At 40.0% G+C, this 144,179-nt stretch overlaps 4 protein-coding genes across 7 annotated transcripts; 2 read left to right on the forward strand and 2 right to left on the reverse strand.

Moving 5' to 3' along the window:
* Positions 1–8,298: 8,298 nt before the first annotated feature.
* Positions 8,299–10,240, reverse strand: foxd1 (forkhead box D1). The gene has a single exon (XM_026176901.1). It carries the CDS (start codon positions 9,898–9,900, stop codon positions 8,854–8,856), a length of 1,047 nt encoding a protein of 348 aa, XP_026032686.1. The 5' UTR covers positions 9,901–10,240; the 3' UTR covers positions 8,299–8,853.
* Positions 10,241–18,168: 7,928 nt separating this feature from the next.
* On the forward strand, positions 18,169–23,767 carry btf3 (basic transcription factor 3). 2 transcript variants are annotated; one of them, XM_026173287.1, is made up of 6 exons: positions 18,169–18,251; positions 19,903–19,971; positions 20,306–20,419; positions 20,535–20,736; positions 22,257–22,310; positions 23,233–23,767. In XM_026173287.1, exons 2-6 carry the CDS (start codon positions 19,903–19,905, stop codon positions 23,277–23,279), a joined length of 486 nt encoding a protein of 161 aa, XP_026029072.1. In that variant the 5' UTR covers positions 18,169–18,251; the 3' UTR covers positions 23,280–23,767. The 2 variants fall into 2 exon arrangements, with proteins under 2 accessions (XP_026029072.1, XP_026029073.1); XM_026173288.1 differs by having other exon boundaries at positions 18,251–18,314.
* Positions 23,768–25,326: 1,559 nt separating this feature from the next.
* On the reverse strand, positions 25,327–30,866 carry ankra2 (ankyrin repeat, family A (RFXANK-like), 2). Its single transcript, XM_026173289.1, has 8 exons — positions 30,097–30,866; positions 29,844–30,002; positions 29,682–29,747; positions 28,502–28,599; positions 28,266–28,391; positions 28,108–28,174; positions 27,894–27,974; positions 25,327–26,956 (listed from the first exon to the last, which is right to left on the reverse strand). The coding sequence occupies exons 1-8, from the start codon at positions 30,395–30,397 to the stop codon at positions 26,901–26,903; spliced, it is 954 nt and encodes a 317-aa protein (XP_026029074.1). The 5' UTR covers positions 30,398–30,866; the 3' UTR covers positions 25,327–26,900.
* Positions 30,867–36,681: 5,815 nt separating this feature from the next.
* On the forward strand, positions 36,682–91,496 carry arhgef28a (Rho guanine nucleotide exchange factor (GEF) 28a). Of its 3 annotated transcripts, XM_026173290.1 has the most exons (36): positions 36,682–36,919; positions 39,310–39,364; positions 47,951–48,095; positions 48,184–48,549; positions 53,799–53,988; positions 54,288–54,477; positions 56,353–56,422; positions 58,757–58,803; positions 58,935–59,007; positions 64,474–64,580; positions 64,693–64,964; positions 65,040–65,223; positions 65,326–65,434; positions 66,389–66,475; positions 68,573–68,615; positions 69,542–69,643; positions 71,053–71,176; positions 71,878–72,013; positions 72,101–72,156; positions 72,238–72,298; positions 72,425–72,554; positions 72,648–72,763; positions 75,448–75,588; positions 75,775–76,025; positions 76,110–76,235; positions 76,341–76,458; positions 76,610–76,864; positions 76,951–77,027; positions 77,130–77,308; positions 77,619–77,710; positions 78,390–78,575; positions 80,701–80,936; positions 81,569–81,616; positions 82,191–82,709; positions 84,467–84,731; positions 90,234–91,496. In XM_026173290.1, the coding sequence occupies exons 2-36, from the start codon at positions 39,332–39,334 to the stop codon at positions 90,383–90,385; spliced, it is 5,286 nt and encodes a 1,761-aa protein (XP_026029075.1). In that variant the 5' UTR covers positions 36,682–36,919; positions 39,310–39,331; the 3' UTR covers positions 90,386–91,496. The 3 variants fall into 3 exon arrangements, with proteins under 3 accessions (XP_026029075.1, XP_026029077.1, XP_026029076.1); XM_026173292.1 differs by lacking the exon at positions 69,542–69,643; XM_026173291.1 differs by lacking the exon at positions 66,389–66,475.
* Positions 91,497–144,179: the final 52,683 nt, after the last annotated feature.

Raw genomic sequence — 144,179 nt, forward strand, 5'->3', positions numbered from 1 at the left:
TAGATATAGATCATAAGTGTCAAACTCTGGCCCGCGGGCCAAATTTGGCCCGCAGCCTACTTAGATTTGGCCCGCGAAGCCATACCAAATTACTATCAGAGCTGGCCTACTGGTATTATACAGCTAATATATATATTGTTTAGTATTAAGCTTTGCTTGTTCCATATTCAGTTTTTCAGCAAAACGTGTTTGAGTCCATAAGAAAAGATTCATTCTTATATCTGGAGGAATAAATATATTTCAATAAATATTAACGTTAGCCCGCGACTTTGTTCCAGTTTTGAATTTTGGCCCACTGTGTATTTGAGTTTGACACCCCTGATATAGATTGTAGTAATTCTTTTTTTTAATAGAAAAGAAATGAGGCATATGCAGAGAGCTGCATATAATACGAGTATGTAAGAATACCTGACCAAATACACAAAAATCTTTCACTGAACTTATACATTCCATGTGTTAATTAAAAGTGTATTTTTTCATATGTAGTTTTCATATATTTGACAAGCAATAATATCACAAGTGAAGTCCACAGTTCAGATGAGAAATATTCTAGAAATATTCATATATGCACCTGCATGTGTCTCTTTGTGAGACAGATGGCTTGTCCGGTGTTCACCCCGCCTCCTACTCCATAATATCAGCGTCGGGCTCCGAGTGTATGTGGTCCAGGTTGGACAAGCTGTTAAAACAATGCATGGATGGATATCCATTCTTCCATTTCCCTCAAAATACATTTTGAGTTCAAATATTAATTTGTAAACTCTTTCAGGGTGTTAAATCAACCAAATTCCAAAACACGATAAGAGCATGACCTCTGTGTCTTCAGTGCTCTGAATGCCACTAGAATACACTACTCAGCCACATTTAAAACACTGACACCTTCTTGAAGTGCTTATGATTAATTCTAATGGAAGGTCTTTTGATAATACTGTGCACATGGATGTTACTATATAACAAACTGAATGTTGTTGGAAATCACCACATAACTCCCAGACCAGGCAAAATGTTAGCAATGATTTCTCCAGCAGGACAATGTGTCCAACTACACTCACAAACAGTTCAAGGAGCACAAGGACGCACACACGCCCTTTAAAAGCCCTCCAAACTCCTTGGATTCAAATCCAATTATCTATCCATGGGATGTACCCGAACAAGCTAGTTACAGGGAGGGACCTACAGAACCCAGAGGATCGGCTCCAAACATCACGATGCCAAACAATACCTCAGTGACCCAATTTCCATGTCCCAAAAGGTCAGAACCGGTGACCAACACAACATGAGGTGGTTTTAATATTGTGTATGATTACTGTATATCCTCTGTGTCATTGTTTATAACCTGTTGTGTGTACAGCTTAGAAATACAAATTCATACAAATGAAAGTAATTAGTAGCTGGTAATTAGTGCCTTTGACCAGTGGCCATGCCATCAGCATGTTACTGACAGAGTAACTTAAGTGATTCCTGGTAAAAGAGATATTTTGCTGTTTGGAGAAGACCGCTTGTATAATGATCGCACTGAATTACCATTATTTGATGGTGGTAATTAGTCTTGGTTTTCGCATTTAGGAGTGCGTGTGCACAGAGGGTATGTGGGAGTGTAAAAGCCACTTTTCCAGCTTAGCCATGTACGAGAGGGCAAAATGGAATCATAAGTGAGGCACTCTAAGCATTGGAGATAAAACATGTGGACCCCTCCCTCCCCCAGAGTAACTGTAGATTCAAATGGGATACAGAAAGCAAGTTGAGATTATGATAATTCAGTAAACACACAAGATGGACCTCTCTCACTGCTTTGTGAACTGTTGCACTTTGTGTGAATTGAGTAGCAGTGCAGATTTTTTATTTAATTTTTTTGCCCTGATCGAGTGTATTTAGCTTACATTAGCGGCAAAACTACATTAGGATTCAGATGGTAAATTTAGTCTGCACTAACACAAGAAGTAGATGTCGGTAGTCTAGATGTCAGTAAGTCTGCTGAGCTCTGAATATGTATTCAGTTACCAGCCAGTGGAGCCACCAGAAATGGTTGAATTGACCACCCTGAAGCACAGGGGTTGCTGGACACCCCCGACGGTGAAGCTATACTTTGATAGAGGCTCCTGAAAATGTTGTGACGGAGCACAGGAAGTTCCTGCTGCCTTGGGAGGAAATATCAAATAAAACAGAAATTTTTTTTCTACTTTGGTGTGATCTTGCCGTTCAAAAAAATTCATGGGAGTTTTAACACTGGCGCAAAGATCAGAACCGAATACGGCATTTATGCACTTTCATTCCCCTGTTTTAGAGAATCAAACCTGTGGAAGAAAAAGAAGGCAAAGGAAAAAGATTTGGTTAAAACTTTTCTTGAATTTCATAAAGATTTCGGAAAAGTTCTCTAAGATGATTATATTTCATTGATAGGAGACACCTGAAAGCTGTTTGCGCACCCATGCATAAGCTGTGTTGATGCTCAATCTTTTGCTCTTACCGAGTTGTGATTTTGAAGACCTTTAACAAATAAAGAATATGCCTTTTTTAAGGGAACTTCCGACCATAAAACCATGAAGTGTGTGATCGGGGAATCAGAGCTCAGACTCTTAATATGTTGCAGGGAATGATAGTTTAATGTGGCATACATTTCAGCAAGGACCGTATCCATGAGTTGCAGGGCTTGTGTGTTTGTACCCTAACATCTCTGGATCTAATTGTGGGGTTGATCCATTGCTGTGTGAGAATAGCACGTCTGTCAAATGCTTAGGCAGATTTGGGCAGACCTCCAAAAGCTTGAGAAGATACGGCGACACAGAGAGGGGTGCGGTGACTTGAATCAACCACTTAAATATTCAGCTCCAGCGTCTCCCTGTTCCTCTTAGAGATCTAAGGCATCTGCCTTATAGACACTTTGTGGTTGAGTCAATGAAGCTAGAGCTAGAAAGGAGGATGGAAGGAAAAGATATGTAGAAACTGAGGAAAATGATCTGGGGAGGAGATTTAGACAAGAAGCTAAGGAGCAAATGGTCCTACATGTGTGGCTTCCAGTTTTAATGTGTCTTTTCTTTTCTTTCTTTCTTTTGAGTGACAAGGCCATCATAGCTGCAAAATCAATGACATGATGCAGAAAACGAGGACTGAAAGTTCAAACTCAAAGTTTGAATTACACCCCACCTGCTAAATTTACCCCTTCCACCAATTTACACACATGCATATACAAAAGTGCAGGATGTACATGAACAAAAAATGTTGGGATATTTTGCTGTGTGCAGCGGCAGACTGTGTTTAGAGGCAGGTTCTGCTCAGAGGAAATGTTTGGGGTCTGTCTTGTGTCAGCTGCAGCCATTGGTGTGGATTACCTGTGGGTGTCATGATGATGAACGGGCTTCTGGAGCTCGGTGAAGTGTTTATGACCAAAAGGCGTTGTTGCATGTAACTAATCAGGCCTGACGCTGGTAGGCGAGCAATGCTTCTTTGGAAGTACCCTTTGAAAGGCAATGCAACGATGCTTAATGATGTGTAGGATGCAAACCGTCAGCGGATGTTGCAGTGACATCACACAGCTGCTGGACTCAGAGGTATTTGGAATGACCAAGATTGGAGACTTGGCGGAGATGCTGGGGGTAGCCAATTTTTGTTCTATTTATTGTTGTAACCTAAGTAGGAGAAGTCTAGGTAACCTCTGTACTTTATTTCAAGTGGACAGAATAATAAATCCTGCTGCAACAAATGGTTTGTTTCAAGCCGCCTGTTGTTTTATCATCACATTCTGCACAAGCGTGATGGATAAGCTACGGATCCTAGTTGTTTGCACGAGTGGATAACATGCCAAAGCAAACACGTGCAGTACTTAAAAAAGAAAAAAGAAAAGAAAGTGAAAAATGCGGTGAGAGGCAGGCAACATAATTCTGCAGCAGATCCCGGATCGGTGGGTTCACACTGAGGTGAGACAGGCAAGATGTAGAACAAATAAAAACACCCCTGAAAAGTCTTCAGCTAAATAAATTATGTGCAAGGACTTGTAAGCTTGCACTTCATGAAGTGGTGAAAGCTCAGAGTTCCTCCCTGGCCTGTCTGGAGCGACGTGGCCTGGAGCCAGAGTCTTTAATTCCTCTGTCAAACAGCACCTCATGCATCTCTATAGCTGTTACTGTAACTGAAAGTCTCATCGTGTGTGCTCATCACTGGATTTTCACCACCAATTTGGATCTGTAGGATGGCATCAAAAGAGCTTAAAAAATTATAAAAAGCTTTGTTCTGCTGAAAGAAAGAAAGAAAGAAAGAAAGAAAGAAAGAAAGAAAGAAAGAAAGAAAGAAAGAAAGAAAGAAAGAAAGAAAGAAAGAAAGAAAGAAAGAAAGAAAGAAAGAAAGAAAGAAAGAAAGAAAGAAAGAAAGAAAGAAAGAAACGATGTCATTACAAAAGGGGAAAAGCAGAATTTCTCCCAAAGCCACTCTTGTGTAGCAGGTCCTTGCAATTCTGAGCAGCCTCTAATTAGGGTAGTATTCAGGGGTGGCATTAGTTCCCAAACTTTTTAATGGGGTGGAAAGCGGAGCTCCTTTTAGAGAGAGTGGATAAGTGTAGCCACTGTGCCATACACTGAATAGCAGATGGAGAGATTCTGCACCTCCTGGGAGGTATTCACTTTTTTTTACATTGCTCCTTAAACTCCCCACTTTTCCAAGCAATCTTATTTTTAATTTTTTTTTTTGTATTTTACTTAGTTTTTTTTTTATACACATCTGTCTTCACATCTGCAGATACCACAAGCTTCAGGCAAGTTGTTCTTAGAATTTCGAAAACATAATTTAACGATCAAGAGTCGAAATTGAGTTTCACACTTTCACATTTACTGTGATTTTGATCACAAAGTGTGTCCTTTTTCCACATTTTCTAATAAATGGTTTGTTCATTTTCCTTCATTTATATCAGATGCTAAATAAAAATCTAATGAAATCTTGTAAATACTTAATTTAATATCTGAAAAACTTAAAAAAAATGTTTTATGTGCTTTTAATTCAGAATCTTTAATGATTCTTTTAATCAGCATATTTTCCTTATTTCTTTCTTTATTTTTTTGGCATTTAACATAAATAGAAACTGGTAGAAGACAGTCTTTCTAATATATTGTCTTATAGAGGTTAACAACGTCTTTTTTAAACTTTTTTTTTTAAAAACATAATTACAAAATAGTGATAGAGGTGATTTTTACTATATGGAAACACACACATACACGCGTTAACAACGTTCTTTCCCTCATTGACAACAAAAGACTTCTGGCAAGGCTTCACGCAGATGGGATATAAATAATTTCACATTTTACAAATTAAAACATGAAAAACATGACTCATATATATATATATATATATATATATATATATATATATATATATATATATATATATATATATATATATATATATATATGTATGTATGTATGTATGTATACAGTTTGAACTTATTTTTTTATTTTTTGATATAAACTTTGTTATTATTTTTAATCAAAGGACAAAATGCTTCTTACATTCCGTTTAGATAATCAATAATAATTAATAAAAGCCTCTTGAATATTATCAAACGCTTATATTTTTCTCTTTCCAACTGTTCTGTCGTGTCTGTTTTATTTTGTACGGTTGCAAAACAGATTTTATCCCAATACAACTGACTATGAATCCTATTTTACATCAGGTTTTCACCTCAAATCCGATATGACCTTTCAGAGTAGCTGTGCTGCACTCTCTTGTGTGTGTGTGTGTGTGTGTGTGTGTGTGTGTGTGTGTGTGTGTGTGTGTGTGTGTGTGTGTGTGTGTGTGTGTGTGTGTGTGTGTGTGCTTAGTCTGCTGTCTGAAATGTCGAGGTTGAGAGTGAGCGAAACAACTTATTGGTCATCTTAAACAGAAGTCGTTAAGTGTCCTTACTTCCTTTGAATTATAGATTATTATCACTGCGCTGAATGGCTTTTACGCATGTTCCCAAAGTTTTAGTGTCTTTTATGGGCTGAGTGTTTTTGCTTTATCCCCTCTCCTCATGACCTGTGACCCCCAAGTATCGGCTGCTAAACTGAGCTTCAGTCATGCTCACGGAGGCTGATGACCACATGATCCGTGACATTTCGTGAAAAGACCCTTCTTTAACACAACTGCAGGACTGTGTGCTGCTGTTGCAGATCATCGCAAAACATTCATTGAGATCATTTCTGAGTTCGGCTACTTGATCCACAAAATAAGCTTTAGAAAACGTTTCTCTCTCTCTCTCTCTTAAGCGATTCAACTATTCTTTTTCTCCCGAAGAGTATCACTGTCAGTTACTTTTCTTTTTTCTTTTTATTTTATTTTACATAGACAGCAAACTTTCTGATCAGTCTCTTACGCTTTCTTTTATATATTATTTGGCATTTTTATTATTATGGCGGCACTGGAGCCAAAGTAGTGAGTTAGCAACAGAAGTTTCTAGTGTTTTAAAAAAAATAATCATTATTCTGCTTAACATCGTAAAATTTAATTTTCAATTTAACGCGTAGATATTAATTTTTCATGAACTACCTTAACCAGGAAAATCAGTGCACACTTTACTATTAGATAAATAGATAAATTACCATCTGGCGTCTTTATGTAGCAGCTTCTCTTGAGAATCACTGTATTTTTGACATAACTGGCAAAATTATACTCATGTATATATTACCATATATATGTGTGTATATCTGTAATATTATCGTAATTAAAACAGTGTCATTTTTCAAGTATAGTGCCCTGAATACAAGGATAAATTCTTCCTATGAATGCAATTTCTAAATTATAACGGAGCCCTGTTGCATAGTTTGGATTCACTCTTAGTCTCTAAATGAAGAACTCTTAACGTTAATCGGCAGAGCAAATGTGCAGAGAAACTATGTTAAAAAAGAACAGCAGCTTAACTGTAGTGAGTTTAGTATTATTCAAATAAAATCCTGTAGAATAGAGATGTCTAATGTCAAACACGGCGTGCAGACCCATGAGAAGGAAACTCAAACACACATTTGGTGTAAAAATCTGCTTTGAATACCCGGATATTATATATATATTACAGGCCGTATAGACAGATGCTATTTAAACCCTGTAGGCCTTAATTACAAGCCACTGCTCAGCAGACACAATCTCGAGTACATGCGTTATTATAATGTTTTACATCATGCTCATCTCTTCATTTTCGCTGTTTAACCTCCTGTATTTGTAAACAAGCCCACACAGTACAATTGACCTCCTTCCCTGCTATAGTCACTCTCACTCTCCAGAGTGTAAGCGCGTGCGTGTACCTTTTTCTCTCATTGCGTGTTACATCATCACGCAATAGCTGTTCTCTCGTGGCCTAGTGAACTGGCTCTAAGCGCTGCACCAATTTAGCCATTCTACTACACACACGCACACACACGTTGCTTTGAATAAAGGGAGGCAAACGCACTTACAGTCACGGAAGCAGCAGGGCTGTACAGTACAGGCAACATTATGAAAGCTTATAAAAATTTTAAAAAGCACAGCTCCGACAGACACAGCATCACGACAGCGCAGGTGCTTGGGAAGGCTTTTTCTTCTTTTCTTTCAAGTGTCAAATTAAATTACCTGTGTATTTAAAAACAACACAGTCTGCTTGGATCCATGTGTTAGTGGGTTCTTGCGTGTGGGGCAAATAAAGTTGCATTAAGACTGTCAAACACTGAAAACGGTGAGTGGATTAAAGGTGATTCTAACCTCCGAAACATCGTGAGCGCTGTTGACTTCAGGAGCAACATTTCATTTTTCTCTCGGGTCTAATACGAGCAGATAATGAAATTCTGGATGAGTAGTGTTTGCTCAAGAGCCCAGGCCGCCTGTCGACACCAGCACCGGGATAATCGCTGAGCTGAAGCAGGCAGAAATACAGCCCCTGTCTCACCCCTACGACACACTCCTGTCCGCTCACTGTAATTACGAGGATGAGTGTGAAAGAGGTCAGATGGACACGCAGGCCCTGTGTGCGCATGTTCCAAAGGGCACAGCAATGACTTTAGAGTGCAGTCAGATTTAATGCATTTGTAAATATTATCTGACTGGCACGCAAATGTGTGTGTGTGTGTTATAAAGAGTTGTGTGTGTTTCTTAAAGCCATTCAGTGGTTACTATATTTGGATCATACAGTTATAGTTAACACATCCGCAGTGTAAAGACACAACATCAGCAACACGTCTGTTTCAACAGTAACCGCCAAGAAAGCTCAACATCAATTCATAAATTTATTTCCAAACAAATTGCTTTTTTTCTTCTTTTTTTGCAAAACGAAATTTATTCTTGTTGGAAAAAAACAAAACAATAAACTGTGTAAAAATATCACACTTGAATTACACAATACTTGCCAAAAATGTACAAGGTTTAATTACTGAAATAAACACTGCATATTATTATAAATGTATGACTTTGCTCTGCGTTTCTCTTTAATACAAACATCAAATCAAAACCTTCAAAAAAGGTCGCTTTGATTGGCTGATAGAAAACATTGATGTGTTTGACACAAATACATTATAAGCCTGTTTCAGACACGTGATCGTTTGTAACCTGTCCGTTATCCTGAGACGCCTTTATACGGTGACTGAAAACGAATCACTTCATGGTAGGGAAAAAAAAAAGGCTGGAAAGTTAAATTCGTGGTCGAAAGTCTGATTCACACCGAAATAAACAAACAAAAATAATGAACATAAATATATCTTCATGAACAGCATGAATATATAGGCACAAATAGTGTTCTGCATGTCCATCATTCAGCTGCGTGCTAGCAAAACAAACATACAAAAATAATCCTACCTTCAAAGAGGGGCGTTTTTGTTTAGGTTGCTGTCTCTTTTTTTAAGTGTCTTGAAAAGTTTGGAGTTAAGACATTTAACAGGCGCTAGTGCCGCTGACAACTCTGCTCGGAAAGTTTTCAACCGGATGTAAAACAGCTCCAGGATGTATGGTCTGCGACTGGCTGGTCACTGCAGGCCCCAGAGAGGACGGTAAGACTGGGACAACGACAGGAGAAGTCCTGGAGGGGCTAAGAGACCCTCCGATGATGCTCTCTATGGAGAAGGGGGACCGCTGCACCGGGGAGCTCGATTTCTGGACCGGTGATGTTGCCTGCACGCCGGCTGAGCCCAGACTGGAGCTGAGCTGGGGATAAAATCTACTTCTGGTTAAGTCCGTGGTAGTGCTGGTGGGCATCAGGGACGGTGCAGGGATAATGGTCCCCGAGTGTGAGTGTGAATGCCTCGGGTGCTGCTGCTGCTGGAAAGCAAAAAGCGCAGAGTGTGCGTGGTAGGACTGGAGCTGGATGCCGTATCCCCCGCAGCCGTACGGTCCGTAGCCATAGGCAGCGGCCGCGGGCAGAAAAGTGTTGTGCTCGCGCAGCAGGTCTTGAGTCTGCTGCCGCTTGAAGCGTTTCCTCCGCCTCAGAAAGCTTCCGTTGTCAAACATATCAGCCGACTCCGGGTCCAAAGTCCAGTAGTTGCCTTTCCCTGGGTTCCCGGGCTCCCTCGGTATCTTAACGAAGCAGTCATTGAGGGATAGGTTGTGCCTGATGGAGTTCTGCCAGGCCGGGAACTTCTCCCTGTAGTACGGGAAGCGGTTGCTGATGAAGTCGCAGATCTCGCTGAGAGTGAGCCTCTTTTTGGGACTCTGAAGAATGGCCATGGTGATTAAGGCGATGTAGGAGTAAGGTGGCTTCACCAGGGTGTTCTTGCCCGCCGGCTTGTAGGTATCCCTTGAAGAGGTGGAGCTGTCCAGGCACGGAGGTGGAGAGCCGGCCAGGAGGATACCGTCGTGCATCTGCGCTACTTCATCCACGTAGGAGCGCGTCTGGCTGTCTCCATCCTCGCCTTCTCCGACCACGTCTATGTCGGTCTCTTCCGAAAGGATGGAGGCATCCGACATCTCTGAGCTCAGAGTCATGGCTCACGCACGGCCGTGCCCCTCCGACGCCAGATGAGGAAGACCGTGAGATGCACAAGCTGTCCCTTTCCTCCCTCTTCAGCAACTCGTATGAGGAGGGGGAGATGAGAGGAGCACGCTTCGCCACCGGTGAGAATTGTCCCTCCGTTTTGTCGCTATTTCCATATGTTTACAGGCTGTTTCCTTTTTCCAAAAAAAAAAATCAACAACTATGAGGAGCGACCCCCGTCGATGGCAGGCTGAGAAACTGCTGTGAAACCTGCAAAAGGGCCAAACCTGAATCAAACAAGGGGCGGACCTTCTCGCGGTATTTATACTACTGCTCTGATCACATGGCGAGGAAACGTCAGCACGGCGAATGAAAAGAGAGGAACAAATTCAATCACAAAAAAGGGACTGAAAATGAGCTATGAGTGTTTTTATGGAAAAAAAAAAGTTTGGTGTGGCCTGCATCCTTTTTAGTGGCCATTCACGGTGGCCTACACTCCACACATAACTAATCTAAAGCTTTTATTCCACGCAATGTTTTCAACATTTTTTTAAAAAATCTTTAGAAAAGTCTAATCGGTGGTGTGGTCGTTGAAGGATCCGAGAGGATATTTTGACAAGCATTTTTTTTTTCTTTGTTGAACTTTGTTAAGTTACCGAATGACATAAATTATTGGAGGCAACATCTGGATTTTTAATTTCCAAACAAACTACGCAGCGATGTATATATAAAATCATAAAGGCGTGAAATACACGCCCCCCACCCACGATATTTACATTTCTTATCAGACAGCCTTTGTCAGAGTCTGCTGCACCATACTCAGGCAGCTCGGTTTGCGTGATCCGGTAGTTATCTAGATTATCCGCGAGCCATTTGCAATGGAAAAGAGTCAGCTGTTAACTCGAATCAGTCACGGGTCACGCATGCAAGGCACAGAAAGAAGGCCGTGCCGTGCGTCTGGAGCACGTTGCACTGTGTGTGTACGTGTATCTGTGCCTGTGTTTGGACATTATTTGGAATTTTCAACATTTTCACTGAATTGCGGCAATTAGGTGTTTTTTTTTATCAAAATTTATTTTAATGTATTTATTTTTTATACTCTTTATTAGATCAAAATTATCAATCGGCCTGCGTTTTAGGAAGCAGTATAAACACGTGATAAAAATGGTGTCAATAAAGTTAAAATTTTCAGAAGCTGCAGAATTTGTGTAAGCCAATTAAAACCCACAGTAATATATATTATACTTCCAACCTAATTGTTCTCCTTGCAGATACAGTTTGACTCTACCAGCATATAGTTTAGTTTATATTATTTGTTTCTTACTTCGGGGGAGCTGCAGTAAACCAAGTCAAGATGAATATGTCTGGCTTATTAAAATATGAATATCGAAGGACTGTGTTTTACCCGACTTTACCGCCATATGTGACAGTTTACAAGTTGTCACCCTGCCACACTTACCCATTTTTATAGGAAACAACAGCAGACGTGACAAATAACTAAAAACAAAGCGCGCACATTTAACAAAACAGCCTTTTAAATTATTTAGTTAATTTAATTTGATTTTTAAATATTTTTCTAAATTAAAAAAAGGAAGTCATCACTCAGGTTTTAATAAAGGCAGCTGACTTTTAAATGCAATTTCCACTTGGGGTATAAACGTGTGCTTCATTAAGTCTGACAGATGCTTAGGTCCTGTGTAGGACCTCTCGAACCTTTTAGACGTTCCCATTTGTCTATCGCCATCTAGTGGTGAACTTGTTTCACAATTAACAAAACACTACCCGTCTACCTCCTCCAAGGATTCAAGCTCCTTTAACTGTGCAGACAGACAGAAATATGGCGTGTGGCATTTTTTAAATATGGGAAACAACATTTTTGAACAGTTTAGCATCCTCGCATAAAGCTTTAGGTTCCAACCAGCCCGTTTAGATTATTCATTATTTATAATGATTTACTGTCATGGATGGATCAAACTGTATTTCTGATATCTCTGCTTACGCCAATGATCGTGGTCCTGCTTACCACTTTTGCCACTTTCCTCTTTGAAATGATGTGTACTGTTATTGTACCAACAGATAAAGTTCGCTATGATTAAATGAACTTTTTAAAATTAGAGATTTCAAATAAATTCATCTGTGCTATTTATCGGTGCAAAATAGGCCTATGAGAGGAATTACTGCAACAGCTAAGACTGATGCTTCTAAAACGATTATAGGTTTTAAATGTATGCCCAGTTTACCTACATTAATAACCAATTATCGGTCTGTAACGATCATATTTCTGTTCTCATCAAGAATGATAAGGTAACACTCGAAACATCCAATCTTTCGTATAAGAGAATTCAAAACAAACAAGCAAACACAATCAGTTTCAATGAACTGAAGAGGAATTTGTGTTCATTAAATAATTACATTTTACTCTTTGCATTTTAGTCTTTCATAGCTTATCCCCCAGTTTTGAAACCATATGCGCAGAAGATGATGACTCACGAGTCACCGACATTTGGAAATCCTGAAACTTGACATCAGATGTGACGTTTTATTAGCAAAGTTCCTGGACTCCTTTGACGCTACGAGTTGTTAATTTGTGTGATGAGTTTATGAGTCCTCTTTTTTCTGTAATGTACTCGGAATGTAAGTGACCCAACAGAGTCAAGACGGAAGAGTGGATTCATTAATGGTCGTATCCAACCATCCACTATCATTAAAAAAATAATAATAATAAATAATAATAATAATAATAATAATAATAATAATAATAATAATAAATAAATAAATAAATAAATAAATAATTTATTATTATTATTATTATTATTATTATTATTATTATTATTATTATTATTATTATTATTATTATTATAATAATAATAAAATGCATGGGTGGTAAAGCACCTCTAAAGTGTCTTTAAGTTCAACCAAGAAAGCACTTTCAGTAGCTGTTTCAAGGCAACCCTGCCTGCCTCGATCTTGCTCTGATTAAAACTCCTAATGTCACCAAAACGCTCCGTCTGAGTGGAGCATGTGATTAATGTGTATCACATGCAGAAAAGGGCAATGATGTGTTGCCCGGAATGTATGTCTAAGAGCCGTCATAGACAAATAATTAATAAGCTAAAAAAATAAAAATAAAAACACTCAATAAATTGAATTCAAGAGAGAGTTTTTGCCCTGAGAGGACACCTGATAGAATACTTAGTCGAGTCCATTTGCCATATTTTAAGATTAACTGCGGACATTTTATGCTGATGTTTTTGGTTTTGCGCACACTTTCCGTGCAGTCCTGACACAAAATCGTTCGACTTTCCCTCCTGATCAGTCATCAAACCAAATGTGTCGACTTAGTGAAAATTAGTCGACTAAGTGCCTTCATTTGTAAGACTTAGTGGGAAAATATCGATCTCAACGTCTGAGGCTTTGGAAGCGTTACAGTGCGTATGTCTTGATGCATGCCCAATCATCCGGGTAAGGAAATCTCAAAAAGTTGATTCTGTTCATCTGGACGTAGTTCTCAGTGGGAGAAACCTTCAATCACTCATCCAAGTGATTTCTTCAGTCTCGGGAAGTTCGCATAATTTCCCAAGTTTGTGGGGTTTTTCTCTCGCTCTTTCTGTCCCTCTCGGGTCCTGGGACCACTTCAGCGCGACTCTTGTTACAAAATCACGCTTTTTACTTTATATGGTTACACGAGGACAAATGACCAGATGTAGACTCATCTGAAGAATACATGATAAACGTCAGTGGTATATGATCACTACACAGTGATCGGTGTAGTAGATATACAAATATACAAAACAAAACAAGGTGCGAAGTATTATAATAATAATAACAACGATAATTGGCTTAAAACAGGTGTATAATGTAATTTGTTCATTCTTTGTTTTCGCAGAATATGTTTAGATGAATATGGACACATTCCCCAGTGGCACACTATATGTAACTTTAACTGATTGGTTTGAGTGTTTGCTATTTGTAATAACAGAAAGCATAAATATATTCAAAGAGAAACCCCCAAATTAAGACCAAACAAAAAAGACATAAAACTGAGCTGAAACTAGAACAAAATACAAAGAACAATAACAAATATTAATGAATACCATAAGCATGAAACAATAACAGAAACAAATAAATATTTCCTTGCAATTGACTTGACTTGCTTTGACTTACTGTTCTCTTTTGAAAGCAAGAGTAACTAGCTTTGGCACACAATCTAAGCACCATTAATAGAATGCGATGCAGACATTTGTGAATATGAATGAATACCATGCATATGAAGCAATAACAGAAATGACAAGCAAGACAAGTAAAGGATGACAGACATCGAGAAGACTGAAAGAGACAACATCACATGAAAAACATATAAGAAAGTCGTTAGGAATGTGTTTTTGGAAGGGATTTTAATAAAGTCACCGATTCTGTGAGCCTTGTCTTATTGGGCAGAGCTAAGGCTTCATGTTGGCAAAAACAGGACTTAGATTTACGCTTCACAGTTGGACTGTGAAAGGGTTCATATGGGGGGTCAACATTTTGGCTATGAAGCTTGGAGACTCATTCAAATGTGCTTTAAGTGTTTTTGTTAAAATAAATTGAGTTAAGAAACATTTGTGCCATCCAACAGCTTACATCAGCGAGCCCTTTTCACTCACCTGCTGTCATCTGTACAGCAATGAAAAGAGATGTTGTGACTTTGTCTAATTTGCCCAGTGGAAACATATACATACAGTGGGGCAAAAAAGTATTTAGTCAGCCACCGATTGTGCAAGTTCCCCCACTTAAAATGATGACAGAGGTCAGTAATTTGCACCAGAGGTACACTTCAACTGTGAGAGACAGAATGTGAAAAAAAAAATCCATGAATCCACATGGTAGGATTTGTAAAGAATTTATTCGTAAATCAGGGTGGAAAATAAGTATTTGGTCAATAACAAAAATACAACTCAATACTTTGTAACATAACCTTTGTTGGCAATAACAGAGGTCAAACGTTTACTATAGGTCTTTACCAGGTCTGGAGACTGGCTAGGCCACTCCAGGACTTTCAAATGCTTCTTACGGAGCCACTCCTTTGTTGCCCGGGCGGTGTGTTTTGGATCATTGTCATGTTGGAAGACCCAGCCTCGTTTCATCTTCAAAGTTCTCACTGATGGAAGGAGGTTTTGGCTCAAATCTCACGATACATGGCCCCATTCATTCTGTCCTTAACACGGATCAGTCGTCCTGTCCCCTTGGCAGAAAAACAGCCCCATAGCATGATGTTTCCACCCCCATGCTTCACAGTAGGTATGGTGTTCTTGGGATGCAACTCAGTATTCTTCGTCCTCCAAACACGACGAGTTGAGTTTATACCAAAAAGTTCTACTTTGGTTTCATCTGACCACATGACATTCTCCCAATCCTCTGCTGTATCATCCATGTGCTCTCTGGCAAACTTCAGACGGGCCTGGACATGCACTGGCTTCAGCAGCGGAACACGTCTGGCACTGCGGGATTTGATTCCCTGCCGTTGTAGTGTGTTACTGATGGTGACCTTTGTTACTTTGGTCCCAGCTCTCTGCAGGTCATTCACCAGGTCCCCCCGTGTGGTTCTGGGATCTTTGCTCACCGTTCTCATGATCATTTTGACCCCACGGGATGAGATCTTGCGTGGAGCCCCAGATCGAGGGAGATTATCAGTGGTCTTGTATGTCTTCCATTTTCTGATGATTGCTCCCACAGTTGATTTTTTCACACCAAGCTGCTTGCCTCTTGTAGATTCACTCTTCCCAGTCTGGTGCAGGTCTACAATACTTTTCCTGGTGTCCTTCGAAAGCTCTTTGGTCTTGGCCATGGCGGCGTTTGGCGTCTGACTGTTTGAGGCTGTGGACAGGTGTCTTTTATACAGATGATGAGTTCAAACAGGTGCCATTCATACAGGTAACGAGTGGGGGACAGAAAAGCTTCTTACAGAAGACGTTACAGGTCTGTGAGAGCCAGAGATTTTCCTTGTTTGAGGTGACCAAATACTTATTTTCCACCCTGATTTACGAATAAATTCTTTACAAATCCTACCATGTGAATTCATGGATTTTTTTTTCACATTCTGTCTCTCACAGTTGAAGTGTACCTCTGGTGCAAATTACTGACGTCTGTCATCATTTTAAGTGGGGGAACTTGCACAATCGGTGGCTGACTAAATACTTTTTTGCCCCACTGTAGAGGGGGACCTAGAAATTAACTTTGTGGGACACCACAGGTAAGCTGCTGCTGGTGAATAGTTGTCCTAAGGTGAGCCAGCAGTTTGTTTCTATAAACCAACTAACTCCAGTATCCTCAATGCCAACCTGGTATTCAGAATGACTTATCTACCATGTCAAAGGCTGCATTTATGCCTTAAAGAATCAAAATTACACCCTTTTCCCTATCATCTGCTAAAAGGACATCAGTGGTTAACCTGAGGACTAAATAGTTTGAATAGTTTCTGTGTTCTAAAGCCTGACTGATATATCACATATTCTATTATAATACATTAAAGTGAATATGAGCTGGATAGGATACGCCACTTTTCCAAAATTTTTGCAACATTAAAAAACTAAACTTAAATAATTAAGAATAGATCTATTGAGGCTTGGTTACTTTTATAAACATCAGCCACTTTGAGGAATTTCACCTTCGAGGTTGTAGCTAATCCCAAACCAATTATAATCTTGTGGCTCTAAGTAGGATTTGGATATAATCCCTCATCTTTTTCGGTTCATTACAAAGACCTGAAAACAGAAAATAACCTAATTATAAGACATACTTCAGCAAGCAATCAGCTCACTTTACAGGCTATCCCATTTCACATTGTTCAGGGTTGGGGTGCAGTGGTTAGCACTGTCACCTCAAAGCAAGAAGGTGCTGGGTTTGAACTGCCTGGTTAGCTGGGGACTTTCCTTGTGCTGTTTGCATATTCTGCTTCTGCCTTTGTGTATCATCGCACAATTAAAAGACATCCTTGGAGTGCTTGGTAAATAAATTGGTGATTTAAGCTGACTGTCGGTTTAGATTTAAGAGTGTAATAATCTGTCTATCTCTATAAATCAGCAATCAGTCCCGATTACTTTCACACAGTTAGCTGAGTTGGGATGGCATGCTTGTTACCTGATAGTGTTAGTCTAATCGGACTATTCATTTGTTTTAAGCATGGCCACATTGTGGTCATGTTTAAAAATGTATCTATTAGTACAAACCCCTTTGAGATATCTCATTTTCATTGCAATCCAAGTGCATACAGTTGTTCAACTACCATAGCAACTACTTAAGAGATGACAGAATAAATAATAAACTTTCATTCATTAGTAATCTAGCATAGAGACAGACATCAGGAAATCCATAACAAAAGCTAGCCAAAGTTTCCAACAATAAATAAACAGTATGGTGTGATGATCACCAAATATAATTGCATATAATCCGCAGGTATAAAAATAAGATATAAGCAGAAAGAGCAAGCAAAACTGACATGTGTGTTGATAGAAGGAGCTCTCAATCTTTCTCAAATTAGAGTCATTCTTAAACATGCAGATAATGAAACAAAGTTTTCATGGGACTCTGTGAAAAAGAGTCCCATAAAAGCACACCCTATTATTCAGTAGCTTGTAGAACCACCTTTAGCAGCAATAACGTGAAGTAATTGCTTTCTGAATGACTCTCAGTCTTTCAAATCATTGTGAAGGAATTTTGCCCCCCTCTCCATTACAGCGTTGCTTCAGTTCATTGAAGTTTGCAGGCATTCATTTATGCACAGCTCTCTTAAGGTTCCTCCTACAAGCATTTCAATTGGGTTAGGGTTTGGACTTCGGCTCAAGCATAGCAACACCTTAATTCTTTTCTTTCTCAGCCATTCTGCTGTAGATTTGCTGGTGTGCTTTGCTGCAAGGTGCCCAAGCCCTGTAGTTGGAAAAAACCCCAAAAACAAATAGTCACCCCTCCACCATCATGCTCGACAGTTTGTATAATGTGTTTGTGCTGATATGTTGTGTTGTGTGGCTGCATCTCTTTAAAGGACCTTATTCCAGAAGACTTGTTTGTTGCAAACCTGGAATTATATCAAAATTATCCCACTTTTCTATGGCATAAAATAGCCTGTGTAGTTACAAAATGATTCTGTATTGTCTAAGAGGCTTTAGGCCTTAAACTCTCATAAATAACAAATCCCTAAATTTACCCTAATAAAGAACTTTCAGGCATGGTTGGCAATCTGCAAGAATCTCGAAAGTGTTGCCTGGAAAGCAAACCTCAGGGCAGGAAACCCAACTCGCGCTAGTTCGCTCTTCTTCTACTACGTCACTTCCTCCCTCCTCTCTCGCTTCCATCTTGCTCCCCGCATGTGTTTGCTGTTAGTTTACAGGTCAGTCAGGAGCTTTAAATACCTTCTTCTCTCCTCTTTTTTCCACTGATCTGACGGCAAGAGGTAAACGAAAGCCTTTTCTGACTAGATGGCTGAAATCTGCCGCGGTGTGAAGCTAACCGTACTGAGGGGGTTGTGAGAGGCTGTGACTGACAGGCCGATAATTTCCCCAGTTAGCTTAGAAGCTAGCAGAAGTTAGCCTGCAAGTTCTGGCACAAAAGCTAAACCACACCTCATTTCGGTTCAGTGTTCATCAGCTAAACCAGACCTGCTGTTAGCGGTGGTGCTTTCGCCTCAATTTATTTGAGCAACAATAACTTAATATTGGTCTACCTTCGGTAGTTCACACTACAGGGAAAAGGCGTTTGCTAATTAACCTGTGAAGCGAGCAGCGCTTGCTGTGACGCTCACGGCTCCTTTCTGGCTTTTTAAAATGTCTGCTTGCTGTTTTTAATATCTTATTTTACCGCCCATTACCACAGCCACACCCGCCTTACTTTTGTTTGTTTGTTTTCATCTAATTTCCTCACAGGGATATCTTGCCCAGCATTGTTGTTGTGAATTTTCGCGGCACAGTATGTTTTTTTTTTTTTTTTTTTGTGAGTCATTAGCCAAATTGTATAGTGGGGGGGGGGGGGACGAAGTTATGGTCACGTGGTTAATTAGAGGCCATCAGCAGGTGTGAACGTAATCAACAGAACCCGTATTTAATATGACAGTTTCTTAATACGCAAATTTGTGCTTTTTAAACACAAATGGATGCGTGTACGCAGCTCGGTTTATTAAACATTTAAGTTTACAAAGGCATACAAAAAACAAACAAAACAGAGAAAATAGCTGGAAATGCCAGAGTGGCCTTATTAAATGAAAAATAAGAACAAATACAAACCAAATATTTTGTTTTGTAGATTATTTAGAATAACACCACTGTGTGTGTGTTTGACCTCCTGTAATTCACGTGGTCACATACACAGGAGTTTGTAAGTCAGGGTTGTCAAACTCCAGGCCTCGCTGTCCTGGAGGTTTTATATATCACTCTGGGTCAACACACCTGAATTAGTTCATTACCAGGCCTGTGTAGAACCTTAAGACATGTTGAGGAGGTAATTTGGCCGTTTAGATCAGCTGTTTTGGATCATGGACGCATCTAAAACCTCCAGGACACCGGCCCTCAAGGCCTGGAGTTCCACACCCCTGTTGTAAGTGCTTGGCTAGCTTTTGTCATGTAGGTAAGACGGCCTCTGATCAACACATGGAAGGACCAAAAATACAGTCTGTGTGAGCCAGTCAGTGACTGCACTAGCTAGAGTTAATTTCTAAACAGCAGACTGGGAAGTGACTGTATTTTGCCTGCTGGCTTTTATTAAATCTGGTCAAATGTTAAGACAAAAATGTTTCAAGTCGGTGTCCAGCCAGATAACGCTCTGCCTTAATAATGGGGCAAACCATTATTAATCTTTTTACTGGTGTAGATGAGTATAAAGGTGTCATTTTAACTGCACTGCTGACTCAGGGTGCTGCTTTCTTATCTGCATGTTGCACTTTATTTTGGTGCCTCCTTTGGGGTGGATTAACTTGTTTTGCTTACTTAGTTTTCAGATAATTACATTTACATACTGACATAATAATATGCAACTTTCCTGCCTTTCAGATGAAAGAAGCAATAATGAATCAAGAAAAACTTGCAAAGTTACAAGCACAAGTCCGCATCGGTGGAAAGGTAATGCACGCAAAGTGAATCTGGCATTACATGAAAATGGGTAGATTTTTTATTGCAAAGCATTTTCTGAGTGTAAATCTGCTGCTGTCTTTTTTTCCCTTTAAATGTGAATCTAGGGACATGAAACCTGAGCTCAAGCAGCTGAATTTTCTATAGTTAGTTTCTATGACAACCAACAGTTTGATCTATAGTTTTGTTGCATGGCAGCAGTAATTTTAGGCAGCGTTGCGTACAGTATATAAATAGAATAAAAACATCCTCCCTCATTTGAGCATAAAACATCACTCAGGTTATGTTGACTAAGAAACATGTTTGTGCGAATGCCCACATTCAGGGAACAGCTCGCAGAAAGAAGAAGGTGGTCCACAGAACAGCAACCGCAGATGACAAGAAGCTACAGTTCTCCTTAAAGAAACTCGGTGTGAACAACATCTCCGGCATTGAGGAGGTGGGGCATAAATCACTCTTGAGTTATTCCTTTGCTTGTGATTTTTCTTACATGCACCAGTACAGATTGTCATTTTTATCACTAAGAATGGGAAATCTGTTTTGATCGGTTCCAGGTCAACATGTTTACAAATCAAGGAACAGTCATCCATTTCAACAATCCCAAAGTGCAGGCCTCCCTCGCAGCCAACACCTTCACCATCACCGGCCACGCTGAGACCAAACAGCTGACTGAGATGCTGCCAGGCATCTTGAACCAGCTGGGAGCAGACAGCTTGACGAGCCTCAGGAGACTCGCCGAGGCTCTGCCCAAGCAAGGTCGGTAGCCTCAAGTTATAATGTAGCGTGTGGTTGACCACACTTTATACTCTGAGCATGTTTAGTCAGACTTTTAGCGGTTTTCAGATATCCACTTGTTTCTGTTAATCTGACACATTTTATGGTATCAGCTTCATGTCTGCTTGCACAGCTATTTTTTTGTAAGAGTCAACGTTTCTAATGCATAGAAACTGTCAGCCAACCTACAGTAAATCAAAGAAATAGAGGAAGAATCCTTACTAGCAGTCAGACGCTGAGTCAGTCGTCAACGTCTGACTGCTTGTAAGCTGTCAATCATACAGTGTGGTTAGATCTGATGGTACTGTACTTTAACCCCAGAACAATAATTTACAGTTTTTAACACCACCACTTACATCTGGTGACACCAGTATACCAAATAAACATACCTCCCATCAAATTAAATACAACAATACTTAGCAAACTAAAGTCTGAATGCATATCTGAGATTACAGGTTCACGTCTCTCCTGCAGCTTGTACTGCAGTTTCAGGTCTGTTGCAGAGTGAAAATGCAATAGTTCTAAAATCTGACTGCAGTGAAGACCACATCAGTGACAACAGAATAAGAAGACTAGCTGTGAATGTTTTTAATCTGTGTTTTGACAGAGTTTCCACAGCAGGCGAAGCTTTTTTTGTTGCTGCTAGCTGCTCCTAGAAGTCCTGTATGATTTTTTTTTTTTTTTTTTTTTTTTTTTTTTTTTTAACCTGCTGCAGCAGACGGCAACACAATCCATCCATTAGTCAATTGAGATTTCCTTATATTTACATATTGCACAACAACAGTAATTTAATTTATTTGTAATATCATAGAACATGAAGACAGGATAGATCAGGGTAACTACATGCAACATTGTGTACTTCAGACTGATGAGCTGTTACAGCTGTGGGATTGATTCACTGCATCTAATTAAATTCATCCATCCATTCTCTTCGGCTTATCCTTATCAGGGTTACGCGGGCGGGGGGGGCTGGAGGCCATCCCAGCTGTTATAGGGCGAGAGGCAGGGAAGACCCTAGGCGGGTTGATACTCTTATCACAGGGCTAACGGAGAGACAGACAACTGTTCTCACTCAAATTCACACCTATGGGCAAATTAAACTCATCCAATAATCTAACCCAAATAATTTCATGTCTTTGGACTGTGGGAGGAAGCCGGAGTACCTGGAGAGAACACACAGAGCTCCACATAGAACAACCCCGGCCAGATGGTGGATTCAAATTTAGAACCTTCTTGCTGTGAAGCAGCAGTGCTCTGTTTAAGTAACTTTTAAAATGTAATCTGCAAGAGAGAAAACCCACGGCCTCATGCGTTATATTTTTCTTGTACCATATTGAACTAGCACGGTGGATAGTTTGGTCCGTGTCCTGGTAAAGTCTCAGTGAAGCCATGAAGAATGCCATCAGTGTGATGGAGTGATGAAGCCAGCTGTGTCTGAAAAAGGCTTTGGTTTAGTTTGTGGCTACTCTAAGGCTTCTCACAGATCTGTTCTCTTCTTACAGCTGCAGATGGAAAAGCGCCAATTGCTGCAGTAGAAGAAGAAGATGATGTTCCAGGTGAGCAATTTTCATATGTTGAATCAAAGTGTCTGAGCAGTTTGCTCCACCACTCAGAATCAAAGACCATCCCGACATTTCTCGAGAAAAATCTGTTTGCCTCACATTACAGATTTTTTTGCGGTTCTGTTTGGAAATCCTGCTTTACACTTGTCATTTATTGCTGCGGGATTTTTCTTCTTTTTTCTGTTAGCTAAAAAAAGAAAAAAATCATGGTGGGTTTGCTTTTCTTTCTGGCTCATAAAAAGGGGTCATGTGAAGGGGACTCATCAGTTACTTTTGACAATGGTGCAGTGCTGGGTTTTGTTTGAATCTCATGTTCTTTGTTTATAGGATTGTAAGATTCAGTTTGCTTTTCTTTGTGAAGAAAATGGACCGAGCACATGAGGTTGCCATTACAATAATCTCAGCTCTTTTTTTTTTTTTTTTTCCTCTCACTAACGTAACAAACGATTACATATGTACTCAGCAGTTGAAGCCCGATGGCTCAGGGGTTAACATCCATTGCCATCACATTGTTTTTGGAGTTAAGGGTTTCTTTTTGTTCTCTCACTGAAGGAACATGTTTGCTCAGACCTTTTGAATTGTTTCCATTTGAACCCCCGACCCTCTGAGCTTTGAGTTGGATAGGTGGGTTTCTCACATTTCACGGGGTAATTGGAGCCAACTTTTTGATGCCCTTTGCTGTCATTTTTACAGCTGCTTTCAGTAGTTATAAGGGCCTCATATGTCGAGCACATTGCCGTCTGTGTGTAGGAGTGGGAGAGATGAGCAAAGAATTGCATTACACCAAGTATCCTGTTTCACATAAACACACACTTCCTGAATTGTTCTCCAGCACCTTTGAGTCACTTGTGCAGATGGGATACGCATTTACTTTCTTCCCCAATCAATCAATTTAATGTCTAATCTTTTGTTTCAGATCTGGTGGAGAATTTCGATGAAGCATCCAAAGATGAGGCCAACTAGAGGGGCTGGGACTCCAGAGTGTTGAAACTTGACAGGACCATGTGGGGCACAAGATGTTGTAATGTCCTTTTTCAAGGGGTGGAAAATGTAACAGTTAAAGTACCTGACAAGATGGAAAAACACGTCAAATTCTTTTTGGCTTGTGAGCATTCTGTAACATGTGCAACACCTGAAAGTACTTGCATACTCTTAAGTGAATTATTTTTGAGTAACTTTTTTTTAGAATAGTACTCTGTATTAAATCTCGAGTAGCAGTATTCCCGTGAAAGGTATTTTAGTACTCATTCCACCTCCTCTTTGCCACCAGACTTCCTTAATGCTTGTGCTGTGTGGTCAGAGTGAGAGAGTGTTTGTAAAAATGTGGTGTTAAAGGCTCACGTTGTCCTTCTGTTTCCTCCATGTTACTGACCCCCTGAATCTGTGGCCTCCCTAAAAACACCATATCTGGAATAAACCTTTGCTACTGTCAATAAATAGCTAAAAATTCAGTTTTTGTTTTTTGTGTTCTTGGTCAAGTACAGTTCTACAATTGAAACACTGCAACTGCTCTTCTGTAGCCATTCCCAAACTCTCTGTGAATGGTACTCGTGGTCTTTGATCAGTGGTTGTTGATCAGTGGTCATGAGAATTTGCATAATTATGATTAAGGAACTGACCTCCCAGCCCATTGTTCCTTCACTGGGCTGGTTTCAGTCATTATGCAAATGTACTGTTTATAAGATTGGGGAAACCTGCAGTCAGCTGAGACTGAAGAAGTCACTTGGATGAGTGACGAAACATTTCTCCCACAAAACGCTACGTCCAGATGAACAGATTCAACTTTTGGAGATTTACTTACCTGGATGATTGAGAATGCATCAAGAAGATGCTCTTCTGTAGATTTGGTGAGGAAACCATGAACTGCAGGTTGAACTTGTAACATCGTTTAGTTCCTGTAAGGTCAGGGCAGTTGCAGACATTCTTTGTCTGCAGATAGTAACAGGGAGGTAAAGTATTCAGTAAACTTTAGTATATTCCACAATTTACACTTATGAAAATGAGGGTAAGAGGCGTGTTTTTGCTGGGCGAGTAACCATGGCTGTCAATCCCTCAGTTTTACTTTATGGTCAAGAAAATGGAGAGGGTGAGTGTGACCGTAAGTGTATATTAGAATACAGTTATAACAACTACAGAATTATCTATGATGACAAAAATATGAAAAAGTCTTGAATCATATTTTGCTTCTAAGGAACCATACTTTAATTTTGGTTGAGTGACAAAACAGTGTAGCGCACTGTTTTTAAGTACTTTACTAGCAGCCTGTTGCAAACACTTTTCCCCCTCCATTTGTTTAGTTGTCTCTATGGAAAATGCCAAAAATAACAATTTAACAGACAGAAAATTGTATTTTTCCAGCATCACTATGATTCCCAGAGACCTTGGATGAAGTGTAGTGTGCCCCTAAAGGAATCAGGGAATCTGGACAAGTAGAGGACAAAAGAAATGGCATGCTTAACACATGAGCAGTATCCAGTCCCAATACAAGATCAAAGATATGCATCTGGTCCTTTGTGTCATCCATCTACTTTTCACTGTTGCCTCATCAGACATGGTCAGTATGGAAGGTTGACTTGACAAGCCATACTTAAACATGATCACTATATACGGAGGAGATCGGGATTTTGATTTCACCATAAAGAACACATCTGGAAACACGGTCACAATCATGGATAGGCCTCCCCAAAGTCCAGACCGCAACAGGGGTCAGCAGTCTGGGATCATCAGCAAAACATCCAAAGAGCTTTGGGTGTCTTTCAAGAAGCTGGAGAACTATTTCTGAAGATTACCGGTACTTAAAAAAACAGAAGCTCCCCTAAGAGAGTTCAGGCTAAGCACAAAGCATGTTGAATAGAAAACTGTTTTGAAATGCCACAACAACAAAGATGGTTAAAGATAATTTAGACAATGCTTTAAATAAAAGACCGACGGCCTTTGAAGATGGCTGCTGAAGAGTCAAGATTTGCTTCAAGGACTCTTTTAGCTAAAACTTAGGTCAGAGAGGCAATGCTGATTTCACAATTTTATTTTTAAAAAGCCATTTTCCAGTTTTGTGAGTAGCTGATGCTGCAATCTGCATGAGCAATTTTGGAAATACAGCATTTTGGATACAAAGAAACAGCAGCTAAATGAAACAATGTGTCAAATTAATTAAACTTGGCAAAATAACAATTTTACCAGCCATTAAGGTGTGTGTTAAAATGATCCAGGGAGGGGGCATCCCAGCAAATCCCCCCCCTCCGGTTACAATGGCTCAGTCACATCCAGACCTCAATCTGACTGAAACGCTGTGGCAGGAGCTTAAAAGAACCATTCATAAACGAATGCCTGCAAATCCCAATAACTGAAGTAAAAGAGAACTACTAAAAGAAGAGTGGGCCAAAATTCCTCCACAGTGATGTAAGAATACAGTGATACAGAAAACAAGCACCTCACGTTATTGTTGCAAACAGTGGATCTACAAGCTTCTGAACATGGGGTGTTCTGTTTTTCACAAGACTCCACAAAGTCCTGTTAAAACCTATTTTCACGACTGTACCTTTCATTTGTAATGAGTATGTTTTTATTTTTCCCCCATTACATTTTATTTGCTTGTTTTTTTTCAGAGCATTATGGCCACTGAAGCATGAAACTCAAATTTTCTAGTGCTTTTCAGGGTAAAATTGTTCAACACAGGCTTTTCTTCCCATCTTATGAACAATATAAAAAGAAAAGCTTCACAGAATCACAGAATGTGATGCTGTTGGTTGTACTTTCAAAAGTTTGACATTTAAGTTAAACTGCTTAACTTCATTGACTCTTGCACATCAGATAAATATCTATAATAAACAGTATTACTATTTTCATACAAACAGCACCACAGCATTTTTGTGTGTCATTTAATTTTTGTGTGAGGTCTTTTAAAATTCACAACACATCTGAACATTTCGTATCACTACACAAAGAAACAAACTGACATCATAACAGTTTAAATTATTAAAATAAATAAATTCAATACATGAAACACAAAGATCTTCAGTAAACGGACCACAAACAGCTTGACAGAGTCATAAAATCTCGTGCCTCAGAAATATCCCGAGTTCAGAGAGTGCGAACGTGAAAATATTACAATAAAATAATGTAATAGAAGATAATAGGTTAGTCTTAGAACACAAAGATGGGCAAAAGGTATTAAATTACAACAACGTAAAAAGTAAGCTCTTTGCAACTTTAGAGCAAAGTCAATTCCAGTCTGCACTGCTCATTTGGCAACATACTACAGGTGGAGGGGAGTGCGTGGTGGGCTGTACTGAAGAACTCAGCATGCTCTTTGACAACCAGTCAGTGTATAGTGATTGGATATGTAACTCCACAGTCAATGTTGAAAAAAGGAAAAAAGTGCAGAGCTTAACAGCTTTTAAGAGGGTTAAAACTGATGTTTCACACACCACAAACCTTCACTTGCATCATGAATAATATGAAGCTTATGAAATATCTCTTAAGGGAACAAAATACTCCTGCAGGCTGACAGACTGGCCATGCTACATGATTATCCAGTGCACAGCAGCATCTCTTCAGTATTTGTTCTCCCTCAAGTGCAGCAGTTCACTCTCTGATCCCCATCAATAACTTTAGCAAGTGTGCCTCCATCACCTGTTGAACTAAACAGAGAAACATACACTGAGGTCATTTAACTGAACTGTGGGCTTTGTGGAAACAAATCCTGATTACTGCGATAGTTTATAAGCATTAAAAGTGAAAATTAAGAACAATATTCACATTTCCATGTGACCATTCTTCACTCTGAGAAAGGAGAAAGTGTGGATCTGGCAGGAAAAGGCGACTTTGTGTTTATCTTAGCAGACTTTTACTTTTTTGGAAACAGCAGCACTGTCAACAAATTCTTATCGACTCAAATCAAGTTTTACAGGACAAACGCCAGGACAATTACTAATTTTAGGCTTTGGCAGCAGGACAAAATCTAATTTTTTTTTTGGTAAGTTCATGCCATGACCGAATGATTCATTATAGGAAAAAAAAGAAATCTCAAATCTAATTTCGCTGTCCTCAACCCATAAGGTGTCAGATTTTTACAGAGGGAATATGCCTGTATATATTTCAAGCATCCCCCTCAGAAAAAATCCACCACAAACTATGTGGCAGATATGGAACAACAGCGCTGTGCTGACCAGTTCCAGCACATGCGGTGAATGGAAGATGGCCTCCTCCACTACATCCATGAATCTTCTCTGTGGTCTTCCTCTTTTCCTCCTGCCTGGCTGCTCTATATTAAACATCCTTTGTTCAATTGATCCACTACCTCCCCTCTGCATGTCCAAACCCTACTCTCTCTAAAGATATTAGCTGAACAGGTAAAATGAAATGAAGTCATAACAGTGCCTGGTTGTTTATTCCTTTAAAGAAACACACACTCTCTCTCTCATTTTTTATAAATAAAAGTATAGTTCTGGGGTTTGTGCAGCAAACTCTAAAGTTAATACATATTAGAATACAGTCAGGGTTACTCCAGAGACAACTTGATTACTGAGACTGTTCCAGCATGTTTCTCAGCTGTGTTTTGCTCTTTTTCTCACATACCATTTCGGTGGCCCATGGCTACAGCCATGTCCATTGCATTGAAACCCGAATCTGACTCTATGGTAGGATCAGCACCGCTCTCTGAAAGACATGCAAACATACAAAATTTCAATCACTGTACATCATTTTCTGTTAGAACTCAACACAACTGCTTTGCTTACCCTTTAACAAATATGAACACAGATGTTCCTGCAAGTCAAAGATTTCTGCTCACCTAACAAGATTTCAACACAGCGCACATGGTTGCCATGGACAGCGTACAGCAGAGGGGCTCCTCCATTCTAAAAACCCACAGAGATAATAACATTTAATACCAAGATCACAAACTGAGCGGAGGCGCTACTTTAAACTAACTTTTTTATAATAACATACCCAGTCATATTCATTGACATCGACTCCACAGTCAATGAGCATCTTCACAATATCTGTGTATCCCTTACTGCAAGCCAAGGACAATGCACTCTCTCTCCCTTTGGCTAGGAGGTTAGGGTCAGCACCCTACAGCGAAAAGTGTCACAGGATGACAAACAGACAGTAAGTGAAGAAGTCTTGCTCAGATATAATAAACATATAAACAGAATAAAAAGTTTTCAATGAATATTCCGTACATTTTGGAGCAGAAACTCCACCACAGCGATTTGTCCGTGTGCAGCTGCCCACATCAGCGGGGTGAAGCCCTCCTCATCTTGGAGATTGATTACAGTCTCTGTTAAAATAAATATGGAAAATAAAACATAACACTGTATTTAATCTCCATCTACTGGTCTAATTACATTTTTAAACTTTATATTTTGCATACACAAGTAATTATTAAGATTCAATATCTGCTGGTAAACTGATGAAGAACTGTTGTTTTTCTCTTTTATGTGAAGGTGAATTCAATGTCTGAGAAAGAAGGATTTAAAAATTCTAAAAAAGCAGAATCTTTAAACATTTACAGTTAAAAAAAAAAAAAATACACGCTTATCCAACAGCAATGAAAAATAGAATTAGTCTCTTTTGGAGATTTGGAAGAAAAAGGTCGAGTTTCTATTTGCTATAACCTACTAATATCTACTTTTAAAGTCTCAGCAGCGAACAAGTTAAATGCCCCGAGAAGCAGCAGATAACAGGACATATATGAAACAAACTGGAATGAGGCTTGTCTAAAGGCATAAATATAAATAAAGCATCTTCAATACAAGTAGCTGATGTGGACTTATAACTTCTGTTAAACCTAAACATGTTTAAATGAAAAAGGAATCATTCTTCACTTTTCATGGGAATACCCAAACATTCATAAAATCTGGAAAGATGTCATCAACTGTCTGTCAGAGGTGTTCAACTTCTACATCCCTCTAAATGTTAAACTGTGCCTGCTGGGAATTTACCCAGTGGGCTTCTGACAAACACAAAAGCACTATGCTGGAAGAGTATGGATGCTCCTTCTATGAAACATGGGATAAAGGAACTTTCAGAATGTATCAGTCTGGAAAGAATAACATTGTTAAAGGAAAATGGAAGAAGTTTGTTCATATGGTTGGTTCATATACAGTTCACACCTCTGCGAACTAAACATTATAGAAGATTGAAAGTAGACCTAGTCTGTAAAAAAGTGGAATCATTTATATTAATTTATGTTTCTATTTTAAAGTGTTGAACTTCATTGGTATATAATTTATGCATGCTTAACGGTGCATGTATGACAGTGATGTTTTTGGTTGTTACCGTGGTGCAATTTTTCATTTAACTAATTTTGGATGGCTTGCACTCCATGACAACAAAAACTGTAATCCTTTGACAGCCTACCTTGTTCAATCCTGCTGGCCAAAAACACCATCTCCCCTTGGGCTGCCAGCTGATGAATAGATAAAGCTGAAAGGAAACAAATGCATGTGTAACAATTACATTTTAACAATTCCGCTAACATAAAAACAACGAAAGAAACTGAAGTTGAAAGATGGTACTTACAGTGCACCAAAAGAGGTGTGGAAGACACCTCATTGCCTCGATGTTTATTGGTGAGAGTGGTGGACTGTTTGATCGGAGAGAAATGTTTGGTGGTGGATGGTGTGTAAACATGACGCACTTGTATACCCGGGGAAGGTGAGGTTTGGATGTTGCACTCGGCTGACAGAAGTAAAACACGTTTATTAGTATCGTGTATTCGACACAATCACAAGTTAATCTAAGACGAAGAAACAGGGTTTTGCTTTTTTCTTACCTTTAAACAAAACGGAAGCCACCTCCAGATCAGAGTTCACCTGATCCTGGATGTTCTTACTGTCCTCCTCATTGAGCGACTTTACAAATCTTGAGCAAACATTCATGTCGAAGCGGTTGGGTAAGATGAATTTGATGCCCATAGCGACATTTTGGGTGTTTGTGTCGTCTGGGCTTGCACCCACCGACTGCTCAGTCTTTATGGCACTCAAGTCAGGCATTACACAGATCCCCTCCATGTCCTCGGAGACCAGAGGGCACTCTGCGGTCCCATCTGACGCTGACACCGTAACGTTGTCCATCCCCGGATCACTCACTGAGCTTTCACACTGAGGTTAAACGGTGTACTATGCACGCTTGAAACACGGAGGAAATTTATGCTAAAAATCGATGGAAATCAGCACTCTGCGTCAGAGTCATTTTCATTTATCCTCGCCTGCGTACTAAAGGGACACAGAAAAGCCTTGCAAACAACAGCGTGTGAAACATATTAACTAGCAAACAACAGATGGTGGTTAACCAGTACTTAGCATGCTAGCTACTGTTAATGTAACCTTCGGCCCGGTACGCTGTGTATGGAGAACGGATTGCTAACCTTCATACAAATTAACCGTAACTATCAAGAAAGAAATATTTATTTTATAAAATCAATTAATCTAAGTCCATAAGCATTTTTAGACATTTTTTTCTAGATAAATTCCATGCAAGCGTCGCTCTTTTGTCGGTGTTTTGATAGATTTGCACATGCGCAATTGGACGTCTTTTAAACGTCGGTGCATCATCTTTTAAACTCCCCCTAGTAAGTTCCGACCGGAAACTACATCACACAAACAAAATACCAAAGCTGTTATTTAATGGTAGGCCATTTAATCGACGGTCTGTTACAGTTTGAAGCAAAGTTACCATAGTTTTGTATCTTCTATTTATTTTTTCTTTTTATTTCATTTAAAAAATTTTTTTTTAACTCAGTTTAGTTTTAGTTAGTTTACAGAGTGAATTTTCTTATTTTCCTTTTTAATGTTTGAATTTATGTTGAATGTTTGAGTTTATTTAACAAACTATCATATATTAAAAGTGAGGATATTTCCTCTATATTTTTGTTTTATTTGGTTTTATTTGGTTTTACAAGTTCACAAAATCATTTAGTGAAGTCTGAAAAAAAAAAAGGTTATTTATCTAATGCTTCAAATATATTCACCGTCTATCCTGTTCACTCAAACAAAATATCCAGTGTACAGCAGGTTTCTGGGCAGAAATGCCATCTTGATCCTAGAGGTCAGAGGAGAATGGCCAGATTGCTTTGAGCTGTAGACAACAGCCACTCAAACAACCACTTGTTAGAACAAATGTATGCAGAAAAACATACATTGAACACAAACACTGAAGCAGATGGTCACAAGACCACAATTGGCACTGCTCCTATCAGCTAAGACCAGGAATCAAAGGCTGCAGTTGTCACAGCCTGTGGATTATAGAGACTGGACGTAGAGAAAAGGACCCACATGCACTCGTGTGGAGGTAGCCAGAATAAAACAAAAAAGTGAGCCCCTTTTCTGTTCACAAAAGAGCAAAGTGGCCATAATCCAAAAAGTGAAACATAAATCCAAAAAGGGGAAACTGAAAACTACAGTATAACCACTAGGAAACACACTCATGCTGAAAACCACTAGGGGCAAGAGAGACAGGAACAGAAACACATGGTCTGACACAGGACAATGGGGGGCACTCACTGTATATGTGCAGAAGGGCAGTTAAGGGAAGCGGAGACAGCTACTTTACACTTTAAAGTCACTAGGAGGTGCAAGCTAGAGCAAGTACACCAAGAATACATGAAACATACATGAATACCTGAAATATAAACATTAAACAAACCAGGAATCAGAACAGAATATTCAAATAAACACTAGAAAGTCCAAAAACTCTGAACCACTGGGTCAAATCCCCCAATACCATGACAACAATTTGCACAGGCTCATCAAAATTGAACAACAGAAAATTGAAAAAGTGCTGCCTCATCTGATGAGTCTCGATGTCATTCTGTGAATTTTGGAGGGTAGGGTCAGAATTTGGCATAAAAGAGTATGGATCGCATTCATCCTGCCTTGGAGCAACGGTTCAGGCTGCTGATGGTGATGGAGTAATGGTGTCGGGGGATATTTTCTTGGCACACTTGAGCATCATTTAAACACCACAGCCTACCTGAGTATTGTTGCTGAACATCTCAGCCCATTTATAAAGACAGTGTAACCCATCTGCTGATGCCTGCTGCCATCAGAATAACACGCAAAATCCCAAAACTCAGATCATCTCAAATTTGGTCTTTAAATACACCACTGAGTTCACTGTACTCAGACAGCTTCCACAGTCAGCACCTCTTAGCACACAGTACAGTACCTTTGGGATGTGTTGAAATGGAAGATTGGTGTCGTGGATGTGCAGCCCACAAATCTGCAGCAACATGTGTGCTGATGTCATGTTAATATGGACCAAATTCTCTGAGGAATGGTTCCAGCACTTTTTTGACTCTATGCCATGAAAATTAAATCAGTTCTAAAGGCAGAAGGGGATCCAACCCAGTACTAGCAAGGTGCACCTAATAAAATGCTTAGTTTGCATATGTCTTTGGTTCAAGCTAAAGTCTGAGAGAAATGAATCCCACCTTGTGTGGACGCGTGTTCTAAATAATATTCAAATTATATAATTAAGTAGGGGCTTATGTGAGAAAAGCTACAAAAGCTGAAGAATTTGAGCTTGTTTACTTATTCCTTTTAAACAGTTTGCCACACTAATGACAGGGAATTCAAACGTCCTGCCAATCGTGGTTATTTTCATGGCAAGGTCAACCTTACAACACAATAATCAGATTTAAAGGCCGTGACAACTATTTCCTCAGTGAAATCCTTTTATTCAGAAATAAATGTGGAATGATCCTTCCCCCCCCGTCCCCCCTTTCTCGTGTTATGTTGTTTGTTTCACAATCTGTGTATTTCCATATCTCGCTTCCCTGCTTGCTGTCGATGTTCTGAAAGCGTTTGTGTTCTTTGACTTTCTCTGTTTGTTTTGCAAAGTAGAGATTTCTTAATGGTGTGATTAGGCTTTGGAGGATAAACAGTATTTAAGTCCCTGCAGTATTTATCCCTGCAGTCCTAAATAGAAGGTTTAATAGTGTTTTTACTGTATAATTTCTTTAAAAAAAATCAGACTAACTGCCTGGTATCCATGCCAGCAGCCTTCCTCTAATGCTTCTGTGAGCAATGTTTACTGCTGGTTGATGGCTAATTCCTCACTCATGATTATGCAGTGTTTGAGTTAAACTTGGTAATCTATCACCGTGTTAAACTGCAAAGACACAGACGTTACAAATTCTGTGAGAGAAAACAAATACAGTTATTTGAATTATTGCCTTTGAAACCCCCGGATGATTTTTTGAAATGCTTTACATATTTAAGAAATCAGAGGAGGATTTGGAGATTGAAGTTATGATTCAAAATCTGTTTTTATTGGACTGTAACTGAAATGTCTTTTCAGCTGGGGAAAAAAAGGCTTCATTGAAACAGTGCGATGGCAGCTGCGCTGGGACAGAAACTCTTCTTGTTTTGTTGTTTTAATTGTTTTAGGAAAGTGCTTTTGTATCTCAAATATTAGCGCCTTTGTTTCCTGTTGTTTTGAAGTAAAAAAGTGATGGCGATGCTTCTCCCGAGGCCTTTTTGTTCTGTTGTTTTTGTTTTTTCAAGCTTCTAATGAGGAGGTCAAGGGTCCTGGGATGTCCATGAAGCTGCTCCAACAACACCAGGGGGTCTTGATGGAAAAAAAACCCCCTTCCAGGTCAGTTGCACTGAGGAAGCTGTGCCTTGTTAAATGTGACTCAGTGAACCTCAGTGTGTCTTTTTGTGTACCGCTCTCGCCATCTACAGGAAACAGGAATTGCATGCAGAAAATACAGCAGATTACTGCACCTTAACTACTTTGGAATTTAGTGTATGACATTACCGAGGATGCAAGTGGAATGTGGTATGGAAAAGCCTCCTGCACAAGTGTTGTTTATTTTAGTCACTTCTTGGTTACACCAGCAGATGGCACCATAGTCTTATGAATTCTGAAATCGGAGCTTGAACTTGAGGGAGGCTTTGTTCTTCTTTCAAGCTTTCTATAATCCTTTGATCACCCAATTAAGCAAGACAGCACTTTTTGGTGGACAGGGTGAAATTAACTGATATTGCCAACTGTGTGAAAGCTGGACCATCGTTTTAGTTCATCTGCTGCTCATTATTAGTTAGTGGGGGAACAGGGTTTATGAGTGACCAGGGAGCAGGAATTGTGGGAAAGTTGTCTTCTTTTTGTGTTTCTTATTAATGTAAAATGTCAGGATAAATTGCCCTCCTCTGTGTGCAACTAAGATGAGAATCCAGCTGAAAATGAAAGAGGTCTTTTTTTCCCCCGAGCCAGTTAAAAAGTAAGTATAGAGTCCCACACAAATTAAGCACTATTTTGAGACAGCTCTGTCCTTCTGCTATCAGTGTGCAATTAACTCCACTTGAGTTCATTTTCATAAAAAAGAAAAAATAACTCCTAAAGTAGATTGTGCAAAAATCACCAATCAGCTTACATATTAAATGTGAGTTATGCTTGATACACCTGATGTCACTACATAAAACAGCTGTACAGCCACGTTTATTGAGTCAATAGTTCATGCTAAAATACTAAAAAGAAGAAGAATCATCTCAAAGTCCAGAAAGGCCCTTTCATTTGTACTTTTCCCTCATGCACCTGCCGATGTAAAAAGGATTGAATAATCAGGCCTCATGTTATCGTAAAGACCTCAAAATAGCACATCACCTCTGTAGAGCACTCAGCCTGTGAGCTTACTTGTGGTTTTAGAGTATTTAAAAGAAGAATGGGAGGCAGAGCCTTCAGCTTTCAGGCCCCTCTTCTGTGGAACCAGCTCCCAGTTTGGATTTGGGAGACAGGCACATCTCTACTTTTAAGATTTGGCATAAAACTTTCCTTTTTGATAAAGCATATAGTTAGGGCCGGATCAGGTGACCCTAAACCCTCCCTTAGTAATGCTGCAATAGATCTAGCTTACTTGGGTTTCCCACAGTGCACTGAGTATTTCTTCTTTATTCACCTTTTTTCACTGTCAGTATGTTTATACATCACTTTGCATTGAGCCTAGTTTTGCTCGAGTTTTCTTCCTGGTTTCTTCCTTGGCAACAGTGAAAAGGAGGTTTTCCTTCCCATTGTTGCCAAGTGCTTACTTATAGGAGGTCATCTGATTGCTGAAGTTTCCTCTCTATTATTGTAGGATCTTTACCTTACAATATAAATGGGGTTTGTGGTTGTGATTTGGCACTACATAAATGAAATTAAACTGAACTGAACTGAAAGCTAGCCTTGATTGATGAGGATACATCAGTATATAAGATTTGTTTCAGCTGATATTGGCCATGTTGTCTGAAGTTGGCTATTGGCAACAACATGGAATTTATCAGTGTAAGGTCATGACCATTCATACATGCAGTCTAGCTTATAATATTAATAATACATTAGAATTCTGTGAAACACACTTATCGTGTGTGTATTTATACTATATTTATTACCATGTTAGCTAATGCCAAAAGTAGCCACACACCAAAGTGCTAAAATACTCAGTGAGAGACTGTATTACAAATACAAAGTAAAAGTACAACAAAAAAATGTAGTTAATGTATCCAAAACAGTTGTCAGTAAATTTCTGGACTTTACTGTAACAGCCTGCCTGGTATTTAAAAGATCCATTATCCCTACCAAGGACGTACACTCTACAACTATCCAACTCAAGAAGAAGTTCAAAGAATAGTGATGTGGCATGTTGATGTTGTATTAATGTGTAAGGTGCATTTTAACATTGGGGCTGATAAAGTGGAGCAATTTTTTTCTAAGGTTAATAATAATTAAAGTGTGGAAGAAGTGTAGTAGAATAAAAATGTGCTTTAATCACTTTGCATTCTTTCCAGTTATTATTAATCTCTAGCTCTCTTCCATCTGTCTCCCTCCCCTTACCCCCAGCAGGTAGCAGCAGATGGCTGTCCTTCCCTGAGCCTAATTCTGGATGAGGTTTCTTCCAATTAAAAGGGAGTTTTTCCTTCTCACTGTTGCCAAGTGCTTGCTTGAACAAGGTCATCTGATGGTTGGGGCTTTGTATTACTGTAGGGTCTTTACCTTACAATATAAAGTCCCTTGAGGCGACTATTGTGTGAGAAAATGTAACTGAACTGAAGTGAATTGAACTGACTTTGTACTTATAGTCTTTTCACCGCTGCTGCTGTGGTTTCTTTGTACTCGATCACAGTGACATCACTCAGGCTGATCTCTGATTGGAGAAAATTAAAATGATGAACACTAAACACAGGAGCTCAGTTAAAGGAAATGTCAAATGAAGCATTAAATGTCATTATGAGTTCCCTATGCTGGGGACGTTACATTTATAGAGACGGAATTAAGCACATGTCGCCACGTTTGGCCCTGCCTCCCGGAGAGGTTTCACTCATGCTGCCCGGTCCTTGAAGGGGTGGACCAAAAAAAAAAAAAAAAAAAAGGACAGGCAGCAAAGGAAAAGGAAAAACATTGGCGACACCTGCAGACTCCTAACCTGCTCTCTCTCGGAGCAAAAACATGGAAACCTGAAAGAAGCGGAAAGAAACAACTCATTCGGAATAAAAGGTGCATTAATAAAGTATGTTTATTCGTCACAACTACTACGCGGAGCAGAAGCGAGCGGCTCAAACACTTTCCAAATAGACTCCCGGAGCGAGAAAGCGGAGGGAGGGAGGAAAGCGCAGCAGGTAATGGGAAGCTGATTCATCCTCACTCGGAAAAGTTCCGTTTCACGCAGATTTTCATTAAAACTTAAAGGAAGGAGCAGTGTGCAGACAGCGAAACTGTTTTCATGTACTTTTTAATTTTTGTATATATATTTTTTTTACTTGTTAATTGTTCACGTGAGGCGTGGATGGAGTGAAATGCTGGTGCGTTCACAGGTAAAAGGCAAAACGCGCGTTTTCCCCTGTCTATGTCGTCTATTCAAACCCGCTGTTGTGATCCCGGAGAGAGATAAATGATTCGTTTACTGACTGTATTTGACTGTTAAGTGCAGGGGTTTCGCTTCCTACTGACAGTAGCAGTGGAGATCATTTATTGTTCATAGGAGTGCTCACAATGTGTGCGGTCCCCCGTTTTCACTTCTTTGTGTGGCTGCTCCATGCATTAGTGTGAAAGCGAGGTGGTTTTCCTCTAAGTAATACCTTACATTCTGAGTCCGATAACTCTAATTTACGGAGACGCTCATAAGTCGCCATACATCATTCATGAATTTGTGAGCTCTTTTATTAAGTTTAAATACGTCATGTTGAAAATTGTGGAGTTATGCAGTTGTCATTCACTGTGTGCATAAAAATGCTTTCGACAGCCTGTTTTTGCAGCTTGCCATGTGAACGGAAATTAAATAGTTTAACCGTGCGTCATCTGAAAAAGGGCTGATGAAGACAGGGTTTACATACTCCCATCTATGTATGTCAAAATGCTTTCCAAATGCTTTTTGACAGCGTGCGGTTATGTGTAATCTTTTTTCTGTTTTCTCACGCTCTGTTCTGGCGTGCCTGGCCACGACTCATATCAGGTTTCTCCTTCATACTGAATAGTCAGACTGAGGACAATGAATGACACTAATGCTTTGCATAGTATTAGAAAAAAATAGACAATAAACGTTGGGTTTAAAGTTAATCCGTAGATGGTGGTGTGCCTTACTTTGGTTTCCTGGTCATCCAATCTTTGTTTTCACCTGCAGTCTATTCAAAAGTTGTTTTTGAGCTCGTGAAGCTCAGGTGAGGTCTTCCTTCTGTGTTTGGACGTGAATCTTGTTTTGAACTTTCTATAAAGGGAAGATGAGCAGAACAATCGCATTTGTGGGCATTTTAAAAAAAATCTGTAATAGGATAGATTAACCATCATTAGTTGTACATCACAGTAGTGTAATCCTATAGATATAAGTAAAAAAACTTATTTCACCCATTGATGTGCAAATCGATTTATAATTTCTATGTAGTCTTTTTTTCTTTTTGATATCCTGTCTTTCTCCATTAAATTTAAACTACCATCAGAATTAGATCCTGCTCTATTCTTAAAAATTTAGCTAGAAATTAAAATAATCATTTCCACCACTGTAAATGAATTGACCTGCCCACCTTTCCTTTACGTACTTTTATATGGAAGAAGTGGCATAATCAAAAAATATTCAACAATCATTAAAATATGTGTATTGAAATCAAAGCCGAGAAGAGTATTCAGTTAATAAATTAATAAACATGAAAGCATGATTCCTGATTTTGGTTGGTTAAAAAAAACCAACAACACAATTTTAACCATAATTTCTTCAAAAGTGTGAAAACTTGCATACTGGTAGATTTTTTTTTAAAGGTTCATCTTTTAAAAGCAGGAAGTACTTAATCTACCCAAAACTATAGCTGTTTTTTCATTATGGTTACCATAAAAAAAAATCCTCGATATTTTAGCCAGGACATTCACGTGGCTTACTTTCTACAATTAAATGAAAATTTTCCTAAAATAAAATCATGGCTACAGTTTATTCATGCAAGGGAGCCATTTATGGGTTAGGATTACATTAACATTCGGCTCATTTAATGGAACTTTTGCCTGTTTGGGACATGCAAAAAGTCTGCAGAGCCACAAGGCCTGCTGGATGTGCCCCAGCTGATGCAGATGAGTGTCTAGACAAAGAGCAGCCTGCAGACCTGCTGTGCAGCTTTGAAGTCATGCACTATTCACAGCTGAGACTGAAGTCACAGTGGATCAGGTGTGTGCTGATGATACAGTTACCCTTTCTACCACTGCTGTATCCTGTCTGAAGGCTATTGTTTTTCCATTCATGCAGGCAGCGAACTAAGCCCTATAAGAGTCTTCATCTTACTCACCTCAGGAAATGTTTTGAAATGTGGCACACAAAAATAGCAAGCGATCTCTTGGTCCTGACTTTGGGAGACAGTGGGGCTAAGAGGAGGGTCAGATCTTGGAGGTTAAAGTTTCACGCCAAACAATAACATAAGTGCAATAAATTTGGTGCAACATTCAATGCTTCAGTTGTAGCATGGCTATAGGTTACATTAGGCGGTGCTGTTATTAACCCGATGTCATAGTAACACCTCTGTTTTGTCTCCAGGTCTTTGGTGGATGGAGAGAAAATGGACGTGAACCAGAGGGAGCTGCCTTTATTTGTAAGTGACTACCTCCTTAGCTTGTGTGTGTCTGAGGTGTTTGCATAATGCAGGGTTGTCAAACTTATTCTGCATGATGGTCCACAGTTTCCATTACTGTCAAAGACACATTTAATTCCAATTCATAGAAGAAGAACAAGAAGTGCAATTTGAACAGCAGGTGTTTATTTTTTACATGCTTATTCTGAATTCTATTCTATATGGAAAAGTTGCTGTAGAAACTCTGGCTGATTGGGACCCACACCCAGTTTCACACCTTGGCTCAGGCGATTAGAGGATCATCAGGGGGTCCTTTTGTCTCTCTGTGGGGGGATACTCCCACTAGGTTTATATCTGGGACTCTCCACCATTTGACCTTAGAACTGAAGAAGCTTCTCGGATGAGAGGTGAAACGTCTTCAAGTAACTTAAAGAAGTCCAGATGCTTTTCTTTGCAAGCTCCTTTGACTACGATGACCTGGATGACTGAGAACCTTCACAGACATGCTGTAGTAAATCAAAGAAATTGTCATTGGTCATTGCCCAGACTCTCTTGCAACTGCAAAACTGAAAGTCTTCATTAATATACAGAAAAGGTTTTATTTATTTTTCTGTGGACCCATTGTAAAAACAGAAATTTCTACAGGCGATAGTAAAAATTAAAAACAGAAGATTTTCTGTTCAAGTTTATCTATTAATTACTCTGGTGTAATATGAACAACAATGGCAATGTGGGGTGGGGTGTGTGTGGGTGGGGGGGGGGTATCTTTATCAGTAAGAAAAGCTGTGAACCTTAAGAAAACACAGTTGAAAGTGCAAAATCTATGCCCTCTTTCATATACTCCAAAGCCATCAAGTGGCCCAGATTGAGGTCTTTGCCAGGCTGATACTGACCCCAAAGCCTTATGTTTCAGGCATGATTTTTTTTTTACCTCAGCAGAAGTGTTTCCCTCCAGCTATCCTCCTCCTCTCTCAGTCCTGACTCTCTCTGTGTGCACTGGTTGACTAGTGAGCCTTGTGTCGCAGGTGAAACCCAACCCAGCAGGGTTTCAGTCCCTGGGGAAGCCAGGCTCTATGCCGCCCACCACATGACAAGGGCTTCTGAAAGCATGGCTCCCATAGTGAACATGGGACTAAGAATAATAGAGTATTCTTGGCTCTTTAAAAACTACTGGTTACACAAGTTTAAAAAAAAAAGAAAAGTGGATTTTCTTTTCTAAAATTGTCAAATTGTTGTCTTTTCAACTTTTTTTGTTTTAACTTTTGGACGTTTTAGTTTTGTTTCGCCATCTCTTTCTCTCTTTTCCTCTTTCACTCTCTCTCTGCCTATTCTCCTGTAAATGTGGAAGCCTGGGTGGGCCAGTCACTGAAGCGTTGCCAGATTTCTGGTAAGCGGAGTGTCTGCTTGTTTTGCTGTGTCACCAGTTTGAGAGAGGGATGGTGATGGGGGTGGGGGTCGCTTCGAAATCGTTGCCTCCATTCGCTCACAGAATCTGATGGAGGGCCGGTCTCGAGGCCCAGACATGTGAATCATTATGGGCGCTAGAACTTACACATACTAAGAGGAAGTGGTGTCTCCACCCTCAGAGGACACAGCTGAACAGGAGCAACTCTCAGGACTGAATGAGATCCAGATTTCAATGCTGGGCTTTGTGTAGACAAGCTGTGGCACACTGCTGTGATATAAAGACTACTATTGTAGCATGCCTAGTAAAGTTTTATGGCGCACCTCCACGCACGCAACACAGTGTCATGCCCATAGCAAATACTGATGGACGAGATCAATGGAGAAGTGGCTGCCATGAGTTGGATGGAAAAAGCGTTGGGAGTTCCTGTGTGGAAGGAGATTTTATTGAGCTGTAGTTTAGCTTCAGGTTCATGCAAAAGTCATTTTGTTTGTCCAGGTGCATGATTGAATCAAACTTATGCCCCTGAAAGAAGAATGTGTGGCCATGTTGGTGAAATGGAAAGTGCAATTTTACCACAACAGAGGCTGAACTAACTGCATTTCCAGTTGTAGCAACACCAGCAGCTTGCTTCTTTCTTGGTTTGCCACCACATTCGTTCATGCTTAAGGATCTGAAACTATTAATGAGGCTTAAATGTGATAAACTAGACAGCAGATTAAAAAAAAACCCCAAAATTCTGCTGTTACTGCTATTATATAGAAATCTGCCTGACATATTTGTGTTCTGGAGGGGTAAATAGTAATTTTAACATTTTTTGTACATTATTTTATATTTTTCAGGTCATTTTAGTTGATCTAAATCTGTGGATTGCCAAATAAGGTGGTAAATAGGGTAACCATAACAACTGCTTAACATCAGGATGTTAGCAGTGCTGTTGTGAGCAAGTCAGCATAAATATTCAATATTCCGGCCAATTCAATATGCCGGCCAATAGTTTTTGGCTTTCAGAAATGAAACATAAATAAATTTCCCTAACATTTATTATGTGAAGTTATTTATTTACACATTTATGCTGTGTCTGACTCTGCTTGGATCACGTGGTTGTTATGTTTGTGGTCTTCCAAACATATGTGGTTCCAACAAGGAAGTTGCAAAGTGCCTCTGCTGGACAAACTATGCAATGTTAACATTCATAACATAGCTGAAGGGTGTTTTCACCTGGTTCCCTTTGTATTTTAAACTTGAATTTACTGGCTATTATAAATGCAGATACCAATTGATTGGCAAATAGCTAATATTGACAGATGATAATAAGAATAACCCAGGTTGATCCTGATACAATTATGGTACATTTTGTTGAAAAACAATTCTTTAAAATTGGCTCCATTTTTGTAATCTGGATTATTTTCTGTGAAAACGCTTTTGTATTGGCACATGTCAACATACCTGGCAGGACAATACATCTGTTATAGGCCAGTATCAGTTGTTAATATCAGCATATGCTCGCACATACACTTTATTAGAATAGAATAGCCTTTTGTCATTGTACAACAAAATTGTGGTTAAATATTTTTCGAGCAGAGGATGGTTTTGAGCCATCGACCTTTGGGTTATGGGCCCAGAACACTTCTACTGAGCCACTCTGCTTGGGACTCACAATCCCTAATTTAGGGATTAGGTCACTGGGGCTACAGTACGCTAGGTACACTTGGTCAACTGCTCATTAATCCAAAAAGCAACTCAGGACATGTAAACATGGTTAAGATGACCTGCTCGGTTTGAGCATCAGAACTGGGGAGGCAGGTGATCAGACTGGTTGTTTGGTTGTAACCCAGCGGCCCCCAACCCCCGGGCCACGAGAGTTAAGGCTCGGTTGTTAAACTTATGGTTTTCAGGGTTTTTTTCAGTTTTTATCGTTATTTTTTTTAATCGTTTTTATCGTTCCCTGGGTCTTTCCCCGTGTGTTATGAATACATCCTCCTTTTTTGGTACGGGTACTGATTTTATTTTGTTGTTTTTATTCGCGACACCTTAAAGGGCGGTCTGTGAAAATATTGTCGGACAAAAAAACGGTCCGTGGCCCAAAAAAGGTTGGGGACCGCTAGTTTAACCTACAACGTGAAGAATTAAAGCTTTTCTGAAGGCAAAAGGGGTCCAACTTAATAGGAAGGTGTACTAAGTAAAGTGGCTGGTGAATGCATTGTTGGGCTCCACTTAAACCAGTACACATCTGCTTGCAAGGCTCTTTTTTTCCCCTTAACAGCAGCTTTTATCTCAGCGCAGTACTGCCACATTTTGACAAATGAAGATAGATTGGGTGTCCCCTTATTACAATGTTTGTTAGATTGCGAGTGTGGTTTGTGTAGTGTAATGGTGGTTTCCTTTAAACTATAGCAGGTATGTGTGTGTGTAATGGTTTATGGGGTTTTTTCCCCTTTAAGTGCTGTGATGATTGTGTTTGCTTTTCACATGTCAAACCAACAGAAAGACTCACGTTTCCAAATATTTATTGATGCGGAACAAGAAAGTTGTCCATAAAGGATAAAACAACATTACTTCACCAAATAGACACGCTCTCCTATTACAGCTGCTTTCTCAGATGTCGTAATTATTCATTTCAGTACTTCTTGAGAATATTATGTAACAGCTAGTCTACCGACAGGACTTTTCTTTGAGATGAATGGTTGTGGCACTGCACCAGCCCCTTTTGACATGTAGACTAGTTATTAGTATCCCATTTGCACAGCAGATTAAATCAGAGGTATGTGTCTCAGCTGAGCATGAGAAAAGGCCTTCAGCACTAGCTGGTTGTCACTCTCAAGACTCTGGAGTTTATGTTAGTTCAGATGTGAACAGCCCATAGTGTCGCTATGGTAGTGTGTGACGTACTGTCACATACTTGTGGTTGGACAATTGTTTTGCTTAATGTAATGCCTTTGTGTGTGAACGTTCATGAGCATATCATCTTAGAGCATGTGGAAGTAAGTGGAACGGTGGCCTCTGTTGTTCTTTGATCAAATTAAATAGGCTATGAGGGTTTATAGTGACTCTATGATTATAGCAGACTCCATTGCACAGTGCAGTTTTTCTTAATGATACCAAATGTTATTTGTATTGGTTATTAAACTGAAATAACTATGCTTGAGAGCTGACATCAGTAGGTCTTTGCACTGAGGGGAGCTAACTGTTATTGGAGCTGTTTTTGTTTTTGCGGTGGCACTGATCTTACTCCCCTGACGTCACCCGTGTGATACACTCAGGAGATCATGGCAAAGAGCTGTAGAGCTGACAACTACAGGTTTCCTGGAGACCGGGCAGCAGATTTGATGTTGTTTTTCCTCCCACCCCCCACACTGAATGGACAATAACATGCGGAGGTTAGAAGACCATCTCTCTGGTGTATCATTTAGTGTTTTAATTTGTGTTTAGTGTTAGTGTTTTAATAAAAATAAACATTAAAAGCAAAGCAGCCCAGTTGTTATGTCACACAACAGCAAAAGCACCTTGTGGATTCATAGCAGGCATATATGAAAAACCTTGTATTCATAACTAAATATACTCCCCGACCTTCAACCTTGCCACGTGGAAGGCATGAAGTAAAAAACCACAAGGTGTTGAATATTTCATTGTTACTGGATCAGGTTGTGTCATGACGGTGCCCTGGAAAAAAGGCCATAGATCACATCGGTGTGTTGTCATATCGCAACCCCAGCCAACCTCTGTTCTAATCTCCAAGACTCAGGAGGTACAGATTTGTCTGATCAAATTTTGCCCCTCTTAAAGTAATATTGTCTGAGGCTATGGGACAATGTTGAGACAATTGAGTGGAAACTATATCCTCTGTGCAGGATTCAAAATGCAATCAAACAATATTGTGTGATGTGTCTTTTATAGACATTTACAAAGGAATACAGTATAAAAAATACAGAAAACTGCACATAGCATTAATATCTAAATAAATTCTATTACTTTTTTTTGTAAATGTACTTTTATGAATGACTCTTCATGTGGAGTTAGACTTACAGGAAATAACGAAGGCTACACAAGCAGCAGGATGAAATCTTATCTTCTGTTATGCGGAAAAACAATCAGAGATAAGTGTGCACTAAGTGGTACTGCAGCTAACCGCTGAAAACGGAGAAACTGCAGCTTGAGTCAGACCTGTTTATCACTTTCAAATAGCAGCCTCGCAAACAACAGGAAGATAGCAACTCTTGAAACCCCCAAGGGTTTCCAAAGAACAGGGGTAAAGGTTAGAAATTTGACTGGAACCAGATTTTAAGTGCAGTTGAAATGATTACAGACTTTTTGTTTTGTTTTGTTTTTGTTTCCATGGGAAAGATTGACCTATACTCGCATGTATAATATAGGTCAAAACATGTTTGAAGACATAAGTTGTCCTGAGAAAAAAATTCCTTGAAAGTGAAATCACTGCAGGCACTTCCAATCCATTAGAAAGTGACATGTTTTAGATAAGAGTATTGCACACAATGTATCTGGAACGTCAGAGTCCGGACAAACTGTTTGCCGACTCTCTTATGGATGAACATAATACCAAGTAGATGAATTCCAGTGTTGAGCTATCTATACTGGCACGAGGACAGTGTTTACAGAGGACAGTTGTCCTTCCAGCATATTCCTGATTCGATGTCATTGTGTTTTCTTTGCAATGTATGAGCTGGAATGCAAGAAAACCTTGGTGGTTTTTGCTGGTGTTTGTGTACAAACAGAATAAGTCAGTGCCGTCATGTTTCCTGCTGATATCCATAAAAGATGGTAAAGTTATGACAGTCGTATAGTCGGATAATGCAGGAAAAAAGGCTAGAGTGGGTTAAAAAGTAGAATCTCTTCATAGGATAGATTGTGAGAACATAAGAGCCCCTGTTTTCTTCCTGGGAAAACACAACAGGAGGGTTAAGTACAAGGAGTGCAGTAAAAGTTGTGAAACTAAATCGCCCATTTTTTGCCTTTTTAAGTTCGGGTTTCTTACAGTATAGGTCACACTTAGTGGCTCGGTCACACTAGATTTAAAATAGGATGGCCTGTTTTTACATTTTGCATCCTAGGAACAACTGGTGGTTTCCCAGTAATTGCATAAACTTTTTTTATGTTTGGTGGTATTATTGTAGGGTCTGCCTTACAATATGAAGCGGCTTGAGGCGACTGTTGTTGTGATTTGGCGCTATATAAATAAAATTGAATTGAATTGACAGATTGTAAGTAGTTGCAGTGATCATTTGGTCACCAAGAAGTTGAATGATAAGCCACAGGTTGCCTGGTGGGAGGCAACTTGTCTCCAAACAGTCACAGTCTGACTTGGACTGACTACAACCACACTGTGACAGATTGGTAAAGATTTGCAGATAATTGCTGTCTGACTTAAAAACGCAGATGGATTGTCAAGATGAGCACAAGTCACCTGGGACAAGTTTCTTTGCATATGTGGGCTTGATTCTTTTTTTTTTTTCTTTTTTTTTTTCTAAATGACATCAGAAACAGCAGTATGCGACATTACGTGATGGCAGAGCTTCAGTTCATCCTTTGTCATTTTTTTTCTTTTTTTTTTTTTTTTTTTTTAATAAATAGGACAGGGGGAATGAATGAGAGAGAGAGGGGGAGAGAAAGAAAGAAAACCAAAGGGGAGAAGAGACGGTGAGAAGGGGGGGGAAGAGAGACAAAAAAAAACAAAAAAAAAACTCCTGGGTCACCTGTATGGAGAAAACAAACAAACAAACAAACAAACAAAAACAAACAGAGGAGACAGCAAACAATAAAGAGCAACATAATAATAGAGAAAACAAAGCACCATACCATCACAATAAACTAGCTAGTCATAGATATCAGTATTTACTAAGTAATAAACGATATTGTGCAGCACGAAAGATAGACAGCGCACAGTGTGCTTTGAGGCAGCAGCCAAGAAAGCTTTAGTCCGCGTCTGTGAATACCCATGTGTGCATACCTGTGTGGATCAGCATGCTTGCATTCCAAAGGTTTCTCCATGTAATGATCTGCTAGGGAGTGTGGGGGGGCCACAGCCCCGTCCTCCAGGGTGTGAAGCGGGTATGGAGGAGATCAAAACTCCAGACATCCAGAGGCCCCCAGAACACAAGAGACCAAGGAAGACCAACAGAGGGGCAGCCGCGCCACTGTCCCAGTAAGAGCTGAGGAGAGTCCCAGATGAGGGCTCGCCCAGCAGCCGCGGAGCAGAAGTCAGGGGGAGTTGCAGTGACGCGCCCGTGAGCTCCGCCGGCCCCCAGCTGCGCCTGAGTGACCGAGCCCTAGGCCGAGAGGCCGGGGGCACCCCACCTCCAAAGGGGCCCGAGCGAGCCCCAGGCCCCAGGCCCCGACAAGCGGCCGCCAAGGAGTGAGCCGGTGTGTACCCGGACGCCCACCCCCAGACACAAAGAACCACCAACACACCGACACCTGAGGGAGTCCGCCACCGGCAGGGGAAGTGGTGGTGGGTGGAGATAGGCCTCCAAACCTTGGAGGGCCTGAGGTGTCCCCAGAGAGGTGGCGTCTGATACCCAACCTGACATATAGACACAGACATACAGGCACACACAGACACAAACATCCATTCCCACCCTCATGCTCTCATATGCACTCACTCCACACTCAACCAACGTGGAGACAGACATAAAGAGACGCTGTACACACAATCACACTCCCCAAGCGTACTCTACAAAGTGGGCTTGATTCAACCGGTTGCCAACTGACTATACAATCAAGGTTGCTGAGCATCTGTGCCATTTTGTCTCTAATTTTGTGAAGGAATTTCTGAATATATATTTCAAATACATGAGGTTCTGGCTGGACTCTGAATGTAAGTAGTTAATGCAAATTAATGTTTAGTGAGAAATTCTGTGCATGTTGATGGCAATAGATTCGCAATAAGTTCATGATTATCATCGATGTATCAGAGTTAATTGCTTTGTTATCACATTCTCTTGCACACTGACAGCAGAGTGCCTCTGTCTTATTACTGTTTTATCACAAAAGTTGCACAAAAGTTGCTCTGAATTGCAACTGATTGCAAGTTCTTGCAAACTTGGTACACATCTTTGAAACATCATCATTGGACTCAATCGCATAAGTTGGTGATTTCTAGCCAAAGTGATAGAATATTCTTCAGTTCTACTAGAAATCATGCTCAAGGGTGATAATATTGCCTGACTTTCTGTTTCTCAAACCAGGGACAAGTGGAGGCTCATGTAAGGCTGCAAACCAGAGTTTCTGAACATGCAGATTTCTACATTGTTGTACAAGGCTCTAGACTTGCACACGTGATTAGAGCAAAAAGAGCCAATGATGGCTTGAGTCTCTGCTTCACAGTTCCAGGTATGTCCTTTAGTCAACCACTTTGGCTCTCACGTTGTCATCACTTCCTGCTTTGATTTTTTAAAATGATTTTCTCTATATTCCACAGGCCACAACCTTGAGGAAGTTGTTTTTGTCACATCCTACTTTCACATTGAGAACAAAGTCAAACCTTGTGAGGGGGAAGCGTCCTTTAAGTACGTCAGGGATGATGCCCAGGAAGTAGCAGAATACCTAAGTGAAAACAGAGACCAGCTTGACCCCCAGAGCTTCTTAGAGATCCTGAAGAAGTTTCCTTGTTGCGCACAGGGAGAGGATGATGAGCTCTTTGTTGAACAGTTAGCTCACCTTGAGCAGGAGGTGGAGATCAATAAAAGTTCAGCTGATCTTCGGCTGCTGGATGAGAAGATCACACATGCTTTGGCTAACATGGATTACCCTCAGCAGTGGAAAACAGATGGCCAACCTAAAGAAGGTAATGAAATGAAACGTCCAACTTTAAGTCGGAGGTTAGTTTCTGGAGACTTCAGTAACCACTTGCATCTCAGGTTTCTATCTCTAAAGCCCAAATGTGTTTTCGTATTATTTTTGCTTCATGTTCTTTTTCCATGGTAGAATAATTGTACACCACACATCTTTAATGACTTTAAAAAGTACAATTGTGGGTACACAACTTTGAATTTATTTTGAAGCTTTCATCCACACAGGCTCAAATATATACATGCTTTGACTTTAAACTTTTACGTGGTGCTGAAGATTCTTTTATGTCTTTTAATGTGACAAGGTGAAGGCCTATTAACATCTCGTTAATAATCATGATTCAATCATGATTCAATCATGATTAACTGTTTTTTTTGCCAGCAATAAAACAAATTTTTTGACAGCACTCATTAGATTGACCAGTACTCTGAAAAATGGGAATGTCCAAGTAATAACGGTAGATTTACACAAGTTGAGGTCTCTTGAAGCCATTTCTAAATAATCAGAGATTGCAAGATCATTAGATCAAACAACTGTAAGCAATCACAAGTTTTTTGGATATGTTGGCACTTGCCAAGGTCTGGAAGAAAACCCAACCTGCCAGCCTCAGATGAGAGGAACTTGGTTAGAATGTTCAAGAACAACCCAGGAACCACCAACTCAAGCCTGACATGACCTGTAAACTGCAGGAATACCAGTCGCTGTTCTCAGTGGAACGTGTTTTGCGTCATCAACAAATGAGAGGCTTCCTCCCACCGTCCAAAGACATGCAGCTTGTGGGGATAGGTTAATTGGTTAATCCAAATTGCCACTAGGTGTGAATGTGCGAATGAATGTGAGTGTGAATGGTTGTCTGTCCCTATGTGTTAGCCCTGCGACAGACTGGCGACCTGTCCAGGGTGTACCCCGCCTTTCGCCCTATGACAGCTGGGATAGGCTCCAGCGCCCCCCGCGACCCTGAAAAGGATAAGCGGAAGCGAATGGATGGATGGATGAACAAATGAGAGGGCGCTGATAAAGGAAATCAACTAAAATTTGCAGCTGCCCACATGGACAAGTCAAATCGCTTCTGGAGAAAAGTTTTATGGGCATAAGACAGAAAGATTGAGCTCTTTTGTCACATTGACAAGAGTTTGTTTGGAGGCAGGTAAGGTAAAGGTAAGGTTTTTAAACCCAAGAAGACTGCACTAACTGTTAAGCACAGTGGTGGCAGCATCATGCTTTGGGGCTGTTTTGCTGCTGTGGTACTGATACCAACTGAGTGTTACAACAGGAGAGTGATACACAATCCCAAATACACATCAGAAAGGCTTTTACCAATACTGCTAAGAAGAGTGGTCAAATATCCATCCAAAATTATGCTACAAGCTAGTTAAAGTGTCTGGTCAATGTGCAATTGTTATCGGGAAATTTAACCAAATACTGTTGTGCCTTTGTGCTTTAGAGAAAATCCAAAATAAATGTAAACTTGTGCATAGATTTTTTTTAAAAAAAAAGTAAGATATATGCTGTAAAAATATTCCACCCTGGAAAAAGAAATTTTCAAAAAAATTATTAAAAGCTGCAAATTAGCATGATGAGTGTATGGAAACTTGGTCAAGTTGAATATAATAAGGACAGTCTCTTGGCTGTCTAACGATGCCACTGAGAGTGGATATGCCTAATATCATGACTTCAGCCACACAGCTCTGGCTGTGAGTAGAGAAACCCCACCTACTTGCCAGTCAACACCAGAGGTGTGGACTCGAGTCACATGACTTGGACTCGAGTCAGACTCGAGTCATTAATTTTATGACTTTAGACTTGACTTGAAAAAATGTTCTAAGACTTGTGACTTGACTTGGACTTTTACACCAATGACCTGGGACTTGAATTGGACTTGAACCGGTTTACTTGAAAAGACTTGATATTTTACCCCAAATATAAAATTTAACATGCATATTATATAGAGATTGAAAATGTGACGTCATTCACGGGTAGAACCGCAAAGGATTCTGGGAACTTGTGGCAAGCGGTACTAGCGCACGCAGGCTTTCAATTGAAATCAGTCACACAGCGATAAAAAGAAACACAAAAATGGCAAGAAGCTGTTGTATTATTAACTGCAATAGCCGGTCGCATGACAGCCACGGGAAGCCGACGGGTAAAGAGATCGGTTGTTATCGGATTACGTTGTTGAAGAGAAATTGTTCGAGCCATGTTTCCGAAGTAACAAAGACGCGATGGATGGCCTGGATTGCAGCCATTCAAAGACCAATTATAACGTCCCAGAACCCTCCAGCTCACAGGTTAGTCTGCTCCAAGCATTTACACGAAGGTCAGTCTGCTGTTGTAGTTAATGCGTCATTTTTCTTAACATAATTGGTGATATAGGTTACAAGCAAGTCTGGCGCTGAACAGAAATTGTCGCGCTATGCTCCTTTGTTTATTGTGCATAAATAGTGAATTGTCCTGACACAATATTGCGTTTCGCTTCTGTTATTATGGTACATTGACAAAAACATATACTTTTATTCACAGGATAAAACAGGTTTTTTGTATCACTAATTGTCCAGTACGATTACAGCATACAGTATTGTTGTCACTGCTACATTTCTGTGATGCTACCAGAAATTATTTCCACTACTAATTAATTACCGTTGAGCTCAAAGGTCCTATTAATAAACGGTTAAGGAATGTGTATTTATGAAGACGATTTGTGAGACTGGTAAACTTATGATACGTACGATGGTCTTTCGTTCTACACGGTGCATTTCAAGGTCCTGCACCCATCCGTCGGTAAACTGTACCTGGGCTTGTTGCAGTGACCTGAAGTTACTAAACTTCACGAGTGTGTGCACTCACTCCAAGAACCGTATGATTATAAATATGCATATAAATATGCTACAATGAGATAGCTGACTTCATCTAACTAGCAAATGTTTTCCAGGCTACGTTGGTGATGCAGTTTTTTTTAATGTGTATGATATTTTTGTCATGCGATTTTAAAGCCGGTCCTACAACCGCATCCAAGAATAACATGCAGCTTATCTCAGAACTGTCGGTGAAAATTATTCTTGGAGCTAGGTTTAATTGAGCTGCATTTTAAAGAGGTGCAATTTCACAATTTGTGTATATTTTCTAAGTTCACTATTTTGTCATGTGTTGAGAAAAACACAGATTTAAAAATTACATGGTCTAATATTTACATTTAGCATAACTGCAACATTATTTTTTCGTTTTTTTTTTTAAAGACTCGAAAGGACTTGAAATTCAAAGTTTCAGACTTGTGACTTGACTCGGACTTTTACACCAGTGACTTGAGACTCGACTCTGACTTGCCTGACATTACTTGAGACTTGACTTGAGACTTGAGGATAAAGACTTGAGACTTACTTGAGACTTGCAAAACAATGACTTGGTCCCACCTCTGGTCAACACTGTTAAAAAGGGGCAGCCAATCAGAAATGTTGACCTTAAAGGGAAATATGGGGAAACTGTTGGTTTCAGACAGAGATGAAACTGAGTGGTTGCAGCAAGGTCTGGTATTAGATAATATAAAACAATAAATAAAACATTGTGCTAGAAAGGAGCACACAAGGTGCCTACTATCTTCACACGTTGATATCACAAAAGTAAAGTAATTGAATCATTTGGAAAACATTTTTTTTGTAGTTTTGAGGAAAGGAACGTATTAATCCTTCAGGTCATTATTGCTCCGGTGCTCTGGTGTTCAGTGGTTTCAAACCCAATGAGATCTGACTGTGCGGCTCACCTCAGTCATCACATGATTCAGAGGACCAGGCAGCCAGTCGGGCAGAGGCTGGTTTGCTCCAAAGACAAAGTAATTATTGCCATTATTCTTTCTTGGTCAGATTAGAGTTGTCCTGCAGACCTCCGTGGCTGCTAAATCAACTTCCACAACCCTTTGCACTACACTCCCATTGCTAGAGTTTCTGGCATCTAGCCTTAGATTGAGTTATTTATTATGTTTTGTGCTATCCTTTGTAATGAAAAGGATTAAAATGCTCAACAGTATAACAAAATTTTAATGAAAATAAGAAATTAGGAATTACATATACTGGTCCAGCTGTTTCATTATGCCTTTACAATTCCAGACTGTTTGTATTCATCATAAGAAGAAAAAGCAAATGAGACTATAGGCAGCCTAAAGCAGCATATTCACATGTAGTGCTAAAGGCTGCATTCAGACTGTGTGTGTGTGTGTGTGTCCTTGTATTTGACAATGCATGTATGGTCATGGTTTGCTTAAAAAAAAAAAAAGCAAATGCTGATGCAAAGCTTGGGTGTGGTGCAAATTCAAAGTAGCTCTTGGCCCCCATAGCCATGCGGTGCACTATTTGCAATGGCAACAATTTGACAATGACGTGCTTGTTTGTTGAACTTTGCATAAAGAGCATGTGCAGCATTCGCAGCCCTCTCCAAACTGGGTCACAATTTAATGGCACCATTGTTGAGGCGGCAGGACATTTCAGTTCATTTTGGGGTTTCAACAAGAATTGGAAAGGAGAAGAGAAATAGTTGAATTGTTCTGCACATTGTTTCTGCACTGGAAAGATGGTACCATGGTAACTCTCACCCACAGACGGGGGGAAGACCCAGAAGATAAAGTCTTTTTTAAAGTTTCTTCCTGAGCTTACAAGACGACAACGATGTAGAGAGAAGGATTTTACTGGTGGTTTTTCGCTTGCTCTTTCCTGCTGCCCTACATTAGACTACAGACTGTTAAAAGATCAGTCAGTCATAGGGAATAACGACTGCTGACATGTCCTCATACTCATTGTTTATGTTCCCTTATACTCCAGTGAGCAGGAGGCTAGATCTAGCAACTGTGTCACAGCAGGTGTTTGCTTAGGAAAGCATTTGGTTTTAGTTGGCAATGATAATATTCATATAGTGCATACAGGCAGAACGCAGAGTCACTCATTCCTTATATGCACAGTGCCCTGCTGCTGTGTTGATGCACTGGAAGTCTATTTGAAATAGCAGGAAAAGTTCTGGATTCTTGAAGCTAATACCGCTTTTGATATTTGGGATTTCCAAATACATTCATATTGACTAAAAGTCATTTTTGTTTACATGAACAAATCACACAAACAATTCTGACATTGATTACTCAGAAGACACATGCTAAGAAGGCTGTTTTACATGTGTCAGCGCTTTTTAAACATCTCCTCGATTGAAAGATTATTCAGCATCTTTCTCCCTCCAGATAATTCTTTCTTTTCTTTTCTTTTTCTCCAGCTGTCAAACATCATCCCAGAGAAACCCTTCTCCACGTTGCGGTGCGTTTGGGTTTGGTTCACCTTGCCCGATTCTTAATTCACCAACCAAGAGGTCAAAGGGCATTGACCTTACCCAATCAGGATGGAGACACACCCCTCCAATTAGCTCAAAAGTCTGGACAGCATGCCATGTTCATGCTGCTAGCAGCGTAAGACTCTTATTATTTTACTGTTGTCTCTTTTCGACTATTGAAAGGTAGTAGTATTTTCCTTTTGAAGGTATTACTGTAATATCGTAAATAATTGCTTTATGAAGTAAATGATGAGTAATGATGAAAGAAATTAAGATGGAAATATACACAAAATGCACATGCATAAAATTTATTTTAAATATGATAAACCTCTAACATTTCCACATGCAGTAATAACATTGTAAAGACTGAGCTTGAGAAGTATGTACAATAGCTGATATATTGGGGATTATTGTAGTAAATCTTTTCCTCATCAGCTCTCCAGGTCCTGCAGTCAGCCCTCTTCCTGGTGTGTGGTGCTTGTGGTCCAACAGTTCTTACATGCTGAGGTTCTGTCCTGGGACCGACTCTCTAGCCCTCTCTGTGAGGCATACCCCGGGAAGCTCCCCTCAGGATAGCATCATGGTCCTGCGAGAAAGACTAGAAGACTTCAGTGTTTCTAAAATGGTGAGAATAAACCACAGGGGATGTCTGTTAAAAAATTTAGGGAAGAAAATGCAAAAGACTGTTCCAATGCCTGTCTGTGCTTGATGTAAAGTTATGTTGTTAAGTTAAGGCCATATCATAAGTTTAGTAAACCCTTGTGTAAACACTCATGCTCTTTAACAATCATAGGTTTTGATAAGAGTGAAGCAGTAAATACATTACCTCTGCAGTACAGTAAAACGAAGGGCACGAGGGAAGAAAATGGATGACGTTAGCTGATGATAACAGGCTTAAGGGGATTACCTTAAAGAGCGAGAAGCCAAAGCAAATTGTTTCAGGCAGAGGATAAGCTGAGGGGTCGCATCAAGTAAGGATTATTTTGAACTGTGGATCATGTGAAACTACAATAGCAGTGTCCACGAGTTTAAATATGGAGTTAAAAATCAATATAATGAGTCCACCTTTAATGTTTGGACACGCTTGAAAATCCTTTTGTGAGCTAATAAAGCAAACAATGGTTCGACCTCTCCAATAACTCTGTGACCTGCTTCCTGTTGATAACCCAATCAGACCACTCAGGTCATCAGGTGCAGCTCTTAACTATTCCCAGAATTAGATCTAAGTGAGCTGAGGGAGCTTTCAGTCAATGTGGTCCTGTTCTTTGGAACATAATGCCTGCTGACCTGAGGTCAGTTACAAATGGGTCTACACTCAGAAAAACCAATAGAAAGATTTTGAGTTTCTGTTCTCACAGGCTTATAATTAATATCTATGTGTGGACGTGTGTGTCTGTGTGTTAAGTAGGACTGGGTGTCGTCACTGATTTCTAGAATCGTTTCGATTCTGATTCACAAGGTCCCGAATCGATTCGATTCGATTTGATTTGAATCTGGGAAATTTTGACTCAGTCAGAAATATTATAATTCTCATCACGTATCAGTACATTTCCATATTTTTATAGCTATAAAAACAAAGCCGACACTTGAGACTTTATCAAAAGTGTGAGCATCACAGCAGATGCCTTTGTGTCAAAGTAGCTGAGGATAAAACACAGAAAAACATGAAGGCGACTTTCCTTGCCTGGGATTTTATAGCAGATAACCTTAAAAATATTCTGCAGTAGATCAAAAACGAAAGAAAGTCATCAAACAACATATGAACATTACCTGATGCTGCTGAAGTGAAGCAGAGCAAAGTTACAGAGGTTTGTTTAGAGTCCGTGCCGTCGGGTGAGAAAGCCACATCTCACTGATTCTGATCCGTCGGCAGGTCCGCGCGTTGTGTTTACGTCTTTGTGCAGAATCCGTGTTCCTGCTCTCTTTTACTGTTTTAGCTGTTTGGTGGTTGTTGAAATTTTGTGAGGTTTCACCAGAGATTCTGGCGTTTCGGGCAAAATAAATTTATGTTAAAAAATCAATTCAGGATCGATAACACGTTATCTAAGCTAGAATCGATTTTAATTGATAAATCGATAATCAAAACCCACCCATAGTGTTAAGCACATTGAGTTTAAATGCAATGAAATGCGCTCTATAAACAAAATTGACATTGATATTGATATACTAGCAAAAACAAAGCAAAGGCCGACCTACACTGAACTTCACATCTGAAGCAAACGCAAACAGAGACATTTGACATTCCTGGATGATGAATACGCAAATAAAAAACATAGTGATGTTAATAATGGATGTGTGATGTTGTTCATGCAAAGTTTGGTTCAGATTGGCCCATCTGTATGTGAGTACATATGGACATACATCCATACATAGTTTGTATATACACATATTATAGTAAGACTGCAGTAGTGACTAAATAATATTACTTTATCATAATGTCATGTTTCTTTGTACAGTTCATGGCAGTTTTAATTTACTCAAACATCTGTTTCTGTCCAAGATCAATGTGCTCAGAGCTGATACTGTGGTGGGCAAGAGGGATACAGATGAAGGTGTTCAGACTAACAAAGGTAAGTTCTGAATTAAACTAATGTGTAGCATTGTGGTCAATTTGTGTTCATAATATCAGAGAAATTGATTACTTTCAGGCTTTTATCTGAAAAATATTAGGCCAATGTTTATCCAGCCTTTCGTGTACTTTGTATGGGGCCGGTCTCTAACCACATGTCCAATTTATCACTGTATCCAAGATGGTGGGATAACATGGCAGCATCCACAAACCGGTGTCTGTTCCTGTGTATTTTTATGGATTAATTCCAAATTTGTACGTTAGAAGATGTAATTACACACTAATCAGTCTATATTTATGAGCACAGCAGTATTTCTTCTATTAAATAACCTCAAAATGCAGCTGATTGTACCTTTAATGGAAGTCTTCACCAACAATGTTGGATTAGAATCATGGATTTTAGAATAAAGAATGGTCTTCGACCGTACTAATTGACAGTAAATATAAGAAATAGCTTTAATCAAGTTTGTCCTTACCCATGTTATTACTACAGAAGCAGTGGTTGAGCTCAGTCCACACCAAAGCAGTGTCTTGTCCCATATTACATGGACTTTCCAGCTGTATAACCCCCCCCCCCCCCCCCCCCCCCCCACACACACACACACACACACACACAAAGGTTCATAAACACACATGTCAGTACTGTTTCTTCCATGAACTTAGTCATGATCCAAATTCTTGATTGACAGATAATAAACTGATCATTGCATTTTTCAATATTTCAGATCACTTACTCTCATATTTGGACTTTGGACTGTTTAGTCAGACAAAATCAGAATCAGAATCAGAATCAGAATCAGAATACTTTATTGATCCCTGGGGGAAATTATTTTTTGTTACAGTGCTCCATTTTAAACCAACATTAAGACAAGACAGACAATACACTAACTAAGAATAGTACAATATATACATATATATACATACATACATACATAAGTCACTTATAAATAAATAGTTGGAAAAGAAACATGTGTAGCTGTAGCAGCAAACAGTGTGTTAAGTGGATGCGTTGTACAGGGAGATGGCCACAGGCAGGAATGATTTCCTGTGTCGTTCAGTGGTGCTTTTCGGTAATCTCAGTCTCTCACTGAACGAGCTCCTGTGACTGACCAACATGTCATGGAGTGGGTGGGAGGTGTTATCCAACATTATCTTTATCTTGGACAGCATCCGCCTCTCCGACACCACCTTGAGGGAGTCCAGCTCCATCCCCACAACATTGCTGGCCTTACGGATCAGTTTATTAAGTCTGTTGGCATCTGCGACCCTCAGCCTGCTCCCCCAGCATGCAACAGCATAGAGGATCGCACTGGCCACAACAGACTCATAGAAAATCCTCAGCATTTTCTGGCAGATGTTGAAGGACCTCAGTCTAGCAGTATAAAGACTTCATCCCAGGCTCTGAGAACCTGTAGCGGTCATTTCTAAACTGCTTTCTGATGCTTTGTAGCCGAAACAAAGTGTTTGATTTGTCAAAAATAACAATCAAAGGATTTTGCAATAATGAAAATAATAATTACTTACAACCCTGCTATTGTCATCACACTGATCTGCGCGTGCGCAAACAGCTCATGCGTGTTGTCTGCCTGCGGTGGCATGCAAGTTTGGAGACTTTACTCTGGAGCAGTGGAAAAATGAACAGCCACAGATTCACTTGAGCAAACAGTGGTATGATCAGACATCCATCACTTAGGACCTAAAGAGACTAGAAAAACACTTTCAACAGACACCATAAAAGGCACAGCCACAGCACATCTGAGCCTTCAGAGAAAACCGAAGAAGCACATTGTTTCTCTTTCCCTGCGGTGACATGTTCAGGCTGGCATGCAGACATGCAGAGAGTAATCTTTGCTAATCTTCGATGCCAGCCGCGAATTATTTTCTATCATTCTATATCTGTGTCTCACACACACACACACACATTTTGTGTTTCTTCAACCTGTGGCTACTCTTTTTGGTAACCATAGAGATGGCAGGTGGCAGCATCGACTCATAAAGGGAAGCAGGAAGTGTACCACGGTATTGACCTTAACCCCGTCGCGACTCTAGCAGCCGTCCATTAATCCTCTTGAAATAACAGCTCCACAGTAGGGAGCTTGTGCTCTTTCTCTGGACCTGCTGGTTTGGACGAGCGCAAAGTCTGATTGGTTAGTTTTCCATTCCTGGATAGCAGAGTCACATCCAGAGAACCTGATGTTGTGCCTTCCACATAACTCTCTTTTTTAGAGTAGCAGCAGCAGCAGCAGCAGCAGCAAGAGGAGGAGGAGGAGGAGGAAGATGAGGGTGTTTGTGTGTCAGGCTTCAGCTTTTGGTTAAGTGTTTTTCTTTTGCACAGGCATCAACAAGGAACAACATGTGAAAGAGCATGTGCTCGTGGACAGTGTGAGTATACATACATACGTTGTAGATGTTTGCAGATTTTTGAATGCAGCCATATGCATTTATGACTTTTTCAAGTAAACTATATGTAAATTTAGTGAAATGGTGTGCATGCTTTTTGTGTTTGCTTAAAGGTTTTTGAAGAGCAGCTCGTCCTGTCTTTAGATGACGATGATGATGAAGAAGAGTACTCATCCTCATTATCTGGTAACTCTCTTCTCTTCTCTTCTCTTCTCTTCTCTTCTCTTCGACCTCTGCTTCAAGTATTTTCAGATGATTTATTCACTGGTCCAACGTTTTGGCCCAGCAATCACAACTTTTTATTTTCCGTTTTAATATTACGGCAGTAACTCTTCAGCATCTGGATTAAATGATGAATGGGTAATCCATAAAAAATACAACAACATATTTGTGGCTGCACTGAACAGCGGGGTGTGGGAACAGAACATATTAAGCTAGTACAGAAGCCTGGGGAGGAACTGTTTCTCTCGTGGTCTTAGCACAATATGCGAAGCTCTGTTTTGAATCACATCATTGGAAATCGATGCGGTTGCTGCTTCACAGGCACAGACAGGGATGGGCTTCTGTATTAGGCACAGAGGTGGTATTCGTTTATTAAATGGACATATTGTCCTCCGGGAGTCTTTGGATGATGCTGGTTGTGTCTTTACCCGCACTGGCTCCATAATGACTCAATCCAGGGGTCCAGGAATCTGCCCTGTCAGTGGGACAAAGACAGGAATGGGGTCAGGCTTGTCCCACTCAGACTTTGTCTGAGCTATGAGATGCCCCCCCCCCTCTGGTTTGTCGCCCTGCCATCCCCTCCCCCGATTCTCTCCTGGATCAAACAGTAGAGCTGTGTACTCGAAGCAAGAGGTGGAATGTTAACAAGCTAAAGTGTCCTCGGCTTACAAAAGCTGACATTTCAGATAAGACACATGCATTTACACTGATTCCCTTTTAAATCCAACATCTACTCAAGACTATATAAGCTGAAGCTCATTGGCTAGTAAAAAAAAGTTGAAAAGGATGCTAAAGTGTTTCGGGTGTCACCACGGTTACTGCGAATGCTAATTTTCCTGTGTGATGCTGTGGAAGAATGAAGAGTTTGTTGTAAACTTTGGAGAGGCTCTGGTGCTACTCAATGGCGCTTGTAAATGCTGTATAAATGAAATTATGTGTGTGCGTTTACGATAAAGTGTCAGCGTCAAGTAGTGTCGCGTGAAAAACACGAGGCATCGATCCCATTGTTTTCCACAGATTGCAGATTTCTCCTTATATTCCTCAAGTTCTTAAACTCTCTTTTGGCCTGAGTGCTTTAGATGGGATGACAGTGTCTTGGGGCTACTGTGGTGAAAAAGTGTCATTTGGAGTTATTGTTTTTTCCAGATCTGTTGAAATGATCATAACAGTTTCTCATGTTTCACTGACATAACTCAGCGGTGGCAGTTATTGTTGGAGCTAGCTTGTGTTACGATTAGTCTACCAGCCGAGACTTGTGCTGCTTGTGTCTGTCACCATTAGATCCAGTACTGGAATCGTGGTTCTTTGTTTTTGCCTGTGTGAAAGGTTCTACTTAAAGGTCACAGCAGATACATAAAAACAAGATAAAAGTCATGGAACTATATGAGAAGTCTGCCTTGTATATTTGAGCTCCATGTGCGCTACTTGTATGTCTTCACTGTGTGAGAGCAGCAAAGAGGAAATGCCTCTGTGATGCCCAGGATTTCCTTTACATTAGTGCAGCCATGGCAGGTCCAGACATCAAAGTCTGGGTGGAAAGTGCACTCATCAAGGAAAGCAATTTTCCACGTGTTTAAAATAAAAATGCCAACCACCACTCCCTCACAGTTGCCCAAGTAATTATGTACACTGTACACGTTCAACAGGACTTTACTTTGAGACATTGTTCAGGCTACTTTAAATTACTACATTTCATAGTCAACGGTCACATTACTGTTGTGTTTTTTTTGTTCTGCACAATATACAGATCATGTGGCAGGCATTATAGTGTGTATTTTTGTATAAATACATGCAGAGTTATACAAAGAAGCTTAATCTGCCTTACCTTTAATCTAAACCAAACGCTCACATTTTCTAATAGGCACTAAAGACAAGATTCATCTGAAGTTAACTGGAAACCACTAATGCAGATTAGAAAAGAAGAAAAAATAAGATTCAGAAAAAAGCAAGAGGAAAAAAAATATCTGAACACCAATAAAATATAGATTAAAATATCTGACAGTGTCATAGACAGGGGTGTCAAAAGTAAAAGCATTTTTTACTAGTACACATACTTGTGTTGAAATTACTTTGGTAAAAGTCAAAGCACTGATTCAAATTCTTTACCCAAGTAAAAGTGAAAAATTACAAGCTCTGGATGTGCTCAGATTAAAAAAGTTAAAAGTAGCTTTTTGGAGGGCAGCTATTTTTGTAAAAAAGTAAACTGAACCTTGTGCTATATTAATAAAGTAATTAAATAATTAAATGATATTAACACATGAGAATACAAACTTTTTTTGAACAGGGAAATGAGTACAGTCCAACATTAAAGTGGGATTTCACTGGAGGGAACTCAGTCATTTCTATTCTGAGCTCTACTCCTGTTTATTATTGTGAGCTGTGTTCTTTGTGTACATGCTGTGATCAGCTGACCTATTGACCTATGTTGCTGCTGGTCTTTGTGGATTTACACAACTGAACTGAACAAGCTGTAAGCAAATTTTTCATGAGCTAGCTTCTCTGATTTCCGTTCCCTACACTGGCAGTGTACTGTTTATACTATCATTATACTAGACAGTATTATAAAAGTTGAATGAACCAAAGCATCATCATCTTAAATTCAATTTAATCTCTGTTACCCTTTATGTAAACCAACTCTGACCAGGAACACGTCACCGGCTGTGCACCAGCCCAGTACAGTGCTTTACTGTATTCACATCATATACGGATCCAGTGTCATATTTTTAAAAATGAGGACATTACATCCTTTGTCCGGCCCGTCTTTCTACATCTTTTTCTTTCTTACATCTTTCTCCATGTCTGAGTGAAGTTATCTTTTCTTCCTGTGAAATGCAACAGCTGCACCTTTAGCTAGCAACACACTGTGTGACAAACTGCACACAAACAGTTTGTGTGTTTGCTGATGTGTGTTGAACTGTTAGTGACACTGCATTTTAAATTACTTAAAATGCTTAAAATGCTTGCTCCTCCTATTGTAGTGCTAGCTAGACGCTGAAGTACAGTGACCGCAACTTATGTACATCTGGACTAAAAACGCCATTCCAGATCATTCCGACCCATTTTAACTCGAGCATAGTGATATAAACGATGCATAAATTTTTTATATATTTGCCTTTTTCATCTCTGTGTAGGCAGAAAGCCCTTGTAATGGATACACCAATGAGACAGTTTTTCATGAGCTATTGTTACCTCCATCTAGACTCATATTGGTTTAATGTTTTGAAGTGTGGAGTAATGGTGAATTGTGCTGTTCTGCTTAAGTACAGTAACCAAGTATTTGTACTTCATTACCTCAGACCTCTGGTCAGTATAATAGCTTGTTATCACCCACAAACTCTTCAGGGAGTCACTGAATGTATCTAAGGCGACCCCTTGCAAAATAAGGGAGCTGCTGGGACCATAGACACTATAAAAAAGTACCTAATGGTATGTTACCCACTGGTTCATCTTGTTATGAAGACTTAAACTGAGCTTTTTTTGTGATTTTAGTGTTTTGAAACCCAAGCTGATGAATATGGTATGATTCTGACTGTGAAAGAGCACCGCATGCTTATCGGTTAATGACTGATTCACATTATAAAATTCATGTTTTAGTCACTATAGTCTGAAACTAGTGATTGTCCTCTGGGAGTCATCACAAAAATGTCGATTGAGGTCACGTAGTGAGGGAGCACAGGACCGTAGACCAGTGTTTCCCAACCTTTTGGAGCCACTGCACATATTTCACATTAGAAAAATCACACGGCACACCACCAAACAAAAATGTCACAAAAAGCATATTGATCATTTCCCCCTGCGCACCAGGTAAAGCAGAATTGGCTCCGTTTGTCCCCATTATACCGTTTTTGCTTTCTTCTGGCCACTACTCATGCTAGGGACTTCATCTGGGTTGGAATTTTTCCCAGGACCCAGGTCAGATTGACTACTTTTTCTTTTCAAATATTTATCTATTGCTATTACGCGCTGTGTTTTCTCACTCACAGCATGACTATTATATAATTTCTTCTTTGTCTTCTTCTGTTTTATTGGCAGTTATCAACCCATTTAATTAGAGCAGTTGTAGTTGTAGTACTGGTTGTACTGCCCTCTAGTGGAAGAGAATGTAATTGTTCTGCCTGTTACACCGATCGCTTAGAGTACAAATCAGGTGGAACCAGATAATCTTCCATGACACACCTAACCATTTCTCATGGCACACCTATGTGCCGCGGCACTGTAGTTGGGAAACACTGCCGTAGACTTCTATACAAGCAAAAGTCTGTATGCAGGAAAAGGTGTCGTCCCCTGCTGGTCATTAACTCCAAGATCGGAACCTTGATGTAACTGCCAGTTCCCTGCGTCAGCCTCCTGGAACTAACTGTTCCTTTCTACACAAACTCTGACCAGTCCTAAAACCTCACTTCTGTCTAAATACCAAAGTATGTAGTGTTTAGAAACTTTAAGACAAAGTAGATATTGATGTTATGTCGCCCTAAAAAGAGATTATTAATTGGCAAAATAACTCCCGAATGCCAGAGGCAGCAGACGCAAACAGATCCTAACCATGTATAATAGGCTCAGTGACCAGAAAATGTCACAAAAAATTAATATGGCGACAAAAGGAAAACAGATCAGATTTGAAAGGTGAGATTAAGACAGAGATGCGTGCCTCTCTTCAGTGCCAAGCAAGTCTAACAACTTCAACTCTGATTTCAAGTATTTATGACCTCTTCAATTTTGGGGAAAAAACCCCCATGCACATGGATATAAAACTTTGGCAACATTGTTTCTTTTATTTTTCATCATTGGATTTTTATGAGCTCAAATCTAAAATCTAACCAAGGTCACTGCCTGTATTTCTGAATATTGCTAAGAATGAGTGTTCGTAAACACTGTGTTGACCTAGCACTTGAAGGAAAGAGAGAGAGAGTGATAGTGAGCATGACTCAGTGCAAATCAGTAATCTGCTTTTTTTCCCCCCTCAGAAAACAAACAGGCTGCCTGAAAGGATCATATGTGGAAGTTTCTATAAAAACAACCCCTTAAAGGTCATCACGTTTTTGCTTTATGCGTGTTAAGCCATGACATTTAAGCAATAGGATGACTGAATTATGGTTAAAAAAAAAGACTTCAAATAACAGAAAAAAGCAGGAGAGAGAAGCAAAAATGATTCAAAGGTCTATTTTGATGACATGCTTTTTTGACCACGTCATGGTGAAGTTTCCTTGATTTGTTTGTGTGGATAAGTCGCCTGATTATTTTATCCTGCCCTTGAGAGCCGTCTCTCTCTAGTTTCTGGCTGATGGGGCTGATGCTGGGAGGAATTATTGTAATCAAGAGTGTGCAGTAGTTGATCTTTACTAAGAAAGTGGTGTGTGTGTGTGTGTGACAAGAAGAAGTAGTCTGTTTGAATTATTCTAAACCAAAGTGAATCTCTTATGCTTGTCATAGTAAATGGAGATCGCATGCCGTCCAGTGAAGTACAGAGCCAGTTCACTCAGGAAGCTGCCCACCCTCTGCTCTCTGCGATCCACAGCAGCAGCCACACCATCGCACAGGTCATACGTCATTCTCTTTCTTTTTAGTTATAAAATTTCAGTTTTTGCTTTGCTGCTTAATAAATTTCTTTCTTTTTGCTCTTTCCTGTCCCGCCTTATGTTTTCACCTCAGGCGAATGATGTTGACATTAAATACAATGTCAGCGGAGTGACGAGGTACAGTACAGGGACAGATGGCAGTTTATGGGATACCATCAACTCGGAGGAAATTCTTTTAGCCACCGATACCCCTCCGCCCTTTTCAGAAGACTTCTACCCAACCTCTGCATCCGGCTCTCCCCTGCTTTCACCTGTCGATCTGGCCCTCACAAGGCTGATCCGTCCCGCCTCCTCCGAGCAGGCCGATCAGAGAGGCAGTCCACCAATGGAGACCTGTGACCTCAGGTATTAATCAGATGTCTTCTCCGGTGCGTTGTGTGTACCGATAGTGTCTAACTAATTTGTCATTTATAACTCCAGTCCCAGTCTGGTGGCTCTGGAAGTGGACAGTGAAGAAGAAAGCGTCGGGCCAAAGTCTCCACTTTCCCCACTCTCATCCGATGTGGAGAGAAGTGAAGACAAAGAGGAAACTTTCCCTCTTCCCTCTCCTGATCTCACTTGCACCCGCAGCCAGTCTGCATCAGCATATGAACCCACTTCACAAGTAATATACCATCCTCTCATTAAGTACTTCGGCTTATCCGTACATGAAGTGCTCTACAAGTTTTATACTCATGCTTTCAAACATTACTTGTTTCTCATGTAGGAACTGGTTGACGAGGGCCTTCGATTGCGATCATATTCCTACTCCTCCAAAATCAGCTTACGTCCGGCTCGTTTTACTCGAGATAACCAAGCCTCAGATATCAGCCCCGGTTAGTAACGCTCAGATCGTTGAGCATGATAAAAGTTTAACACATGACTAATAACATTTCCAATTAACCTTTTTATTTTGCTTTTTTTGTCTGTCACTGATGGGGTAGTCTCACATCGTTGGTTGGTGAGAATTCTATTTAGCTAATTTTAAATTAGCTTTCAAGTGACAGATCAGCTGAACTAGATAGCCTTACAACTAATATAATGTACAGTCAACTCTAAGTAAATTAGTGGTTTGAATGGGAAATATGCTTGTTCACGTTCCTGCATTTGAGAACATTCAGCCTCTTGTCTGTATAGTAAATAAATGTACAGAGAAAAAATATCTATCTTTATCTAAAGGTGGAAACAGCGGGTGTAAGCTAATCTACCTGCAACAGTTATAGTTCACAAATTAGTACGTTATGCATTTAATAAAAGGGGTGCTTATATGTGACAGACAAATTCTTGGCTGGAGTCAGTTATTTCTGGAGTCCTGACATCACAATGAGTGTACCAGACCTAGACAAGAAATAGTCTGGCAGAAAACTTCTCCTGGAAAAACACAATTTATCATTTTTAAACAGTGTTCTTTGTGCGGACTAAACAAATTAGATGGATTTTGCTAGCTTCCAGCAGAGCCAGGCTAGCTGTTTCCTGTTAAAATGGTGAGCCAGCTGGTAACTGGCTGCTGCCTCCAGCTTCATATGAAATGCGTAGACATAACAGTGGCAACCATTTAAAAAACAAAAACAAGCAAACACTTTTTTCCCCAAATGTCAATCAAAGTTTAAGGTTTTTCTTTACATAGTTGTTATTAGTAGTTTTTAGTCAAAACAAGTTTACGAAACTGAATGAAATTAAAGTTTAAGTACTGTTTAACAGCTTTTAGCTTAGAGTTGACTGTACATGCTGATAGTCTCAAGTGTCTTTAGTTGATCTATGAGCACTCCTCTATCCACTGTGCCCTGTAGATGCCGTGCACCACAGTGTCAGCCACAGCCGATCTCTTCTTCAGGCCCTCTCTCTGTCTAAATCTCTGTCTTTGCTCCACCCTGGTAGTAAGTACTGGACACCTGCAGCCGTCACATTGTGCTAAGGCCCAGCAAAGCCTGCATGCCACTGTCACTGTTAATGCTTGCATATGTGTGGGAGGGGCGAGTCAAGGTTATTATTGTAAACTGATTCAACTCTTAAAAAAAAAGAAAAATGGCTTGAGTCATAATTTGATAGAATTTTATATTGAAACTTGGTGACAACATGGTAATAGTTTGGTAATAATGTGGAGAAAAAGCAGTAATAGTCATATAATTCAATTTAATTTTAAATTCAATTTTATTTATATAGAGCCAAATCACAACAATAGTTGCTTCAAGTCACTTTATATTGTAAGGTAAAGACCCTACAATAATACAGAGACAACCCCAACAATCGGTTGACCCACTATCCGTAAGCACTTTGCGACAGTGGGAAGGGAAATAGTCCCATTTGCATGGAAGAAACTTCCTGTGGAACCAGATGGCAGCAGACGGCTGCCCCTCTCTGAGCCTGTGAGTGGAGGGAGACAGCACAAAAGACACACTGTGAAAGAGGTCCATAATAATTAATGATTAAATTCAGATTGGTGTATAAAAACAAGTGTGAAGGAAAAACACTCAATACATCACTGGAAGCCCCCAGCAGCCTGGCCTATTGCAGCGTAACTAAGCAAGGATTCAGGGACACCTGACCCAGCTCTTAACTTTTAATCCTAATCTTGAAGTAAAGCGGGTGTCTGTCTCTTAAATTCAACTGGGAGCTCAGAAGAGGGGCCTGAAAGCTGAAGGCTCTGCCTCCCATTCTACCACAAGTACACTAGAAGTCTGGGAGCAAAGTGCTCCATTGGGATGATACGGTACTATGATAGCTTGCTATTTACTATCAACTAAGGTTCAATGTTAGCCTAAAATCTATATAATGGGGTAATTAGGGCTGATATTGAGCAAAAAATGCAAATTGTCAATGAGGGAAAACCAATTAGTAACAGTAACCTATAGTAATATTACATTGCCTGCTGGATGCGTATCATATTTAAATTCTTTTTTCCCCCACGAAGCACAAAAGTACAGTCTTTATTCGTGTGCAAATATAAACTACTACAAAAGAAACATGAACCTGAAATTTGAGAATAGTTTACACAATGACTGCCACTTCAACTTAGATGGCTTGGAGCATATCTGTCAATTTAATCTAACTCTAGAGAGACAAAGAAATACTACCAAATAATGTTTGGGTCTTTGTTACTGACAGCCTTACTCTACTTGGCCACACACCAGTCTGCTGGAAAAGTTGATTCTTGGGTAGGGCATTGTTGCCTGGAATTTCTTTTTTGGCTTAAACTCTAAAACTGCCGCTAGGATGCATTTATTTTCTGTTATGCATTCACCAAATCACAACTGGTATTTCAACTTTTGAGAGGCTGCACCTTTCCCACAGATGGGCGTAGTTTTGTCGTCTTTGCAAATGCCCTCAATGCTTGAGTTTCTTCATTTGTTCATCATATTTTAATCATATACATTAAACACTTAATAACACAACTTTATGCGATGTGACAAATTCAGAAAACATTTATTCTTGTTTTATACGGACTTTAGAAAAAACACATATTAACCTAAAAAACCAGCAAAATGTAAAAATATACTCGAATGCTCTTCAATCAAAACACATGAAACAAGAAATTAGAAAGAAAGTTAAAAAAGAGAATTCAATTAGAATCACCAAACTGTAATAACCTTGGCTTGTCTTTGTGTCTGTGTATGGCTTTCGTAATCACGACACAGCTTCGCTTCGCAGCAGCGATGACTGCTTGTGGGTCTCTGGCGGGTCAGCACTTGTGATTGTCTGTCTGTGCTACTGCTTTTCATATTATCATCCTGTCCTGATTTGATACCTGAGGACCATCTTTGTTGCTTTGCATAACAATTGTGTCTGTATTCAAATGTTGTCATATGAAACTGAACAGCTTCTCTAGAATGGAAATAAAATCTGATAAATCTGACAACAAAACTTGTTGCCTAGTCTAAATATTACTTTACCTGCTGTTTTTCTTTGGGTTATCAATAATCTATTTTTTATTGTTTTCAACTTTAGCAACATCTTCCCCTTTTTTGTGTTCACAGAGCCAAGAGCCTCCAGTATATCAGATCAGTCTCATGAGAAAAGGTATTTATACTTTGCATTTAATTTACTCAACGTTATTAGGATCATTTTGTGTTCCAGGGTCTCTTTTCTGTCTCCTTTTGTTTCCTAGCACTAACTGATGTGACCTTTTGGAGCTCTTAATTGAAAGTGCCGTATGCGTCAATAAATTTGCAATCCCAAGCGCAGCATATGTAGGTAACTATCATGACCAGGTTGCTTGGTGACAGCAGGCGCTCTGTGAACTTGGCTGCTGGTTTTTGTGAAGCTCTTTTGTCCTGATGACTCAGAGCCTTTTCTTTGGCATTACTGGTGTTTGATCTATTTTTTTTTCTAGGGACAAAAGCGGTAGTGACGCAGAGATATCAATGTGACCCTGCTCTACACCCAACCTGATTTTTTTGTCAGTGTCACAAGGCTGCTCTGTGTTTTTCATCACTGAGTTGAAATGTTTATGATTTAAATATGAAAGCACAGTTTCCAGTTCTTCCATTAAAGAAGAAAAGCCAATTGATATTACTTATCAATCACTTTTAAGTGGACCTACTTTGCGCTTCAACTTTCTGGTTATGTGGATGTTTTATAACAATGGCAGATGCTCATAGTTTTGTATAATGATGACAAACTATGCAAAAGTAATCCCTGTGAGACAAATTCCTGGGATTCTGACTGCCCTAAACACTCACTCGCACAGCTTTCCTTACTCTAGGATCTCTATGATGTCAAAGAGAGTAGATATCCTTAATGTGATCATCTCAGGAGCAGAGAGGGCCAATCTGATGTTCAGCTCTCCTGTTTACAGAAGAAAACTCTTGGTTTTTTTTGTTTTTTTGTTTTACCAAAGCCCGGTGTTGGATAAATAAGGATTATTTTGAACTGTGACTCATACAAAGCTACTCTAGTGGCAGAGAATTTATAAACATGGTGTGTTATGGCGCTGTTCTTTACAGGGAGATCAAGTTTCGTAAGCGTGCCCAGTCTGCTGATGATGAAGGCAGCATGGAGCTGGCAGAGTCCCTACAACATCTCACCCTGTCTGAGTTTCTCAAAGAGTATGTGGGGGATCCACCTCTGTTTGCCTGGTTCCGCGTCATTAACCATCTGACATAAAAGACTAACCGTTAAAAAACGTAACAAAACCTACAGCACGTGTACCTCCTGTCAACAAACCACATTTCCTCTAACAGCAGAACAGGAACAGAATTAGGATCTTTTAACAATATGCACCGAATGTCTTTCTTTGTCATGCATGTCTCTAACTTCTAACAGTTCTTAGTTTGTTTTTTTTACCTGCTTTCACAGCAAAGTGTTGCAGAAATGGAGAACTTGTTATTTGGTCTGTGCTTGTAGAGTGGGGGAAGTAATTATTTAATCTCTTACTGAATTTGAAGTTTTCTAACTGGCAACAGTCTCAATCATTTTTTTGAATATCAACCAAAAAAATGATTTGCTTGTCATAAGTATTTGATCCCCAAGCAAAACATGGCTTGGTACAATATAGATTCATTCATTGGTTTCTTAGTGCACTTGTGTCCTGTAACCTTAGCAGAAAAATAGCCCCAAAGCATAATGTTTCCACCTCCATGCTTTACTGTGGAGATGGTGTTACTTGGATCATACCCAGCATTTCTCTGTCAAGCTGATGCCAAGGAGCTCGATTTTAGTTTCATCTGATCACAGCACTTTCTACCAAGCCTTCATTTATAAGGTCATTGGCAAACTTAGGAGAGGGTTTTAAATGTGACTTTTTAAGCAGGAGATCGTTGCAGTCATTGCATTGTAGTGTGTGGTGTTCTTGATGACCCATTTCAGTCTTGTGCAGGTCTACAATCTTCTCCATGACGTCCTTTGACAGCTCACTGGCCAGGCCCATGGTGGTGGAGAAGTTAGAATGAAAAAACTGGCTGACAACAAAAAAAATGTGTAATTGACTGAGTGATTGTAATTCACAGAGAGAATTCTGGCTATAGGGAGATCAAATACTTATTTCACCCAATAACATCCAGATCAGTGTATAACTCTTGACATATTTCCTAAATTTGTGTTCAATATTCTGTCTCTTTGCTTTAAAAGGAAACCACCGTAAAAGTTAGAGAATGTTTATTTGACAAATTCAACAAGGGATCAAATAATTATTTCCCCCACTGTAGATAACAGAAATGTTTGTACAGCCTTTTATTTCAGTTCCTGTCCCTAACAGAAACAACATGCTGCACAGTATCAGCTGAAACGCTATTTTGTCACGTCATGTATCCGTTAGGTTTGCAGACTTTTTGCATGTAAGAGTGTGTGCACCTCAACAAACCTGTCATGCTTGGTTTACTTTTGTTGACTCAGGAATAAGGAAATCAGATCACGGTGACTAATTTATGTCTTCAATCCAGTTAGTAAGCAGAACACACACACAAACACACACAAAAAAATAATAATAACTGCATTACTTACATCAACCTGTCTACAGAATTGAAGAGGAGGAGTTGGATAAATACAACATTCCAGCCAAAACGGAGTCGGAGAAGTACAAAGTCATCCGCACATTCAGTTTTCTCAAGAGCAGGATGTCCAGTACACGTAACAAAAGCAAGGTAAACCCCAGCCACAAAGAGTCCTGCTGTTACACCTATAAACGTTTTACTTACAACAACAATGTAAAGAATAACTCGCATAACTTCACCTTGTTGTAGATTAAAGCTGGCTTTAGCTACAACATGAAACTCTCAGTCTAATACCTTAAAAGGGCATGCAGTATTTTCAGGTGTTTGCTCTGTAGACCTTGGTGTGATGAAATCCGTAGATTAAAGGATCATTCGTGTTTTGTTCTTGTGAGCCTATTTCTGTCATTGGGTGATTCCCACGTCTAGACTCAAGTCTTTGCTTTCTGAGAGACACGAACCAGGAAATGTTTCTGGGAAGCACTCAAGGTCAGAGGGACAGACCAAACATGTCCAGCTTCTTTCCTTTTTAATGATTAACCCCCTGTTGTTGAGTCAGCACAGAGAGTGGAAGCCCTCCCTGCTTGTGTCTGTTGTTTACACCACGCTTCGTTTCCGTGTCAGTGGACTTTCTTACGGTTTGGAAAAAGGCGGGTCCTCCTGGTGGCCTCGTTTATCCGCTCGCATGCTGGAGAGTTTACCCTGCAAATAGAAACTTTCACAAAGATGTTTATCGTCTTTTGTATTAAGTCCTGCATGGGCTTGAGTTTATAGGTGTAACAGTCAGTCACGTTTCGCCTCGCGTATGTATGGCCTCTTTGTTGACTCCAATGTCTCTGGCGTGGCTTTCAAAGGGGAAAGGGAAGGACAGAGAAGGCAAGGACAGGCAGCCGAATGGACATCGCTTTGCGACAGGGTCCTGTTTAGGCCCCACGGTGTGTGTGGTGTGTGACAAACCAGCTTCTGGAAAGGACCTACTACATTGCTCAAGTTGGTAAAACTTAAATTCCAACCAGCATTTATATTAATTTCTCTTCATGTATAAAAACGTTAAAATTGTGTTTTTTTCCATCACAGCTTGCACTGCGATTGTCCATAAGGGCTGTAAGGAATCTGTCCCCCCGTGTTTAAAGGTGAGTCTTAGCCTAAAGCAGATCGTCCCTTTGTCGGTTGTTTATGTGCTGTAAGCAGACTCCCTCATTTGTATTACTTAGAAACATCAGGAAAAATATGCCGTGTCCATGGTGAAGAACAGGACAGCATCCCTTCCACAGAGTGAGTTTACAACACTTGGTCGCCAGTGATTTTAACCATGTTTTCCTCGAGTTTCCTGTTTATAAAACTTGGGATGATTATTGTTATCTAGGCTAATTTGCTTTGCTATCCCGTCACCCCCCTCAGACTTCACAGTGAGAGACAGCCCTCCTCACTCAGTGATCCCCACTTCTACCTCTCTACCCGTCATGACTCCCAAGGAGAAGAAGGACGCCGTGTCGCAGTCTCTCTCACGAAGTTTCCCCAACGTGGAAAGGTTATTAATCTTTATCGTTTACACAATTTGTTGTGTTAAAAAGAAATAAATAGCGAGAAGTAGCGATTGTTTGTGTTTTTCCTCTTGGTACAGCCAACTCATTGAGAGTTCAGAGACAGAGTCGGATACCCTGAAGCTGAGCAGCCAATCCGAAGAGCTCCTGCCAACTCCAGTGTCTTCCACCTCCACCGAGTCGTCCTTTGGAGAGGGTAAGGTATGAATAGGGCTTGTTGTTTAAAAGACCCAAAAAGAAACAGATCAGTTTCTGTTTCATTGTTTGCTGCTGCAAGAAAAAGCTGATCAGTGCAGTTTAAAAGGTCAAACTGTAAGAATATTTTTCAGAAACTGAAAGTATTTTTTTTATGGGGGACAAAGGCATATAAGTAGGCATCACAGTTCCTCCCATTACTGTAGATTAAAACAGGAAATGTTTGGAAGCAGATGGGTGTTCAAAGAATAATTGCAAAACATTCCTATTTTCTAAAGTATTATATTATAATATTACTGTAAAAAGTAGCTTTCCACCCATTTTTGATCATTATATTTGACTTTTAAATAGAAACAATGAATAGAAATTCTATTAAAATAGAATAGTTGTAGGAAAGGTGTGATAAAGGCGCGTTCAGGATCCCCAAATACAAAAAAATTGTATGTAACAGTGAAATGCATATTTAAATACTAACTTTAAGGTTTTTTAAGGGTTTTTTTTTTTAAACCATCCGAGAGAAGATGCTTTGGGGAAGAAAATGTACTGAAATGTAGCGTGTGTCAGACAAGTCTCAGATTTACACAGCTTTAGTGAACCATTAACATGCATTCCACAGTCTGTAAATAAATCAGGGGTCTTCCACTGTTTTTAGACTTTTATATTCACAGGGCAGTTATCCTTACCAACTCTGAGACACACTTATAGCGTAGGACCCCCAATGATTATGATTAAGAGATCTAGTAAAGTTTTGAGTGGCGCTTTTAATTTTTTCCCAAAACTTTCTTCTTAAACTTGGGAAAACATTCTCCAAAACTATTCCTAGTTTTTTATAACCTTGTAACAATACAAATAATATTTTAAAATGTTATTGCCTAACCAGAAGTATTATAGTTTTGTATTAGTTGATGTTTTTTTTCCATTTTGACTTTTTGTTTTGAATCCACTTTAGTCCAGAATGGAATTTCTTGTTAAATTTCAGTCTTTATTGTTTAAAAATGTTGAGTTTTAATTTCGTTTCTATTAGTTTCAGTGTTAGTTTTAATCTTTTGAATTATTATTTCATGGAGACTATATGATAGGGGCAAGATTTTGTGCCAGATTTTTTTGTGTTATTTATGTTTAACGTTCAGTGTTTATCGAAGCATTTGTAAAATCTTTTGTGCATTCCAACTTTCAGCCAAACCATTAGTGGAAATGGTGGTTGCACTATTTTTTCTGTTTTGCAGAATATCATAGCAATTTGTCCAGTATTTGAAATGCATCTATCCTTTTTTTTAACCACTTAACTAGTGCAGGGTCACAGAGGGACTAGTGACACCCTGGAGGGTGTGCCAGTCCATCAAAGGGCTAACACAGAGGGACAGACAGCTAGCCAATTTATGCACACCAGTTAAACTAATATTTAAGTGAGGATTTTAATCTGTAATGCCCCCCTCAACTTGGATTTGTAAAGTTAGAGCAGCCCTTAATTTTCTGTCTTTGCTAATGAAATGCACTAAGCTCAGAGTTCCAACATCTGACTTTAGAGGATTTTTCTTGCTTAAACATTTAAGTACCTGCTGATCCTTTGTAACAAGTTAGAATCAGAATCAGAATACTAATACTAATATTAATCCCGAAGGAAATTATGGGTTACAGCAGGCAGCACGCTAATGGCGCATGCGCACTTATAAAGGAACCTTCTGACCAAACTTTACACAAACAACACATTGGGAAGACATGTCAGAGAGGTAGGCTGACAGGAAAAGACAACAAAAATACATAACATGAAGTGAGAGGAGGAAAAAAAACCTCCACTCAGACTGAGCTCCTAATGGGAGAACAGTTTGATAACAGAAAAAAACACCCCGGCACAAAAAGCACATGACTATCAATACACCACAGAAACACAAGACAAGCAACAGGAGCGGGTAAAAGGGTGAGAGAGAGCCGGTGTAGACAGCGCATCTGGTCCTGCAGCATGTCTGCGCTGGTCCAGTCGACCGCCATCTTCCCCGGGAGGGGACAAGCATCGAAGGCGTTTGGAAAGGGAGGGGGGATGAGTGTGTATCAGTGTATGTGTGTGTGTGTGTGTGTGTGTGTGTGTCCAGAGCAGCCGAAAGTAACATATAGTCACTAAACTTGACTTGTTTTGGTCTGATGGCATCTAAGGATCGTTTACACGAAGGATCACGAGGTACCCAGTGCTGCTAGGATCAACTGAAGATCAAAAATGTGATCCCAGACTTTCGCATGTGAAGACTTTAAGTGTGGATTGTTGTATAATCTGTCTCCAACAACTTCTCTGTGATTCCCTCTAAATCTCAGGCCTCACTGATATCCTGCAGGTGGTTTCAGAACACTGTACTGTGAAGCTTTTTTTCACTGTTATCATCTTGTAGTGAGAACATTATAACCTGCACTTTGTTGACATTCTCATAACATTTTGTAGTTCAAGGTTACGCTATTAAATCGTACAGAAACATTATGTGAGATAAGAAGCGTCCAAACTTTCTTTTATCACTCAATTAAAATGCTGAACAGTTAAAAAGTTGAACACCTTGTTAGAGCTTGCAGGTGTCATTTTGTCAAACTTGTGGGGAAAGAAGCTAGGGAGTCTCTTTTTACTAAATAAAATGTTACAGAAAATAAACAAAACTGACTGAAAGAAATTAAAGTGATTCGTATGCCTCTTTCCATCTGCAGACTGCACAGACTCATACATCCACAGTGACATATCAGCTGATTCTGTGGAATATGAAGCTGAATCATGGAGCCTGACGGTTGAGCACAAGTTCTGCAAGAAGCAAGACAAACGAGCTGTCAAGAGGCAGGATGTAATCTATGGTAAGCAGATGTTGCTGTTGTGAAAGGCGTCTCCTGGAATGCTTTACTTTCTGCATGTGTCAGGATTTCATATGTAAAAGTGTCAAACCACAGAAAACCGTTTTAAGACTGAGTAAGAGATTCAGCTTTTTATTGGCATAATTTAGCACATGTCCCAAATCTAACACCTCCCCCACCCTGATCCAGAGTTGATGCAGACCGAGCTTCATCACCTGCAAACTCTGCACATCATGGCCGAGATTTTCCGGCGAGGCATGAGACAAGAAGTGCAGCTGGACACCGAAGCGGTGGAGCGAGTCTTCCCCTGTCTGGACCAGCTGCTCCTCTTTCACCACGCCTTCTTTGCCGCCATGAAGGAACGGCGACACAGCTCGACCCAGCCTCAGGGCCACAGGAACTACCTCATCCAGAGAATAGGAGACATCTTGCTCCAGCAGGTTAGCTGGTGTTCATGGGTATACCTTTGTCTCAGGTGTGGTTAGACCGGTCATGTTTGAGTCGCCTGGTTCTACTTTTTGCAGTTCACGGATGAGAACGGGGAGAAGATGAAGCAGGTATACGGGGAATTCTGCAGCCGCCATAATGAAGCTGTCAGCTTTTTCAAAGAGCTCCAACAACATAACAAAAGATTTCAGACCTTCATCAGGGTATTTAACGTTTGTGTCATGCTTTCAAAAATCATTAAATTAAAATAGACTCACTCCCTTTCACCTCACTAGATCTTTCATAATTGCTATACTTCATTTTTAAAGCAACAAGGGAATAATTCTTTGGTGCGACGGAGGGAAATTCCAGAGTGCATCTTGCTGGTAACCCAAAGGATTACAAAGTACCCAGTGCTGCTAGAGAGGATCCTACGCTATACTCAAGGTCAGTCATCTACTGCCCTCTGCTGGCTACAGGCTCTTATGATTGCTAAACCTACGTGTTGGGGGGACAAAAAATAAAACCTTACTTTAGTTAAAAAAAACAAGAAAACCCTCTTTTTTTCTTTTTGTTTTTCCTTTGCTCTGACCATCAGAGGAAACAGAGGAGCACGCAGACCTTTCGAAAGCCCTGGCTCACATTCGAGAGGCGATAGCAGCCGTGGACATGAGGGTCAGCGAATACGAACGGCACCAGAGGTTACAGGAAGTCTTTAATCGCATGGAGAACCGCAGCGCAGCTAAGCTGAAGAGCGGACACACCTTCCGCAAGCAGGATATGATGGGGCCCGGACAAGTGCTCAAACACCAGGGGGTGCTCCTGTGGAAGACTGCCACCGGGCGACTCAAAGGTGATACATGATACTCAGAAGTTCATGTGTCATTTTTGCATCCTATCTGATCTAACTGTTTTTCCACCCGTCGTTATTTTGCCCAGACGTCCTGGCGCTGCTACTCACAGACACCCTCATCTTCCTCCAAGAAAAAGACCAGAAGTACACATTTGCAACTGTGGTACGCATTCAGTAAAGAAATCAGTAATAAACACTGCACCGTGTAAGGATGATTGATGTTTTGTTTTGTTTTGTTTTTCTCCATGCTTTAAATGTGTTAAAGGACCAGAAGCCTCCAGTGATTCCACTACAGAAGTTAATAGTTCGGGAAGTAGCGAACGAAGAGAGAGGGATGTTTCTGATCAGCGCCTCAGCGGCTGGACCAGAAATGTATGAGGTCCACACGTCGTCCAAAGAGGAGCGAAACACATGGATGAGGCTCATTAGAGAGGCCGTAGAGAGGTGTGTATGTGGCCCTTGCCTGAACCTGGTTCTGCCAGTTTTTCCTTCCCACCGTCACCAGATTCTTGCTCATTCGGGTTTGTTTGATTGTTGGGGTTTTCTCTGTATTATTGTAGGGTCTCTACCTTACAATATAAAGCACCTTGAGGTGTCTGTTGTTGTAATTTGGTGCTATATAAATAAAACTAAACTGAATTAAATTACAGTTTAAATTGTGGGGAAAAGGAGGATTTTGAGAACTGAATACACAGATTTTATGATGTGTACACATTTGCCTGCCTGACCTGATTTAACTGTCGCTTCTGTTCAGCTGTCCGGAGGACGAAGAGGAATACACAAGTGAATCAGACGAGGAGAAGCGAGCTGCCGAGGCTCGTTTTCAGAAGATCCAAAAGCTACAAGGTATTTTTAACCATTTTGTTTGGGGTGTTTTTCCTATTGACCGTAATTATTTTAAATGTAGATTTATTTCAGGGTTGGGTTTTTTTTTCAGTGCTGTTGTTTTGGCTCTGCAGATGCATTTCTCTTAAAATGTTAAAACACTGCAGATGAACTGCCAAAGGTTCTTAACTTGCCCGCTTTTATGCATTTGTCAAAATGATGTTTTGCATCTATTGTAATGGAAAAATGTTACATTGTTGTAACTTTGTTGCACTGAAGCTCTAAAAGATGCTTTAGAGTCTGATGACTTGCACATGTTGGCTCAGCATATTTGTGACTGTTAGATGGACTATTCACTGTTCATTGAGCTGCAAATGAACTGATGCTCACATATTATCAAGAGTAAAAATATTGAGCGTATAGAAGCATTATTAAAGACTGAAGCATCTCTGAATGGTTTCAATTACATCACACTGAGTGTCGTCTCTTGCCTAAATGTTCTAAAATATTTGCAAACACTAATAACAATTAAAGCTTGTTCTGAAGTGCTAAAGTAACAGACTGTTCTGAAGAGTTTCACACATGATTTGGCTACGTTCAGCTTTCATTTAAGAAATGAGCCAAAGCAACTGAGAAAAACTGTAAACATAGTAGCTGTTAACATTTTCCGCTCTTTGAACTACATGAACTCTTGTACCAGAGAGCCTGACGAGCCAGGACCAGCAGATCTGCTCTAGCCTGGCGGAGAAGCTGCAGATCTACACACAGCTCTCTGTTCTGAGTGGGAGGATGGAGGCTTCGCTAGCTGAACCGCGACTGCTGGTGCAGCCACACTCAGAGGAGCTTCTCCAGGCTGCTGCGCTGCTGACCGCTGCGCTGCAAGAAGGTGAAACCTTCACATGCACTGCACACTTCAGCAAACATATTTTCATATCCACAGTGTTCTCAACTTACAGTACTCCTTATAATACTTGTAAAAATCCTAAACAGTTATTGAAAAGCTTTTGTAAAACCCCTTAAATTGAAGCTGAGAGTTTGCACTTGATCATATCTTGATCATTTAATTAAAAAATCTACTGTAGCAATACAGTACAGAGGAAAAATATCCAAAAACATATGTTCCTAATTCCTTTATTTTTGTGTTTTATAAACATAAAGAGCAATACATGCAAAAAGAAGAAACATATTTACACTGTAAGAATAAATCAAAAAATCACAAATATAAGTAAGAGATATAAATAATCTTAGCAAGCTAGCTCTAGCTCTTGGTATATATATTTAAAGGGGTGCAAAAAATGCATGATGCTAAACAGCACGGCAGGCAGCATCTGTTGTTTTAGCTTAATTTCCATGGGATCAAAGTAACGTCTTTGGTGCTAGGTTGAAAGGGATTTTTTTTCTTTTTGTTCCACACACCCTGTAATCCACTACATCAGCGGTCCCCAACCCCCGGGCCTCAGACCGGTACCGGGCCGTGAGTCATTTGGTACCAGGCCGCGGGAGTTGAGGCTCAGGTGTGAAATGTATGGTTTTCAGGGTTTTTATCGGTTTTCAGCGTTATTTTGTTATCGTTTTTATCGTTAACTCGGTTTTCCTGGGTCTTTTCACGTGTGTTATGAATAAATCTTCTTTTTTTCAGTACCGGTGCTAGTTTTATTTTGTTGTATTGATCCGCGACACCTTAAAGGCCAGTCCATGAAAATATTGTCGGACCATGGTGCAAAAAAGGTTGGGGACCGCTGCACTACATGATGAATAAACCCATTTGTTACGTTTCGGTGTTGTCAGTGTTTTGTTTTTGCGTGACTGTCATGTGTTTCCTGTTTTACTTTGAAGGTCTGTTGTTATCTTAGTGTGTTCAATTTACGTTTCCTTGTCTCGTCAGGTCTAATTTGCCCCAGCTGTGTTTCCCTCCTGTGGTCCATTCCCTGATTGCTCCTTCTATGTATATAAGCCCTGTGTGTCAGTTGGTCATGGTCGCGATCTCCCCCGTGTTGTAAATAGTTTGGTGGTTTGATGTAAATAAATAGTCTGTTGTAAATAGCTGTGAATGGGTTTGTTAATATTTTCGTTTGAGACACCTTCGTTTTGGGATTTTGGTGGAGAGCTTTAGTTTGTTTCTCGTGTGTTTTTTTTTTTTTCTTATTTTTATTTTCATACGTTGCACGCCGGTTGCCTAGGCCGGGGTGTAACATATGGGGGCTCGTCCGGGATCTCTCGCAGGTTTCGACAACGGGGCACATTCACGGCGCACAGCTGAAAACGCAACGCGATGGGTCAACACAAACTCATCTGCGAGAACAGCAGCTTTAGACAACGAATCCACCTTTTGCTCATTGATATATACAACAACATTCTCTGGAAGACACGTTTTGAATTCCTCCAGCAGGACACCCCGGCCTAGGCAACCGGAGTGCAACACGAAAAAAGTAAAAATAAAGGAAAAAAAAAAAAAAAAACACACACAAAAACCCCCCACTAAAGCTCACCACCAAAATCCCGAAACGAAAGTATCGACAAATCTATTTACAACAAACTATTTATTTACAACAAAACACCAAACTATTTACAACACGGGGGAGATCGCGACCATGACCAACTGACACACAGGGCTTAAATACATAGAAGGAGCAATCAGGGAATGGACCACAGGAGGGAAACACAGCTGGGGCAAATTAGACCTGACGAGACAAGGAAACGTAAACTGAACACACTAAGATAACAACAGACCTTCAAAGTAAAACAGGAAACACATGACAGTCACGCAAAAACAAAACACTGACAACACCGAAACGTAACACCATTTTAGGAAAATTCATAAAGTATGAGATGCTGGCGCTTTAATTTAACAGAGTTACATGATTTTTAAAAGGCCAATGGCTCCGGCGAGAAAACTTGGATTATGTTCTTACAACAAAATTGAACTGTTGATGGCTTCAGTTGATTCAGTAATGTTGTTACTGATCTTACTAGTTTGAGTTTTACACTTGTCCCGTCTGTTTTTTTTCCAGCTGAGAACCTAAAGGCCATGTTATCGTCCAAGGCTCGTTCACCGTCGAGTCACAGCCAGAACTCTGACACAGACTCCGTGTTTCCTGTCAGCCCTGCCGTACCCGTCGAGCCCTCAGACTCTTTGGAGGTCTCGCCTGAAGACCCTCGGGGCAGCGAGGGGAGCTGGCCTGAGACCTGTGTATTTCAGTCCACAACTGACTTTCAAAAAGACAATCGAGGCGACGTTGACTTGAAGGTACGCAACCTGCTGTTTAAAATGTGTGCTGTGACTTCACCATATAAACAGAGAAGATAAATTAAATTGCTTTTTGAGTTAAATATTGATGCAGATATCAGGAGGCAATGCCTCCCTCGCTGCTGTACTGCAGAGGTAACGTGTTCCCTGCATCTGAGCACGGCTTCTTTCGACGTCTTTACAGATGTGTGGCTCAAGATTGTTGCTTTAATAATTCAGTGCAGTCTATTAGAATTACATTTTGGCCTTAATCTAATGAATCATTGATAAGTTCATAATAAAGGAAGTCCATTTAGTTTCCTGAGGTATTGCAGCATTAAATATTGATATAGGGACTTATTCCAAAAACCATGCAACAGCCTTGCTGCTCTTTGCAGCTTTCTGTGGCCTGTGAGGTAAATTACTCTGATAAGAGAGAGTGATAATTTAACCCTAAACAATGTGGTGACATTTCACGCGTGGCCTCCAGGGGGCACAGGTGTTCTGTCAATGCAACTTCAAGCTTAAAGAGGAATGCAGCTTGTAGTTACTTGTGTAGCTAACTAATAGGAAGTGAAATCTTGATGTTCACACATGAAAACTGCGGAAGACCCATTAATCTGCATTTTGTATCTGACTCTGTCTATTAACAGGTGGCTCAGAGTGTCCAAAACCTGACTCAGTTGCTGTACAGTCTGCAGGTGAGCTATTTTTATTTACCCTCCTCACAGCCCTCATCTATATTAGGCCAACAAAGAAATTAAAAGAAAAAGAAACACACCTCCTGTGATCTCAGTATGAACAGATACGTTCTGTATCATAAGCAGGCTCTCATTCGCCTGCGCACTTTAAACAGAAGCATCACTCTGCTGGAGCTCCAGGAGCTCATCTCACTGATCTGTTTTTTGTTTTGTTTTTTCAGTCAGGAGACGTAGCAGGATCTTTTGTTTCACTGTACACACGCTCCTTCTTTGGTGTAAAATTAAAATTTGTGTGAGGACGAGAATGTGGGTGTATTTGCAAATGACGTGTTTGCGCGTGATTTCCATATACAAAGTTTCATTTTGGGTATGAGCAGCTGTGGCTTCCTGTCACTAGTTGCTGTGACCTTAATGCATAAAAATTAAAAGTCATCACTTTAGCCTTGATCATGATCTCCGTCACATTTTGCCATTCAAATACGTTGCGAGGAGGCAACACGGTGGTAAAAGTGGCAGTTGATCATTTGCATTTTGATGAACCATGTCGCTTTTGACTTTCCCCTCTCTGTGCTAGGCTGCGGTGACCATCCAGGACAGCTGCTATGAGGTCCAGAGGCTCCTTCTCCAAGAGAGCGGCCGCCCTTCCCCTCGTGCCCAACGGCTGCATCTCCCAAGTGTCCGGGGCAGCGCCCTCCAGGATCAGGAGAAGCAACGTAACCTGGAGAAGCAGAAGGAGGAGGCGGCGGTGGCCCAGCGGCTCCATGACCGCCTGCGCCAGGAGAAGGAACGCTGGGAGCGAGAGTGCCAGGCTAGGAAGAGTCAGCAGGGGGCGCAGGAGAGCATGCTGGAAGAGAGGGAGAGGCAGTGCCAGGTGGCAGCGGAGAGGTTGAGACGTGAACGTGTAGAGCTGGACGAGCAGCTCGAGGAGTACCAGCAGAACCTGGAGAGACTCAGGGAGGGCCAGAGGAGCGTGGAGAGGGAACGAGAGCGCCTGGATGAGCAGCAAAAGCTGCTGCAGTGCTGGAAGCACGGGCCGCAGGACAGCCCTCCAACTGCGAATCCTCACATGTTCATCCCTCTTGATGGACAGCAGGTATTGGGGGAACCAGAAGTGATAGCCCTTTCTTTTACCAGTGAATCTATGAGCCAGTAATGCCCCTCACTGACGCTCGTGACCTCAGTGGGAGCAGATATACAGCATCTATGGAGTATTTCTTGTGCTAAAATCATTAATAAGAAGCTTTTCTCATACAGCCATCAGCCAGGGTTACGCTGGCTCACACATTCACACCTAGCAGTCCAATCCCCTCTTGACATATGACCCGCGATAATGAGAGCAATTTCAGCACCATTTGTCTTAGTGCTCCGGCAGCTCTGCTCACCAGTAAACATCTTAATGATTGATGATAATTAAACCACTGCAAATAAAAGCTCTGACAAAAATAATTAAAACCAAAGGCACACGGCCTAAGAAACCAATCAATTGTGACCCAAAGGGGCTTAGATTATCGACACTTTGTTTGAAAAGCACTCCAGCAAAATGTCCCACACAGCTGGAAGGCATGGAGGATAAAGGGTGTGCTGTTCCCCCTGCCCTTTAAGTCCCAATATACCTCACGTGGAACTGCAGCAGTGGTGAAACTAATTTAGCACATACATCTATCTGAACCTCCGCTGGCTTATGGGGCTTGTGTCGCTCTGTTCGGCAGCAGGTGTGACTTGTTCAGAAGACACACAGAGAGCACAGAATGGACGGACAAATGAGCAGGCTCGGGTTTCGATATTCCCTCTGTCCCTCATTAATTTACACACAACCGCCACCCCCACCTTGGTCTTTTCCAGGCTAGACGTGATGAGGCTCTCCTGGCTTTTTGCAGTCTTTATTTATTTCCATTCATCTATTTTAGTCGGTCCAACAAAAGCGTGCCGAGACAGTGCAGGTCCTAATGTTTCCCCCCCACACACACTAATGCTTCAGCCAGAGGCAATGGTTCATAGGGTCAGAGACAGATCAAATGACACACACACACACTTTGACTCTCTGGTTGCATCTAATTAGCTGTGCTGCCTGCACTCAGCAGAGGGAAAGGCCATGTTTATGTGAAGATGAGTCCTAATCTGCCCTTAGCCAAACATTAAAGGGTCGCTTCACCCAAATGACAACATGTTCCCTCACTTACCTTTAGTTGATATACTTTTATTTTCATTTTCTCTTAAGAGTTTTTGCCTTTGCAACAATAAGTGAATCATTTGTGAGGGAGAAAAAAATGTCAGCGAGAGTGTCTTTCCAGAAACAGCTTCTCCATTATTCACATAAATCCACAGAACATACTGTGAGCACTTTTCTTGGAAATGGCTTTCTCTGGAAGAAATTGCCTCTGCAGAAACTTCACAGTGAAGTCTTTATATTATCCACAGAAAGAAATGTTTCAGTACTGCGAGCATCAAAAAATAAAATTTCATTCGCTTTCTTTGTATTGGAGAGAGAGACAGAGAAAGAGATCCGTTTATTGCATGAAGTGAGAAAATGTCATTTCGAGTGACTCACTTTTTGTCTTTTTGTAATTAAAGCTTGAGGAAAGTAGAGATCTTGAAATGGAGGCTTTTCTAGTTGTTGGCAGGTATGTCAAATGTGTTTCCTGGTCTTTTTATGTAAATGCGTGAGTGTATTTCAAAGGTGGATTGTTGACAGATTTCACAGGTGTTAATGCCATCCAGCTGTCAGCATTCATGATTTGTTAATGACCTTATCCTGGAACGAAAATGGGTTTCCTCTTTCTGTTCTCACGGTTCTCGAAGATGATCTTGCTAGTCTGGATCGAGCCCTGACATTTCCTCCCTCTCCCTCAGGACTCGGCATCAAGTCCGTCCAGAGCCCATACCGGTAATGGCTCTGTGTTTGTGAACGAGGCCGCGTTAGCCAGTACCAGCGTCAACAACCGCCATGTGCACCACAGAAGAAATGATGCTAGCACACACAATTGTCTCAACTCCCTGCTGGCCCAATCCAACGGCAGACAGCCTTCTGGAGCTAAGACTCCCCACGGCCAACACTCAGACTCCCAGGGATGGATGATGGGGACTGGATACCTCTACAGCCCTGCAGGAAGGCATGGTAGGAATTACCACAAAGTTCAGTTTCAAAGTTAGAAAGAGAAGACACAAATGCAAATCCAGCTTGGGCCTCATATGTTTTTTAAACTTTTCCAGTCACTTACTTGCTACTATATTAATTTCCAAACAGATCAAAAACTAATGAAGTAATTGGACTGTATGATACACTGAATGTTATTTGCATTCACATTTTGGCTTTCAGTGGTTCTAATTGAGATATACTGATGGTCTCGATTTGGTTTTAGTTTCATGGGATTGCGTCTCTTTTCTGTACACTGGTGTACTTACTCTCCTCTGTCCGTTCAATTCAATTTCATTTATTTAGCAAAAAAAATCACAACAGTCACTGTTATATTCAAAGCTAAAGATACTACAATAGTGGGGAGAAAACCACACGATTCAGACAACCTTCTATGAGCAAATAGTTTGCAACAGTGGGAAGGAAAAACACTCGGTGCCTCACAGGAAGCCCCCAGCAGCCTAGACCTATTGCAGCACAACAAATGGAAAGTGCAGGGTCAACCAACCTTAGCTATAAGCTTTTTAGAAAGGAAAGTTTAAAGGCTTGTCTTAAAATTAGACAGGTTGCCTATCACCTGAATCCAAACTGGGAGCTGCTTCCACAGAAAAGGGGCCTGAAAGCTGAAGGCTCTCCCTCCCATTCTACTTCTTAAATATCCTAGGAACCACAAGTAAGCCTTTAGTCTGAGAGCAAAGGGGATATGGTACTATGAAGCCTTTAAGATAAGATGGGACCTTCCTCTTTGAGGAAGACCTAATGATACTGAGCCCTCAGCTGGCCTCCATCTGAGTCTCTGGTACACTTGTAACAGTGCTGGTTTCAGAGCTTTTGTTTTGCTCAAACAGACCTCTCAAAGTTGAGGCTGGGATATATTTTGACAATTCTCTCAAAAGAGGATCGTATTTTTTATAGCACCAAATAGCTCAATTTCTTATTTCCATTTCTACTACATGTAATAAGAACATGCATTTTAGCACAGTGCTACACATTGCATTTACCTCATGTATTTGAACAGTAGCGTACTGTGTTATCACCCTGTCAACATAAATTAGAAATCTGCGCCCTGTGAGAATGTCAACAAACCTTCTGCTTGCACTGGTTTCACCCATGCATGCGAGAGCCTACTGTACACACAAACACGCCGCGCTCTCAAGGCCGTATCCACGGTGAGGCCTTGCCTGTCCTCCCACCACCTCCACCTGCAGCAGTATTGAGTCCCCCAAACTCCACCCCACCCCACAATGCTCGAGCCTGCCAAAGGAAAAAGAAAATCAATGCTTTCTCTATCTATCGAGTGGCCGGGGAGACAACAGCGTGTGAATCACAGTCTGCAGGCGATGGCTGACTGATTGGGGCATCGATCTGAAAGAAATCTTTGCAAAACTCATTATAGCATGGCTTGTCATCGCATCAGGTGAAAAGGGGGCGGCGTGAGCGTGCGGGGGGTGGGGAGGAATGAGAGATGCAGTCACAGATTAATCAGGTTGCGCTCTGGAGGTGTCGGCTACAATCCCATGTTTGCCCGTCTCCATTTCTAATCCATTCATCAGCGTGCTCGCCCCGATGCTCTCAGCAGGCGGGGAAAATTACAGTTTACATTCGGCCTGTCTCCCTGAGCCCTCGTAAAAACCGGGTCAGCGCAGCCTAATGTGGTGTTCCCGCTATTGTTTACCAGCTTACAGCAGGCAGCACAATCTCTTTGCCATTGATCAGCTTATTAACCTTTCCTCATTATTGAGCACACGCAATGCCCCAGTGAAACCTGAGTCACTTGTTAACAAGCCCGGGGTGGATGTCTGCCTGCAGTCTACAGTGCAGGGTGTGCTCCAGCTGATGTGTAACCACAAGGCTCTTCAGTGGGTCCCTTGAGGGTCTTCTCAACAGTTAATAAAAGACCAAATCGCCACACATGTTTTTGTGTCTTAGGTGCAGTCTTATATTTTAAGAGCTCGATCTCATTCCGGGTCACAAGCTGCCTGGTATGTGGAGGAACCTGGTATCTCCATTCTTCTTTTTTTCGTGTGAAAAGAAAAGGAATCTCTTTCAGATGCAAATGATCCATTGTGCTGTCAGTCACAGGGATCAAAATATGATCTCTCTTCTCATCCTCACCTGTGCATGTGACTATTTCTTCTTGTGCATACGACACACACACACACACACACACACACACACACACACACACACACACACACCTTTTTTAATTCAGTGGATTTCAATAATTCGTTCTGGTTCAGTGTAATCTTGGAGAACCAGTTGGATGGAATTTTTTACGCTGACGCTTCATCTGAAGAGTCGTATCAGGTTTTTGTTGTTCACCTTTTTACACAAAAGACGAGAGCTCTGTGAGGAGGTTGAGGAAGAAAAGAAAGGTGAAGCCGCTTCACTTTACGGCACGCTGACGAATTCAAACCCTGTGCAAAGTGCTGCAGGAGGCAAAAAACCTGCTTTGTGACTTTGTGCTCAAGCATCGCAGTGGACAGTAGCTTTTGAATAGATCATTTTTCTGTGAATCTGCCACACACTTAGAAAACAGTGGACATAACACAATACAAATAATAATGCAACACATAACTTAGGAATGTTTTTTTTTCTTGCAAAGGTGCAAACTTAATAAAACCTCCCTTCATCAAGACATTTTACTGCTTCCTTTATAACACTGGTTGTGTACAATTTATTTGTGGAAAGGTGTCCAAGTGTTGTGTATCATTAAAAATTCCTTGGCATTCAATAAAAAAGCTTCTTTGTACACTGTGAGCCTATATAACACAACGATCACGGCACATTATTCATTCATCATTAGTTCCCTAATAAACGGTATCGTTTTTTTGACACCAGCGTGTTGTTGTCAGTCCAAGTGCTCACAAAACTAAAAGACTGAAATAAAAAGAATGAATTGAGTTGTCTCTGCTTAAGGCCAGCAGCTCCAGGCTGGTTAGATTTAACTAGCTTAACGCAGCCACTTCTTCAATCAAACCCATCGAGCCCATCTACAGAGAGCCCGTTCACTTCCTTTTATTTCATTGTGCTGAAGCCAGCTAAAGTTAATCTGAGCCCTAATTCTGTTTAAGTTTGCTTTTATTTATTGTCAGAATTTAAATGAAAAAGTAACATTCTATTGTTTTTGTTTTTTTGCTCGTTTTTTATACATAGAACATGATATCCCCTACAGAAAGCTAGAAATCTGTAAATGCTTCAGTCACACGGGGAAAACAGTAGTTGGAGACATATATTTAAAGCAACTGCAACAATACGGCAATAGAACAACAAGCTATGCTTGATGGAGTCAGTCTGCAGTTAGTCTGCTATGAGTGTGCAACCGAATTGGGTCAGGTTGGCAATTAAATGAAATCTCTTTGTGATAATATGTCGATTATGTGTGAACAATTTCTTGAAAACTGCAGTTTATCTGTTGTCTTCTGCACAAAAAATCATATTAACAACTGGTCACTTTGAGGTTACTTTATTTGTATTTGTAGGTAGATTTGATCTGCAGACGTCAGTCATCCATCCTCACATGCACACTCTTAATACAACAGACAACCGAAAAGCATTCAGCAAAATTCAGAGTCCAACCAGAACCTCGTAGATTTCAATCAGGAATTCAGAATTGCCTCCACCAATAACGACGTATTTGCTGCAGGACATTGATTAAACTGTAAAATCAGACATACTTGATTTTATATACGAATGTAACCAGAATACAACCTGTTAGTAATCAAGTCAAGTCCACTATTGTGTTGGCAGTCTGCCTGCATTTATGATTTGAACGGCAACCTTCAGCAACCTGTCTGCAGTCAGTCTGAGTTGGATGGTGATTGTTTGGGATGCAAGTACCCGCAATCAGTTTCTGAAAGCAACAAAGTTCGTTGCAATTCTCAGTCAACCATCGACTTTTCATAGACACAAGGAGGTCAGCGTGCTGTTTTTACTCTAGTGTGACTGAGCCATAATTGGTCAATAAAGGATTTATTACAGCACATACTCTCTTGGTCGTGGCTGCTTCCAAACAATAATTATGCCAGACATTGGGAGCATCGTTAAATTAAAAATAAAACGGTGACAATCACCGGGTGGCTGGTGTTAGAAAATCATTGCTGATTTGAATTTGATCAGGAACTTGGGAGAGTGCGAGCTCTTCCCTGATTGTAAATCATCTGGTTAAACTGTCAGCACCAATTTTGCATTTGGTTTATATATGCAAATCAAAAAAATACATACACTTCAAAAATAGATTCATCTCTTGTTGTGCTGCATTTTATTTCATGCTGTGAACTAAAATGCGATGCTAAGTTGTTAAAGTGGATACTTCTCTTTTGTACACTACTTTCTGCAGAGCGAGCACTTGTTTCTGTAGTGTTTGATTTTTGACGAGTCAAACATCAGGAATTTTGGGCTTTCTGACCATTACGAGTACACCAACTCTTAAAGTACTTCATGTATCCATAGTTGATAATGTGAACACACTTCTGCACTCAAAATAGTGAGTTTAAGTATGACACACAGCAGTAGTGTAGTATTTACCTTTCACTGCTGTAGACAGAAAATAAAACAACCCTGTGCCACGCTTTAACAGCCTTGTGTTTATTGCAATTTAAATATTTAACAGCATGCATGTCACATTATCACTCAATCTTAATATTTCATGGATGAAACTCAAAGAAAGAGATTTGGTATTTTTATCTTTACATCTCATCTAGTGGAGGCCTGGCCTGTGTGTTGGCTAACAGAGCTACTCTGACAGACTCTTATATAATTAATCAAACAGACACTTTCCTACAGGGACACAATGAGGCAATTTATAGTTCACGCCATCTGTTACCATGACAGCACACCTGCCCTAATGCTAGACAGCACATGGAGGGAAAAAAGAATGCAAGCGTAGCAGAGACAAGTGATAGTTACCACCTACAAAAGCATAGCCTCTTTAAGAGCTAATTGCATCTGAATAATAATGATACTAATCCTTGAAAAAGATTATGAGAACAGCAACTACAGGCTGGTCAGGGTTATAGTATTTTGCTGTGAGAGTACTTCAGCATAACCATATGCTTGCCAACTCGTAGGTGTTAGCAGTTTCATTTGTCATTTCTGGTCCCTTGTCTCCTCCTCTCTTTTTGTCCGCCATCGCTTGCGAGGAGGCTGATGTCATCGAAGCCTGACAATTGATCGTGTTGAGAAAGCTGCTGATAAAAGTGACACGCCTGAGCTGAGGGGGTGTGATGCATAGCTTGAAATTCTCTTCTTTCCCCATTTTCAGACACGGTGCAGGAGGGAGCAGCAGGCTCAGCAGCGCCTAGTCTGTATGCTGTTAGTGATTACATAAGGGGGCTAAGCAATTAGACCGAGCTCATTAAACACGTGGCTACGTGTCCCATACTGTCGGATACTTGATCAGTGGTGAATAAATAATGTCTCATTGTTCAATTTCAGTAATTGTATTTCTCCTACAAATGGTGTGTTTTTTTTGTGCCCACTCAGATCACAGCTACAATGGGGAGACCTGGTCACTAACAGCAAGTGGAACTGACCCGTATCCGGTGCGCCGGCATCCCGGTGACCCTCAGCTGGTTTCCTTGGAGACCGACAGTGGAGGGGAGGAGGGCAGGGAGGAAACTATTGTGTACCTATGAACGTTGGTGCATTTCAAACTCTAAAAAAACACCCGGTGAAAGACATTCACGATCAGCATCAGTACTGGACTGTGCCGCCTTAAGAAAGCATTTCTGTTTTTTTACATTTGTTTTTCGGCATGCTTGTTTTCTACCATTGAAAGGTTATTTTGGTCTTTTTTTGTAAACAGTTTCTGGCAACATTGAGAGAGAAACAGACTCTGTCTCACTTGTCATGCACCTTAGCTCAAAACACCACTGAGTGTTCAGTGTTCCTTGTTTTCTGTCTTCTTCTTCTGTGTCTGTGTGTCTGTGTATATATCTGGCCATATATTGACTGTCAAATCCCCTGCAGCCTTTTTCCCCTTCTCTGCTTTTTACCGTCTCTCCCTTTTCTCAGGTCCTGCATATCTCACCCCTCCAGCGCTATATTTATTATTGTTCCCACTGAGTGAGAGAAAAGCATATACTCCATATCAGTGAAACATCAGCCTGGATCTCTCAGGTGGGCGATTGTTTTCCCTTGGAGTAAACTGTCCCTGTTTCATTCATCAGACAGGTCCTGTTTATTTACCAGCTAAAGAGCAATGGGGAGCACAGATCATTAGAAATGAGAGATGAGAGCCGACAACATCAGTCCCACGTTTTGCAGTCTTGCCGTCTCATTTATTTCCTTTTATGTGAAGCATGTTTTTCTTGTTTAAAAAATAAGCCCAGTTATGGTCTTAGTGGGGATGTTGCAGCTGGGCTAATCTGTCAGTTTTATCAGGGAGTAGAAATGAGAAATAAGCTTTCGAGCACTTGAGTATTATTTCCTGCAATACACAAAAGCACACTCGCTCAAACCGCCTTAAGTCCTGAAGTCAAAATTTAGCCTGGCTCTTTGGATTGTCCAACTGTCCATCAGAAATGAAATGAAATGTCCTAAAAGCTGTTGGATATATTTCCATAACATTTTCTAAAGACATTTGTGATCCTGCTTGACACTTGGCTGGAACGTCTTGACATATATTGATGGGATTGTCATGACCTTTGGTACAAACGTTAATGATCTCCACAGGAAAAAATGTCACCGTAATTGAGCCTTTAGCATTTCGTCTAGTGTCATGTTCAGGTCAAACATTTAAAAGTGGCAACAATTCAATTCAATTCAATTTTATTTATATAGCGCCAAATCACAACAAAAGTCGCCTCAAGGCGCTTCATAGATACAGAGAAAAACCCAACAATCATATGACCCCCTATGAGCAAGCACTTTGGCGACAGTGGGAAGGAAAAACTCCCTTTTAACAGGAAGAAACCTCCGGCAGAACCAGGCTCAGGGAGGGGCGGCCATCTGCTGCGACCGGTTGGGGTGAGAGAAGGAAGACAGGATAAAGACATGCTGTGGAAGAGAGACAGAGGTTAATAACAGATATGATTCAATGCAGAGAGGTCTATTAATACATAGTGAGTGAGAAAGGTGACTGGAAAGGAAAAACTCAATGCATCATGGGAATCCCCCGGCAGCCTACATCTATTGCAGCATAACAAAGGGAGGATTCAGGGTCACCTGGTCCAGCCCTAACTATATGCTTTAGAAAAAAGGAAAGTTTTAAGCCTAATCTTAAAAGTAGAGATAGTGTCTGTCTCCCGAATCCAAACTGGAAGCTGGTTCCACAGAAGAGGGGCCTGAAAACTGAAGGCTCTCCCTCCCATTCTACTTTTAAATACTCTAGGAACAACAAGTAGGCCTGCAGAGCGAGAGCGGAGCGCTCTAATAGGGTGATATGGTACTACAAGGTCATTAAGATAAGATGGGGCCTGATTATTTAAGACCTTGTATGTGAGGAGCAGGATTTTGAATTCAATTCTGGATTTAACAGGAAGCCAATGAAGGGAAGCCAAAACAGGAGAAATATGCTCTCTCTTTCTAGTCCCTGTCAGGACTCTTGCTGCAGCATTTTGGATTAGCTGAAGGCTTTTCAGTGAGTTTTTTGGACATCCTGATAATAATGAATTACAGTAGTCCAGCCTGGAAGTAATAAATGCATGAACTAGTTTTTCAGCGTCACTCTGAGACAGGATATTTCTAATTTTAGAGATGTTGCGCAAATGGAAGAAAGCAGTCTTACATATTTGTTTAATATGTGCATTGAAGGACATGTCCTGGTCAAAAATGACTCCAAGGTTCCTCACCGCGTTACTGGAGGCCAAGGTAATGCCATCCAGAGTAAGAATCTGATTAGATACCATATTTCTAAGATTTTCAGGGCCGAGTACAATAACCTCAGTTTTATCTGAATTAAGAAGCAGAAAGTTAGCGGCCATCCAGGTCTTTATGTCTTTAAGACATTCCTGCAGTTTAACTAATTGGTGTGTGTTATCTGGCTTCATGGACAGATAGAGCTGGGTGTCATCTGCATAGCAGTGAAAATGTATGCTATGTCTTCTAATGATGCTGCCTAAGGGAAGCATGTATAATGTAAACAGAATTGGTCCTAGCACTGAACCCTGTGGAACTCCATAATTAACCTCAGTGTGTGAAGAGGACTCTCCATTTACATTAACAGACTTCAGCACCCGCTGTCACACCCATCACATCATCTAACTGGGGAGAGGAACCACTCACTAATGGCTCAGTCACACTAGAGTAAAGAAACTGCTCTAGTAAAAATAAAATTGCATCCTACTTGTGACTAAAGTGATAATTGGATTGATTTCTTTCCTTTTTTTTGTGTGCATTCAGCGACTAATTGGAAGTAGTTAGCTTGACCAACTGGTGCAACACCTTCAACCTCTGGGTGACGACTTTTTATTGCAAGAAGATTGCACAGGTCACCTGGTAAGGCATACCTGTCTCCAAACAGTCACAAGCTTGGATTGAAATCACTCAGACACATTTGTCAAGGGTTGCAAATAACTGGCACCTAATTTATAAACACAGACAAGTTGCCAACAAATTGGAATCAGTCCGAGTCAGTCTGTGCCAATAAGTGAAATTCGTCTTGTCTTTTGCAATATGTACTCGAACTGGTTGCCAACTGGTTGTAGTCTAGTTATTCGTCTACATAAAAGCAAGGTTGATTTTAAGTGCCTGTGTCCTTTTCAGTGAAATTGCTGTCATGTAGTAACTACTACATTCCTGTTTTAAATCTATGGCTGCACTCTGAATGTAAGTAGCTAATGTTCATTGCACATATTCGAATAATTTCAGTCACGCAACTATGTCCGACCACAGTTATTCCTTGCCTGATTAGTGCATTGTAATGGGGAAAGTGCTTACTGCTTTTTAGTCCAGATTTAGTACCAGTGGCAGGAAGAACTGCATAGTTACAGTGATATTTTTTGGCAGCAAGCCTAAACACTGTCATTTCATAGCCATTACAATGTGCTTCTTTCATAAAAACAAATGTCCCTTTAATTTTGCAAATGCTACAGTTTTGAACAGTTCCTGTAAACAAAATGACCTAACGGGTCTCTCTTTGTACTTAGTGCTGATTTAGTAATATTAGTGTGCTAAGACCCTAAACTAAGACTGAGGAACCATTGAACTACAGTGCTTAAAGCTCAGCATCATAAATATGTTTGCTCAGTTTAGCTGTCTTTCTTTGCTTGCTTCATAGGGTGAAAAATGTCCTAATATAAATATCCTCCCAAGTGCCCAGAACAATAAGAAGTTGCCTTATTGATGCTCTTGTGCTCTGTGCTGAACTATTACAATGCAGCTAGCATTTACATATTGCTTCTCCTGACGATTTTTTATTTTTTTTGTATCAAATGTGCCAATGCTTTAGGTGTCTCCTAGTGTTTGTACAGGCACTATAACATGAATCTTGTTTGATTTCTGTTGTAGTGTAATCAGACCACAAGGCAGTGGAGTATTTTGAAGTTTTGACTTAATACCATGTACATAACTTATGTGCTTTTATTTATTTATTAAAAAAAAGTCATGTTTTACTGTGCGGTGTGAAGGGTTCTATTGCACAAAGACGTGAAAGTGTGTAACCAGGTCTATTTTCTTGTTTTGAGCTCATGTTTTGTACATTCTTGACTTTACTGATAAAATTGCATTTAAAAAGAATTTCCCGCAGTGCTTTGTTTTTCTTGAGGTTTGTTTGATGGGGCTACATGATGGGGTTTATTACACTGAAACAGCAAAATAGCTGAATCATAAACAGAGAGCTCAGCATGGGTGACAATAACACTTCAGTTTTTATGTCCTTGGTCTCCTTGTGCAGTGTCTCCAACAGTGTAAACAGATGTGTGATTGAGCTTCCCGTTCAGCTGCCAGCAGTGACAGGTGGCAGACCAGGTGCGTGAAAGTCAATGATTTCCTATGTGAGCGCACTGCTGAATTGCAATCATAAAATCCGCTCCAGTATCAGATGAATGCAATATGTTGTTTTGCAACAAACCATACGTTTCTTGGGCATTTCATTATTTGCTATTTTCAAATACGGATTCCTGCGAACCAAAATTGATCTTTTCACGAGAGGCCAAAAACAAAAACAGAGCTTCCAGGTTTTTTTCCTGACAATAAAAGTAATGTATTTCATGTGCTCCACCTGTGTCTCTGCGTCTGTCGCGGTTTAAGAAGAGCAGATGTCTGTGATAGCAACAGGGTCCCAGCTCTGCCCCCAATTTGCATCTTATTATTTCACAGACTATTGCATATTTTGTAAACGCCCACTTCATTCCATGTCAGCTGCACGCCCCGGTCTTTTTTCTGGCTTAGTACATTTTGCATTTAATAAGTATGATTTTTTGTTTGTTTGTTTAAAGACCTGCAGTGTAATTCATCACTTTTTGGACTCAGAGTTAGGGTTGCATGTGGTAGCCTAGGTGATCAAACTGGGCTTAGTAAAAGAATTATTAATATTATGATTAATATTATTAAGATTTTTACAACTATTATGATTATTACTAGCAGTGCTGTATTAGCAGTGATAGCTGTGACTGCACAGTGGTAGCTGTACATGGTGTAAAAAGTAACAGCTGTATAAAAATATCTGTATTTAAAAATGACAAAGGAGGAGTAATGATATACAAATGATGAATTAAGCGCCCACTAATACTTTATTAATGCTTAATAGCATAAAAGTATTATAAAGTGTCACCTTTTCAACATATTGCTGCAGGACAGACACTTTAGCTGTCACATTATATTAATAATAAGAGCTTTTAATTGGAAATGTAGAAATTTGGAAATCAGTACTTGACCTTAAAGGAATAAACAGCCATTACCTGTGGCCTGTACGCTGATCATGGTGTTTTGGACATAGCTAGCAAAGATTCCCCTCTGTCTGCCATCTTCTATGGTTATCTTTAACCCTCTATTAATGGTGTAGAACCATTATTAAAATTCTTAAAATTGAACCCCTGCAGTGAGTGTTAAATATAAATGCGTGTATATGAATGTGCAAATGTGATGTTGGATTTATGTGCATAAATATGGCGTACATTCATGACCCTTTCCTCGATCGTGCAGTTTTTATGTGTAAATGCACAGAAAGGAGTTAAGGAGCAAACATGCATACTGCACATACTTCACAATCATTATGGCAATGATATATAGAGTCTATAAATATATATATTTAAGTATATTTAGCAGAAAGTAATTTTTCTGCTAGTAATGTCATTGATCATAGAGCTTGATTGTTTATTTTTTCCTTTGTGTGTGAATATATATATACTTCAGTCCTATAAAACACTAAATGTTTTAAGACCAAAACAGTTCTAACATTCTGAATACTCTGATCTGCGCTCTTATAAACCCTCGAGGCCTTTCAGGTCATCTGGGAACTGCTTCTCCTTCAACTTTTGAAATAAAATATAGTGATGACGCCTTTAGCTTCTCTGTGGTACAGATCTGAAACAAGCTGCTGAGAGATCTGAGCTTTTTCAAATGTTAACTGCTGCAAAATTGATGGTTTTCTATTTACCACTGCTTTATTAAATTAGGGGCTACTTTGACACTGAGACTGTACGATAACTTTGTGCCTTTTGGGTAAAACACTATTAGCATTTTTTAAAAAATCATTTAAAAAGAATTCATTTTAGTCAGACCTTATCAAGGATCCATTGTATGTATTACCTTTGCTTTAAAATTGAGATTACGCCCATTTCCCTCAGGCCTTCTGGAGCTTTCAGTGGAATAGGGTGTACCTTACCTCATCAGTTTTGAAGGAAAACCAAACAGCTGTTTGAAAAGGAATCTTTTGTGTTTTTGTCAAAGGTGTGGGAAGAGAAAGAAACAGCCTTTTATGATATTGCAAGCTTTTGTATGCATGTCATAGAGGTGCCTGTGTGTGTGCGTGTATATGTGACAGGTGTCATTGTTCGCACAGCCACATGTTATATAAACAAGCACTAGAATACAGTGCTTAAGAGCTTTAGTTAAAAAGGACCTTACAGACAGGGTCAGTTCACTTCAACAGACCTGGTTTGTTGGTCGTCTTTGTTCTTTGTTACACATTCTGAGCAATTTTTGTGCTGTTGTTCTGAGCTATTTCCTTTGATTTTATTGGGCTATATCTGTCTATCTACATTTGGGAAACATGGGTTGGGGTAAATGTGTATGTTATAAGGGTTAAATAGGCAGGTGCATGAGTTAGGGGGTGTGTTGGTGTAAAGGTTTGAAGTAAGAGGCAGTGAATAAGTTCGGGGGTGGCGTTGTAAGTTTTAAGAGAAATGATGGCCTTGTGGAGCTAACTCATATTCTCCTTCATTTCTTCCCGTTAACGCCTTGTGTGAACTCCACCTTTTTATTGTTTTACCTCTTCTCTTTCATTCTTCTTGATGTTAATTTTCCTCCTGCTCTTCTGCTTTATTTTTCTCCTGTTCCGTTTGAACTTTTGGCTCCTTTAAACTAGATGCAAGTGAAGGGTGGTATCATTTATCTTCTTCTAAGCTCCACTAAGGTGTGAGGCAGACTGCCCAATTTTTTACATGCTTATAAATAATTGTCAAGCTCTTCAGGTGGTCCTTTCCATAATGATTTGAAGTCCTGTGAAAACTATGAATACACTGAAATCATCTGCACTGTTGTAGATTTCAACATGGATCAGGAATTCGGAATGTTTCCAGCACGTTGTTCAATGTACATCACAAAGAGTTAAACGGTTCTGAACTATTAGAAAAGTAACTGAGTGTAAAGTTGTGTTTTCGCCCTTAAACTTGCCACAGAAATTCCCGGCTCAGCGAGGTCAAAAACTGGAATGTTCTTGCTGTGATGTGGCCATGCAGAGGATCTACGGTGTGGTGCATGTTTGGAACTGCGGAATCGGGAGGCGCTTGACAGAGAAATACGCTCTAACTCGAGCTATAGCAGTAGGATGTCAATCAACCATCTAGATTTTTCCAGTTCAGCTGAAAGTTCCCCGATATCATCACAAACACTTTTCATTTGCGGCTACCTGAGGAGTGGAGCAAAAAGTGTCATAATTTAAAGCATAAACACACTCGAGCTGAAAGTAATAGCTCTTTAGCATTTCATCCGTTTAGCTTTTCTTTGTCTGGGATCAATAATTAAAGCTTGTTCCTTATTACGGCACGAGGCTTCTGTCCCTTCTTCCCTAGTTGTTTTTTAATGACCTCTGTGGAAGGTGACCAATAACACCGACGGAAAAACCGATAAAGGGGAAACATATTATCGCTGAGTCATCTGGCAGGTCGAACCACACGTTGCTACAGGCTCTCCCAAGAGGAGGTGTAATGATTTCTGTAGGCACACAGAATAAACCTGCTCAGTCCAAATATAAATAACAGCTATTAAAGCTTATCCCAGTGAGTGATGCTTTTATGAGAAACCTGCACAATATACAACACATATACAGGTTATTAGATTTCTCTTAGGGGTGAATTATAGTTACAGGATAGACTCAGTATATATACAGACTGTTCAAAACCATACCCAGAGAGGGAAATCTACAGCTATAATGACCATAACAACGTGATTCATGTTTGTTTGACTTTCAGTACTTTTCAGTGTTTTCTGCTCTCTCTTTTTTACTGTATTTGGTGCAAGCAAACATTTCCGTTCAGATTTGCTTATGACACGCCTTTGCAGCATTTGCAAAAAGTTGCTTCTTTTGAGGAGACATTTTTAACTGACACATCCTCTGATCTTTATGTCTGACCCCCGTTTTAATTGGTCTCACTCATCACGTCCCTTTAAAATCATGATCATCTCCTCCAGCTGTGTCAAAGCCAAGTGTGATGCTGTTTAATCCAAAATAAGTGCTAATTACAACACTTACACACTGTGCAGCTTCAGTGTCATTGCCACGGGTCTGAGCTTCAAAGCAAAGGCAGGTCAGGTACGGCACTCTTTTACAAAATGTTCTTTTCTAGCTAAGATTATCACTGTTAATAACATACAGTACAATTATCAGACACTTTCTAGTGCTGGGTTGAACCACTCTTTAACTTAATTCTTTTTGACATGTTTTCAAAAGCCTGCCAGAAACATTCCTCAGAGAGTTTGGTTCATACAGACATGATCACACAGTTGCTGCAGATTTGTCAGCTGCACAATCATATGGAGTAAGGTGAACTCATTGTAATGTTAAAGAAACCAATGTGAGATGATCTAAGCTTTGTAAAATAGAGCACTATCAGCAGATGGGCACACCGTGGCCATAAAAAGATAGACATGGTCAGCGTCAGTATTCAGGTAGGCTGCGGCAGTTAAAAGATGCTCATTTCATGCTAAGAAATGATTCTCTGCAATATTACATCGGTAACACAAGCGTGAACCATTGATACCAGGCAGGAAGGATCCATGCTTTCATGTTTACACCAATTCTGACCCTACCATTTGAATGCTGTAGCAGCGATCGAGAGTCATCAGGCCAGATGTTTTTCCAGTTTTCGGTTGACCAACTTTGATAAGCCTGTGCAAGTTTTAACCACCGTTTTCTGTTCTTAGCTGACAGGAGTGGCACTCGGTTCGGTGTTCAGTGATTTGCGCTCTTCAGGATACCTCAGTTATAACAAGTGATTACTTAAATGCCTGTTAATCTTTCGTTGTTAGTCTGTCCATTATCATCTGACCTTTGACATCAGCAAAGCGAGAGAGAACTGATGCTCACTGGACATGTTCTGTAAACTGTGGGGATGATTGTGTGGCAAAATCCTAGCAGATCAACAGTTTCTTAAATACTCAGACCAGCCCTTCTATGGCGATATTTTTGTGCCACTATTCTGAGCGCACGTAAAAAAGGTTTGCAGGTGCAAGTGTTGCATTTTGAGGAAAAATTTATTTTGAGCGAAGAAAAGCTCAATTTGAGTGAACAAAATTCATTGCTGCGTGCAAAAAATGTATTTCAGTGTTTGCTATTATCCACACACACACACAATAGCCCCTCTCGCTCAGTTTTTGCATTTGTGCTCGCTCGCAATGTGTGATTTTGAGGTACAAATATAACGGTGTACAGAAAGAGTTGAACACGCACGGGCAGAAATGTTGAGAGCACGAGCAACACATTGCGAGCGAGCGCAAATGCAAAAACTGAGCAGGAGGGGCTGCTATTGTGTGTGTGTGTGGATAACAGAGGTGGGTAGTAACAAGTTACATTTACTCCGTTACATTTATTTAAGTACGTTTTTGAAAAAAATGTACTTTTTACTTTTACTTGAGTACATTTGTGAAGAAGAAACGGTACTTTTACTCCGTTACATTTGCAAAATTCTACTCGTTACTTTTTTAAAAAAATAATTAGTTTAACACATGCCGCCAGTGGGGTTTCCGGTAACTTTTTTAGCAATCAGATGTGACCATGCAGTCACATGACCAGTCTGAAACTGTGGCGGGCAGAGCCGCCCAAGCATTTCAAAGTGGCGGACACACGGAAAGAAGAAACACATGAAAACATGGCAGAGCCAATTGTCTACGCTAGAGCTGAAGAGGATGAACACCCTTGGCCTCATATACAAAGAATGTTTCGCTTAAAAGCAGTACAAAAGAACAGCTATGTCTTCAGCGTCAGTGTCTTCAGTGTGACCCAAAACAAATCAACTTTTCAGCGTGAAAAAACTCAGCCTGAGGAAATAATAATAATAATGAATAATAATAATAATAATAATGCATTTTATTTGAGAGTGCCTTTCAGAAACCCAAGGTCACCTTACAAAAAATTAAATTAATAAAAGAAACAGTAGTCATAAAATACATAAAATAAGTTAAAATTACAAAACAGAGCTTGACAACAGATAAAATCGGCATTAAAGCGAATAAGCCAGTTTAAACAGATGTGTTTTGAGCTGTCTCTTAAATACGGAAAGGGAGTCAATATTTCTTAGTGCAGGAGGAAGAGAGTTCCAGAGCCGAGGAGCAGAGCGACTGAAAGCTCTGTTCCCCATAGTGATAAGGTGTGAGGATGGAACAGTAAGATGAATAGCAGATGATGATCTGAAAAGGCAGGAAACAGTGGTGATATGGAGCAGGTCACACAAATATGAAGGAGCAGATTTATGGATACACTTGTATGTAAGAAGTACGATTTTAAAATTTATCCTGTCTTCTACGGGCAACCAGTGAAGCTGCTGAAGAACTGGGGTAATATGAGCACTTAACGGAGTGCAAGTTATGACCCGAGCTGCAGAATTTTGAAGAAGTTGGAGTTTATGAAGGGACCTTTTAGGGAGACCAAATAGGAGGGAATTGCAGTAATAAGACTATGGACAAAGATGGCAGCAGCATGGGGGGTAAGGAAGGGACAGAGTCGGTTAATATTACGTAAGTGAAAGTAAGCAGACCGGGTTATGTAATTAATGTGAGACTGGAATGAAAGAGTATTATCAAGCATGACACCCAAACTCTTAACCTGAGGGGAGGGAAGGGTGGGAGAATTTTCAATGTTAATGGAAAAACTGTGGGATTTGGTTAAGATAGATGGTGTACCAACAAGTAAAACTTTGTTAAGTTTGAGGAAATTGGAGGAGAACCAGGATCTAATCTCAATAAGACAGTTTGAGAGGGAAGTAGGTGGGAGGGATGAATTGGGTTTAGAAGAAACCAATTCATCCCAAGCAACACATGTCTCTAGGGGCCACCGCATATATTTATATATAAACATATATAAATATATAAATAAAACCACTTTTTTTTACATTAGTAATTCCTTTTGTGCATAATTTTGTATTATTGTTAATAATAAATTAATTAAAGCAACAAAACAACCTGAAGAGCCAGTTCGGAGCCGAAAGAGCCAGCTCTTTTTAGTGAGCTGAACCGAAAGAGCCGGTTCTCTAAAAAGAGCCGGAAATCCCATCACAACTAAAAAGAGATTTAGAGAAAACTTACCATTGCATAGCGTTTCTCACATCAGGAAGCTGTCGATCAAAATCAGTACAGCTCTTCCTGCATCTGGAGCTTGTGAAGGACTTCTTAGTCATGCAGGAGTCCTGTTCACTGCTAAACAGCTAGAACTTCACAGAAAGAACCTTGAGAGCAAATTTTTTTTAACGTGCGCTCAGAATAGTGGCACAAAAATAATGCCATACCCTTCTGGCATGAGCAACCATTTCATATTCAAAGTCACGTACATCACCTTTCTTCCCCATTTTGATGCTCAGTTTGAACTTAAGTAGGGATATGTGCATGACTGCATTGAGCTGCTTTTCAGTCCTTTCAATTTTGTGTGAAACACAGGTGGATAAATCAGAGGTTTAGGGGGGAAAAAAACATCAAACAGCTCGTAAGAGTTACCTTCCAGGACTTCTATGTTTGTTTTATAAGCTGGAAAAAATACAAATATGTTGTTTCCCTTTGACGTAAATGCAGCATTAACAGGCTCTCCAGGACTGTTATCACGGGACTGCTTTGCAAAGTGCTTTGGGGCCTACATCAGAGTTTTTCCTGGCTCGGAAAAGGCCTTTGGGGGGGTCGAATATGCGCAGCTGGAAACATAAATGCTGTGCACAGTAGAGAAAATGAGCACGCGTTACCTCATTTGACAGAAGTCTGTGCTCATTCCTGCATTCTGGGCGACAAAAACTGTTTTAAAAGACATTTATATTTTATCAGAATATTGGGAGAGGACAGGAAGGGAATTCAATAAGGGTAACTGAAACCTCTTTTGTTTTTTATTATTTTTTAAAATCAGTTTCTATTCTTTTTCGTGTCTATCCAAGCCCATCCCTGTACAGTACATCTGAATCTAGTTTCCCAGACTTATGGTTGAAGGCATCACAACAGATAAAGTTAAAATAAATTAAAACAGAGGAGAGGGACAAAACAGAAACTCATATGTCCTCATAGCAGAAAAGGCACGACTAAATGATTTTCTTATTTGCTAAAGGCAAAGAAATACTTTCTATTAATGGCTATCATGTATCAAAAAAGCATCTGAATTGATAACCATGGCCTTCTAGTAGTGTTCAAATACCTCACACTGCCAGAGGGCGAGCACAAATCAATACAAGTATGATCTACGTGCGTCTATGTGCATTTCATGGCAGTTTTTTTCTACATTGATTTGGTAAAATGTCCACTTGTATAATAGTTTCCAGCTATACTGTATATTGCTTTTTTCAAATTGAGAGGAGAGGAATAACATAAAAATACTGCATCTAACATCTGCCACCAATTGGGTACTTTTCTGCTATGAATAGTGTATCATTTTTCATCGTGAGCTATTTCCATGAAAGTGTATTCACCGCCTGTCGCCCTGTCAGCGCTCTCATCTTTCTGTCATCAGTGTCATCAGTCGTTCCTGCAATATTGTTGGCACAACAGTATTAGTAAGGCGTGTGCATGCACGCATGTGTTTGTATGCAAGGGATGAAAATCGTTTTAACTGGATGTGTACGCGCTGCGGTCGTCGGCGATCTACGGCCCATATTGTTAGTGCTCCTTTTAATTGCAGTCTTGGTGTTTATGCACAGGGTGGAGGTGAATCATCTCTTAGGCATACTAATACACATCAAAGGTTCATATCTGTCAGCACTTGAGGAGTGTCGGACACTCATGTGATGCTGTTCGTGAGACCGTGTGGATGAGCTGTTCACTGTGATCCTGCACCGTGACACTGAGGTAATCCCTCACAATAGGTTCACTCATTTGATCAACCCACCCACCAGGTTTTCAATGGGACCCTCATTTTGCTTCTTTGTCCTTTTAAATTATAGAGGACTGTCAGGTAGCCATGTGTCATGACGTTTAACAAGAGGTGGCGTAATTACTAGATAATAATGTATTGCTAGGGTGTTGTGCAACCTATAGGATAGGTTACTGTCACGGAATGCTAACAGATGTAGTGTAATCCTAAAGCATTTACCACAAAGCATTCCCAACTTTGTATCGTCTGAACTTTATTTTTCTTTTGGAATTGTAAAACTGATGTACGAGTGATATATGATCAAACTTACAATGAACAAATCAGAAAAGAACTTTTTTTTTTTCTTTTATCAGGTACTATATTGATATCACATTACCTTCTTCTTCTTGCCATCACTTTTTGTAGTTTCAATGTTTGAATGTTAGGACAAAATTTTGGAATTACTTTTTTTTAGTTTTCATATATGATTCTAACCAGCTTGCAGCAGATCATAATAATATAATAACAGTAAGATATAATGTAGATATGATTTTTCTCAAATCTGTTATTAACATAATACTAGAAAAATTAGCATTTCCTGTAAAAATGCTGTGTGAATGCTGTAAAGCTGAAGCTGTCTGCTGAAAATAGCTGAAGAAGCTGAAGTCAGTATTTTAAAAGTAGTTGAACTTGTAATCATTTTTGCTCAACTTGGCAAAAATGTAATAACTTGGCAGAAATGGTAAAACACAGCATAAGTATTGTAATTCAGCATAAATGTTAATATTTAGCACAAACATAACAGTTTGAAAGAAGTGGTGTAACAGTATAACTTAATATACAGTAGTATAATAGTAGCAGAAATAGTATAATTTAGTAGAAAAGTAATAACTTAAGCAGAATATTGGAAAAGCAAAATGGCCATCTGAAAAAAGCTGAAGTTTTCTCAAAACTACTTGCTTTTCAACTGTGAAAAATTGGCAGAAACCTTAGAAAAGGAAGAACAGCCAGCAGATACACAAAATTACAAATATGGACACATATGAACACACACATGCACACAGAGACTCACACAAACACACAGACAACATGGAGCACGGAGGGGCTTGTGTGGATCTATGCCAGTCAATGAGTCTGAACTCAATTTGAATCCACCAATCAGAGAGGCTGTGTACTTTTTCCCGCCCAAACAGCTGCACCTGCAGCAGCCGTTACACTCACACAGACAAAGGCTACATCCACACGTACCCGGGTATTTTTGAAAAATGAGATTTTTCTATATGTTTGCACCTTTCGTCCACACATAAACAACGTTTTCGGTCACTGAATTGATTTTTAAAAACGCCTGCCAGGGTGGATATTTTCAAAAACTCCGTTTTTGCATTTACGTGTGGACGAGGAAAACGGGGAAAACGCAGCGTGAAAGGTGTGCGCCTTTTTTGACGTCACACTTTGCGCCACATTATTGTTTCGGTGAAATGGATTTCTGCAATGGGGGACAAAATACGGTTACTACTCTCTGCAGTGTTTAAATGCTTACATATACACGCACAATTACTATCCCTCCACATATAGGGCTTTGGAGGGGCACGACCCCTCCCACCATGACAGTAGGCCAAACAAAGCACGCAGAAGCATCAGCTATGGTTGTACGTCGGTTGCAACGTTAGATCACACGATAGAGAAGGCAAGAAGCTGGAAAATGGGCTCTCTTTTCATTGTTTCCCCTCCTGGAGGCAACGGGAGGGATGTATCCGATATTACTAAACGAAGACCTTGGATTGCAGCGGTCAGATGAGCGGATATCAAGTTCCCTGCCATCCCCAATTTTTTGTTGGTTTGCTCGCGGCATTTTCTTTCCGGTGAGTTCTAAATAAATTCATATCTCTCTTAATAGGCTTTTAGTGTTGTTTTGAACGTGCACGCGTGAGAAGGGGGGGCGCGAACATTTTTCTTGTAAAACAAAGGGGGGCCTAGCAAAAAAAGTTTGGGAACCACTGCACAAGGGTAAGGCAAAAAACAGCAGATATTAAGAAAATGTTCCATTTTTTTTCATTTGAGATTCTTGAGTTTAGACATTTAAAATACATAATTCCTCTCTCCCAGTGGTTTAAAGAATATGAGCTACTAATATTCATTCAGATGTGTTTTAGCTCTAAATTTTCTTTTGCCATTAGACACTTTTTCTTATGTACATTTTCAAGCTGTTCAGCTAGTTTCCAAGTTCTTCTGTGTGAATTTCAGTTCTGCGCATTGGCTGTCAGGTGAATATTTCGTTGTATTTCAGCCCATTAAACATGTTTTTCACCAGAGATTTCAGCAATTATAAAAATTCAACTCAAACTATTCAGCTATTAGCTTTCACACTGCATTTTCTACAGGAAATGCATTTTATATACCAGTTTCAGTTACTGTTGTTCATATGTTAACAGAATAAGTTCAAACTGTATTAAAAAATAATACAATCAATATGTTATGTTACTGCACTACACTTACTGGACTTGTGGAAGCATTTTGAGAACCATAAGACTCTTACAAATGTTTGAAAGAAAAAAAATTATTTAATATAGATGGGAGACTCGTGTAGAAATATGAATGAGTTTATAAAATTTGATTTCTGTAATGGTGTGCTGTGACAGGCAGGTTGTAGGACCCAAACACAGGACTCTTACGTGGAATGAAACTTAAATCGGCAGCTTTTATTGCTGGAAAACATTTTCATTAGAGATAAACGTCACAAAAAACAAACCAAAACCTCAAGACTCAAGAAACTAAAAACTAAGAAACAAGAACTAGGAAAACAAATCAGGAACTATGAACAAGAATTAAGTAAAGAACACTAAGGGGAAAAAAACACACCCAGCCCACTGAAAACTAAAGAAACCCTAAAAACATGAACAACAATCATCAAGCAACATATTTGGACAGTCTCGGTTGTTGTGTCCTTGGACAAGATACTTCACCCGTTGCCTACTGGTGGTGGCCAGAGGGCCCGGTGGTGCCAGTTAGGGGTGGGTTTTTATAATCGATTTATCGATTAAAATCAATTCTGGCTTGGATAACGTAAAATCGATTCATTAAAATCCTGAATTGATTTTTTAATATAAATTTATTTTGCCCGAAATGCCAGAATCTCAGGTGAAATCTCACAAAATTTCAACCACCACCAAACAGCTAAGACAGTAAATGAGAGCAGGAACACGGATTCTGCACAAAGACTTAAACACAGTGCGACCCGCGGATTAGAATCAGTTAGCTGTCGGCTTTCTCACGGTTGGGGCTGAAAGCCGACAGCTTGCTGATTCTGATCTGTCGGCGGGTCCGCGCTTTGTGTTTACGCCCTTTATGCGCTGATTCTAAAGCTGTTAGTTTGATGTCTCTCCAAACAATATTGACCGAACCAGCAGCAAAAGAAGATCCAAACTGCTTCACATAAACATTGTCATGTATTCACTCTGACTTTTACTGTTTTGCTTCGACCACGATGCACAGCTCTCTCTCTCTCTCTCTGTACTTCAAGAACAGTTTCCCGTCTAAAAATCTGTTTTCTTCATTATTCGCTTACTTGTTATGCACAAGTCTACCGTTGTTTACAGCGCTGTCGGCCGACTTTTTTTTTTTATTTTTCGTTTTATATACTTCCGAAAAGAAAACCTAATTTCTGCCGTTCAATACTGACCAAATGTAAACTTTTTAAAATTATGCAAAATGCTTAGCTGTGTCTCTAATAAAACCACTGTAACTTCAGATTACAATCATGTGTTGATTAATGGTTTTCTTTCGTTTTTGATGTACTGCAGAATATTTTTATAAAATCCCAGGCCAGGAAAATCACCTTCATGTTTTTCTGTGTTTTATCTTCAGCTACTTTGACACAGAAGCATCTGCTGTGATGCTCACACCTTTGATAAAGTCTTGCGAGTGTCAGCTTCCTTGTTATAGATACAAAAATATGTAAATGTACTGATCTGAATTATAATATTTCTGTCAAAATTTCCCAGATTCAAATTGAATAGAATCGAATTAAATCGAATCGGAATTGAATCGATTCTAGAAATCAGTGACGATACCCAGCCCTAGTGCCAGTGTCCGGCAGCCTCGCCTCTGTCAGTGCGCCCCAGGGTGGCTGTGGCTACAATGTAGCTTGCCATCACCAGTGTGTGAATGTGTGTGTGAATGGGTGGATGACTGGATGTGTAAAGCGCTTTGGGGTTCTTAGGGACTAGTAAAGCGCTATACAAATACAGGCCATTTACCATTTATATTTACATATTTACAGTTACTGGAACACCAATACTGGGTCGCAGACCCAGTACAGTGACAGTTTCAGTGTAAGTCAGTGTCTTTTGGTCTGCAACAACAGCAGAACAGAGTTTTAAGTCTTTTGAAGAAGCCATTTTTCTTCTTCTTATTGAGCTGAAGGTCTTTGGACTTCATACTGGGTTCAGGAAAAGGTTCCTCACAGGGAACATCAGGAACTGACCCAATTTCCGAAAGAGATCCTTTGATCTCAAGATCTTCGCCGTTAAGACTGGATTTGGACTCTGCAAAGGGTTCCTCACAGGGAAAGTCAGCCACTGCAACACTTTCTGAAATAGGCCCTTTGATCGTAAGGTCTTCAGCCCTCAGACTAGATAAACTTTCAGCAAGAAGTTCCTTACCGGGAACATCAGGCTCTGGCACACTTTCTGAAAGAGGTCCTTCGCTCTTAAGGTCTTGATAACTCCGACTGGATGCCCTTTCAGCAAGAACTTCCTCACAGAGAACGTCAGGCGCTGGAACACTTTCTGAAAAAGATCCTTCGGCTAGTGGAACATCTGCCATTGAAAGACCGTCAGAGGAGCGTTCTTCATTTGTGTTCTTCACATCAGGAAGAGTTGAAGGGGGCTCAAACATTTCAGATATCCGGATCATTGCTACATCAGCAATGGTCTTAAGCAACACTGGTGCAAAGTTTGCAATTTTGATCGACAGAATTTCTTGAGGAAATTTGTGTCTGATCTCCGTCAGGATGCTGTCGACCATATTGTCTCGGATGGAGCGGGTGAAGATGGCCTGTGTTTCAATCGCCGTGAGGCTCTTGGAGACATGATCCAAAGTGGCCTTGATGACACTTGTGGATAGGATGCTTAGAGTCTGGGAGGCCATGTTTAGGAGCGGACGAGGAGGAAGCTCCCAGAAGCCCTGGAGAACTACCTCGATCACTACCTCCTGCACGGTGAGCATTTTGGTGTTACGCTGTTCTTGCTGCGTCTTTTTCAGGACTTTAATGTAGTCCTTCACCATGCTGAGGAGTTTAGGTGTTCTGTAGAAAAACATTATAAGAATGATCTTTTAAACATATTCAAAGCATCACTTAAATATTGAAACACTGTAGCTGGACTGTTAACCCTATAATGCCCTTTGTATCATACTTACATCACTTGTATCATACTTTGTATCATATATACATGAGTTTCTGAGACCTCAATCTCATCAACATGATCAATACTTGCCATAATTTCAAAATGTTAGGGACAAAACTCTTTTTTTTGTCTAAAGTTAACATTGTTGTTAACAGGAAGTTGCCAAAAACACCCAATGTATCAAATGCTATATAAAAAAATATAATAAATACATAATAAAAGTATATCATACACAACATGACATAGCAAAAAAACAAATTTGTGGATTTTGTTTAAAGGGTTAATAAACATCTCAGTTCCAAAAAATCAGAATTTTCTGGTTATTTTTTTGATGGGTTAATAACTGTATATTACTGAAATTTATGGCCTCTGGGAACTGAAGAAGCATTCTAGCTTGAAATTCAACGTCCCTCATTTTATTGATGACGTTCACCGCCCATACCTGAAACAGAAAACACATTTACAGTGCAGTTATGTTTAAAGGTTATGTGAACATAATGAAAAAAAGAAATTTCCAAATGAATACAAGTCTTGTGAGTTTTCTAGTCTTACCAGCCTTAGAAGAGGTTTGGCTTCCTCTTCTTCAGATTCCTCTAATTCAAACTCCCATAGCCTTCAAAATAAAACTACAGAATTTATAACAGTAAAATAATAACAAAAAACATACAAACCAAAAATCAAGTGTGTCATTTTTTTTTTTTTACAAACAACTGACCAATCAACTGGAATATATAACTTTTTTTTAAAAGTTTTTTTAAGCTGTTAACAATGGTGGCCTCTCACCACATTTCACCATGTAAAAAAAACCCCCAAAAATCTAATCCTTCTTTGTTTTAATATTTTATACGCTTTGAATTTTTCCTCTATTTCTGGATCTGCACTGATTGCTGCAGCACACTGTGTAGCAAACAATGAAAGTTTCTGTCCCTGCTTTTTTTTTTCTGTTTCTTTATACCTCTCAGGTGCAACAAAGAATAGCTCAGCAATTGGAGCAGTTGCCACAATCGTGTTCCAGTCCACTCCCGGATGTTTAAAGGCAGCAGACATGGTGCCTCCTTGTTTGAACAGCCTCAAAATCTTGTTATACTGGGTGACCACTTGCTTAGGATTGTGGACTGCAATTGAGAGAACATAATCATTAATGTAATGTAGTGTAGTAACGTACCACACCGCATGAAAAATCAAACTGTTGAGTTAATCACTTTACCTCTTGTTCTTTGTTTTTGGTCATGTTTCTTTGCCCTTCTTCCTCTTCTTCCTGTCTTTATCTGATAAAGTTGTGCTCATGGAGGAGTCAGAACTCTCACTAAAAGACCCATCAGAGGAAAGTGAAGATATGCTCAATACCTTACTGGAATCCTGGACAGAACTTGTGGGTTCCTTTGAGAGAGCTAGTATAACAGTTAAAAAGACAACACAGACAACTCTTGTGATTTTCTTCTGTCTGCTAGCTGTGCAGTTGGGGCAACAGTCACACCTAGAGAAAATTAAAAACAAAATGAGACTTGGCTACAAATAAAATTAATAAAACAAATACAATAATAATAATAATAATAATGTACACTTTGTAGACTTTAAATAACAGTAAAAGCATTACAGTGATTGATAAATAGCCTACAATGGTAACATTACAAACTATATTTAGTTATGTATTTAAAAACTGGCCAATTTGACTATAATTATATATTAACGTATTTCAAACATAGTGCATTAGAATTGTACAATGTAGAGCATTTATTGTGAATTCATATTGCATGCAGCAAAATAGCTAGAGAAGGACTGACAAACTAAATTACAAAAAGCACAATTATAAGTTACAGCCCAGAGTAACACCAAAGGCGATAATCCTCATTTAATCCTTGAGCCAAGCCACAAGAAACGACTAATAAAATAAACTGAACAGTGTCATGATCCTGGGTCCTTTTGACCCAGTGTTTTGTGTTTTCTCTTCTTGCGATTTTGGTTCTGTTCTTCTGTTTAGTGTTTACTCTGTTCTGCTCGTGTGTTCCTGTATCTAGTCCGCGTTTCTTAGTTTGTGTCCTTTCATGTGTGAGTTCCTGTTTTATTGTGAAGGTCTGCGTCTTATGTGTTTTCAGTTTGCCTCCCTAGTCTCGTCACGTTAATCACTCCCAGCTGTGTTCCCCACCTGTGTGTAATCTCCCTGTGTTCTCTGAGTGTATTTAAGTTGTGTCTTCTGTCCTAGTAGTTGCTGGTTCGTCTGTGTTGTTTCCCCTCGGTCTCCCTGCATCTCTCCATGTGTATTTCCCCAGACCTCCCTGCATCTTCGTTTCTGGTTTGTTTTGTTAGTTTTACCCAGTTTAGGTTCCAGTTCATGTTCCCAGTGCCTTTGTTGTTTGTATTTCCTTCGTTAATAAATACTCACCTGCACCAGAGCTACCGCGTCCTGGTCCTAAATAATTCCACACAGCTTGCCCCGGCAAACAGTGACAGAACAGTGTTTTTGCCGATATCTAAAGCTTAAATGTAGCTCTAAGCTAAGCTAATTGCCTAATAGCAGCTAGCGAAAAGCTACCTGCTAATAGGCGGTGGGTGTTAGCAATGAAATAAGCTAATACAATGAGGTAAAAAAAAATACTCACCACTGGTAACACCAACATCCATCTTGTCCACGTTATTATAGGGCTTTGGAGTTGACGTCACGCCGCAGTGCATTGTGGGATCGCGGCGCCATGTCAGAAGGCCACAAATCAAAACAAACACACTGTGTTGGAAGCGAGACTGCCAGAACCTTGCTTAAAATCAACGCAAAAGACAAAGGGCTGTATCGCGACCGATTGCACCCAGACGCCAAGAGATGGTACTTGGAAAAAATAGCATGCATCGGTAATGTGGACCCGTATGAAATAAGGCAGTGGAGTGGAAACCCAGACAGCCTACCGCCGTTGTCCTATCCCGATATCTTCACTTACCCTGTCTGTGGAGTCAGCGCATACACGGCGAATCATTTTCGGAATTATAAATTCCTGGAGACACACATCTAGTTCACAAATGGTTGGGTACAAGATTTGGCCGTTTTTAAGCCTCCACGTTTTGAGTACGTTGACCATATGACCAAGATACAGCCAGGTTGCCAGCTGTGCGTTGCCATGTAAATAGTTTGCATTTCATGTGTATGTACTTGCTAAGTACAGGTGAACAGATCTTGAATAAAAAAAACCCCATACTTTTCTTTTCTGTTTCATATTTCATATGCTGGTTTGCCTGCAATAATGCCAAATAATAAGCTACTCAGTCAACATGACGTGATTCTATAGCATCACACATTACGATGTTTTATCTAATTATCTATGACCTCAGCGCATTCGAAATACACTAAAAGCCTATTAAGAGAGATATGAATTTATTTAGAACTCACTGGAAAGAAAATGCTGCGAACAAACCAACAAAAAATTGGGGATGGCAGAGAACTCGATATCCGCTCATATCGGATACATGAAATCCCTCCCGTTACCTCCAGGAGGGGAAACGATTAAAAGTGAGCCCATTTTCCAGCTTCTTGCCTTCCCTATCGTGTGATCTAACGTTGCAACCGACAACACAGCATGTACGAACCATAGCTGAAGCTTCCGTGTGCTTTCTTTGGCCTACTGTCATGGCGGGAGGGGGCGTGGCCCCGCTCCCGTGACATCACGCTCCAAAGCCCTATTCCCCCTTTTTGCCCAGGTTTGCATGCCGGATCGGTTTGGGCTTTCGTATTCATAGAGAAGCCATTAATCCAGCTTGATTATGACCTAGAGGTGAGAGGGCACAGCATCGCGGTCTCCTATTGGTCATGTAGGAAGCAGGAAGTAGCAAAAGCGCGGCTTCCTCTGTGGGCTTAACAACAAACTGGCTAAAAAATACGAAATCTCACGCAACTGAAAAATCTAATTAACGAGGAGATGTCGAAAAGAGGCGCACTGAATCTTATAAAATATCTTCAAAGAAAAAAGCTACTTAAAAGAAAAATAAAATGCAAAGTCTGCTAGCAGACTGGATGGAATGGAACTGAAGAAAAGGATGAACAACGGAGACCAATATGCTTGGTAAGATATCTATTTTAATTTTCATATTATGATTTTAGACTCAACTCCATACAAAGTGACACACTTCGTGTAAAATTCATTATTATTATTATTATTATTATTATTTGTTTTCACACAAAAATTCTCCTTAAAACGAGCTAACAGGGAACCTGTTCTATCCCTGCTAAACCTGACCTTACCCTCCTGTCATGTTAGTGCGTGTCTTCGCTCCTCTGTCCATGCAGAGGTGCATGGAGCACCTTGGACAAGGGGGATAAAAGCAGCAGTAACAGGGCACTAAGCCCCCGTGTGTGGTCTCATTTACAATGACTTGTACATACATACTTCTGTCATAAAATAAAGAAAAATCAGTAGCCCATTTTAAGTATATTAAAGTCAATTAACATAACATGTAATTGTCTGGCAAATTAAAGTAAGTGAAGTCAGTTAGATTATCACCTTAAAGACTTGTCATTAACATTACAACTACACAGAGTCCCTTTTATCACATTTTCCTATTATTTTTATATTTCTTATTTTCTTATTATCTAACATAACAAATATTTTCTTATTTGATAAAAAGACTCAATGGTAAATTGAAGGATAAATTTATAACAAAACAAGGAATGACAAAATTTGTATGCAAGTGCACATTAAGTTTAGTTTAAACAAATACTTATTACATATATTTAAACATACATGTTTCATGTTACTATTTTGAAAATAGGATCTGTCGTGGAGCAGCACATGGTGGACAAGTCAAACAAACCTCCGTCAGACACAAGGCCTATCTTGCGACTTGTGGAGAAAAGATCTCGAAGACATCTTGTTCCTGTGATTACCCTTCATGTCTGGATTGGTTCCTCAGTGATAAGTGATGAATGGCGGGCCTATCGTGTACTCCCAAATTTAGGGTATGAACACCATACTGTTAACCACACCAGGTGGTATGTTGACCCTCATACAGGTGCCCATACCCAACATCTGGAGAGAGCCTGGAGGTCTTACAAGGAGCAAATCTGGAGACTCGGGGGTAACAGAAATGATATACTACTGTCAGAACACCTTATAGTTATTGAGTGGCTCGTGTAACCCTGATATTCAGTGTTTATAAAACGTATGAAACTAGTATGTGTAGTACATGCAGAGTTTATAGTATTATATAGGGTATGTTAACCATCTACTTACCTTTTACCAATGATTTTGTATACCACTGAACATCCTGAAATGACTGGTTTGTAACTGATGCAGAGTAGTGTTTATAAATGATTAATCATGACATTAAAACATGACAACATGATTAATAAAAAGTGTTATACATTAGCTTATTCATCATGAACAAAGAGTTTAAAGCAGTGCTTGTAAACTATTAATTGATGATGTGAAATACTTTGTAGATGCTGTAGAGATAATTAAGTAACCATTAACTAATGCTTAACAGATGATTAACTAATGCTTGATAGTGTGCAGTTATTATAAAGTGTTGACTTAACAGAAACATAAAAACATAACAAGTTGTCATCCATCCATCCAGTGGTTGGAGCCTATCCCAGCTAAAGATAAGATAAGATAAGATAAGATAAGATAACTCTTTATTGTCATTGCACAGTCATACATAGTACAGTAGTACAATGAAATTGGAAAAACTGTCCTACGTCGGCACTACATATAACACAACACGACACGATATGACACATCACAACGTAACAAACAACACAACACAGTATATTAACTTAGTATAAAAAAGAAGAATAAGTGTATGTGTATTGCACACTGTTATTATTGCACATTAATTATTATTGCACCTTGTTATAAATATAAATATTATTGTTATCGTTTTAAACATTGTTACCTCCCCCTAAAAAGTCCAGGGAGGTATCCAGTCAGGTCAGCTATTTACATTGATCAGGGCTATTGCCCTGTTGTAAAAGCTGTCCTTGAGTCTATTTGTTCGGGACCTCAGCAGCCTGAACCTCCTGCCAGACGGCAGCAGCTTAAACACCCGGTGTCCTGGGTGTGTGCAGTCCCGTAGGATGCTGCGTGCCCTCTTGAGACAGCGAGTGCTGTACAGGTCCTTCAGGGAGGGAAGAGGATGTCCAATGATTTTTTGGGCCATGTTGATGACCCTCTGGAGTGCCTTTCTGTGTGCTGTGGTGCAGCTGGAGAACCACACACCGATGCAATATGTCAGCACACTTTCAATGGAGCAGCGGTAGAAGACGGTCAGCAGCTCCTTCTTCAGGTCCATTTTTCTGAGGATTCTCAGAAAGTGGAGACGCTGTTGGGCCTTCTTTAAGACCGCAGAGGTGTTAGAGCTCCATTGGAGGTCTGTGTCTATGTGCACACCCAGAAACTTGAAACTGGAGACCCTTTCCACGCACTCCCCGTTGATGCTGACAGGCTGCAGCTCGGACTTCCTCCTTCTGAAGTCAACTACCAGTTCTTTTGTTTTGGTGGTATTGAGGTCCAGGTTGTTGTCTGCACACCAATCTGACAGCCTCTGAACTTCAGCTCTGTATGCAGTCTCATCTCCCCCTGAGATGAGCCCCACCACAGTGGTATCATCTGCAAACTTGATGACTGTGTTGTCTGGGTGGGAACTAACACAGTCATGTGTGTACAGAGTGTACAGTAGGGGACTCAGTACACAGCCTTGTGGAGAGCCGGTGTTGAGGCTGAGGGCTGAGGAAAGATGAGGCCCCACTCTAACTCTCTGTACACGGTCTGAGAGGAAGTCTCTGATCCAGCGGCAGGTGGTGGAAGGAAGTCCAATTTCCAGCAGTTTATCTATTAGTCTGTCCGGGAGTATCGTATTGAAAGCAGAGCTAAAGTCAACAAAGAGCAGCCTGGCGTAACGGCCCTGCACTTCCAGGTGAGAGATGGTGGTGTGGAGCGTTGTAGCAATGGCATCTTCAGTTGATCTGTTAGCTCTGTATGCAAACTGGAGCGAGTCGAGTGTGGGTGGCAGGCAGGACATGATGTGACGTCGGACCAGTTTCTCAAAGCACTTCATTATAACAGGTGTTAGAGCAACTGGTCGGTAGTCGTTGAGGCTGCTAATGTTAGTACGCTTTGGCAGTGGGACAATTGTGGCTGACTTTAGGCACGGCGGGATGCAGGACTGGGACAGTGAAGTGTTGAAGATCTTAGTGAAGACCCCAGCCAGCTGGTCTGCACACTCTTTTAGGACCTTTGCGGTTACCCCATCTGGTCCGGTGGCCTTCCTGGGGTTCACTGCCCTCAGTGTGCCCTCAGTGTGCGCCCTGAACAGCAGCAGTGGGGGTGGGTGAGTCTGCAGCCGATGTTGCAGACTGCCTCATGGCTGAGTCAAATCTGTTGAAGAAATGATTCAGTTCATTTGCCCATCTCACATCCCTCCCAGGCAGAGAGTTCTGCTGTTTGTGGCCCGAGATGGTTCTGAGGCCTCTCCAGACTTCACCAACGTTGTTTTGTTGAAGCTGGTTCTCCATCTTCTATCCTTTAACATGGTTAATTTGAATTCACATGCATATTTTCAGTTTCATCTATCCCTTTTTTCCACTGGACCATGAACTTCCTGCCACAGTCTGACAGGCTCATTCCTTTGATAACATTCTCCTTGGCATTAGCAGAGGCAGCAGGTAACAGATAGTGAGTTGGCCCTCCTTGGTCATTAAACTAGGTGAAAAAAAGGTCAGTCACTTCTGCCTGTTCACTATGGGGAACTGGCAATTATAGCTATGAGGGGTCATTTACCACTAGTTGCAGACACAGCTGCCTGAGAGAAGGCTGAATTTGTTGGTCAAATGTTTGGGTCATCCATCACTGGTGGCTGTCGGTCATCACAAAGAATTTATTTTTTGGGAAATAAAAAAAAATATAGCTCAAACATAATCTATAAAAAATGTCTGAACCTCCTGGCGTTGACTATAACGTCTTCATTTTATAGCTATAGCACATTAAAAATGAAAAAAAAAAAAAAGTTGACCCAAAGTGATTTAGAGACAGGCACATTCAAAGGGTCTCCAAAAAAACACTTTCAAAGTATATGAAAAGCTGAAAGGTCCATTTTGTTGTTTTAACTAATTGTAAAATTAAAAATTGCAGTGATTTTGTGGTCATTAACATGGGTACAAATTTTGCAAACTGATTGTTTCAATTTTTAATTTAATTCATTTCAATTGATTTTTATTTATATAGCGCCAAATCATACAACAGTTGCCTCAAGGTGCTTTATATTGTAAGGTAAACTAATGAACTAGTTTTCAGCATCACTCTGAGACAGGATGTTTCTCATTTTAGAGATATTGCGCAAATGGAGGGTAGCAGATCTACATATTCACTGTAATATGTAGAAGCAGGAGGTCATTAGAGGTCATCCACATTTTTATATCTTTAAGACATTCCTGCAGTTTAACTAATTGGTGTGTGTAATCTATCTTGATGGATAGATAAAGTTGGGCATAATCTGCTTAGCAGAGAAACTGCATGCTATGCTTTTAATTATACTGCCAAGGTAAGGCATCCATAATGTAAACAGAATTGGTCCTAGCAGGGAATCCTGTGGAACTCCATAATTAACCTTAGTGCGTGGAGAGGACTCTCCATTAACATGAACAAACCCCATTGGCTCTGCTGGATGAACATTTGAACATTCGCTGCTAATTACCAGTGAATCTCTGGAGCCCAAAAAATGGTATTCAAAACAATCCTAGTTGAATTAAAAGCTATATTCTTAATTACAATGGTACACAGCTTGCATATTGTTTGTGTTACAGAGCAATTGGAATATGTTATTATGTTATTCTCTTAGGAAATGGCATTTTATCTCACCTCTCTCTCACTCTCCCATGAAATACTCATTCACAGATCATATGATTGTGAAGGAATGCTTGAAGACTGAATGATAACTTATAAGAACTTGTTATTGCATGTAGGAGTCTGATTTGACACTATCTGTACGATTCAGCAAGATATTTCATTAAAACAAGATGATGAATTTATGGAGGTCACACAACTCTTGGATAAATGAGTATTTAAACACAACTTTGTGGTATTCTAAAGGACGTTGAGAGGTTTAGTTATGTAAAAATAGTTTTAAATACACCTCATGATTTAAACTATTTCAAACTTTTAAGTATTTTGTACTCTGAACCACATGTCAACCTCAAAGTGGTGCTGGAGGAAAGTTTTGTGGCAGGCTGTTCAATACTATTTGAAATATTTAATACAGACTGAAATACTGGACTGTCCAACTCACATATTAATGGTATGGCTAATAATAACTATGGAGGTTTATATATTTGTGGCGCTATCATTGCAAATAGCTAAGCTATGTATTATCAACATTACTTCACTTCTAGCCTCTAGAACATCCCCTTTCAGTGTGTTGTTTCTTTGTTGTGAATGATAACCATCAGTGCTAAGCAACAGTTCCTCAGAAAATTCCACATTACTCTGAAAGTGTAGAAAAAGAAAACGTTTCCTCCTTATACAGCCGAGCACAGACTAGTACCACCCGTATGTGTTTGTTTGTGCTGAGGCTAATTATTATTATTTTAATACTTAGTTGCTACACTGAAATTAAATTTCCTGTTGATGATAAACGCCTGCTGACTATATGACATCTAAGAGTCATTCAGATTTTTTTTATCCCGACCACAGTTTGGTGATAGTTTTGCACTCAGATCAGGACTGCTGCTCAGGATAAGCTTAAAGTCTGTCAGGTGTAATATTTTGGTAACATTTTATTCAGAGTTCGGACACATTTCGGTGTATTTGGGTTAAGCTAGGCGGTGGTCACGGACGGTTGGTCGTGCGAGATAATGCTCATTTGGTCTGAAATTGGATCTTTGGATCACCTTTTTGGATCTTTTGATGTCTTTGATGTGATTTCCCCTCCAGAGGAAACTGCTGCTCTTCCCTTTTCACTCCAGGAGAAGGAGAAAGTGTTCAGAACTCTCATATACAAACGCACACACACACGCGCACACAACCAAACACAGTTATATCCATAACTCTGGCAGTTCGGGCATGAGTTAAAAGGATTTGGTCTCATTAAAACATTTTGGAGGATATGGGGGAAGAGGGATCAGGCTTTATTTGAGAGCCTGGGGCTGGGGAGCAGAGTACTTCAATCACAGAACAATTGCTTTAAAATCACAGCCTCTTTCTGTGTTTGGTTTCCCTCTGCTCTCAGCTGAATTACTGAGGCACTCTGCGTGTTTGTTGTTCACACTGCTATTTATGATTGATGTTGGTGTGTTGCACTGTGAAGCCATAATCAAATGTTATTTCACAGAAATTTAAAGCACATTTCAAAGCTTTATAGCTCTGAATCAATTTTTGTTTCATTTCTTTATCTGTCAGAGAGCAGCAGTTGTTTGGATTCACACTGATATTGTAATTATTTTGATTATTTGCACTAGGCGATTAAAATCAATCTAATAACTATATTTAATTGTTTCGTTGCATTTTTAGGGACACAGGTTGTTGGAAGAGTGGGTCAAAAATGACCTCACATTGTGATGCAGATGATGTGTGCTATATTTATAAATTCACTTAATCATGTGTCTAACACATCAAATGTATAGCATCGAACCTACAGACGTGAGGGTCACCTTTCTGGGTACACAATGTCCGATTTTAGGCTGTCTTTGACTTTTGCCTGCATTGCCCAAGTGGTTAATATTTGTACTTCCAGTCCCAGACTACCAAATTACTGATGAACACCCAGACAAATGGTGCTGCTATTGGTATAGCAACAACCCTGAAATATTCAAATCCTTAGCAAAGCCCCATTAATGAAGAAGCTGTCAGATGATCATGTTTGACATTTCTCTGTGTTTATATTTTGTGCTCTCTGGTCTCACAGGGCTAAATACATTAGACGGTATGTAAAAAGGTAATTTCTCATAAACGGGCATGAACAGCAACTCAGGAAACACTGGGCACAAGTCTTTTAATGATTATTAATTCAGGACAAATGAGTTTTAGCACTATTTTAAATGTTTGCAGTTAGTGCTTAGAGAAGCAGCTGTTAGAGCTTCATCGGTGGATAGCAGTCAGAAACCCAAATCAAGCCCATTTAAGGTAAAATTACACTGAAAAAAATGGAGTGTCTCAAGGCTGTCGGACAGACCGCAGTTCATTTTCAGCTGGATTTTATTTGTACAAAAAACACATGGAACATCTTATTCTGACAGTTGTTTAGGTGAGAGTGAAAGATGGTCCTGTAACCCGGTGTAGAAACTTTGCCAAGAAAATTGCAACAGATGTCTGGTGTCTGCTGTGTGAAGTCATTTAGCTGATACATCATGCCAAGTTAATACTTCCATAACAGTAAATACTGTGTGTGGTAGTAATAACTAAGAAAAAAAGACACGATATCCATGTGAGACATTATGACACAGCTCATTTCTTAAAAAGTAAAAAAGATAAATAATGTTTATCAACTTTAGAAGTTTTAGGGGGAAAAAAGCAATATTTCTTTCCAAGTGATTACAGTGTTTTCCCTCTTGCAAGGAATGGAAATGCATTTTCCAGTGAACGCACAGGACCAGTGCTATAAATGCCTGCAACAGTTTAACTGAAAACGTTGTCTTTAATCAAAACAAAATGTTTCCTAAATGCTGCGTTACAGCCCTGTAAATCAGCCTCTCCCAAATCTGCCTTGGAACAGAAAAGAAGGTGAAAAGAGGAAGTAGAATTTTTTACAATGCTTGGCTTTGTTTCCCAGCGAGTGGGGATGCCAGATAAACAGTCAACCTGAGCTTTGGCTTAACAACTTGATTGGCAAAGAACAAACAGGATATGCGTGATATTAAAACGACCCAAGGACTGCGAGAATTCACCTTCAGTTTACTGTGGCTGAGGGAATTTATTCAGTGGCCGATATTGTTGTAGTGTTGCTAAAAAGTACAGAGATAGCAAGCTGAAAGTTGGAAAGCATGAACTGAGATTAGATCAATAGCACCCCGAATTTGAAAAGCAAAAGCAAAATTTTAAAAGGTAGATTAAGAACATGTTTAAAGATTCATCTCTACACCAAAGTTGCTAGTTAGTTCATACATATAAGTTCATCATTTTACTAGTTTGTAAAGAGTTCCTTTTTCACAGTGTCATGGATGTTTGGTTGGATCTTTGTGAAGATAGCCCCTGGACATCTTGGGTTCTCTTGGCTTTTATGAACAAGCCTGCTAAATTTCACCCTGATATATCAGAACATACGCTGAATGAATCATTGCTACCTCTGCATGGCTTCATGGGCATTTTGTTCATCTGGACCTTGTGCTTCTGAGACAAAGCATCCAAAGTTAAAGAGATAAAACCATTATCGAAAATTACTGTTACAGAGACTTTTGTGTCCAATCTCTTTCTTAACACCTGGTTAACAGAAAGTAAGCAATATCACTTTTGCCTACAGCTGGTGTTTGCTATTCAGAAGAGGTTGCTTTTGGAATGTTAAACTCATTTTACATTATGGATCATCATGCAGCCCAGTGGGCCATACTTGTGAAACTTACCCTTCTGTCATTGTAAAGAAGTTTAACACAGTTAATCCCTGAGATACCTTCAAACAAACAAGCTTTATTTGTCATATACACAGTACATTGTATTGTATCATGTCTGCAGACAGCTGGCAGAAATAGCTGCACCATTCAAGGGCTTGGTTTTTAGCATGGGGGTTCTATAACTAACTATAATTAATTAATTTTTCAAAGTAACTTGCCCAACACTGGTCACCACTACTCTATGGCCTTAACTTGCAGGAAAGAAATGTTTAAAATTGATAGCTTATTGCCCAGGCAGTCCTCTTTCCTGTCATGTAGTTGTTTCTATTATTTAATGACTTTGTTGTAGTATGAATGTGAGTGGTCTTCATCAGGAAGGAAGGCCATAAAATTCATGTCATCCTGAGAGCCAATTTGGAGCAGTGCCTGCCCAGTTCTATTCCCCAGGCCTGCTAGTTGACACATCTGGCTGTAATTCTGAAAATAGTGCACCTACTGTCTAATACATTTTATTAGTTTATTATTTATTATTAATTCCCCTTGTCTTCTCCTTTGGATATATTGTTTCGTTTATCATCCACCTATCCTCACAGTTTGCTTGACAAGACAGTCTTTACAGAGTAAAAATACACTCTGGCAGCTCCATTTCTTTTTCCTCATATGTTGAACTGAAGTTGACACCATGGTGACTCACTCTTGGGGTACAAAGTGGCAATAGGAGATGGCAGAGCCTTTGGGCAAGCTGGTTAGCACCCATACTTCAGTAAAAATCTCTGCAACACAATATATCAAAGTGCCAGCCATAATGTCAACACTCATCAAATTCTCTTAAAAGTTTGTTTTTAATTTTTCCTAATGTTAAAAAAAATGCCTTACACATGGCTCCTTTCAAATGCCCAAAGGAAGCCTTCCCATGGAAGCATTAATCCAGAACCCAGACAACAACTGTCAATTAAATTTTAAAAGCAAAAAGAAGGAGGGTTTTCTCATCAACTCCACTGGTTCACCACACCTCTCCCATATTTATCCACACTCATATGAACACATGGCACAACCACAAACCCCTGAGCCCTGTATGAATTTTCATTCCAAAAGCTTAAAGTGGTGAAGTGAATAAGATACAATGCCACAATTACCAGCAGCAGTTTCAGGGGCCCAATTAGTAGCGGAAAGACCAGGAGAAGAATATCCTTTTAGGCTTTCTCTATGCTAACAAGTAGCGTGTGACAAAGGTGAAAGCTTGCAATAGACCCTATTTGGATAATTAATCTGACATTTTAAAATGATGTGATACAGAAAAAAATGTTTGCTCTGCTGCTCCATTTGTCTCATAAAAGTGAAGTCAGGACTTAATATGAATTTTTATAAGCAATGAGTTAAGAGTCTATTTATATAAATACACGTTTGCCACGAGGAGGCCTGACACACACTTGACGCACACGTGATGGAAACCCTCCAAGCATGACTTGTGTGTTCTTAACTTAGTGACATTTAATGAGGGAAAAGGATTTTACACTTACTGGATCCTCTTAAATGGCTATGGAGGAAACTTTGATGTGCAAAGTTGTAGCCTGTTAAAGTTTCCTTAATATAAGGAAATCCTCATTAAATAACAAGTGGCCACCCAGTTGGTCATGGATGAATTGGTGTTAGTGGCTGTACTACTTTTTAAAAGGGCAATTTAGCTACTTGTCACCCAAGAATAAAAGCAGGAAAGAAAGAAAGTGAGGCTATTTAGCCCGAGCAGTTACAGTAAGTAGAAAAATGTATGTTAATGTACTGGATGTAATAACCAAGGAACTTATGTTCTTTGGTAGTGTTTATGTGCATGTCATTCTGTGTGTAAATCCAATAGCTCAAAAAGCTTTGAATGAATTCTGTTTAAACCTTTAGGTTTATCAGGTTAGGGTTAGATGGGCTCATGTTAGCGATCCATTAAAATGTGGCTTACATCCACCAAGGCCTTAAAGGTCAGCTTAATGATTTATTGGTGAAAAACAAAACTTATAACTTAGAAACTATGATCATTACAAGTGTGGGGTGTATTGTCAACATATAGAAAGTACTGTATAAGCTTTAAAATACCACATCACATGATCTCTGACCCCACCTTGAAGGTCAATTGATTGATCTGAATGTTAAAGTGATAATAATGCATGTATAGGGCTAAACTAAGTTTCCTTCAAGCATTCCTTTGATTGTCAACATATGGGCATATAGGGAATGTTGTATGGGGATTCAAAATATCATGTTACTTTGACCTCCGACCTTATCTTCATGGATAAATAAGTTCAAACTTTAATAAACTGTCTCTTATCTTTAAAATGGTAAATGGCCTGTATTTGTATAGCACTTTACTAGTCCCTAAGGACCCCAAAGCTCTTTACATATCCAGTCATCCACCCATTCAGACACTGGTGATGGCAAGCTACATTGTAGCCACAGCCACCCTGGGGCGCACTGACAGAGGCGAGGCTGCCAGACACTGGCGCCACCGGGCCCTCTGACCACCACCAGTAGGCAACGGGTGAAGTGTCTTGCCCAAGGACACAACGACCGAGACTGTCCAAGCTGGGGCTCGAACCGGCAACCTTCCAATTACAAGGCGAACTCCCAACTCTTGAGCCACGATCGTCCGTAAATCATGGCTCAAATTCTACTGCCTCTGTTTGTATTGTCAGGATTTAGGAAATGCTGCTGGTATATTGGGGATTCTAAATCTCACATTATAGTTAGCTTTAATTACCTTCATAACATAATGTTAGTGTAGTCAAAGTAAACATCTTTCATGCTACCCTTATCTGACTTCTTAAGGGGTGTTTAAAAAGAGCAAAGAAAAAAAAAAGAATCTATATAAAATAAAATACTATTTCCTTAGAAATAAATACTGCCCACAGAGTGATCTCAGAGTACTTCATGTTTCACATATGTGACCAGGTAGACCAGGGGTGCGCAATTAATTTTTCCAAGGGGCCCTAATGAAAAACTGGGTCTGTTGTGGTGGGCCACACCAATGAGCTGAACTCAATTCAGCTCAGTATTAACTGTAATGCTTTATAGTGTTATTGGCACTTCACAACAGTCCCAGTTTCTCATGTTGCCCCTTGGGAAATTTAATTGCCCACCCCTGATCTACGCTGACAGACTGAAAAAAATAACATGAAAATGTCTTTCTTCAGAGCCACAAATATGTCACTTGTGTCCCGCTACTTATAATTTGTGTCAAATGTTGTTCGGCTGTCTCGGCTGAGACAACTCAGTTATGCACGAACATCATGCTGTACGTGATAATCCTGCAGCTGAATGCTAGGGAAGCTATCTTTTCTGGGGCACAAAGAGGATCTGCATTATACCAAAACAAGGTATGGAAATCCAATCCAGCCTCTGTGCCTCTGAGGGTTCCAAAAACACACCTAGCACACATCACGTGTTTCTGTTTTTGTGATTGTGATTGTTAAGAAAAACAGCAAGCAGACGGCTGTTATCCAGCACAGGGAAACATGTTATCTGTGTGTGCCCTGCATTCCTTTGTCCTTATTAATGGCCGTTTTTTTTAATCTCCCCCTTTCCCAGGACGGGAGTGTGCAGCACAGTGGTATACTGAAAGTTATTCATGAAGAACGTAATCAGAAAGTAGAAGGGAAGAGGTGGGAACTGTTCCTGACTGGCTGATGGGCCGCTGCACCTCCTCGGTGCCTGTAGGAGACACAGATGGATATGCTCACTCTAAACAGGGTGACTGACAGCTTCTGTCTCTTTCTGCATTTCATTTATACTTCAGCTTGTCTCACACTGATAACTCTCAGTGATATTGCCGCCACGGTGGTGATTGAGGGAAGGGAGGAACTGGTTTTTAATTATGATTCATCTGTTGGTCACTCGTCAGTTGAGGCTCTATGTCGCAGCTGTAGGAAAACAGGTCAGCTGGATGTCAACGATAATGATCGCGGATAATGAGAATGTGATTTGTTCATACAAGTCATATCAGGGGCCTTCCCTGCCTCCCCGGAGTTGGTGAATCACCTCCTTTTATTTTACAAGAGGGAAAAAAGCAGCAGAAAAAAAAAACTTGCAAGGGAAGGGCATAGCCTGTGATCCATCAGTTGGTGGAACTGGTTGCCAGAGCATGAAGTCACAATGTCAGACAAAGCTTAGGAGGGACAGAAACATGACCTTGCCTGGAAATTTCCAGAGTTGTAGCATTTCCAGAGGTCTATTCTGCATAGTGTTTTGAAACATTTGGTGCTTTCCTCCCCCACACCTGATTACCACACCTGACCTACTGTACGTCTGTTATCCCCACATTGAAATGGTTCACCTTGCAGAATTTTGAGATGGGGTTTGGGGTAGTGGAGGGTGGGGTCTAGGAGCAGAGTGAATGATGAATCATGTGAGGAGCACACAAGGATGAGAAAGCGACGCCATCGATCACCTCCACAGTGCCAGAACAGTGCATTTAATGAGGAAATCTGTCTGGTCGAGAGATGGAGACAGTAGCATGTCGCTGTGGGTGGCTGTCAATCCATTTCAAATTCAAGCCTTTGGAAAGCAGTCCATTGCAGTGTAGTTGTAGCATGGCATGAAAGATGTTTTGCAGAATAACTTCTGCTTATAAAAACAAAGCATTAAACAAACACTAAACCACAAGAAGGAGAAAGCAGAGGGAATTCAAACTTTGCATTGTTGCAAAGTTAAACAGAATATTGAACATTGTGCTGATGGACTTCTGAGCAGGGATGCCAGAGAATTTAGTTGTTGGCTTTCTTGGATTTTTATTTCATTTTTCACATAAAAGATACATTATACATTAAAAGAAAACCAAATTATCCTTCCATGACTGAGCTGGGTTGAAATTCTATAGTTTTGTTATAGCTTGATACAGAAACAGTGATACAGGGCAGTATAGGCCCTGCTGACTGATATCATCTTATCTGTAAATTAGATTATATTTACCAAGGTCAGTGGCTGATAGGTATCTTTTATATTACATCAGCTTGGCACTGGCTGAATGTCTGCAGAGAGGGTGAGAAAGAACCAAAAGACTTTATAAAAACAGTTTATCATCTGTTTGTTTTCCTAGCACAGAGGGAAAACAAAAGAACAGGACAATAAAATAAACTATGCTGGCACTGGCTGTCATCAAAACTGTTGTGTTTTTTTTATCCATCCGTCCATTTTCTTCCATTTATCCAATTCAAGGTCGTGGCGGAGCTGGAGACTATCCCAGTTGTCGCAAGAGCTAGAGTACACCAATCACACTCACACACATGTCTATAGTCAATTTAGAATACCAAATTAATCACCAATTAACCTAATGTCTTGGGTATGGGCTGACCCTAACCTTTGAATTGGATATGTGGAAGAAAATGGATGGATGGATGTTGATGATATAGTGCGTAGAATGTACTCAGCGTATGGAAACAGTACATTTGCTGGGGACTATATTAGCTTTAGTACTTACAGCAGCAGGTTGTTAGCCAGCTTAAAATGAGCTACAATGCCCATGGTACCCATAATAAAGGGACATGTCATCCAGTCCGATGGTAATCTGGTGCAATACCACGGACTTATTCTATATTAATGTTAGTGATGTAATGAGAACAACTATTCTGTATTAGCTCATAGTGCACTAATATACACATAAAGCAAGATCGGTTGCTGTCACTCTTCCCAATTACCATAACTCATTTTAATGAGGATGTCAGGTGCTGAATATCATTTGGCTTTGTTAGTCTCCTTTTTTAAGATGAACCAAAGACTAATACTGTAACTTCTCAGAGGAAAAAAACAAAGCCTTCATACCCATGGACAAGAGGATGTAATGTAATTCAAGCTCTTAGGAGACTCAATGTACCGAGAAGCCTTTATTAAAACAGAGGAAGAATACGGAGTAATGGCATGTAATGTGGAGTGTTTCTGACAATCTTTTACGGGTTCATGTTATGGGATCCCGCACACCCGTTGCTTGTTGTGGGAGTGGAAATGAGTTTTGGGGGATTCATTATAACAAGAGCTCCTCTGTTTTTGCGTTCATACATGACCGAGATGACACACACAGACACGCAAAAAAAAAGAACAGTAATTGCATTTTTCCCTCCCCCATTCTCGCCTCCAGTTCATATTACAGCAGAAATATGAGACTGAGGCTTGTGAGAAGAGTCGTCTGTGGCAGGTTTGACAGCCAATTTAGGCCTGCAGAAACAGACCTGTGCCCTCAGGCTGGGGGCTAGAACTGTCATACACGCATTCGCATACACAAGACCCCTTTCTTCTTCTTCTGTTTTCATTTTTGAAACCCTGACACCCGTTCTTTTCCATCTGCTATGCACCTAGCTTGATTAGAAGCAAATTGAATTCCTCACAAGTGCATGCACCTATGCATTTGTTCCCATCTGCCTTGACTAAAGCTGTATCAGAACAGCACCAATTTTGTATTATGTTTGAAATTGTATTACTATACGAAGATTAAAAAAGACTGGTTTCATGTTTTGGTAATTGAATTGTGGACTTTTATTGCTTTTATTACGTGGACATATGCTCTTTTCCAGCTCACATCCATATTTCCATTCCTGGACTCTGATAAAGTTTTGAAAACAATCTGCTAAGTCACTTAAAAAAATGTTCCTAATTGGAAATAGCAATTCCTTAAATCCTCCTGTGCATGTTCAAACCTGAATCCAATCCAGAATATGAAGTTGGACAGCAGAAACATGTGCAGCAGAAACATGTGCAGCAGCAAGCGAGGATCTTCTGTAAATATTCCCCTCATTTCCTGCTTAATATAGTAGACAAAAGTTGATTTATTCTTCTAATCACAGTCTTTGTTCGTACAGCCATACAGCCTTTGCCCTTCTGGCGAGTAAGTGTAAATATATTAAGGATGAAAGCGAGATGCTTTGCTTCAGCTGGAGACTAGAAAAAAAATCACATCACAGCATCAGATGGCTTGCAGTCCTTGGCTAACCTTCCTTCTGGGTGTGTTTGATAGGCAGAGCGGATCTTTATCTTCTGCGCGTATACATCAGTGTACACAGAGGGCTGTTATTATAAGGCTCTGTTGTTTTCAAGGAATTTCACTGTCATGCTCATTACAGCCCTACATCGTCGCAGCCTTCATACCAGGTGTGTGGTGTACCTGTATAATAAGTTAATTAAAAGTAGCACAAGCAATCATTGCTACAGCGCAAAGGTCAATGAAAACTGCTCGCTGCCTCATCCTCAGCGGCAGCACTCAGTCTTTTCTGAGCCAGCACGTGTGTGTTCAGCTGCACACATCACCACACAATGCTAACAATTAAAACAGACGAAGATGCTGGTACAGATCCCCTGCTGAAAATTGAAGTTTGCTCACTTACAAAGAAATAAACAGGCTGTAGTTTTTATGGTAGTTTCATTTTAAATTTGAAGTGAAACACACCGTCATGTGTCGTGTGAGCAGCAGCCGCAGTACCATCACCATCTATGATCTTTGCAAACACAACACTCCAAGGGCGTGTTGTAATCCATGCCGGTACACGTCTGAGGTCGGGAGTCACTACATTGGAGGCCAGATTTTATCTGTGTAACACTCTGGCTTTACTCTGTATCAAATAGCACAACTCAGTGGCTCTTTTTCTTCCTTTATAAAGATCGTAACAACACACCTGACTATTGAATAAAATATAAAGGTCTTTCTTATTAACCTTGCTGGCAGGTGGCTCTAAGAAGAAGCTGCATTTGAAACTGGACTTTGCGTCTGATCGGTTTCTCTGCAACCCCCTGCACTCTTTCTCATGTTTGGAAAGAGTGAAAGGAAAACCATGCCTTTTGGGCCGGCGCACAGATGGTGACTGCAGCTCATGTCTATCTGCCTCAAGCTGGAATTCACCTGAACTGCTACTGAATAGCTGCAATATAATGGCCTACTGCTGATATCCATCTATATCCAACAGATGTGAAAGTAGAAGTATCTTTGGTCAAATTAGAGAACACTTTTTATCCTTCTGTATTTATGTTCGCCTGAAGGAAGTTTAAAGAGGCTCCGTAATACTCCGTGATGAGAAACATTGCAAGTTAGATCTATAAATATCATTATTTTTAATTCACAAACCCCTGCCTGTTCTCAAGTGTCACAAAAATGTACTCCAAGTGTGAATATTGAACGTATTTCTCCTCGGGCTCATCCAACAATTGTTCAAAGGAATCATTTTTGAATTAAAGTTCTCACTAAGCACCACAACCAGGTTTCTCCGAGGTTTCCCAATCATGCTTGAACATACAAGTTGCAAATTTTTAGTACGACTTTTTATCTCACTTCACACATAAACCAAATTGTGTGTCTGTATACAATATGAAAAAGTGTTGCCTCGAAGAATGAAAGTGCAGCTCGAATGATACATTCAGATAAGCAGTTTTACTTCTGAGGTCCTGTTGGTTCAGATGATTCATAGTTTCATTCAGCATCAATACAGGATGATTAGAAGATACAATTTCTGCATCACAATACAAACAGGTAAGTTTTGAAACACTTGAAAACACTGAAAATATACATAATCATGGTATAGAAGATGGACGTGGATACCATGACATTGTCCAACAGTTTCTTAAGTCCTGTATTGAAGCCTCTAAGATTTATGGTTTTATGGTAACTTGGAGATGTGACAGTGAACGCGTTTATGATGTTAGGGCCGGCTGTGGCTCAGGTGGTAGAGTGGGATCGTCAATCAATTAGAAAGTCAGTGAATCAATCCCTGGCTCCTTCTGTACATGTGCCAAAGTATCCTTGGCTAAGATAGAGGTATCCGTGGAGTGTGTGTATATTTGATGAAATGTTTAGGTATACATGTGTGTGAGTGAATGAACAAGACCTGTACTAAAAAATTTACTTTTACTGCTCAAGTATAAATGCACTATATGCAGTATATATACAGGCATAGCAATATGGCCACAGGCCCAATATTGTGTTGGTCCTCCTTTTGCTGCAACAAAAGTCCCTGACCCATCACGGCATGGACTCCACTAGACCCCTGAACTTGTGCTGTGGTATCCGGTTCAAAGATGTTAGCAACAGATTCTTTAAATCCTGTAAGACTTGTTTGTCCAGCACATCCCACCGATGCTTGAATAGACTGACATCTGGGGAATTTGGAACACAAGTCAACACCTCAAACTCATTGTTGTGCTCCTTAAACCATCCATGAAACATTTTTGCTTTGTGTACATGTTTTTCAGCAACGCTTATGTAGGTGGTGCATGTCAAAGTAACATCCACAAAGATGGCAGGACCCAAGGTTTCCCAGCAGAACATTGTCCTAAACAGGTAAACGACACACACAAACCACCAATCATGTGCTGTAAAAGACAATGTGATTCATCAGACCTGGCCGCCTTCTTCCGTTGCTCCGTGGTCCAGTTATGATGGTCATGTGTGCACAGTTGCTGCTTCGACAGTGGACAGGTGCCATGATGAAGAGACAGTCAGTGTTATTCAGTTCACCTGTCAGTGGTCATAATGTTATGCCTGACTGGTGTATAAGTGCCAGTCTATGATGGTGTAAAAAAGAAAACACACAAAAACTGTGTGACATTGTGTGAAGTGTGAAACTGCTTGCTCATTGCCTCCATTTTGAATCATAGCGTGACCAAGATTTACAAAATAGACTTAATTTATTATTAACATAACCTGAAATGAGTGTTTATAGAGATCGAGACAGGAAGACACTTTTCACATAGACTTCAATAGGACTAGGAGTCTTTTTGTAGCCAAAGCTGTAGCCATCTGGTGGCCTTCAGATAGAGAATACAGCTTTAAGGCAGCTCTTTGTAGGCTTCATTTATCCAGTAGCTACACCCAGGTTTTATAGTGTCTTTGCCTAACAAACAAACCCCAGAGAGGAAATTAAATACCAGCTCATCAGATCAGCCTACACATAGTAAACAAATCCAAATAAAACAACTGCACACAAACAAAACCAACCAGTGAGTTCAACATGTACTTATCTTAACATGAATAAAATCCCAAATAACTAAGGGTGATTAAACAACATATCTAAAACCAGGGATTTCAGTTAGGTACCACATAATGTGGCAACAGTTTGCACTCCCTTTATAAGACATCACAGGTGACTGCAGAGCAATTTGCCAGCGTTGATTATGAAGACAAAGTTCTCTAAATTCAAGAAAAAGAATCTTCAGCAAATTCAAAATGAACAGGTGAACAGAGCATGATGTATAAGATAAAGCAGCATGTGTGGCCATTTATGTGGTTGCGTGTATGTGCAGTGTGTATTAAAACAACATCTGTAAAATGACTGCAGGTGTGTTCCACACTGACACACACAAAAAGTGGATAATCAGTAAATATTCAGCAGAAACACGTAATGTTCCTGTCAGAGCCTCCCTGTTCATTATCTGCAGTAAAATACATCTTCAGTATAAATTGCTCAAAGTCCTTCTAGCTCAGAACCAATATTGTTTGCAGAAACCGCATAAATTCAAAAGCACAAACAGTAGCCGCTCATTCAATTTGGCTTCGTCAAATAGAAATAACCACCCACTCGTGTCTGCACTGCAGCTCCAAGGACAGAGAAGCAGGAGAGAGAGTAGCGCATGTTGTTACTTTTAGGTATTTGATCATCTTGTTATTTAACTGCTTCTTAAAGAGAAGGCTATGCTACATACAGTACAGGAGTTTGGCTGACTGGAGAGAGGTTAGCTAGACAACACGATGCATTCACAAGCATGGCTACAGTTTCTTAGTGACAACAGAGTCATGGACTCGAGGTCTCGTGGCAGAAGTTTGAGCCATCATTGACCTCCCGGCACAGCTCGAAGCCTCTCAGACAATCAGTGAGGGTAGAGATGAGAGATTCATCTATTTAATTTAGCTTTTGTATTACCTCCTGACAACTCTATTCTGCCATCTGACCAGAGGTCTCAGACAGCACAAGAAATGATCCCTTCATTCTCTTCTCGTGGTTGCTCCACAGGCAATTGACTACAGTGGTTTCTTTTATTTGTCATGGTTGCCACTGTGGCTCAGCAATAAAACAGCCTTTCTGTAGTTCACACAGGGAATGGACTCAGAATGAGGGCTATGAAAGTGTTTAAATTAGGCTCTACTTGAAAAAAGCAAAACAATTCTCTCCTCTGCAGCATTTATTTCTTTCAGTAAATCCAGTTTTCACAGTTTGAGTTCAAAATGTAATTTCTAAATAATGTAAAACAAGTCAGATGCAAGGAGCTAGAAGCTAGTCCAATAAATCTATATGGAAAATGTGTAAAGTATAAACCGCGAGCCTTCTAATTGATGATGTAATGTTTTTTTTTTCTCTTTACAGTCTCTCCAGCTGATCTAACCCATGACTTCATTATCACAATCCCAGCAACAAGGCCGGGAGCTGCAGTGAGGTAATTTGCTGCAATATGGCTTTTATTTGCTGCTGAATTATTAACAGCAAACTGTCATCCATCCCCAGTGAGGCTGCCGCACTTAAACAAGAGGGCAGAGCAAAATACAGTAGGGTTAGAAATGAGTGGTCAGCTCATGATGTCACCAGAGCTGTCAGCTCTCACAGGGCTGACTCACTCAAGTCTGCCAGTAATCAAAAGCTGCATCAGTAAATGAATCATTCTCTGAGGTTATTTCACACTTATCTCTCAGAAATTGCAGAAAGAAAAAAAAATATGGATGAGTGACAGTATGTTTCACATCAGTGGCCACTGCTTTCTGTGTCAGGGACAGTGAGATCCAGGGTCAGAGGCTGAACTGTGACTGCAGAAAGGACGGTATTGGATTGTCAGTCAGACGTGGAGTCGAGGGATTAAAGTGAAATTTCTCAGTCTCAGTGTCCAGAGAGGAGTGAAAGAGAATCTGAAAGACTTTCGAGCTGAGCCATAATTTTTTATTTCATTTCTCTTTATTTCTGTTTCTGTGGTTTTCCAGGTGAGTTCAGACAGAAGTGAAGGCCCAATCACCTTGTTTGTTTCACAGGTGAATTAAATAAACGAGTGCCGTGGAGAAACCTTTCCAAATCAGAGAGATGCAAGCCTAAAGGGACACAGAGACAAAAGTATTGGATCACACCTCTGACTCTATGATGGAAGATCAGAGTCACCGATTACATCGGGGGTGTCAAACATAAGGCCCATGGTGCAGAATCAACCCAACAGAGACCCCAATCCGGCCCATTGCACATTTTTGGAGAATTTAAAGGAGGACATAAATTTTGGTCTTTTAATAGTATTTTGATACTTCTTCTCCTGTATCTGGATGCATTGTTTGAGTGGCAACACCTGTTGTTCAGGAGAATACTGCAGTGGCTACCTGCATTGTAATGGCACGCATAAATGGATGTAGCTGTGTGATGACTTTATCACAAGTGCGGGAAGTTACAAATATAATGGGGCCTTAATGAATAGAAAGCTGCATAATGTTTTATTCTGTGTCCATGTAATTTTGAAACACGGGGTTGTTCTGGATCTGTTTGTCTTATTGAAGAAAAATCTTAATGCTTCAGCTTACCAAGACATTTGCCACAATACAATACAAGACTTTGGGGCACATTGTTTTCTGTTTCAGCGTGACTGCACCTCAGACTTGATGGGTTTGGTGTAAAAGAACTTGACTGCTCTGCATCAAACACGTTTTAGAGAAACTAAAATGAAAATTGTTAGCCAGGCACTTTTGTCCAACTTCAGTGGCTAACCTCACAAATTCTCTTCTGGGTGAAGATGAGCACATACCACAATCTTTCCAAGCAGAGAAGGGAAGGCTTCGTTAATTGCTGCCCACTCCAAGTCCATTGTTGTTGATAAAACACATAGTCAGGAATCAGCCCCAATAATGCTGCATGACACATTTTCTGCAATCATCAGGACATTTTCAAGTGTTTGATGCAGCATTGATGGAAGTGCACTTCCATCAATACCATCAATACCATCAATACTGCAATTAAAAGTGGGTTTTATTTTAAAGTCCTGTTTTCAAAGCACTTTTTCTAAAGGTTTAATAAGTGTTAATTAAGTAATGGCTTTACCAAAGGTTGTGAATTTTTACTTTTTACCATATGTTTACTATATTGTTTTAGTATATTTCCTAATGAAAAAATAATAAGCTTTGGGGGTAAACAGCAATAACATCTAAAGGTTATGTACAATACTCTTTATTACTTCCGACTGTCATAATAGGAAAGGAGGTGAGAAGCACAACATTTTGTTAACCACCCGATCACCTAGCTTTCCTCCGTCTGTTCACCTTGTGGCCTCTGTAATCACACCTCGCTACACCCTCTGCTCCCAGTAGACAAGAGTCATAATGATTGTTCAAGGCCTTTGTTAGTTTAATTGAAACATCATATCACGCTTGTGTATTCACTCCCATGCTGCTGCTTTACGTTGGGAGACTCTAGTTATTTTACTAGTTATAAATGCTGAATAAATAAAGTATAGCTGCAGAGGTGATTAAGGTGGACTTTGAAAAATAGTGTGCACGGCCAATATTGCTATTAGCTGCTAATTTTCCCTACTCTGACACCAACAGTGAATAAGGGTGTAATTCCCCTTTAATTAAATGCAACTTCAATGTATTTTATCAGAAATTAAAATGTAATTATGTTTAGTAGTCTGTAAGTGATTTAAGTAAAGTATAAACAGTTTTTGGTAGTGTATTAGTAATTTTAACTATTGCATATCACAGGAATTTTACAGGATAGGAGACACAAATTACTGCAGGTATTTTAAGTACTGCACAAGTATTTTTTAATTACTGTGTAATTTCTCAATCATAAGTTTAAACCGCATAAACATACAAATTTTTTTTTTCTTTCTTCTCGGTTGGTCAGGGAGAATAGTCCTTATCACAATTACTGAATAACATAACATCCACGATGCACATCAAGATAATGAATATTAAATAAGGATGTAAAAATGATGTAAAAATGCAAGATTAATGTACTCAATATAATGGCCACACCCTGAAAAGTACACCACATTTATGATCTAACATGGAATATATTGTTTGCTTTTCTGCTAAATTAACCATGACTTTCTATGATATGTAAAAATTGGTCACTTAGTACATAAAATAGTAGTACTTTTTAAGTATTTCTGTCTATAGAAATAGTATAAATATAGTTACTTTATTACATTTAGCTTTCAGATAAAATACATTAAAATTCCAAACGTTTTTATTGTCTGCAACCTTCAATTTCCGAGGCAGAAAGTATTGATTAAAGTTACCTGATACAATAAGCTACAGAGAAGTCATATAAATATGTGGACACTGTTGGGATGCTAGAAACATCTTCTTATATCTGTACAGCTTAAATATTGACAAGATAGCCAAGTTTTGGCCTTTGCTAAAGTTTACTTGAAGATTAATGTATAGAATATATAGACACATAGACAATTTTACGCTTATGTAACTTATGTTACTTATGGCCCAGTAGAAGTCAGTGTGAGTGTAGGGACTTTGACCATGTATTCTCATATCTTCTTGTTTTGCGGGACATTTCTGGGTTGCATCCTTTGGGCAGTTTGTGTGTAGCCTTGTAAACTATTACAGCAAGCATAGAGTGAAGGTTGGAGTCTTTAAGAAAAAACCTTAAAACATCATTAAATTCATCTCTTTTCTTAGCTCGCTGTTATTCATTGATGTATAGAGAGGTGCAGATCTGAGTCTCTGTGTAGTCGAGGATATTGCTGTGTTTACAGACTGAGGCAAAGAGCAGAAAGCTGTCAGCAAGAAGCTTGCACCCTGGCTGCTTTTAAACACACTCAAACCAGCACTTTTCAATGGGACTGTGTGGAGGTGTGGGTGTATTTACTTACGGTTTTGAAGGTAAGTGCCGTGAAATAATCACAAAATAACTTTTTCCCTTTTATTTGCTTTCTTTAAATTAAAGGACAATTTCAGCAGCGGCTAAAAATGAGAAGCTGCAGACTAAATGTTTGACACGCTGATGTTTTTATAAAATATAAGGAGAGGAGAGAAAATGGATTTATTATTGTTGAAGCTGAGCATAGATTGCAATCCACAGTTACTCAAAGGAGAGTCAGTCACTAGTGTGATCATGCAATCAGGGTCACACACTGTAATTTTCACACACTGTATGCAGTAAAAATGCTCAGTGCAGAGCTTGTAGGTGTAGCAGGGCACCGACACAAAGATTTGGATTTGAACAACACAAAAGGAAGGACCGGATTTTTTGATTAGATGTATTTTGGTCGGTGAATTACCTCATGCTAAGCCATTTGCTTTTGTAGCTCGGGATTTTCCAGTGTTGCTCATAACCTTTGATTAATAACAAATGCATGAACAAAGTGAATGCATTTCACTTCTCATTAGGCAAGCTAATGTTCTATGTACATGTATACATCAGCATTTGATGTCCATTAATTTGGACAACTTGGATGTTTGTGATAATGATGCTAATTAGTCAAAAATCAACTTTACTTATAAATTGTCTTCCTTCAAAGTATAAGAAGCCACATTAAAGAAGTATACTCCACTTCTTTTTGAGACCAGTGGACCTTCTGATTGAGCTCGAAGGTCTCTCAAGCAGGAGCAGAGAATAACTGACTGTCATTTGTCACTTATCTTGGTCTTCATGTATGAAGAGCTTGCATACAAAATAATTATGCACAGCGGTTGTCATGCTCTTGCTGGAATGCACAAAAATAAAAGTAATGGTGGAATTGGTGCGAGCCAATCCGCAAACTCTTGTTTGGCAACAGCAAACAGAGCAGATTTGGTTGCTTATGATAGGATATGACATTTCTGCATTTCATCCTTCCTCTAAAGAGCATTTTGGCCAAAACAAAAAGTCCAGCTTCTTTTTCTGGTTGCTTGATCCTAACCAGTCAACCTGATCACAATTTGATTATTAAAGTGAAAGTTGTTTTCATTGACTAAAACTTAAACGGTAACCTTTTCCTTTTTTCCGCTTCTATTTCGGCTCTGTTTGTGTGAAATAAAAAATTAAAGTTATCTTGGAGAGCCGCCGCAGTGATTTAGGCATTTCCATCCAAACACATACGGATCCTTGTAAAGAGGACAGATTGATGGTGGCTTTCAAGTCGAGGTAATTACATTTTTCCACAAACACACCATCCTCTCCGTAAGCATAAGCAATGGAGGAAGTCACTGATGTGTCTGTTGACTGGGTTTGAATCAAACAGTCTTTCATGATGCTTCTAGCTGTGTTTGGGTTTGCTGTGTCTCTGCATAACATTGTGTACCTCATTGAGTGAAGTTTATAAAGTGGTATTCTATATGAATGCTTACATCTTTTTATAGAGACTTGTTCTGCTCTCTATATATATCATGGTATGCCTGTGTATGTGAAGATTCTGCCTATAGAGCATATGTCCTCTGCAGGATGTTAGAAATGTGGAGACTTTGTGCATGCTTTTCTGTGATCTTTGTGTCAAAGGTAAACAGTGCAACACCGGGAAACTGCGTCTCCTCAGCCACAGACGTTTTTACATCACATTCATGTTGTAATTTTTTGCAGCTAGCACCTTATGACTCATTTACAGTGGAGTAAGGCTTACATCCTTATGACTTGGAAAAATTGGTGGTTGCCTTAATCATCTTTAGATTGCACAGGTCTCCTGGTGGGAAGCAAGTTGTCTTCAACACTTGTGATACGACTTGGGCTACGTACCCGGGTATTTTTGAAAACGCAGATTTTTCTATGCGTTTGCACCTTTCGTCCACACGTAAACGGCGTTTTTGGTCACTGAAAACTGAGATTTTTAAAAACTCCGGCCAGGGTGGATATTTTCTAAAACTCCGTTTTTGCATTTACGTGTGGACGAGAAAAACAGAGAAAACGCAGCGTCAAAGATGTGCGCCTTTTTTGACGTCACACTGTGCGCCACGTTATTGTTTCGGTGAAATGAATTTCTACAATACTGTTACTGTTAATTGTACTCTCTGCAGTGTTTGAATGCTTACATGTACACACACATTTACTGTCCCTCCAAACATACGACTCGGTTCTGCTTCTATGCCCCAGCTTTGTTTACTTTTCCCCACCGAGGCTTCTAGACTTCTGATTGGCCAACATTTCTACACGGTTAGGAATATAGCGCCACCTGCTGCTTTGGCATGTTCCTAGCAGCGTTTTCCTTCATTTCTGCCTTTACGTGTGGACGGGATTATTTTTTAAAACGAAAACGGAAAATCTCCGTTTTCAAAAATACCCGTGTACGTGTGGACGTAGCCTTGGACTGACTGTAATCACTCTCAGACAGATTGGTGAAAGTTTAAGCACATGTATTTAGTTATATTGCTAAATTAAAGTAAGGTTGCTTATGGCTACTATTCCTGCCGAGCTGATTCCTGTGCTATTTTGTAATCCTTTGATTTCATGTATCCTTGTTCATTTTGTTTCAGCCCTTTGTGCTTTTCCTGCTAATTTTCTGCACCAACTGGTCCCAATGAGCTTATTACTTCTCTTAGTTCATATACATATTCGCTTGTTAAAAATCTGCTGAATCAAACTCGTGGAGCTACCCACTGTGGCGAACCTTTGTGAATAAGGGAGCAGTCGAAAGTAGCTTTTTAGTGTATATACACATTGATGCCAAACTTTCTCTGTCCAGGGTATCCTCTTTGGCCTTTATATTTTTTTTTAAATCTTTTTGCTTCACTGTGTTTGGGTCATTATTTTCTGTAAACTAGTTTATCCATGAATGCTGAACAGAATGATTTCAATATTGCTAGGTTTGGCACCACATGCCAAAGCCATCACCACAGGTTCAGTGATTGGTGAGCACTGAATGTGTTTCTGTTGCTTTATTCCAACCGTATGCTAATAACTTGTATTATGCTCTTTTGCTAAACTTAAAAACAAATACATGAAATTAGTTTGGCATAAAGACTGTGAAAATGAAGAAAAACAGTTAGACAGGCTTTGTCTGATGCTAATAAAATTCACCTACCAGTATCTCTGAAGCTCTCTAATTACTGTGTTTTCCACTAACGTCCCCAAGTCTCTGCTGGCACTCTGCATATAGTCATTTTTTTCACTTTGGTTTTCAAAACAGACTTAATAAATAAATTGCATTTATTTTCTCCTGGCTGCAGCCATATCAAACTTAATTATTTTTGCTGAGGTTTTGTTGTTCTTGTCTAGTGATTGTGTCACTTTATTCCACATTATGCATACAGTGCATTGCTGTATGTCTTGGCATGCACATGTAGCCATGTGTATATTTGTGTTTGCCCTTGAGCATGCCCATAAACTGCTTCACCTTGACTACAGCAGCTTATCATGACCCTGCAGTCCCTTGGCAGCAGGTTGAGTAAGTACTTCATTATGGAAACTACCAGCAGCAGTCCCCTCAGTGCTACACACACTGTCCACCCAGGAGTCCTAATCACCTTGGTGCATGGGGAAAGCATTTAAGTCGTCTTTAATAATGATTAATACACCTCCACTACAACACAAAATAGGCCCCCACGCACCACCATCCATCACCAATATGAAACCGCATCCTCTATAACACTTAAATTACATTCATTAGTGAAGCCTGCAGCACAGCGGCTGCCTGGGAGGTAGAGCGGGCAGTGGTAATTGTTCTTATATCAATCAGTTATGTGATTGGAAAATAAAACAAAATAAATTAGGAAAAATGAGAGTAGGGGGTTTGTTTCACAACAAAATCCCATACGCAGTTTTACTGAGCAGAAGAGCAGACACTAATGTCATTTTAAAGAGCTATGTTTGATTACCCACAGACATGCCTGTGTCTGCATGTGTAAATATACTTAATAATAGCCCTTAAGTAATGTTGTGTTGAGGAGAAGTGGAGCCTTGTTTTTTGCATTCAGTCTTACACAGCTATGGAAAACAGACAAATGTATGGGGAAAATGGGCACATCCTGTCTTTGATGCTGTCACATTTGTCGTCTTCGTGAGATTTGCTGGCTCTGATTTAGCCTCACCTGGGGCCAAATGCATAAAACTCAAGACAGGAGGACAAAATATGGCCATTTTGTCACATACACACACCTGGTTTATATTTCTCTGTCATTATTGAATTGTGTATTTGCATACTTATTTATGTGACCACTCATTAGATCTGTGAATAAAACACACACACACACACACACACACACACACACACACACACATATATATATATATCTGTACTGGATATTTCCAGTAGTTTCATGATAGCCGTGTGTAACTGAAATCCATTTTGCATGCAGCATATATCTGCATACATCCATGTATCTGAAAAAACATTGCTGTGGTGTTACAGAATTGCAGATTTCACAAAGACCTTCATAACATTTATAAATAAATAAATAAATAATTCAGGAGGCAATTACATTGTTACTAGAAAAAAAATGCTAAAAAGAGATTTTACCATGTGTATAGAAAGGGAGTTGAAACACAGCACACCACAAAAAAAAACCCCATTAAGAGTATCTTTCTTACTTAATGTTTATTTTCCACTTTATTATATCTTACACAATGCAATTAAGTTTAAGCACCCTCTTCTTTACAAATACAAGCTATGTGGGGTATAGTGTATGTATGGTAACTGTAGCTTAGCAAAGTAACTGTTTGGTCATTCTCAACTTTAAGCAACAACCAAACAGTTTCTCACGTTTGCCACCTGGCAATGTTGTGATGGAAGATAAAGGTCATATTCAGGAATATTTGTAAGAGACCTAAACTATTTTTGCTGCATACCCTAAGTAGGCTAATTAAGCTAATCCAGCCCAGTAGATATACTGTATACATGGAGGTACTAGGGATAGTAATCCAGCACCAGTTTCTTAGTTATGGGTGTTTGTTGATACTGAGTACCCAGGATAAATACAGAGAAGAAAAAAATGCACGTGGCGTTTATTTAATTTATTTGCACTGGTCTTATTTCAGATCTTCTCACACAAGTGTAGAGCTGGCAGGAGACAGCTGAAGTGATAAAACTTTTATTGGCACGTTAGGTTACCAAAAGCTTACCAACAATAGTTTGGCTGAGCTAGCTATAGCTTCTTTAATATTGTCTCTGAGCAAAATTAATGAGAGTGAGAGTAAATGAGCGTGCAGTGAGAGAAAGACAGCAGCATCATCACTGGATCTTTTCATTCGTCAGCTTACTTTGCCCGCAGTTTGCAGTTAAGTAAAACCACTTTTGCAAATGCACAGATGCTGTTAGTTTAGCTACAGTGAAATACCTGTCCCAGTCTGAACCAATGACATTCTGCCATTAGCTTCTTCCATGCTACATAAATTCTGACACTAGCTGCTGTTGTCAAAGTATAAAACTGAACTGAATGGTCTGAATCACAGATCAACTCACTCTCAATGATATTTGATCCAAATATCAGATCTGTGCATCCCTGGGAGATACCACAGGACTTGCTACTATTCATTAAAGCAATGTTTTAACTCAGCTGCCATATTACTAAGGGGGCCTTGCAGTGCATGCAAGTCTACTGAAATAGAAAAGTCAAAGTATAAAGTCTAACTACAAAAAAATCCTTATATCTTGGATTTGCAAATAGTTTGTGTAGTTGCAACTCTTTATCTGCTATTTGTGTGTTGTAAAAAGTGAGTGTAAAATCTGAATTTAACAGGATAACAGCCGATTATTCCTAATTTAAATGAGTTGTCTGTCCATGTCAGTCATAGTCTTTTTACCGACAATGCGAAAGGTTAAAAAGCCATTTGGCTCAGTCTCGCCTACAGTCTTGTGAATGCTGTTGTCTACGCATGTCTTTTAACTTCATCTTTTGTGAATATATGCACAAAACAAGCCCTTCTGAACATGTTTTCTTCTGGAGTTATCAGTTTGTTGAAAAGAGTCTGTTCTTTCCAGCTGGCTAGTTATTATTTTTTGAATTATTGTTGCCTGTAAATCTGCTTTAGTTTGATTTCTGCTGCTATATCAGCCAAATATGTATGTTTGTGTACAGCTATCAAGGAATGCCAGGGCCTCCATCAGGTGTTATGATGAGTTTTGTGCCGGTAGCTGTTCTGGTGATAGTTCCAGTTTTTGCAAAAACACTGAAGGGTTTTGGAGGCAGGCCCATCCAATTTTCTCACCCAAAACTTCTGGCGACTGCTGGTTTCTACACAGCATTTATATCTGTGGCTTCTGCTGTAAGATATGGCTTTGTCTCTGAAATGAGAACCCAGTGTAATGTGCTACTGGTTGTGCTAAATATGCAGTGGTAATATTGCTGAACACTGTGTCTCTAATGGCAAATTTGTAGGATAGTAAAAGCTACGAAGAGTGTAATACAGCTGGGAATATAGCAATAGTTTAATATTTTAAGAAATACTTGCTTCCACCTTTATGCAGGGAGTTTTGTTGGAGAATTTGCTAGGAAGATTGATCCCACACTTGTATGTGTAACCAACTTCTGTTATTTTGAGACAGGAAAGAGTCAGACTCTGATTTCCGTCTTGCTTTCTCTCTTCAAAAGGCTGCAGTTTACTTTTTATGTTTCTGTTTGTGTATGAATTCCACATGTATGAACTAGGGCTGTCAATAGATTTTCACTATACAACTTTTGTAGCTAAAGTGTTCTCATTCCCACTGAATTGGATAAGCATTAGAGAATGGACGGATGGATGGACGAACAGTAACTACACAAAATACAGTTTTTAAATTATGATTTCATATATTAGGGGAAAAAACGTTATGCAAACCTAGCTCTGCCTCTGAGAAACAGTAATTTCCCCCAAGACTGAATAACTGGTTGTGCCACAATGAAGCGTTGACAATTAACATCACTGTGGAGGAACAGTTGCCCACTCTTCTATTCCACAATGGGAAGGTTCACTACTGTTCCAAGTTTTCTCTATATGTGAATAATGGCTCTCATCATGGTTCACTGCAGCTTATTATGTTTTGGGGGTTTTTTGTTTGTTTTTGTAATATTTCTGGCAAATGGAGTCAGAACTTCCCATTCTGGCAAACCTGTTCTGGGTAGGTCATTAGCTCACACATTCAAGATTCAAAGTGTTTATTGTCATGTGTCACAAGAAAAAAGGCATTTCTCTGTGCAATGAAATTCTTTCTTTGCTGTCCACCCACAGATGCCGATTAATATATACAATAGGAATAGAACAGATAAATACAAACAGTGCAAATAAATGAATGAAGACAGAAAAGGAGACAAAAATATTGAAGTGTGAAACAGAGATGTGTGCAAAAGACACATGACTTTGCTGTGGTGTTTTATGATGGGCAGCAACCATTGTTAAGTTGTAAGAAAGCTTTAGATGAGGCAGATTTTTGCTTTTAAGGTTAGTTCTAGTAGAAGTTAAACTTTATTAAACAAAATAAGTGGCAGTCACATTAGGAAGTTTTGGATGACACTAAAGTGTAATCTTTTCTGTGTGGGCATATTTGTGCACTGGAGACATTTTTATAAGATCATTTTGATCATTTCCTGTGATCTAATTTCTGAATATTTCATGATGCCTCCAGATACACCACCAGCGCTTTTCAATCAAACACCCTCTCAAAGCTGTTACAGGAATCACTTTGTGCTGGTTTAGCAGAGGCTCGCTAAACATCACACCCAAGTTTGAAATTCCTCAACTTCATCCTGAAACGAGTACTTGATAATGATCCAGAGCTTCTTCCAGACAGAGGAGCAGATACCACACACATGCGAGGTGTTCCAAAATAAAGCGAACAAAAAGGCTCGGGAACAAATATCCATACAGCTGCTTTTGATCGTGTTGTTCTTCTTGTTTTTCCTTCCTTCCTTTCATCCTCCATGAGAACCTGAGCGTTCTACAGCTGTTTCACTGTTAGCTCGGAGTGATTTGACACCTTCACTGAACATACAAACAGTCACCAGCACAAATACAGCCCACAACACTCGCTCTCTTCCTCTGTCTTCCCAACGC

The sequence above is a fragment of the Astatotilapia calliptera genome, chromosome 7 (genome assembly GCF_900246225.1).
Source record: "Astatotilapia calliptera chromosome 7, fAstCal1.2, whole genome shotgun sequence".
NCBI classification, from domain to species: Eukaryota; Metazoa; Chordata; class Actinopteri; order Cichliformes; family Cichlidae; genus Astatotilapia; species Astatotilapia calliptera.

Coding starts and splice junctions, on each gene's coding strand:
- foxd1 (XM_026176901.1), bottom strand. CDS start 9,900: ATGACTCTGAGCTCAGAGATGTCGGATGCCTCCATCCTTTCGGAAGAG.
- btf3 (XM_026173287.1), top strand. CDS start 19,903: ATGAAAGAAGCAATAATGAATCAAGAAAAACTTGCAAAGTTACAAGCA. Junction 19,972..20,305: donor AAGTCCGCATCGGTGGAAAG/GTAATGCACGCA, acceptor GCCCACATTCAG/GGAACAGCTCGCAGAAAGAA. Junction 20,420..20,534: donor ACATCTCCGGCATTGAGGAG/GTGGGGCATAAA, acceptor GATCGGTTCCAG/GTCAACATGTTTACAAATCA.
- ankra2 (XM_026173289.1), bottom strand. CDS start 30,397: ATGGACAACGTTACGGTGTCAGCGTCAGATGGGACCGCAGAGTGCCCT. Junction 28,600..29,681: donor GGCCAGCAGGATTGAACAAG/GTAGGCTGTCAA, acceptor TTATTTTAACAG/AGACTGTAATCAATCTCCAA. Junction 28,175..28,265: donor ATGTCAATGAATATGACTGG/GTATGTTATTAT, acceptor GTGGGTTTTTAG/AATGGAGGAGCCCCTCTGCT.
- arhgef28a (XM_026173290.1), top strand. CDS start 39,332: ATGGACGTGAACCAGAGGGAGCTGCCTTTATTT. Junction 48,096..48,183: donor TCTCTGCTTCACAGTTCCAG/GTATGTCCTTTA, acceptor TATATTCCACAG/GCCACAACCTTGAGGAAGTT. Junction 80,937..81,568: donor GAGGCGACGTTGACTTGAAG/GTACGCAACCTG, acceptor GTCTATTAACAG/GTGGCTCAGAGTGTCCAAAA.